Here is a 144,179-nt window from a genome sequence, read left to right as displayed (position 1 = left end):
TGAAAGGAATCATGGCATGCCAGAATACGCTGAAGAATTGCATGGAGGGGTTCCTTAGAACCTTGGAAAATTTGTGCGTTTCTCCAGTTCCACAAGAACCAACATGTAATGATGAACAACGATCTCCAAGATGAGGATTGTCTACTCCACCACATAAAACCTTCCTTGTGAGCTTCGCCGGAGCAACAGGAGAGAGAGCGTCCAATACCATTCCATAACTGATATTTGCTGCTAGGAGAAAGTCTATAGCGATACAGACCACCCTCCTGGCGATACTTACTGAGAAAACCGAAACCAGCAAAATAGCAGAAAGCCTTCAGGAACGAAGGCCCGGAAAGAAACTGATATTTACTGCTGGGAGAAAGTCTATGGTGAAGGAAATTTTCAGACCACCCTCCTGACGATACATACAGAGAAACCCGAGGCCGAAAGGCCCAGGATTGGAAAAGGAAACCACAAGATAGCTTCTGGGGAGGTATATATAACTTAGAAGCAAAGACGAAGCACCAAAACGATTCCCCCTCCAGGCGTCTTCTTGCATGGGCTTGAGAACGATACCAGCTCTACGTGTCCAAAGGATAGGCTGGGGGTGCATGCAGAAATCTATTGTTGAATGCAGGGTGGCGCTGCGAGTAGGAGGCCCATAAATCCTACCAACCCATAAACCAATCAGCAATCTAGATAGGGGTCTATAGATGTCTTAGGGAGGCACACATTATGATAACACCCGCTTAAACTTGAGAAACCAATCAACTGCAAGAAGTTTAGAATCTCCCGAAACGCTGCCTGGCTCAAAGGTTGACGAGTGGCTGAATCCTGTATGAGCCTGAATAATGGCAGCTAGACCTCTCCATGACGGATACTCCCCCGCACTCCGGCTCGGCTCCTTGAATTCCCAACATTATCTCCCAACTCTACACTCTTGAAAGTTGCTTCGCGGTCGCAATTCAAGGCTTCCCTCTAGATTCATTTGGGATATCTTCTTTAGTTTGATAATAGTGTCCCTTGCGGGGACCTCACACTACCTTAATAATCAATTAATTAGGGCTAAATGTAAGAACTATGTTGCATTATAATTATTCTTTCTCAAAATCTGATTTAAATTGAAATAAAAAAATTTATAATAAAGATATCTATCAATATTATGAAATCTATACTTGTAAATTACCCACTAATTACCCACTCCATTGATAAAACTAGACTATATCATCATGTAATATGATAACTCTTTGCATATGCTAAATCTTTCCTTCAAGGCAGGATTGTTGTTTCGTTTGTTCAATATACTGATTGAACAAGTCGTAATAATTTTTAAAATATATTGTGGAAAGTTTAATCCATCAATCTCTGGCCAACGATCATTGGAATTTTGAATTTCTTGCAGGGCAGAGAAGAATTTTCAAGCTAAAGTTTTTCGTTGAAGCTATCATAGAATCATTGTCTTACCTCCATTAATAACATTCGTTTAAAAAAAAATAGAAATATGGTTGACAGACATTACAGGTTCTTCAGAAGGCAGTGGATGTATATATGGCAAATGTTAAACCCCGTGATTTGATGCTGCCTCCAGCGGAAGAACCAAACAGAACCTCTCGGCACAGTTTTTCTTCCACTGTGCAACAACAGGATGAACGAACTGGGCTTCAAGCTTATAAAAACATGTGAAATTGAGGCAGAGGCAGAGGAACGAGTAGTTAAGTTGTCCAATTGCTTCTTTCTTTCACAGTAACCTCCTTGCGAGGGCACGGAATTAATTATAACGATTCAGATTAGTTACGACTTACGAGGATTCAGTTGGAGTGTTTAGTTTCTTATTATGCTTGTTTTGGGTTAATCCTCCAGTCATCTGATTGGGTTAATCCTCAAGTTGATGGGCTCTAATTTCATTTTTAATTCCAAAAACTTATTGAATTGTTGTAGAAATTCTCACTGTAGATCACTTGATAATGCAATGTAACCAAAGCGAAATATTTGATCTACTTCTACAAACAAACTTGCGAAAGCTTAATCGATTTTGAGCAAGATCAAATAGAACACATATAACAGATGAAGAAGAATTCAATCACACATGAACACAGAAGAATACTCTGGGGAAAGCCTTAGCTAAAAACCCCGCTATCTGTATTATCATACAAGTGGAAATATCTCAGGATTACACAAAGCTTTAGTTCACAAGCTATCCAACTCTCAGTACAATCCCTCACTGCTGCTCATAGACAAAATAGACAACACATATGCCTTCCTTTAGTCCTCCAAGCCTCCTATTTCCTTGCACAGTTTCTCCTGGGTCCTCAAGCTGCCACCTGTGTGTAATAATTCCTCACACACTGCTCAGACCTCTGAAATAACTGCGCAATCCTCAAGGAATGAATTCCTTCTACATGCAAGAGATATCCTCAGGGGAATATTCCTGCAACTGATAGTACACTGTCCCATCCTTTGATCTCAATTGGGTCTCTGTCTGAATTGACATGCATGAGTTATTTATGAGAGAATATTCAATTCTCTGAAGTACACTAGTTGCATGCATGCATGCATTGACTAACTGAACTCACAATCAGTTCCACAAACTGTTGGAACTAATCTAACTGGACTTAACTCAGTTAACTGAGCTAACTAATTACAACTCAAAGTACAACTCATCATGATCTCCTTAATTAAGGGATAACTTCCTCAATCAAAGGGATAATTGTTGCATGTCTTCACATAGACTTCATGTTTGATTTTCTCCAACTAATTAACTCAAGATGAATTAATTAATTATTTTACAAATAGCTGCTAAGATCAAATTCGAATTTTAATTCTCAATTTTAATTTAGGGACTAATTAAAGTTGGAATGTATTCCGAAATGCTATCTATAGCAATGCTATTTTTAGCATTTCTTGTTGCTATTTTTAGCATTTCTTGTTGCTATTTTCAACAGTTGTTTCATTGCTTCATCGGGGTATCAATTTCTGGGATATGAAATCTAAGGTCTGGAGAAATAGACATCCCTATCAACCCACATGCTCGATCTTGCTTATTTTCCCATTTGACTTTCTTATCTTCATGTTTAGGTTTAGACTCTTGGCCCGAGGCTATTCTATGAAGACCTTTACTTCTAAGTAAATCCAAAATGTAGGATAGCCATTATAAGTAGTTGGCGCTGTCAAGAATAAGAAGGCATGAGATTTCCATTTTAAAAGAAACTGAAGTTGTAGATGCTGAAAATAAGTGTAAAGGTCTCAGAAAATTAGACAGATTAAAAAAAACGGCTTTGAAAACGGTTTCTGAATGAAGAAGTTATGGCTTTTTGAAGAAAAGTTGTTAAAAAGCCGACGAACTATGTGAATGTTGGGAAATGAATTATAAAGTTATATTAAAAAAAAAAAATACACCCCTTCCCGCCCTCCTCTTTCCAAACTTAAGCTAATTAGCTCACTTTAAAAAAAGATTACTTTATGTGACCCACTTTTATTGATCTGATTTTGAAACTACTTGTAAATGCTTAGCAAGGTATTCAATTTAGTAAATATACATGTCTAAATGATGTACATGTCTTGCAGTTAAAAACAAATGAGTTTTGCAGCTGTTTATGACCCTTTTATGTGTAGTAGAATTAATTCATTTCTCTATTTAACATACTAAAACAGATTTGTTCTGAAAGAAAACTCAACCACAGATGCAATAGCATATGATGACGCAGTTCACCCCTCCTGGGCTACATCTGCTGGGTCCAAGGCTCCCAAATGGGCATGTCCTTGATTTGATTAAAAGCTCAAAATGATTGTACAGCTGAATACAAGCCTTAACAGGCAAAATGGACTGTAAAAATGGATTCAAAACACTCAAATCAGTCAGGAATGACTACTGGTTCTCATCCAATGGGTACCTGCAACCCTATACAGCTCCCACAATACTGGGCCCTAGTGGCTCCTAGAACTTCCACGGAGCAAAAACACCTGCAAACGACCTCTGATTGCTCTCTAACCTGTGCCAATGGCTTCAAATCATCTGAATCGTCAAAATAAAAATAAAAAAATTCGTCCAAAAAGGACTTCCCTAGCCAAAGTTATGGCTCATTAAAGTTTCTACTAGTCTGCCCTAAAAAACCTTGAGTTAACTTGAGTTGGAGGCCAAATAGGCCCACCAATTATGGCGGGACCACCCAAATTTGGCAGTCCACCAAATTTTCTACCAGGTTGAACCACACATTAACTGTGCATGTGACGGTTTTGCATGTGAACGAATTTTTAACGGGCAATTTACTCCAGATTGCGTGCCCTAACTGCGGGTTGACTGTTTGTTACCTTCGCGTTGTATGCACATATGACCACGTATTAACCTGCGGTGATCGTTAGTTTTGCGCTGGCGGTTATGGGTTATGCCCTTGGTTTTTGGGCGACGGTCACATTGTATGGGGGGCTGGCCCCCTTCATTTCCCGCCCTACAAAAAATCAAACGTTAACACATGTTTATGCCACCCACATAACAAGACTCAAGTGTGTGGCGCAACGGTAAGTCTTGGCATTCGTTTAGGGTAGGTTGCAGGTTCAAGCCACGGACCTGCCAGATAATTTTTAAAACATGCGCCCATATGCTGATGTCCTCCTTGGGCCACGTGGCGGCCTAGGGCCTGCCACGTGGTGTCCTCTGATTGGCCTCCCAAACAAGAATATTCTTGGAATATTTTTTTTCAAATTTTTTTTTGAAAAATTCATAAATTCAACATTATTGGGCTTTGGAATATTTTTTTTCAAATTTTTTTTTTGAAAAATTCATAAATTCAACATTATTGGGCTTTTCTTCTTTTTGGCATAACTTTCTCATACGAAGACCGTTTTTCGAACCGTTCGCGGCGCCAGAATTAGGAGGATGAACTCTTTTCAGTCGTTTAGGTTCGAACCAGTTCTGAGCACTTTCATTTTTGAGCATTCTCGACACTTGGTCTTGAGCTCATGATCATTTATAAATAAGTGAAAGTCACTTTTACAATGTTACTTTATGAACTATCCACTAAATTGTAACTTAAATAAAAGATAAATAGACTTTAGAATTATAAGTCACTCACTTTTTATGATGAGTGATAAAAATTTTACATAAAGTAACTTTAAAATAGAAGTTACATGTGCTTTTTGAAAAAATAACTCAACAAAAAGAAAAACTTGAACCCAAGACCTCTATTCTCATAAAGTAACTTTGGACCAAGTGAGCTAGTTTAAAAGGTTGGTAATTTTTGGAAAGGAGTACTTCAAAAGCCTCTTTTTTCCTACAAAACAAAAAAACAACCACGCAACCCAAAAACGGACACGCAAAAGTAATCCAGGCGTTACCACTTAAAGCAACATTTGCCCGAAAACTAAATATTTTTTCCTCAATATTTATGAGTTTCCGAGATCACACTAAGACGTAACAGAAAAGAGCATATGCATGAGAAAAATCATTTCTTTTTGTTTTTGGTTTGCCGAGATCGCACAGAATCGCGGGGCAAAGAGCATACGCAGAAATGAAAGGTATAGATTCAGTAATAAAAAATTATAAAAGACTATAAACCGAAATAAACAGAGACATAAATAACTATAACTGCAAATAAAGATTGTATACCTCCATATCTTAAAAATGACATAGCTAGGGCTACCAGAAACCTTTTCGTTGAAACGAAATGGGTTCCCTATTGGAACAGATGCTCCTAACACAATATAGCAGTGCTCTCAACTCGAAAACGGTAAAAAATAGTACATCTAGGAAACAACAGTCAGATGCAGTTGTATCGACTTCAGATGGATCACCAACGGAGGCGGCCCTCGAATAGCTCTGATACCATGTAGGAATTTACATGGTAAGTTCCTCAGATAGAACACCAAAGGACACCGCTCACAAACAGATCACAGATCAATACACCAATATTCTTGACGTGGTTAAAACCCTCAAAGAGGGAAACAGTCCACGGCCTGAGCCAATGCGGCCACTTTAGGCAATTTATTAATGTAAAAGAAAGAAAATTTACATAAGCTTCTCTCATGAATGATCACCTAACAAATGACCCTCCATGCTCTTTAAATAGAGATCATGGACCAATCGGGTGTTAAGCCACAGATCAAGTGTCAGTAATACTGAGGAGAGAATGAACCGTCAGATCACTTCATGTCTAGAACATATCGTGACCGTCAGATTGTAAGTTACAAAAAGTACATACTAAAGAAACACACTTTACCTAACTATACACTAGACCAAGTTATACTTAATTATTTCCTATGTGTCAGAATATCCTAACAGAAAACATACCGCACATTGCCATGATTGGAATCACCAAAAAGTTTCATTAATCTTCGAAATGAGTCCCATTCACCAGTCCATTTACATTCAACAATATATAGCTCAAGTCCCTCATGAACAAACTTCATAGAATCAAAGTGGAACCATAGAATTTGGACCACTAGGGTGCAGAATTCCGGAACATATATTAAGTGTTTCTTCCCCCTATTTATAAGGAGAGGGGGAGCTTTGAATTAACAGTTACAAAATATCTCAACCAAGGGCCAGCTGCCTAATTTACTAGCTATCTTGGGCCTAAAATGATTGTAAAGGATTTGATTTCTTTCTTGGAAATACATAGAAATTACAGAATAATAGAGAAAGGAAAACAAAAAGATGATGGAGAAAGAATCCCTTTGCTATTCCTGTGAAGGCCTCTGATCAGGCCACGTCTCTGCCTTGGTGTGCTTCTTCTACTGCTCAGTCAGTTCCTGTCTCTTCCGCCTTAAATCCCTGACTTCCCCATACCTTTAGAGCTGGTAGCGATCAACTGTGGTTGCCTGTTACAGAGTAGAAGTGAAGATCGACCTGGTAGTCCCTTTTTGGTGTATTTGAGGGGAGCTCCATGCTGAGTCATTAAGTATTCCTGAGTGCCATACCTCCATTTACTCTCCGAAGACGTGCAGTGAATTAGTCGAATCCATTTCTGTGGCCCATGTAGTCCTTGGTTTCTTGTTGCAGGGGCTTCTACAGGATTAACCCATATCGATTTGCAATTGCTCCATGCCTTCATTCAATACTTCAGCTGCCGACCCATCCGCCTTTAAAGCTTTGTACCATGCTATCGGAACATTACTGCATCAGGAATTTTATTCTAGAGGACATTACAAAACAGCGAGTTCCAATGCTCCTTGGCCCCCTTTTGTTTAGCCCCTTTCAATATTTCTTCATCATAGGACCGAGGGTTGTGACCTAGGGCTCAGCCTCAAGGCATTAGGGCCTTTAGACTCCTCCTGGGGGTCATTTTCCATTTGTAAATAGTTTTGCACCTCTTTCCTTTAAGTTCCTCTAATGATCGTGTGCTAGCCAAATATTGGAGCCTCCTTATCGGCGGCTTGCAATCGGGGATTTAACTTTGAGTGATGTGATATTAGGTTTCGCCGATTGTCGATCGTCGACCACCTTCCGCGCTTGGCCCTTGGTTCCTCGCTCTCCCGTGACCATTGGTTAGCCCCCTTATCAGAGGTTCGTAATCGACGATTTCATTTTGATGCACAACACCAATTATCGCCGATCACCGATTGCCGATAAGTGATGTCATCACTGCCACATGTCACTTCTTGAGTGTTGACACGTGTCACCCAGATATTCCCCTATAGGACCCCTGGAAATGCCAGATCAACATGCCACATGTCCTTTGTACTGCCACGTCATGATGACGTCAACAACCCTATGTTTTTATTGGATCCAATCCTATGCCGCCATGTGTCCAGTTGGAGGAGAGAGAAAAGGGCAATGTCTTTTGGTTTTGCCACTGATTTCCTTTGTTAAATTGTTTTCGCCTCTCCCAACGCTTTAACACTATCGACGTTCTCTTCCCGCAATTTCTTTATAGTGGTTACTTTAAGATCGCCGATTGTCGATTTGAGACATGTCTTGCATTGTTGCGATCACCGATTCACCCTGGACCTCCGATCACCAATATACTATGTGCCATGGACCTCCGATCGCCGATATGCCTGGACCCGCCAACTGTCAATATGCTGATATTAGAGCTCTGCTACATGAAGCGCCGAATGCCATGCTGCCTAATGTTGCGATATGCGATGAGCCGGGACCTCCGCTATGACGAGACCTTACCCTTGGTCGTTTTTCTTGGTTTTTTGGCTTTCAAAGAGCAGCTTCAATCTTCTCTAACTTCTAATTCAAAAGTTCATTTTTGGACTTTCACATACCGTTGGAAAGCTTATTCCAAGCACTATTGAATGCAAAGGGTCCAATTTAGCTTTGAAATATTCTATGGCTTGGAAAATGGCTTCATATTTCACTGCTCTGTTGCACTTTGGGGAACTGAAAACACATTTTGCATTGAGTGACAACACCCTCGATCCTCAAAGCTTGAAGTAACTCCCAAGATACAAAAATCAACAAGAAATGCTAATGGAAATTCCTCAGATATCTCAACAATACAAAGCACATACTCTGTACTCAATATTTCACAATCTCACTAATGATACAACAACAAACAATGTTAACCACACATAATAAAGCTTGCAATCAGGTAGCCCTATCTCTGATTCCCAACGCAAGCAACCTTTCCATATGCACAAAAACATTCATTCCAGATTGCCATTAATCAAAACCTTACACCAATTTGCACGTATTGACAAGGAACACCACTATTAAGTCTCTATAGTTCCCGCAAAAATGGTACACAAATCGTTCTAGACTGTCAACGATTCCAAAACGCTATTCCAATCAGATTCAACACACTTTATACTCTATGCAAGTAGGAAATGCATTTCCTAGTGATCAAACCACTGAATCTGTCGCACAATATTCACACAACATCAAAACCATTAGTGTATACCTGAATCGATTATAATTGTACAACCCTGGTGAATGCATTTGTACTTCAGAATGTTTCCTGCATTCAATACAGATCGCAAAACATCAAAATCATATTTGATCTGCTTCAGAACGTCTGATTTCCTTAGATTGTGCATGCAGGCACCCTAGCAATCGAGCCACTCACTGTGCACTTCTGCTTTGCGGTTATTCTAACCTCCTCTTCAGTTGTCTATAAACTAAAATGCGTCCAACATCCAAGAGATTATATAATATTCATATATAAAAATGAATAATGATTACAATCATACTCTTTGACTTCTTCCAAGCACTGGGTCCCTTCGGCGCTGCAATAAAATAACTCGGCTCTACTGCTGTTAAAGAGCACTCCCACACCTGAACACTGTGGTTGCTTCCACGCACACGGTGCAATGAAATGGCACGAGTCTTGCCGCTGGATAAACGATAAAACTAGATCACTGGTACAATCCCTTTTCACCAACAAGGAATCAGCTCAGGCTGATCGATCTGGCAGATCTGCTGAGTGACGTCTCCTAGCAACGACAACAATAACCAAATGGCATCTCAGTCGTTGCCTTCGACGTGTAGCCCTTCGTAGAATGAAATTTATCTCCACCGAGGTGCTCAACTCTTCAATCTAGTGCCAAATTGTTCCCTGAGCTTTGTTCGTTTTGCAAGTCTCCAAATCGGCTTCGACTTTGCTCATGGTGAGCTTCGAAAAAAATGAGTTTAACTTTAGACGCTTTTTTTTTAGGCCTCTGATCAGGCCACGTCTCTGCCTTGGTGTGCTTCTTCTGTTATTCGGTCGGTTCCTGTCTCTTCCGCCTTAAATCACTGACTTCCCCATAACTTTGGAGCTGGTAGCGATCAATTGTGGTTGCCTGTTATAGAGTAGAAGTGAAGATCGACCTAGTAGTCCCTTTTTGGTGTATTTGAGGGGAGCTCCATGTTGAATCATTAAGTCTTCTTGAGTCCCATACCTCCATTTACTCTCCGAAGATGTGCAGTGAAGCATTCGAATCCATTTCTGCAGCCCATGTAGTCCTTGGTTTTTTGTTGCAGGGGCTTCTACAGGATTAACCCATATCGATTTGCAACTGCTCCATGCCTTCATTCAATATCCCAGCTGCCGACCCATCCACCTTTAAAGCTTTGTACCACGCTATCGGAACATTATTGCATCGGGACTTTTACTCTAGAGGATGTTACAAAACAACGAGTTCTAATGCTCCTTGGCCCCCTTTTGTTTAGCCCCTTTCAATATTTCTTCATCATACGACCGAGCGCTGTGACTTGGGGCTCAACGTCAAGGCGTTAGGGCCTTTAGACTCCTGCTGGGAGCCGTTTTCCCTTTGTAAATAGTTTTGCGCCTTTTTCCTTTAAGTTCCTCTAACGATCGTGTGCTAGCCAAATATTGGAGCCTCCTTATCAGTGGCTTGCAATCGGGGATTTAATTTTGAGTGATGCGATATCAGGTTTCGCCGATTGCCAATCATCGACCACCTTCCGCGCTTGGCCCTTGGTTCCTCGCTCTCCTGTGACCATTGGTTAGCCCCCTTATCAGAGGTTTGCAATCGATGATTTCCTTTTGATGCACAACACCAACTACTGCTGATCACCGATCGCTGATAAGTGATGTCATCACTGGCACGTGTCACTTCCTGAGTGGTGACATGTGTCACCTGGATATGCCCCCATAGGACCCCTAAAAATGCTAGATCAACATGGCATATGTCCTCTGTACTGCCACATCATGATGACATAAACAACCCTATGTCTTTATCTGATCCAATCCTATGCCGCCATGCATCTAGTTGGAGGAGAGAGAAAAGGGCAACCTCTTTTGGTTTTGTGACTGATTTCCTTTGTTAAATTGTTTTCGCTTCTCCCAATGCTTTAACACTATCGACGTTCTCTTCCCACAATTTCTTTATAGTGGTTATTTTAAGATTGCCGATTTGCCACATGTCTTGTGTTGTTGCGATCACAGATTCACCCTGGACCTCCGATCACCGATATACTATGTGCCATGGACCTCCGATCGCCGATATGCCTAGACCCGCTGACTATCGACATGCCGATATCAGAGCTTTGCTACATGAAACGCCGAATGCCATGATGCCTGATGTTGCGATGTGCGATGAGTCGGGACCTCCGATACGACGGGACCTTTCCCTTGGTCGTTTTTTGTTTGTTTTCTGGCTTTCAAAGAACAATTTCAATCTGCTCTAACTTCTGATCCAGAAGTCCATTTTTGGACTTCCACATACCGTTGGAAAGCTTATTCTGATAACTATCTAATGGAAAGGGTCCAATTTAACTTTGAGATATTTTGTGGCTTGGAAAATGGCTTCATACTTCACTGCTCTTTTGCACTTTGGGAAACTGAAAAAACTTTTGCATTGAGTGACAACACCCTTGATCCTCAAAGCTTGAAGTACCTCCCAAGCAAATGCTAATGGAAATTCCTTAGATATCTCAACAATACAAAGCACATACTCTATAGTCAATATTTCACAGTCTCACTAATGATACAACAACAAACAATGTTAACAACACATAATAAAGCTTGCAATCAGGTAGCCCTATCTCTGATTCCCAACGCACGCAACCTTTCCATATGCACAAAAACATTCATTCCAGATTGCCATTAATCAAAACCTTACACCAATTTGCACATATTGACAAGGAACACCACTATTAAGTCTCTGCAGTTCCCGCAAAAATGGTACACAAAACCATTAGTGTATACTTGAATCGATTGTAACTGTACAACCCTGGTGAAAACATCTATACTTCAGAATGTTTCTTGCGTTCAATACACATCGCAAAACATCAAAATCATATTTGATCTGCTTCACAACGTCTGATTTCCTTAGATTGTGCATGCAGGCACCCCAGCGATCGAGCCACTCACTGTGCACTTCTGCTTTGCGGCTACTCTAACCTCCTCTTCAGTTGTCTATAAACTAAAATGCGTCCAACATCCAAGAGATTATATAATATTCATATATAAAAATGAATAATGATTACGCTCATACTCTTTGACTTCTTCCAAGCGCTGGGTCCCTTACGCGCTGCAATAAAATAACTCGGCTCTACTGCTATTAAAGAGCACTCCCACACCTGAACATTGTAGTTGCTTCCACGCACACGGTGCAATGAAATGGCACGAGTCTTGCCACATCCAATCCAATAAGTCTTGTAAGAAAAATAATAAACTCTCAAATTGATTGCGGGAATAATTAAAAAAATAAGTAAGAGATCAATTAGGGTGATATTGAGTACCACCAAGGACGCTTATAAGGGCGAGAAGAAATCCCACTGAAGTTACAACAAAATTTTCCAATTTTGCAAATAAAAATCCTTCAAGTTGGCAGGATGTACAACTCTGATACCATCCCAGACAACAAAAAATTCAACAGATATGACACATTTAAGTGTTCTAATTAGAAATGCTTGTAATCGAACACCGAACACAAAGGGATCTGAAAAGAAAGCAATCACTTATTCTATTAATAATAAGAAAATATTACATCCCAATGTGAGTGACCATGAAGCCTTTATTCTATTAATAATTAGAAAATATTACATCCCAATGTGATTGACCATGAAGCCCTTACTTATGACATGCTCGACTGCGTATCAACTGAAAATTCCAAGACATTGAAGCACACTCGTAGAAAATATTACATCCTAATATGATTGATCATGAAGCCCTTGCTTATGGCATGCGACTGCTTATCAATTGAAAATTCCAAGACATTGAAGCACAATTGTAGACCGTGGATTGATTCACCAAGCAAAAATTGATCTCCATGGGGAAAATTCCAAGACATTGAAGCACAATTGTAGACCTTGGATGGATTCACCAAGCAAAAATCGATCTCCATGGGGTTTTTGTCCTAGGATCAAACTAGAATTGACCAAGCCTAATTCTCAACAAAACACAATAAGATTGATAAACTCAAGATGATCCAAATGCCTAGCTACTATCCCCTTTTTATAGGTTTGATGAACTCTTTCGAAAACTTATTTATTATTTTCCCTCGAAAGACAAAGACAAATACCACAAGCAAATACCACCACCATAAAAACAAATTCCATCCATTTTAACTATATCAAAAAAAATATTCCACCTTCCGTCTCAATAAATCAATCAAATACAAAGCAAATTTCCATCAATTTAAACAATAACGCATAACCTCTACATTCGCATTGCCAATATGAGGAAGTTCACTGTTGACAATTTGGCTAGTCTCCCAACTCTACACTCTCACAATTTGACTAGCCTCCCAACTCTACACTCTTGAAAGTTGCTTGGCGGCCGCAAGTCAAGGCTTCCCTCTAGATTCATTCGGGATAACTTTTTAGTCTGATAATAGTGTCCCTTGCGGGGACCTCACACTACCTTAATAATCAATTAATTAGGGCTAAATATAAGAACTATGTTGCCTAAATATAAGAACTATGTTGCATTATAATTATTCTTTCTCAAAATCTGATTTAAATTGTAATTTAATTTGGTTTTTTAAATGAAATACAAAAAAATTATAATAAAGATATTTATCAATATTATGAAATCTATACTTGTAAATTACCCACTAATTACCCACTCCTTTGATAAAACTAAACTATATCATCATGTAATATGATAACTCTTTGCATATGCTAAATCTTTCCTTCAAGGCAGGATTGTTGTTTCGTTTGTTCAATATACTGACTGAACAAGTTGTAATAGTTTTTAAAATATATTGTGGAAAGTTTAATCCATCAATCTCTGGCCAACGATCATTGGAATTTTGAATTTCTTGCAGGGCAGAGAAGAATTTTCAAGCTAAAGTTTTTCGGTTAAGCTATCATAGAATCACTGTCTTACCTCCATTAATAACATTCGTTTAAAAAGAATTAGAAATATGGTTGACAGACATTACAGGTATATGGCAAATGTTAAACCCCGTGATTTGATGCTGCCTCCAGCGGAAGAACCAAACAGAACCTCTCGGCACAGTTTTTCTTCCACTGTGCAACAGCAGGATGAACGAACTGGGCTTCGAGCTTATAAAAACATGTGAAATTGAGGCAGAGGCAGAGGAACGAGTAGTTAAGTTGTCCAACTGCTTCTTTCTTTCACAGCAACTGCCTTGCCAGGGCACGGAATTAATTATAACGATTCGGATTAGTTACGAGGATTCAGTTGGAGTGTTTAGTTTCTTATTATGCCTGTTTCGGGTTAATCCTCAAGTCATCTGATTGCCTGCGCAGAGGAGATAGGTAATCAGATCGGCACCGGCCCAGGAGAAAAATGGCACCCGTTGGCGTGGAAGCGACAGAAACGGGCGAATACAAGGTAAAAGCTGCGGGATTTAGGACCGCGGTGGACCATCTGTTCCACAGTGGCACAGCAGCGGCCGTGGCCTTCGACATTTCCCACATATTGGCGCTGAAGGTGGGCATCATCAAGAAGGAACAGAGGAAGGGCTACAATTTAAGTCAAGAGTCCAGAGAGCTTCTGGATCACTTGGTGGATACGGAAACTGTGACAGACAGAGATCAAGTCCCCTTGGTAGTGAAGCATGTGGGCAGGATGTTGGATACCTTTCTGCAAAGGCGAGCTCCCATGTTTCCTGCTCTACGGGAAATGTATGATCAGAGGGTCATCTACTGCTTCCGGGACTCTGAGAATTTCCAACAGATGCGCATCGATCAGGTCCCTGGACTGCAAGCGATCAAGGACGCCCATGATAGCGGTAAGCTTTTCGTTACCCGGCGGGGCGGGCGACACTCCAAAAAATTGAAGGAGGTACACTATCAGCTTACTGTTGAAATTAGACGTCCCACGTTGTTTGAGCGAAAATTCTATATCTTTGCTGTGTTAGAACTAAAATTCAAAATTCACTTGCTTTCACACTCTATATTTCACTGTTTAAAATTTGAAATACATTTAATTTTACAATCTAAGTTATTCTTTAAATGCTTGCTTGCATGTAAGAAATCATCGACATTTTTGAGATCAATTTCCTGAGAGACCTCTCAAAGTTGTCTTCCTCCCCTCCCCCAAAATGCATTTTTTGGCCAAAAAAAAGGGCAAAAAGATGGTCATGCTTTCAAATTTGACTATAGGGACAACCAGACAATGACACCGACACAAATGCGGCTGCTTCTGAAGCGCTGGCGGCAGCAGCAGAAGGTGATGTAGCGGCAAAAGCTGTTTCTGATCTCCTTCCTCTTCTAATGGAAGGTGATGTAGCAACAACAATGGCAAAAACGGCTTCTTCGTATCTTTCTCCTCAGATGGAAGGTGATGTAGCAGAAACAGCTTCTGGTCATCTTCCTCCTCCTCATATGGAAGGTGATGTTGCAGCAGCAGTGGCAGAAATGGCTTCTGGACAACTTGCTCGTCAGACAGAAGGTGACGTAGCAACAGCAGTAGCAGAAGAGGCTTCTGGACACCTTGCTCTTCCACATACAGAAGGGAATGTGCCGTCTGTTGCTGAACATGGAGTGGGAAGAGGAAGAGGAAGAGGAAGAGGAAGAGGCAGAGGCAGGGGTATAAACCAAGGCCGAGGTCGAGGTCGAGGCCGAGGCCAAAGACCCACCAATCCTGATGTGAATATGGAGGAGGCTGGTCGCTTGGAACTTCTGCCATTAACAGAGGAGTCACAACCACCATCCTCACCTTCTCGGGCTGAAGAAGAAGAAAAGAATACAGACACTGGGGATGTGGAGAAGGGGAAAGACATATCAGAATTACCTGATGTACACAAACGCAAGAGAGATGTCATGGAAAAAGCAATTGCCATTACCAGCACCAGTGTGAGAGATGTCAAGGGAAAAGCAATTGCCACTACCAGCACCAGTACGAGAGATGAAATGGGAGAAGGAAATGCTACTGCCAGCGCCAATATGGGAGACGAAAAGGGAAAAGGATTTGCCTCTACCAGCGAGAGGCGGACTTATTCAGGACCTTATCTGATTCTGGAGGTTGAAACCCAATGTGACCAACACGGAGTGTCGATTTCCAAATATTATCATTTTGCTCATGACTGCGTGTGCGAGGCAGTGGATGACGTGTTACTTTGCTATGAATTTTGGAACCAAAATCCACTTAAGAGATCTGAATTCCCTGACATTGAGTTGCCTCGAAGCTTTCAGCAATGGATGCATAGCCACAGCCGGACCTAAGGTGTTTTTGGGTGACGTCCATAGTGCGTCTTCGCATTGCATCACAACACGTATCATGGGATTGTGGTGGTTATAGGGATTAATGCCTGTAAATTCATACATTCATCTTTACAAAAAGTAGTGTGTAGTGTGTATGTTAAGACTTTTATACGCACCGTTGGCTCGCATGAATAAACTAAGTTTCAGAGGGAAGACAGAAGTATTTGTTAGTGAATTTATTAAAGCAGGGGTGATGTTTTTAATTACCTTTGAACATTGGGGTTAAAAAAGTTTTGTTGGAAGTTTAGTTGCAGGGTTAGAAAATAGTGACATAATTGTAATAAAAAATGAATATTGTAATTGACAGGTGTAGGTTAAACTCCAAACGATAATACAGCTTTCCTGTGCAACGTTTTTCGGGGCTGTTCACGATTTCCATCGCCCCCCTTTCCGACCTCCTTTTCCCACCGGCGCCTTTTCGACCCTGTTCCCTTACCCAATAGGCTTGCCCCGTTTGCCCTCGTCCTTGTTTAAACCATCGACGGTACCAACCCAATGCCATGCATTATGTGCATTAATAGTTCCACCTCCTGCGCGCTTGTCGGCGACGTCAACATTTCGCGCAGGCTCCTTCCCTCTCCCCTGCATCTGTTTTCGAATCGACTTGAGTGCTATCCTCTGCTGCACAGAATAAATGCTCCTCGATCACCGTCCTCCTCTGCATGATTTCAGTGCACGATCGCACAGGCTCTTGTAAACAAATTGCAATTTCAGTGGTGACCACAATTTTCATTTCAGGAATTTCAGCTCAGTTCCTGTAAGTGCTCTTCCACCTCTTCTATTGAGTTCTCTGCCATTTTCAGTTGATTTGATGTCTGTTCATGGATAATGGGCAATTGCTAAACTAAAGAATTAACTTGCATGCTACATAGCAAAAGCGGCAGATGGACTATTGGGAGAGTTTACCATGAACTTGCATTTTCTTATGGATTTGGTAATATGGACCTAATTTGTTTAACATGATATATAACTTTTTCACCCAAAAAAATGATATCTAATGATATATAATTTTTTTAGAGTTCTAATATGATGCTCAATACATTAAGGTGTTGATGATATCGCCGATATTTCTGAAACGTGTTTTGAAAATATCGGCTATGTTTAAAAATCTGAAAAAATGATTTCTGAAACGCTTTTTGAAAATATCGCCAAAATATCGGCTATGTTTAAAAATCTGAAAAAATGATTTTATTTTGAAAATATCGGCTATGTTTAAAAATCTGAAAATATTATTCTTTTTATGCTGCCTGATAGCTTTGGGGCTAGGGCCACCTTTCCTCATCTTATAGGCAGTGAGGATTGCATGGGGTTCATCCATCTTGAGGGCATCTAGATCCTTTGCTTCTTCTATGGCGCTTATTTTGGAGTCAAATATGTCTGGAAGAGATCTTAATACTTTTTGAACAATGGGACTTTCTTCAATTTTTTTGTCCAATCCTTTATGGGAGTTGACCGCTTCAACTACTCGGAGGAGGTATGCTGCAATATCTTCTTCATCTTCCATCCTTAGGCTTTCAAATTGTCTTCTGTGAGTTTGAAGCTTTGCCTTCTTGACTTTTGAGTCTCCTTCGTATAAGCCAACTAGCTTGTCCCACATTTCTTTGGCAGAGTCACAGTTCATGACTTTTGTGAACTCAGAATCAGTGATTCCACTAGTGATGGAGTTTAAGGCCTTTTGCATTTTCAATGTAGGCTTTCCTCTTGTCTTGATCTGTTGGAAGAGTGGTAGGCATATGATACTCATTTTGAACAAAATGCCAGACTTCAGGTCCAAGGGACATTAAATAGTAGGTCATTCTCTTTTTCCATAAACTAAAGTTAGTGCCATCGAATAGAGGAGGTCTTCCTGATGCTTCGTGATTTCTCATCATGGCTGCGGATCCTTCTTCAAGCTATTAGGCTAGTATGAAGAAGTCGGCTCTGATACCAATTGTTGGAAATATTGAGAGTGGGGGAGGTGAATAATTATTTCCCCTTTTTTTTAATTGTTCTAGTGATTGCCAAAAGCATATATAGATATGTATATGTATACACAGAACACAAAAATCAACAGCGGGAATTAATGCTTTTATTAAAACCCAAGACAATGCAATGAAATAAATACAATATAAGTGTATATCTGATTGTGAATAGTTGCCAAGCTCCAACTTGGACTTCAGTGAGGCTCCAACCTCTAGAGCACTAACTCTGTTTTGCAGTGGTTCTGCACTTAGGAGCACCTACCCCCAATGACTTCAGTCATGTTCAGTTCTGAGGCTCCAACCTCTTGGGCTCCAACCCAACCTAGGTATAAACTGGTATGCTGCTACACTCTATTCAGATGAGGTTCTCTCACTTCTACTCTCCTGCCTCTGCAGCTTCTGCTGCCTCTGCTGCTTCTACTGCCTCTACAACCTCCGCTGCTTCTACTGCCTCTTCTGCCTCTGCTGCTTCTGCTACCTCACACTCTGGTTCTTCACCACAACAATAGCACCAACAATCCTCTGTTTTTACTGTTTTATACATTCCCATGCCTTTGTCCATTCGTTTCCGCTTACACCGCCTCTTAGGTTTCCTCCTCGATCGTTGTGGCTTCCTCTGTGTTTGCAAGTTCACTGACTTTCTGGGGATACGTAGATTCATTAGACTAGTCCAAACGATCCACAGAGAACACATCCTCCCAGTTTACCGTAACAGTGCTCCTTTTGGAAATGATTGCGGCATACACAGAGTTCTTTCAATTAAATGGAGATGTTTTGTCCCGATCGCAATCATAATTGCCATGATTCACCCCTTTTCACTGACGTTCAGTCTTCTGAACCGTGAGAACAACCATCGTAAGCCTTTCGGCGTAAAACACCCCGTGCAAGCCAGACATTCCATTACACAGAAAATATGAGAAAAAAGGTCAAACAAACTAAAAGGCAGACTTCAGGAAATATTACAATCGCACATATTCCTATATCGGGTTCGCGCTTAAATCGCTGATTAAGGCTTCTCAGCGTGCGATCTACAACGGATGCAATGAAGGTTAAGTCATATTGTAATGTAGCGGTGGGTCCGCATGCGTTCATCGCAATTGCGGGTTGCCCTTGGTGGAGGTCCGATGCGATATCGCTATCGGCGATTGCACATTGCAAAGGTCCAGCTCTAGACCTTAACGTAGACCACTCCTTTATAGCGATGTGATATGAGGTACTGGATCCGATATGTCTCAGCGCTCCCGTGTATAAGGTTTCAAGTCCACAATCTGCCTCTGATAGTGTATTTGCCCGTATATGCATAGTTTTGCCCGCCGATAGTGTTAAAGCATATATACCCAAGTCTTTTTGCCTCTGTTTGCATTAGATGCATATACATATGGTTTTTCCGATGGGTAAATACATATATATGATAAATGCTCCTCTGCCTGTATCTTCATGCATATAATTCTTTTGTGGCCTAATAGCTCCCGATAATATAAATGCACCCATTGCTCCTCTGATGGCTTTGTCTGCTTCCTTATAGCTCTGCTTGTTCCTCTGTTGCTGCGATGGCTGTTTGCATCCTCTGTTATGCTCCTCTTGGCTCATTTTGCTCCTCGAATATTGCCATATTGACATCAATGACAATCTGTGTCCAACATTTATTGAATCCAATCCTATGCCGCCATGTGTCTAGTTGGAGGAGAGAGAAAAGGGCAACCTCTTTTGGTTTTGCGACCGATTTCCTTTGTTAAATTGTTTTTGCTTCTCCCAACCCTTTAACACTATCGACGTTCTCTTCCCACAATTTATTTATAGTGGTTATTTTAAGATTGCCAATTGCTGATTTGCGAAATGTTTTGCATTGTTGCGATCACCGATTCACCCTAGACCTCCGATCACCGATATACTATGTGCCATGGACCTCCGATCACCGATATACTATGTGCCATGGACCTCCAATTGTTGATATGCCTGGACCTGTTGACTGTCGATAGGCTGATATCAGAGCTCTGCTACATGAAGCGCTGAATGCCATGCTGCCTAATGTTGCAATGTGCGATGAGTCGGGACCTCGGATACAACAGGACCTTTCCCTTGGTCTTTTTTTGTTTGTTTTCTGGCTTTCAAAGCACAACTTCAATTTGCTCTAACTTATGATCCAGAAGTCCATTTTTGGACTTCCACATACCGTTGGAAAGTTTATTCCGATCACTATCCAATGGAAAGGGTCCAATTTAGCTTTGAGATATTTTGTGGCTTGGAAAATGGCTTCATACTTCACTGCTCTTTTGCACTTTGGGGAACTGAAAACACATTTTGCATTAAGTGACAACACCCTCGATCCTGAAAGCTTGAAGAACCTCCCAAGCTACAAAAATCAACAAGAAATGCTAATGGAAATTCCTCAAATATCTCAACAATACAAAGCACATACTCTATACTCAATATTTCACAGTCTCGCTAATGATACAACAACAAACAATGTTAACAACACATAGTAAAGCTTGCAATCAGGTAGCCCTATCTCTGATTCCCAACGCAGGCAACCTTTCCATATGCACAAAAACATTCATTCCAGATTGCCATTAATCAAAACCTTACACCAATTTGCACATATTGACAAGGAACACCACTATTAAGTCTCTACAGTTCCCGCAAAAATGGTACACAAATCGTTCTAGACTGTCAACGATTCCAAAACGCTATTCCAATCAGAATCAACACACTTTATACTTTGTGCAAGTAGGCATTGCATGTCCCAGCGATCAAACCGTTGAATGTGTCACATAGTATTCACACACCATCAAAACCATTAGTGTATACTTGAATTGATTTTAACGGTACAACCCTGGTGAAAACATCTATACTTCAGAATGTTTCCCGCGTTCAATACACATCGCAAAACATCAAAATCATATTTGATCTGCTTCAGAACGTCTGATTTCCTTAGATTGTGCATGCAGGCACCCCAAAAATCGTGCCACTCACTGTGCACTTCTGCTTTGCGGCTATTCTAACCTCCTCTTCAGTGGTATATAAACTAAAATGCGTGCAACATCCAAGAGATTATATAATATTCATATATAAAAATGAATAATGATTACGCCCATACTCTTTGACTTCTTCCAAGCGCTCGGTCCCTTCGACGCTGCAATAAAATGGAGTTGTCTATAATGCGACTTTTTGGAGATTCCGGTGACGGAATCCGGCGGAAGAAATTGAGATTAAATCATGATTTGTTGCAGTTAAAATGGTTTTTTAACTGCATATTCGGATTCAGCACCCTGAAAAATCCCTAGGACGCTTTGATTGTGCAAAAACTAGCTATCAAACTTGCGATTCCAATAAATTGCTACCGGATTTTCACCGGAAAAACCCGCCGGAAAGGCTTTCAAAAAGTCGCGTTATAGACAACTGCCAATAAAATAACTCGGCTCTACTGCTGTTAAAGAGCACTCCCACACCTGAACATTGTAGTTGCTTGCACGCACACGGTGCAATGAAATGGCACGAGTCTTGTCACATCCAATCCGATAAGTCTTGTAAGAAAAATAATAAACTCTCAAATTGATTGGGGGAATAATTAAAAAAATAAATAAGAGATCAATTAGGGTGATATTGAGTACCACCAAGGATGCTTATGAGGGCGAGAAGAAATCCCACCGAAGTTATGACAAAATTTTCCAATTCTGCAAATAAAAATCTTTCAAGTTGGTAGGATGCACAACTTTGATACCATTGCAAGATCCCAGATAACAAAAAAAATCAACAGATATGACACATTTAAGTGTTCTAATTAGAAATGCTTGTAATTGAACACCGAACACAAAGGGATCTGAAAAGAAAGCAATCACTCATTCTATTAATAATCAGAAAATATTACATCCCAATGTGATTGACCATGAAGCCTTTATTCTATTAATAATTAGAAAATATTACATCCCAATGTGATTGACCATGAAGTCCTTACGTATGGCACTGAAAAGAAAGCAATCACTTATTCTATTAATAATCAGAAAATATTACATCCCAATGTGATTGACCATGAAGCCTTTATTCTATTAATAATTAGAAAATATTACATCCCAATGTGATTGACCATGAAGCCTTTATTCTATTAATAATTAGAAAATATTACATCCCAATGTGATTGACCATGAAGTCCTTACGTATGGCATGCTCGACTGCATTATCAACTGAAAATTCCAAGACATTGAAGCACGCTCGTAGAAAATATTACATCCTAATGTGATTGATCATGAAGCCTTACATCCTAATGTGATTGATCATGAAGCCCTTGCTTATGGCAATTGAAAATTCCAAGACATTGAAGCACGCTCGTAGAAAATATTACATCCTAATGTGATTGATCATGAAGCCTTACATCCTAATGTGATTGATCATGAAGCCCTTGCTTATGGCATGCGACTGCTTATCAATTGAAAATTCCAAGACATTGAAGCACAATCGTAGACCGTGGATGGATTCACGAAGCAAAAATTGATCTCCATGGGGAAAATTCCAAGACATTGAAGCACAATCGTAGACCTTGGATGGATTCACCAAGCAAAAATCGATCTCCATGGGGTTTTTGTCCTAGGATCAAACTAGAATTGACCAAGCCTAATTCTCAACAAAACACAATAAGATTGATAAACTCAAGATGATCCAAATGCCTAGCTACTATCCCCTTTTTATAGGTTTGATGAACTCTCTAAAAAACTTATTTATTATTTTCCCTCGAAAGACAAAGACAAATACAAATACCATAAACAAATACCACCACCATAAAAACAAATTCCATCCATTTTAACTATATCAAAAAAAAATATTCCACCTTTCGTCTCAATAAATCAATCAAATACAAAACAAATTTCCATCAATTTAAACAATAACACACAACCTCATTCGCATTGCCAATATGAGGGAGTTCATTGTTGACAATTTGGCTAGTGTCCCAACTCTACACTCTCACAATTTGACTTGTCTCCCAACTCTACACTCTTGAAAGTTGCTTCGCGGCCGCAAGTCAAGGCTTCCCTCTAGATTCATTCGGGATAACTTTTTAGTCTGATAATAGTGTCCCTTGCGGGGACCTCACACTACCTTAATAATTAATTAATTAGGGCTAAATATAAGAACCCTAAATATAAGAACTATGTTGCATTATAATTATTCTTTCTCAAGTACAGTGATGTGTGATTTGACGGTAAAGTTATATGGGCGATGTCCAGGCAGACCCGAGTTCAAATTTCATTGAGTACATTGACCTACTGTGGTGGCGGCTAGAGGGGCGAATTCCCCTTTCCATTAGGCCTGGCAATTACCGATTCACCATGTGGTATAAAAAAAAAATATTCTGGCAATTACCGATTCACCATGTGGTATAAAAAAAAAATTATTCTTTCTCCAGATCTGATTTAAATTGTAATTTAATTTGGTTTTTTAAATGAAATACAAAAAAATTATATTTATCCATATTATGAAATCTATACTTGTAAATTACCCACTAATTACCCACTCCATTGATAAAACTAAACTATATCATCATGTAATATGATAACTCTTTGCATATGCTAAATCTTTCCTTCAAGGCAGGATTGTTGTTTCGTTTGTTCAATATACTGACTGAACAAGTTGTAATAGTTTTTAAAATATATTGTGGAAAGTTTAATCCATCAATCTCTGGCCAACGATCATTGGAATTTTGAATTTCTTGCAGGGCAGAGAAGAATTTTCAAGCTAAAGTTTTTCGGTTAAGCTATCATAGAATCACTGTCTTACCTCCATTAATAACATTCGTTTAAAAAGAATTAGAAATATGGTTGACAGACATTACAGGTATATGGCAAATGTTAAACCCCGTGATTTGATGCTGCCTCCAGCGGAAGAACCAAACAGAACCTCTCGGCACAGTTTTTCTTCCACTGTGCAACAGCAGGATGAACGAACTGGGCTTCGAGCTTATAAAAACATGTGAAATTGAGGCAGAGGCAAAGGAACGAGTAGTTAAGTTGTCCAACTGCTTCTTTCTTTCACAGCAACTGCCTTGCCAGGGCACGGAATTAATTATAACGATTCGGATTAGTTACGAGGATTCAGTTGGAGTGTTTAGTTTCTTATTATGCCTGTTTTGCGTTAATCCTCAAGTCATCTGATTGCCTGCGCAGAGGAGATAGGTAATCAGATCGGCACCGGCCCAGGAGAAAAATGGCGCCCGTTGGCGTGGAAGCGACAGAAACGGGCGAATACAAGGTAAAAGCTGCGGGATTTAGGACCGCGGTGGACCATCTGTTCCACAGTGGCACAGCAGCGGCCGTGGCCTTCGACATTTCCCACATATTGGCGCTGAAGGTGGGCATCATCAAGAAGGAACAGAGGAAGGGCTACAATTTAAGTCAAGAGTCCAGAGAGCTTCTGGATCACTTGGTGGATACGGAAACTGTGACAGACAGAGATCAAGTCCCCTTGGTAGTGAAGCATGTGGGCAGGATGTTGGATACCTTTCTGCAAAGGCGAGCTCCCATGTTTCCTGCTCTACGGGAAATGTATGATCAGAGGGTCATCTACTGCTTCCGGGACTCTGAGAATTTCCAACAGATGCGCATCGATCAGGTCCCTGGACTGCAAGCGATCAAGGACGCCCATGATAGCGGTAAGCTTTTCGTTACCCGGCCGGGCGGGCGACACTCCAAAAAATTGAAGGAGGTACACTATCAGCTTACTGTTGAAATTAGACGTCCCACGTTGTTTGAGCGAAAATTCTATATCTTTGCTGTGTTAGAACTAAAATTCAAAATTCACTTGCTTTCACACTCTATATTTCACTGTTTAAAATTTGAAATACATTTAATTTTACAATCTAAGTTATTCTTTAAATGCTTGCTTGCATGTAAGAAATCATCGACATTTTTGAGATCAATTTCCTGAGAGACCTCTCAAAGTTGTCTTCCTCCCCTCCCCCAAAATGCATTTTTTGGCCAAAAAAAAAGGGCAAAAAGATGGTCATGCTTTCAAATTTGACTATAGGGACAACCAGACAATGACACCGACACAAATGCGGCTGCTTCTGAAGCGCTGGCGGCAGCAGCAGAAGGTGATGTAGCGGCAAAAGCTGTTTCTGATCTCCTTCCTCTTCTAATGGAAGGTGATGTAGCAACAACAATGGCAAAAACGGCTTCTTCGTATCTTTCTCCTCAGATGGAAGGTGATGTAGCAGAAACAGCTTCTGGTCATCTTCCTCCTCCTCATATGGAAGGTGATGTTGCAGCAGCAGTGGCAGAAATGGCTTCTGGACAACTTGCTCGTCAGACAGAAGGTGACGTAGCAACAGCAGTAGCAGAAGCGGCTTCTGGACACGTTGCTCTTCCACATACAGAAGGGAATGTGCCGTCTGTTGCTGAACATGGAGTGGGAAGAGGAAGAGGAAGAGGAAGAGGCAGAGGCAGGGGTATAAACCAAGGCCGAGGTCGAGGTCGAGGTCGAGGCCGAGGCCAAAGACCCACCAATCCTGATGTGAATATGGAGGAGGCTGGTCGCTTGGAACTTCTGCCATTAACAGAGGAGTCACAACCACCATCCTCACCTTCTCGGGCTGAAGAAGAAGAAAAGAATACAGACACTGGGGATGTGGAGAAGGGCAAAGACATATCAGAGTTACCTGATGTACACAAACGCAAGAGAGATGTCATGGAAAAAGCAATTGCCATTACCAGCACCAGTGTGAGAGATGTCAAGGGAAAAGCAATTGCCACTACCAGCACCAGTACGAGAGATGAAATGGGAGAAGGAAATGCTACTACCAGCGCCAATATGGGAGACGAAAAGGGAAAAGGATTTGCCTCTACCAGCGAGAGGCGCACTTATTCAGGACCTTATCTGATTCTGGAGGTTGAAACCCAATGTGACCAACACGGAGTGTCGATTTCCAAATATTATCATTTTGCTCATGACTGCGTGTGCGAGGCATTGGATGACGTGTTACTTTGCTATGAATTTTGGAACCAAAATCCACTTAAGAGATCTGAATTCTCTGACATTGAGTTGCCTCGTAGCTTTCAGCAATGGATGCAGAGCCACAGCCGGACCTAAGGTGTTTTTGGGTGACGTCCATAGTGCGTCTTCGCATTGCATCACAACACGTATCATGGGATTGTGGTGGTTATAGGGATTAATGTCTGTAAATTCATACATTCATCTTTACAAAAAGTAGTGTGTAGTGTGTATGTTAAGACTTTTATACGCACCGTTGGCTCGCATGAATAAACTAAGTTTCAGAGGGAAGAGAGAAGTATTTGTTAGTGAATTTATTAAAGCAGGGGTGATGTTTTTAATTACCTTTGAACATTGGGGTTTAAAAAGAATAAACTAAGTTTCAGAGGGAAGACAGAAGTATTTGTTAGTGAATTTATTAAAGCAGGGGTGATGTTTTTAATTACCTTTGAACATTGGGGTTAAAAAAGTTTTGTTGGAAGTTTAGTTGCAGGGTTAGAAAATAGTGACATAATTGTAATAAAAAATGAATATTGTAATTGACAGGTGTAGGTTAAACTCCAAACGATAATACAGCTTTCCTGTGCAACGTTTTTCGGGGCTGTTCACGATTTCCATCGCCCCCCTTTCCGACCTCCTTTTCCCACCGGCGCCTTTTCGACCCTGTTCCCTTACCCAATAGGCTTGCCCCGTTTGCCCTCGTCCTTGTTTAAACCATCGACGGTGCCAACCCAATGCCATGCATTAAGTGCATTAATAGTTCCACCTCCTGCGCGCTTGTCGGCGACGTCAACATTTCGCGCAGGCTCCTTCCCTCTCCCCTGCATCTGTTTTCGAATCGACTTGAGTGCTATCCTCTGCTGCACAGAATAAATGCTCCTCGATCACCGTCCTCCCCTGCATGATTTCAGTGCACGATCGCACAGGCTCTTGTAAACAAATTGCAATTTCAGTGGTGACCACAATTTTCATTTCAGGAATTTCAGCTCAGTTCCTGTAAGTGCTCTTCCACCTCTTCTATTGAGTTCTCTGCCATTTTCAGTTGATTTGATGTCTGTTCATGGATAATGGGCAATTGCTAAACTAAAGAATTAACTTGCATACTACATAGCAAAAGCGGCAGATGGACTATTGGGAGAGTTTACCATGAACTTGCATTTTCTTATGGATTTGGTAATATGGACCTAATTTGTTTAACATGATATATAACTTTTTCACCCAAAAAAATGATATCTAATGATATATAATTTTTTAGAGTTCTAATATGATGCTCAATACATTAAGGTGTTGATGATATCGCCGATATTTCTGAAACGTGTTTTGAAAATATCGGCTATGTTTAAAAATCTGAAAAAATTATTTCTGAAACGCTTTTTGAAAATATCGCCAAAATATCGGCTATGTTTAAAAATCTGAAAAAATGATTTTATTTTGAAAATATCGGCTATGTTTAAAAATCTGAAAAAATTATTCTTTTTATGATGCCTGATACCGATATTTTCAACACTTTGTAACAACTTTCTTCTAAATAAGAACAAATAAATCTGATGCAATAACGTTCTAATTTAAAACAGCAGGACTTGTCCACTGTAAAAAAGCTCTTAAGCGCCATCCATTTCCTCGATTTGGCTGCCTCAAATATCTTATCAAGTATATTGATGCAACCTTCCTTGGCTTACATTAACAGGCATAACGTGTTTCAGTTAAAACAACAGCACTTGCACAGTAAAACAGTTCTGAAGGGTTATCTCCTTTACTTGAATTGGCTACACCTTTTTGTTGTCGTTGAACATGCATCATATACCACATTAAAAATCAAAGAAACCCGATGTGACTGCTCTATGGCACTTTGCATAAAGCCCACTCAAACATTTCATCGAATAACTAACTGAAAGTTGTTACAAAATATACTGGTATACAAAGACTTTGTGAACAAATACTTCATTAGGAATGAAAACCAGCATAGCTAGTGTAACCGACAAAATATTTTATAAAATAAAATATTTCTTTAGCCTATAACAAGCAGATCATTGTGGAAACAATGGATCACAAAAAGTCCATTTGTAGGGGAATAATAATTCATTAACTTGATAAATGCGAAACTGACCATCGAATATGGATTGATATTGCCTGCAAATGTTCCCGTTATCTTTCACCTTGCATATATGTATACAGCCTGTTTCTTTGTACATAAGGAATATTGCATTCCTCACACCATTTCAAACCAGAGCAGACCATACAGCTTCCATGAGAGTGAGTGTTGAGGAAAGGGGAAAACCTGCTTTAGAATTTGATAGTAATGAAGGTGTTCACTCTGGAGCAACTTGCTCTCATGTACATAGTTTTGCAGCCGGAAATAACCATTTTGTCCATGCAAGCCATGGGAGAGAAAAAATGGCAGTATATAGTAGGGTCCAAATAACCATTTTGTCCATGCAAGCCATGGGAGAGAAAAATGACAGTATATAGTAGAGTCCCCAGCAGCCCCCATTATTTTGAATCTTGGAATTTTCATCCATACTAGGATATTTAATTTCTGCGTGCAATAGACACAAAGCTAAAGAAAAGAATCACTGGCTAGAATTTCAAAGCCAGACGACTGAACTAGCTGAGTTTCAAAGCCAGACAACTGCGCTAGAATCACTGATATCCACTTGATTCATTCAAGATGTAGAGGAGGGCATGTTATCTCTGAAACCTCCAAATCAACATAGCTCTATGGAATTCATTGCTTGAAGCTACTGAATTGTTCTGGTGAGCTTGCACTTGGAGATGAAGATTGTGGCAGTCTAATTGAGGCTATAAAGCTTTATGAGTTCTTCTGATCTTTGTTCAACAACAGGGTTACAACTGCTCTGCATAACAAGAAGCAATTTTGCTGCTATCCCTGCCTCATCTGCTGTTGAGGTACACTCTTCAAGTGCCAATTTACATACAGTCCACAAAATTGACAATGCATGCTGTTTGTAGTTTTCAGAAACTCTCATTAGAACTCTAACTATGTTAGGGATTGTACATGCACAGTCCTTTAGAGCAGCTCTACCCTCTGGTGTTGTAGAAAGAATGTCCAGAATTGCCAGGGCAGTCTCTAAATAGGGGATTGTTGCATAAGGAAGGAGCTCGACCAACTGCACAACTAATCCAATACCAACTACCTGATTCCTCACCTGCTTGCAAGAACATATAATTCTTAGCAAACTGAGTCCTGCTGCCATGGCCCTTGGATACTTCTCGTCCTTTACAAGCCTCAACAAACCGAATAGAAGCCTAAATCTGGAAACATTCTCAGACTTCAGATCTTCGATGTCGACTAGAGTTTGAATAAGCTTTGCTGAATTTATTTTGGTTTCCATGGTACCCTCATGCAGAAGGTCTACCATTAGAGAGATCTTTGCAGGTTCTGTGAGGCTTGTTTTTCCTTCTGAATCTAAAGGAAGCCTAACCAGAATACGAATGGCTTCAGTCTTAACTGCGTGTCAAGTGAAGGACCCAACAGAGATGACGGCAACATCACCCCTCCTTCATCCACTGTACTCTTTCTTGCAGATTTGTTGTGCAATCAACTTAAGTGCATACAGAGCCTTACCCTTTAGCCTTCCCGAGCTTCTCAAGAAGCTCTTTCAGTCTTTCCTGAACATTTTTGGCCTGTTTCTTTTGCATCGTATATCTCTGTGAAAACCACTGATAGATGAGATGAGACAGGGTCGTGTTGGGAGTAAGAGAGACATCCCAGAGCTCCTGCATAGTTGTTGGACAGATGTAATTATGCCCTATTGAAACCACTGCATAGGTGTTGATTTTTCATAGGTCTTCTAAACTGATAATTACTTCTAATGATTTAATCTTTATCATATATTTATTCATCATTAAGCAATTACACATAAGACATCAACAGTAACATTTATGACAGTAAGATCATAGAGGATCATAAAGAGACAGCAATCAAGAGACACAAGTATTTAACCTGGGAAAACCCACATGGAGGAAGAACCCAACAACCTTTTAATTAAAGAAATTATTCAATTCAACAAGATATACATCTAATCCTTTCAGTCAATAATATAGTCAAACTGACCAGCAAAACAAACCAGATCAAACCTGGTCAAACTGCTTTCTTGACAAGTCATAAAGCTACACAACGAACTCGGCCTTATCTGATCTGAAAGAGAGAGAAAACTCGGTCAACTGCTGGAGAACTTCGGCCTTCTTCTTCTTTGTCCTCTTCGTCTATATGAGCAGAAAATATCTTCTTATGAGAGATCCGAATTGCCCAAGAGGAGGATGTCGAATGGCATATATATTCTTCTTTGTCCTCTTCGTTTATATGAGAAGAAAATATCTTCTTATGAGAGATCCGAATTGCCCAAGAGGAGGAAGTCGAATGGCATATATATAGTGATTCTGGGAGGCCTAAATACTGTGTCCCTTTATTGGCGCTGACTTGAAGCCGACCTTACATTTGGAGACTAAAATTCAAAATTTCTCTTTTGAAGCCTGTTGACCACGGGAGTGGCCCCTGATGATTATATGAAGACTCCATGCCCAAGGATGATCCAGAGGACACTTGTACCATCAAATATCGTCAGTCAACAGAGTTTTTTAACTCTACTTCTATCTTTTCATCATCTTTATTGTACCCAGATTCCACACCCTACGGGGAATTGTAATAAGTGATACTAGTAATGATGAGTTTTGAGTCTGTAACAGGCCTAGGATGTTGGGACTCGATCAGCAAACGAGTATAGCTTGGAGGGTTTATTTTATCTGGTTAATTATCTCTTCTTTTTGAGAGGCGGATAATTTTTTAGGCTTTTTCACTCACGTTTTACCCCAAAGCCGGGGTGATGGTTTGAAGGTTGAGCCCCTAACACATCTTAGTGTCTAGAGTCGATGTATATTACCATACTAGATCACACAAAAAATTTCGTGGAATTTGGTTAGGTCTACGTAGCCATTTTTTAATTTTTTAGATTTTCGGCAGGTCAAAAATTGCAAATAAAATTGTATTTAAATTGTAATAAATGTAGTCTAGAGAAGTTGTATGGAGTATGAGTAATCAAAATTACACCTCTCACCCTCAACTTTCTACTATGACACACTTTGAGGGGTTATTAATGTGTTTTGGACCCTCAAAACTTACTTTTCCTAAGTTTAGTGGGAAATTTGGCAATTAATTAAGTCAGAAATTAAATAAATGGAGAAAAATAAATATCTACACATGCTAAATGTTGTGGAAATAAGGTGGAAAATTATGGGGGAGTTAAAGTAAAGTCCCAAGGTGATGTGGATTCCTAAAATCAAAGAAAGGACATGTGCTCAAATAAAATCAAATTTCTGACATTAAATGAAAATGCTGCTTGGAAATTTGAATTTGTGAAGTTAATGCACATTTAGGAGGATTTGGGAAAATATTTGTTGGAGATTTTTGTGGGAAATTGTCCCCACATGGGTTACCACCCATATACACTTGTCATTCCACCATAAAATTCGAATTTGGCACATAAGGGAAGAAAAAATGATGTCTACTTCCCAGAATTCGATTTTTACACTTGGCATTAGAGCTCCATTTAACAAATTCGAATTTCTCTTTGGGATTGTCACCTCATGCCACTTGTTTAATCACTTCTACATTGGGATTGGCTCCAATGCCATTTGTCATTGTCATTCTTCATTGGGATTTGCTCCCAACTCTCTATATAATAGAGCCATGGGCTCTCACATTATATAATATTGTTACTAGCTATTGTGCTTGCAGAAGTGCCGCTGCCTTGTACACTTTCAGAAATATCAATAAAGACTTTGGGGTTTCATTCATGAGGTGTTCTTCCTTTTCGAGTGTGATGAATTGTTGAGCATTGGTATAATTCATTTTACTCATGCTTTGATCTAATTTGCTTCCATATGCTCTTGTAGATTTGTTAATGTAGAGCTATCTTGCATTGACATTTGATTTAGAAGTATGCTTTAGGTATAGAATGCTCTAGTTGGTTTTAAATAAATCTCTAGAGTTTCTTATCATTGTTTATTGCTAAATCTATATGGAACTAATTCTTGATTGAAGTTTTGTAGAGGGAACATCTTGTTGGGATTACAGAATCAAGCGTGAGGGGAAGTCTTTGGAGAGACCAACCCACTCTTGATACATTCTTAAAGGAGCTCTCATTTGTTCTTTGAACCTTCATAGTCTTATCTTACAAAGTGGTTTTGCAGGGATTTCAGCACATAGCTTGTACACAAGCCGAGAACTTCTAAATTTAAATCTCTTTTAAAAAAAACATTGTACTTCATTTTTTTCATTTGCTATCTAAGAGCTTGAAGATGGCTAAACAAAGACGAGAGTTTACTCTCACTCTTTAGCTTAGCCTTTTGTAAATTATAATTGTACATATACATTTTATCTTGCTGATTTTTCCATTAATACTTAACTTATTTTGCAGCCATTGTTTGGATTGTTTGCTAACTCTTGTGTGGCAGATTTTGAAGAGCAACTTCCCACAACATCTAACAAGTGTTTGCAGGACCTTTGGCAAGTGTTGGGGGTTTGATTTCCAAGGATGTCGTGAGCCCTTTTGAGGCTTATTTTGGCCAAGTCAAGTTCACTAGAGGGCTGCCCATTTTCCTCTTTAAGCCTGGGCATTTGGAGGAAACTCACACCTTGTTTCCCTTGCATAAGTTTTGTGAAATCTTGTCACTACTTTCTCAAGAAAGGAGGTCTAGTGTCCAAGTTTCAAGCAATTATTGTGAGGACTCTCCTTGAAGTATAGTTGAGAACTTTGAAGGGCCCTCTTCTCATTGTAATATTAATAAAAGATCTAACTTGCTTGTGGGAGCTTGGGATTTCTCCCATGGTATCCTATCTCCCCATTTAGAGGAAGACTTCTCTTGGGTGGATTGACATTTGCATGGTTTAAGCTGTCATACTTCATTCACTTGCATGCTTTAATTGGGAATTAACACAACCTCACTATCACATTTCATTAAGTTAAATTTTGTTACAATTTCATTTAAGCTTTCCATTTTCTTTCTCATTGTTGCTTGGAGTTACAAGCTTACACTTTACTTTGGGCAATTCATCCTTTACATGCAAGCATTTTATATTCTTAACAAACTTTGATTCGTTTCCATTTACCTTCGTAAATTGTTTCATGAGCACTTGAACACATGCTTTAATTTTATGCTACATTGGTATTTTGAATATTGGAGCAATTTATTGTCATTGTCTATTTGAAACAAATTTTATTTTCAAGCAAATTACTTGTATCATTTTAATTCATTGATGAAACACATGCAACACTTGTAAGCTAATTTTATTCCTCCAATTGAAGTTATAATTCCAACTTATGTTGAACACTATTTCATTTTCAAGCATTGCAAATCAATTTCTTTGAAGCATTTGCATGTATTATTATTTTAATTTGGGGAATTAACACAATTTGCATTTCATCTAGGCATTTTAGTGTAAGAAGGCCCCAAGCCTCATTAAAATTTTACCTCCAACATAAATTGGTTGAAGTAGACATCTTAGGGATCCTCTACTCCTCTATTGACTCCTCACTGTGACTGTGAGATCCATATCATTGAGCGAGGGTGAGGTCTGAGGATTGAAGAGTTAAATTGTAATCTTGTTGTAGAGCTAATTAATAAAATTAACCAACAGCAATTTCCATTACATTTACTTTACTTGTCTCTGGATGGTTTGGAGTTTTCATATGCAAAGCCTATTCCAAAAGCAAGTATTGTAATCATTTCAAACAAGTGTTTTCTTTTCATGTTTCAACTCTAATTGCATATTGATGTCTTGGTTTAACACTTCATTTCTTTTACATTTCCAAGTTAATTATTAATTTTTTGGTTTTGGCAAAGATATGTTTCACATGTTTTGATTTATAAAGTTGATTATCTCAAAAGCATTTTGTATCTTACATATCTTGTGCTAATAATTCTTATTTACATTTCGGGGTTACTTTGTTTTCTCTTTTGAGAGCATTGCATTTTACTTTGAGCAAATATATCTTTAAATTGTTGAGCAAATTCCTTATAAGGCACTGGTTTTATGGTTTTTAATCATATTAATGATTGGCATTGTTATTTCAAGTAGCTCACTTCATATTTGCTCATAAATCCTTAAAAGTAATCCATTTTCACTATAACACTCTCCTAAAAACTCACATCTTTTAACTTAACTTTTCAATAGGGACCACCCCCCTTAGCTAACCTAGGAGATAGCTCAAACGGAAAGAGTCAGGATTAGTGTGACAGCCCCTTCTTTGAGTTCCCTGCCACCAACCACACCTTGTGGGGTTGAAGGCTTTTTCTCACTTACTTGTAGGTAGGTGTAGGCGGCAGGGTCAACAAAGCCAATATGAAGAACATGTCTTATATTTATTATTACATATGCATCAAGGACTAAAATATTAATTATGAATACTAACCATAGCTACAAAATTCAACACTCCTTAACTAGGGAGCTATTCATAATGACTATCTAGATGTTCTCTTGTTGAAAATTTTCTCTAAGAAAAGGTTAAAACAACTCATCATCAACAACATCTGATTACCATAATCCTGGTCAACATCTTTGACCTATGGTAAAATCTACAACATCAACTAGTTACCAAAATTTTGGTTAGCGTCTCTAACCCATGGTACATAATTAGCACCAACTAGACACCATGATTCTGGTTGGTGTCTCTGACCCATGGTATATAGACTAGTCCTGGTTTACCATAATCGTGGTCAATCTCTTTGACCCATTGTGAAACCCTAGGGACACACTCAATCCATTTGAGTAATCCATGTCCCAAATCCAAAGGCCTCATTCTAGGCCATGATGCTAAATGGTCTCGCTCAACCTATTTGGAGAGTAATCCTGAGCCTAATGTTGAAAGGCACCCATCCAACACTATGGTTGAGTAATTCTTGGCCTTTAGGACCATTCTTTCTAATTTTGGTCAACATACTTCACCTAGGTTGAATGATTGTTCTCTGCCGGTTCATTATCCCTAATCTTGGTGAACATACTTGACCCAGGGAGAATGATTGTCCCTGATGTTGTCACATCAACACTCTGGGCCATTCTCCTTATTCTTGGTCAACCTGACCTAGGGAGAATGATTGTCCTTGATGCTACAATTTCATCACTCCCTCTTGCTGAGAGAGATCCTCAATCACTCCAAGCTTGTCCTCGAAGTATATAGACTTCATCTTGGGACAAAGGCTTTGTCAGCAATCTACTTGATTGTAGAATAGTACTTGAGCCACACTGCTTTCTTTTGTTCCATGTCTTGGTACTAGATCTCACTTTGCTTTAGCCTGTCATCATGGCCGTCCCTTGCACTTGATCAAACAATCTTGCAAGTAGTTTCTGAAGCCATATTGCTTTTCAACTCGCCAACCAAGCTACAATATACTTGGTCTCTACATTACTAAGTGCGATAGATGTCTACTTCCTGCTCATCCAAGAATTCATAATGGAGCCTAGACTGAAGCAATATCCCGATGAACTCTTTTTGTCTTCTGTACAATCTGCGCAATTTGTATCTTTGTGTCCCTGCAGCGGTACTTCATTGTTTGAGACATATCTCAAACCATAACTAGTTGTGCCATAACAGACTATACCATGTTGGTATTTCATGACATGTTGAGCCACATGCGTTGGTTCAACCATAAGCTAATTGGCTACTTTCCGGTTACCCTAATTGTGTTCTCTTTCTGAAACAGATCCTGTTGTGGCAATCTTAGTTGCCCCCTTTGCCACTGAAGCTTTCTAGTTATTGTGGCATATCAACTATCTAGCTTGACAATTTTAATGGCAATCCATCATCTCAAAAATCTTTGGGGGATCTCAATAGTATGCTTCTTTTGATCAAGGAGGTAATTCATCAAATCTAGGTCCTTCATCTTGAACTCAAAGGTCAACTCCCTCTAAAGCTAAAGCAAGGCTTCTTGACTACTCCCTCTATTACGGAAGCAAATCTTTCTACCACAATTGCTCCCTTTGACACATGAGTCGTTTTTTTGTCATAAACAAATCATATAGGATCAACCTTGTTCCATCAATCCAAGTCTAAGGTACAATCTTGTATTTGCAAGGAGACTCCTTCATGACCCTCAAAGCCTTGAGGTGCTCCCATGTACACCTCTTCTTCAATTTTTCCATGGAGAGAAACGACCTCTACATCTATTTGATGTAATTCCATAACAGAAGCAATAATAATTCTAATAGAAGTGTACCTGACAACTGGAGCAAATTCCTTTTTCATGATCCTCTCCCTCTTTTTGGAAGAACCTTCTGGTCTCAAATCTCGCTTTGTACTTGTCTATGCTGCCATTTGCTGCGTGCTAGATCTTGTAGATCCATTTGGAAGTCATCATTGACTTCCCTTTGGTACATTCAAGGTATACTTCAAATTTGTTGATATGTCTTCTCCCTTTGAGCTCAGATATCATTTGGTATAATAGCTCTCAACACAAATCACTGATTTTGGGAGAGTCCTCTTGTCACAAGATTTGCTTCGTTCTTCCGCTACTTCCATCTATTGCCAGATCTTTGGCGACCTTCACTATGTACCTGCTATCCTCATTAGGAGGCCATAGAAGAACAATTATAACCAAGCAAAAGATACAATGACAAGACACTGACTAATGGTAAAAAAGTAACAATAATAATCAAGGAAGAGAGATATGAGTTACTTATCTTTTGAGGATTATAGGCAAATGTTAGCTCCCTTTTGATCTTAGCCTTCTTGCATCCATCTTGTAAATTTATCAACCTTGTCCTCATCATTAGCATGATGTCATTCCTTCCATGCATGAGCTAGGGTTTCTTCTTTCAACAAAAACATTAATCTAGGTTCAACTCTAGGGTTTTATCTACAAACCCTAGCTTTTCATATTCAAGGCTTTTAGTCTTCTAGAATTTACAAACCCTAGTTTTACAGTACTCATTTTACACCTTTTGCAAGTTCAACAGACTGTCACACACACACACATATATATAGAGAGAGAGAGAGAGTCCTCATGCCTCGGAATATGAAATTCATCATGTCATCAAACAATTAAAGATGTTCCATCTTGTTAAAATTGGAAACTAGGGCCAAATTCCACCTTAGGACAGCTCATATGATGGAGTTGATTATTGCATTGGATTCCTCTTTTTGAGAAGTACAATTTTGATATAAAGATCTTCTCATTCTGACAAGCAGAAATGGAATTTTGAATTTATTCTTTCTCATGGACAAATTGTCAAGGTCAGCCTCAGTCAAATGTAAGCTCATGAAGCCCAATGGATGTGTCTCCTCACTCTCAACGAATTGTATAAATAGGAGTGACCCTTCTCTCATTTGGACATCACTCATCTCATCATATCATCTTCTCTCTCCTCTCTTGATTGGTTCGTACAACTTGGAGGTTCTCTTCTTCGCACATGTGGAAGAAAGATAGATTTTTGGACTGGTTCTGAAGGCCGAAAATTTCGGGACTAGGGCATGCTTTGACCAGCAGTATTTGACCAGTGTTGACTTTTGTTTTGGGAGCAGAATTTCGATTTTTGCAGACCGCATTCTTTGGCACAGATTTTGAGGTGATTGGGGACTGTTTGACTGAGTTGACTGCTGCATTGACTTTCTGGTTTGACCGCAGAATTACAGCAGACTTTGACTGGGCTTGTTTTGGGTTGACTTTGACCTCTTTGGAGGCGCATTTTTCTGTTGTTGACCGAGCTAATTGGAGGACGTTTTGGGGCAGCTTTGACTACTGTTGACTTTTTGGTTAGGGCTGCATTGGCTGCTGATTTGTTAGATTTGTTTTGGGCATGTATTTCTGATATTTGTACTTTCTCTCTCTGCGCTGAACTATTGAAGAATAATAAGAAGATTTTATCAAAGGGTTTCCCCACATTGGGGTTTGCCCTTGGTATCACCACATCTTGTGTCCTTTTGTCTTGGCTTGTCTTCTGCATATGTTTCTATGTTCTATCTGCATTTACTGTCAATATGTATAAGTTAATGTGATTTCTACTGAAGATAATTAGAAATTGTCATTGGGTTGATAAGAAACATTGAAGTAAATTGTGCTAAAGCAAAAAACATAACATTGTTATCTAAAATTAACACATCTTGATGACAGTCTTAAACAAATGTATCAAGATTAAGGATCTCCAATAAATACTGCTATATAAATATGAGATGTCTTCATCTGTAGAGAATACAGCCTACTTGGTTACCGCTTTATTACTAGCAATGATATTTTTGCAACTATGTATTCTCTGCTAAACATGGATTTTGAGCCTGTCTACCCAAGTAGCTTATCCTTCATCATAGTAGTAATAATAAGAGGTTCTGCAAATGACTCATTTTTCTCAAGATGACTTTGGTCTCCAAATTTGAAGAGGAACTCAACCTCTTTTTCATTGTAATCTTTGTCATATCAAAATACTTCATGAAGGCATTCCGATGTCCATCTTTGCTTCCTCTGATTATGAGTAACTTTCTTGTAAACTGGTCATATCTCAGATGTTTAGTAACAACCCGAATCAACCATAAGTACCAGCAACACATTTCAGCCAGTGCAATCATAATTTCAACAGTATAATGCAAGGCATCATACTTGACAAGAATCCTTTTCATGATAGTACAATATATGGCATTAACACCCTGTATCCCAAGGAAATGTCCTTACACAGGTACGAACTTTGATCAGCACATCACACTTCAGGATGCCAAATGTACAGATGTGTGGATCACATATCTCCCTTACTTTGAATCGTAATTCAAATTCAGAACTATGGTGACATTGGCTTATACTCTATCAGGTCTTCCTAAGCCCAAAAATTTTATGCGCAAATTATCCTGCTGTAGACAAGTGTCACAACCAGAAGAGAATATGTCATTGGATCTCTGTGCTTTCGTATATAAAGTTGTCAGCAAGGAAATGCCCCCTTCATTTATCATGTGATGGTAAGTTGTCTTCAGAGGATGAGATCATGGCACTCCAATGCCCTCCATAAGGAAATAACAGCCTACAGGCATTTGAAATTTGAGAGGACTTTTATTTCTATTATAACCCCAACCATGACATATGCCATAACCAGTATGCAAGTAAACTGTTGGTTATCTGATTCTTAGCAAGAGTATAAGCCACTCAATGCTTTGCTCTGTGATTCCCTAGAATGAAAGAGACTGATTATCATAAGATATAAGACAATGTTGAGGGATCATTTAAGACTCCTTCTAAGCTGCCTCAAAACAATTTCCTTGACATAATAGCTTGCTTCAAGAAATCATAATGGAGATTGCATATTCAATCAGAGTTTGTGATCTTTACTTGTAACTTTCCAAAGAGAGATGGATGACAACAAAAGTGTACACTGTAGGTATCTCAAACTAACCCAGCATTTGACAGACATGAATTTGGAACCTTTCATGCTTAAGCAGTAGTGTAACTGATATAGATAATATTTTTCTTTGAGAAAGATAATCTTGCAAGTGGCATTTCCAAAAGCACATTGTCTAGTCCTGTTTTAGTCCTCAGCTTGTCAAAACAAAAATTCTCTCGACCATCTTCTGAGGCCTCTCGAATGTCAAGAGATTTAGGTTTCTCGGGCCTTTCTTAGAACCACAATAGTAATAGGTACAAGGATACTTGTTCTGAGGTACAAGGATATTTCGGCCTTCTTAGAATATTATCCCAATCTTCAAATTGACCTCAAAATGGATCACAATATTTTCTTCCAGCAATTTGAATCTTGGTTTCAACAGGAAAATGAAAACATTGGCTTTCATGGTCAAATGGTCCATCTGAGATTAGGTTTGATGGCATTCAGCCTTAAACAAATAGAACACAGAGCAGCCTTTCACACAGATAGAACATCAGAGCACTTACAGGAGATTGAGCTGAAATTGCTGAAATAAGTCTACCATGAACAATTTAATTGAATTCCATTGGCATAACTACCCAGTGCTAGATGTGGAGTGAGAATACTAGGCTCTCGACTCTTACCTACCCATTGCCCAAAGTGTTCCCGGGGAAGATACCCATCAACAGCAAGTTCATCAAGCCTCAGGATCAACCAAATTCTTCTCACTGCCCCCTTGGTCTTTGTAATGAATTTGAGACCCAGCAAGGCATGATGGGCTACTGTTTTGCTTCTATCCAGCCTTCTAGGATGGGAAGCCCTCTTGGTGAATGATGTAAGGCGTTTGAGTTCTTGTGACACATGCTTGATCCTTGCTGAAGCATTTATAATTATGGATGACCCAAATGAACTCTTCTTCTCCAGATCTTTGGGTAATAGAGCTATCTTTGGATCCTCCTAATCCCCAGGACCAGTTGATTTCACACTGGACTGCAATTGATTTTTCATCTTGGATCATTCTAAGTACTGTATCTCTTATCTAGTGGAATATGAACCTAGACTAGAGGATTTTGTTTGTTACTTGGCTCCTTACTGTGATATCGAATCCTTCCAAGAGCACAAAATTTTCCATATTTTTGCTAAGTAACAGTGTCAACTTAGCAAAATCAGCCAACATAACGAGAGCTTTAATTGGTTAAAGGATGAAAAAAGCTCATTGAAGAGATGGAACAATTAGCCTAATAGTGACAACATCAAAAATGTGTTTTAGGTGAAGCTCAATGCAGGGCATGATGTTCATGTTTAAGCATATCATGACAGGTTATAATATTATAAGTCCAATGGAAAAAGGAGGCATCAATTGACCTAATAATGCCAAAGTGACACTGACCACCACTAGTGACCCGAGTTTTGTTGTGCCGCAGCCAGGCTATCAGAATAAATCAATGTTGCGCGAAGCGGAAGCGGAAGCGGAAGCGGGAGCGCGGAAGCGTCATTTTCCAAAAATCTAGGAAGCGAAGCGTCCGCAGAAGCGTCTGCTATATATATATATATTTTTATATTTTTTTGCATTTATACTCAAAACAAACATCCCAAATACCAAATTAATTGTAGAAGACATGAAAACATGCATATTTTTGCATAAATCAAGATAGATATGGCATCCATGATTCCATTGTAGTTACTAGTATGTACAACAATCATCTATATTCTAGCTATTACAAACATACATCAAATTTTTAAGCATATTATAAAACATAAAACATTTAAGCATATTATAAAACATAAAACATAGAGCATATTATGATTTATCTAGCAAGTGAGCAACTGTCAACATTTGTCATGTCCAAAATTCAAATAATAATGTTTACAAAATATGTCACTTGGTCACCGCCAAGCCAAAAAGGTTCAAAATTCAAATTCACAAGTCTACAAGTCTAATGAGTAATCTATGACAAAAAGTAGTAGATTGTGAATATATCTACTAATCTCTCCTCCTTCCACCACGAATAGAACGTGGTGGCGGGCCTCCACGTGGTGGCAATGAAGAAGATGGTGCCTGTGTAAGTCGTGGCACTGAAACTGATGAAGAAGAACCCCCTGCTGTTGGTGTTGAACCATGGAACCTAGGAACCAAGGGACCAGATGGGGGTGGGGGTGGTGGCATATCAACACGGTCATCATCATCCTAGAATCGCTCAAAAAATTCATGCAAAAAAAAAAAAACACTAGTTAACAAAAAAATTAAAAACATGAATTAGAGGAATGCTTTATAAGGGAAAATTGGAAAATTCATACCACAATGGACATACCTGGATAAGAGCATCCTCTAATTGCTCTAGTCGCAACACTCCATCCTCCAAATTGGGCTCCTCTGGATTCTTGTCCCAAATCAACATGTCTTTATTAGACTTTGCATCTTCACAGTAATGGAACAACAATCGCAAGTTGTAATGAACATAAACCAAGCTCTCTGCCCGGTCTAAATTCAACCTGTTCCTTTTAACACTGTGGATGAAAGAATAAGAGCTCCAACACCTCTCTGCAGAAGAAGTGTTTACCACCTGTGATAGCACCCGCAATGCCAAACTCTGTAGAAGTGGAGTACCCCCTCCATGCATGTTCCACCACTCAAGAGCAGAAAAAGTCTCTCGATCTTGAATTGCATGCATGCTCCCAAATGGACCAGTGTTGAGCGTATAGTTGTTCACCTGTCTCCGTACCAATGCAGCCTCCTCCTCATCAGGGATTAATTTACTCAATGCAGCCATATATTTTTCGTGAACCTCTCTATCTTGGTGTGGTTTTTTCCTGCTTCCCCCCCCAGGTGCTGGTGTTGAAAGCCATGATGGATGATAGTATTTAGGTGTCAAAACATATGCTAATGCATGCAATGGAATATTTAGCATTTCCCATCGGTTTTGCACCTCTACACGAATATAATTGTACAAGGTGGTATCTCTAGGCTCAACAATGTCTTTAATCTGCCCCAACATGCTATCCATTTGCTCATACACCTCCCCAATTACTGGTCGATCTGAATCTGCAAACTTGATCATGTAATAAATTGGTTTGGTGAATTGCAAAACATATTTAACCTGTGACCAAAAGTAACTATCAAGAACAGTGTCCTTGACTGCATTAGCACCATCTGTGTCAGTGTTAATTTCATCCCATGTTTCAGCACACACCAGATTAGTTAAAGCTTGTCTCACCCTCACTAGCCGCCTAAAGGTGAGGTAATAACTAGCAAATCTTGTCTTTGCAATTTTAAGCAATTGCAACTTGGAGTAAGTGCCATAGAAGTAGTTTACCCTTGTATGCCCTGTGATGAATTTAATGAGCTGCTTCCCTTTCCTGTAAACCTCAGCAATCCACCCACAATCTTTGTGTTTCACAATATCATGCATCAAAAGGTTCAATGTGTGAACCAGGCACCCAGACCAAAAGATGTGTGGATGAGTACGCTCAATAATTTTTCCTGCTGCCTTACAATTTGCTGCATTATCTGTGATCACTTGAACCACATTATTCGGACCAACATCTTTGATTGATTTCAATAGGAGATCTGCAATGTTTTGTGCAGTTGCACTGATGGAGGAGTCATGACATGCAATAAATACTGCACCACTAGAAGAAACACCAAGAACATTTATCAAATGTTGGTTTCTAATATTTGTCCACCCATCTGATACAATGGATACCCCAGAATCCACCCACTCATGTGTAAAACGTGTCAAAGCTCTTTGAACCTTAGCTTTTTCTCTTTCTAATAACATTGTTCTAGCTTTCTCATAGTTGGGGGCCTTGTATCCTTTTGGGGCTTCATTGATGGCCTTTACCATGTCATGCCAATAGGGAGAGCGAAGCACATTGAATGGTACACCGCAAGCACAAAGAAAACGGACTATCTTTCCATCCACATCATCCCTCCCAGCAACATTAAGGAAATCCCCTATTGTTCTTCTACCTCCAGAGGTTGCAGAAGTACCATGAGGAGATGGGCAACTACCAAATTTAGAGGTTGCACTTGATTCAGAATGAGTTTTTTGTTTCTTGTTTTTTTGTTGTGTAGCCATCTCTATTTGGATGTATTTTCTTCTTTCTTCAGTTGAAATGTTTGGGCAAATTTGTACCCCCACAGAACCCTTTTTTTCATCACTGTCCAGCACCCCACAAAGATGCCTCCTCAGACGGGTATATGAACCACAATATGGTTTTCCTCCATGACAACCATGAGGGCACACAAATTTGTAAGATCCACCACCCTTTCCCCCATCAAGTTTGGTCACATAGTTCCACAAGGGTGTTGATGTACCTTTCCCATCTTGTGCTTTAGTGTCCCCTTCAAGTTCATCCCCTTCCTCTTCAAACCCTTCCTCCTCATCATACATTGGGTCACTACTATTAGGACCAAGTTCATCCCCTTCCTCTTCCCTTCTATTCCTCACCCTTGCCATCATTAAAACCAAGAGTGGAATGATACATAGAAACCAAAAGAACACCATCTTGGAATATGGATATAGGTGGTGGACAACCTATAAATAAAGGAGCAAGTAGAAACAATGGGAAAGAGTAGGAGAGGGAGGAGAAAAATACAAATTTTTTTTCAAAAAAACAAGGGAGTTTGGGGTTTGAACTTACCTCTTTAGCTCTTGTAGATGAAGTCCTCCAAGTTCTTGCTCCAAGCTCCTCCTCCTTCTCCTAGCTCCTCCTTCTTCACTCCTCCAAGCTCTCCTCTCTTCTCCTCTCCTTTCCTCTCTTCTCTTCTCCTCTCCTCTCTTCTCTTCTCCAACTCTCATAAACTCAAAGTGAGAAAATGAGGAATGAATGGGAGCTTTATTCTTTTCATTCCTCACCCTAAACTCACCCTAACCCACCCCCTCAATGCTAAGTTAAGTTAACTTTAAAAAAAAATTAAAAAAAATGACGTATTTTTCCTTGCCCGCGCGGTTTTGGAGGAAGCGCTCCGAAGCGCTGCGTGAAGCGCACGCTTCCGGGCCCGAAGCGTGGCGCTTCGGAGGCCCGAAGCGCCATCCGAAGCGCGCTTCGGGGCCCACGCTTCATAAAAACCAGGAAGCGCATTAAAAAATCAGAATCGCGCTTCGGAAATTTTGGAATCGCGCTTCCTGGGGCGCTTCCGGAACGCTTCCGTACGGGGCGCGATTCCGGCCTAGGATCCGGGGGGGGGGGTGCTTCTTGCAACGTTGGAATAAATCCCTCCATCCTTTTCATGATTAAATTATCAACATGGTTCCAGGGTAATCACATTTGCATCCATTCATCCTCAAGCCCAGGCAAAGGTTGAGCTAACCTCACCTAGACAAAGATGTAACCAATGTATGATATGCCTAGTTTTGTCTTCTTGTTAAAGTGAATTTCCTCACAGGTTGCATGAATTGGCTTGTGATATTGTATTATGGGCCATAGACATATGATGAAGCATGTTGCCACATGTAGGTGTTGATGTTTGGAGCATCGGAAAGTCTTCTGCATAGGATAAGTGTTGAGCATGTAGGGAAGTGCCCTTTTTAGGTTCTTGTTTGAGAGGAGCAAGTGTTATGATTTCTTTTCTAAGTTTTAACTTATGAAAAGCACATTAATTAACTTATTGATTAATGTTGGCCATTGGGATAAAATTTTCAGTGATTATAATTTAATTATTTGAGTAACTTGATCTAATCTCCATTGTTGATCTAAAGTGGGTTAGGATTTAATCCTAACCCTCTATCACTTTGGTGATTGGGGATTTGGCTCAATGAGAAATTATAAAGAGAGCCTAAGGGAGAGGATGAAAACACATTGTGATTGATAGAGATTTCTTCAACTAGTGAGAGGCTTGAGTGATTGAAGAGAAAGGGAAAAGTGTGTAGCAGGATTTTTCAGAAAGGAAATTTGAGGAGGTCGAGAATCTAAAGGGGGGCAATCTTTTGCAAGCCGAAACTTGAAGAGAGAAGCCGAGTTCTAGTTGGGCCAAGACTTGGTGTTATTTTATGTAGCTCAGATAGGTGTACTAGTCTCAGATGGTGTCCATGGGGCTAAGGAACACAGTGGATTAATTTTCTCCAATACCTAGAAATTTTTTCTAAGGAGAATTACTTTAATTAGAATTAATTAGGCAGTTTAATTATTTTCCTAGGTCTAACTTAGGGGAATGGCTTAATTAATGGGGACTAATTGAGGTAAATCAATTTTCTTCTAGTGACTTCTAAAAAAGTGATTAGAAGGAGTCAAATTGATCTTAGCCATCGATTGAAGTTATTGTAGTCGTTGATTGCTCAACGAGACATTACAAGATGACATCAATGGGCATTTGGAGAATGCATCAGAGGCACATATTTGCAGAGATAGTAAGGGCGCAGTGATAACATGGAGGATACCATCAATGGGGTTTCAACAGGAAAATTGAGGAGAGATTTTCTAGAGAGATTCTTCTCGAACATTCCAATTATTCCGAGAGAAGGAAGGAGGTTGAATTAATCTGCAGAGAGGCCGCATTAGTTAGTGTGAGTTGCTGGGCAATAGTTTGATCTCCAGTTGTCGCATACAGTTGCTGTAGGAAGTGCGAGTTGCTCTAGCTAGTTGATGGAGGTAGAGAATATTGTCGTTTCTGGAGGCAATGCGAGTTCCATGAGAGGCTATGCGTATTTCCAATTTTGCTAGTGCGTGTTGCTAGAAGGAGGTGTGAATTGCACCATTTTATCCCTGCCACCTGCATCAGCCATATGTTTCCTCGCCCATTTGTTAAGAGCACATGTTAGAAGGTGGCAATCCGATCCAAAAGTTATGTTATTCATTGTTCAATTAGGTGCTTATGCTTATTTTTCATTTGGGCATTTGGCATGAATTATTGGGTGACTTGGAAGAAGGAAGGGTTTTGACCATGGTTTCGTTCCCTCACCTTAGATGGAGTTGGAGCTTGTACACAAGTTCCTTTACAAAAGAGGAAAGAAATGGAAAAAGAGTTTACTGTTGGTATGGCAAATGTGGTTGCAAAATAAAATAAAAAAACCAAGAATGATAACCCCCTTCATTTTTTGAGGAAAGGCACCACCAAATTTCCATTTGAAAGTTCTATTGGGGGACAAGCAGCAAAAAGAAAGGCAATTTCACTTGGTCCAATGGACAAGATTTTTCAAAAAGAGAAATCGGAAGAGCTTGATCTCACCATTGCTTTTTTTCTATCAAAACTTCATATCCTTTAATGTTGCACACTCACCTCTATTTATTGAGATGTGCCGAGCTCTAATTCACAGGTCTCCATCATGGTATGTGCCTCCTGGTTCAGAGAAGCTTAGAACCACATTGTTGACAAAGGCAAAAAAAGAGGTGCAAAAAATGCTTGAGCCTATTAAAGCATCATGGCCAACATCTGGGGTTAGCATTGTTTCTGATGGATGGACAGATCCAACACGACACCCACTCATCAACTTCATGGTGTCTTCCTTGAATGGTCCAGTTTTCTTGAAAGCAATGGATACGTTTGGAGAATACAAGGATGCACAATTTATGGGTGAGTTTTTTATTAAAGTTATTGAAGATGTAGGTGTTGATTCTTGTGTGAAAATCATTACAGATAATGCACATGTTTGCAAGGCTGCTAGCATGATTGTGGAAGCTAAATATCCACAAGTGTTTTGGACACCTTGCATTGTCCATTCATTGAACTTAGCACTGAAATCCATTGCTTCTAATGTGCTTTGGATTGGTAACATTATTGAGGATGCACGACATATCCGTAACTTTGTGCAAAATCATACAAATGCCCTCACTATCTACATGGAGTACAACAATCTATCATTGTTGAAGATTGTTGATAAACGGTTTGCCTCTTCATTCATCATGTTGAAGAGGTTGAGGGAGGTCAAGACCGCTCTTGGGGCCATGGTTATTTCTGAGTTTTGGTCTTTTTGGAGAAAGATAGATCAACTAGCCTCTAAAAGAGTGAATGTTAAATTATGGTATGTTCTATGCTTAGAGCAGTTTACTTCTTTTCTTCTTATTAGCCACTGTTTAGCAATCACATAAACATAAAGTAAAGTGCAGATAGAACATTAAAAGATTGACAGAAAACAAGCCAAGACAAGGGACACAGGATGTGGAGGCTAGCCAGGGACAAACCCCAATGCGGAGAAACCCTTTGATTAATTCTTCTTAATCTTCAATAGTTCAGTAGAGAGAGAAATAGTAAAATATATCAGATCTGTAAATTTATGACAGCAGTGAGAGATGCCCTAACCAACACTTGCAAAGTGAATCAAATGATTTAGAAATAGTCTAGGATCAACCTTAGACAACCCAATCTTCAACGGAGATGAAGGACAACCTGAAACAGCTCAAGAAACATGGTCAAATCTGGTCAACGCTCAGGCAATCCTACAGTCAACCCTAACCAGATTTGCGCTGGTCACTTCATGGTCAGTTCAGCTCTCCAAACAACGGATCTGAATTGCGGCTTGCTTGAGGGAGACTCCCCACACAAGGCCGCAGTCAAAGGAGGCTTCACGCTGGTCAACACTGCCCTGGCTGCACCCTAAACAGACCTGCGTCCCTTCCTTTTGCTGCGTCCTCCTCTTATGGCTGCGTCCTTCTTCCTTCCCTAGCTGCTCCTTTGTTAACCCAAACAAGAAAGGAGAGTGAGAGAGAAGAAGAGATGATGAGATGAGATAATGACTCAACCTCTCCTCTATTTATATGCAACACTGGGCATGTGTGCCACACACTTAACTGCTGGCCGACCTTGACAATTTGTCAAGTAATTAGAAATAAATTCATATCTCCATAAATACTTGTCGGAATCGGATGATCTTTAGATTAATCCTACAACTATCGACAATAGGAATCTAGGAAAAATATCAGCTGCCATAAATGAGGTGACCCACATGGATTTTGGCCCTAGTTTCCAATTTTAACAGTGAAGGACAGTGCTAGATGATGCTTGGTGGGAGAGGGTAGATCTAATTATTCAGATCATGGACCCTATCATTTCTTTGCTTCGATTTGCAGATACAAACAAACTCATCATCAAAGGACTGGGACCACACGGGACCAAGTGGACCTAGTCTAGGGTAGGATGGAAGAGTATGGCGACCAATGATGTTCTTACTCTAGACAAAGTGGGGGAAAGGATCAAAGATTTTTTTTCACTTAAAGGTGTTGAATTGATCCTATGAGGTACTAGCCTTTTGGATGCTAGGGCAAAGTTTGATTTCGGAGCTAGGGCTTGGCTTTTCTCACAACTCCGCCATCGGAATGGTCTCAAACTTGGAGGAGGTCTTGAGGAGATGCCAACGTAGGAGAGACTAGGAGATCGACCTTTTTGGAGGGATAGTTTGTTAGGAAAATGATGCCCTAGGTGACCCAATTTGGTTAGACCTAGGAAAAGGTGAAAAGGTATGATTTTAGGTGACCACCTCTTGGTAGATCAGTGCCTTAGTCTTGGGAGAATGGAGTCTATAATAGATATGAGTGATGATCTTTGGTTCTTGATCAAGGAGGCTTCAAGACCACTTCACTAGCCTTCTAGGTCAAAGAGAAGCAAATCTTGCAACTTTTATATTTCGATGTGCAAAAGGTGATGGCTTATCAAGATGAATTCATTGATAGAATTACCCCTAGGATATTTCATTCACATTACATGGCCCATACATTGAGAGATGCTATATAGAGACAAAATTCCACAATTTAAGCAGTAAATGCATGCAACAATTAACCCTAAAAATAGCAAAAATCTCAGTCCAATGTATATGACAAAGTAAAACAAGAATAACATTAAAAGCATGTACTTACATGTAATAGAGTATATCCAACCATCAACAATTTGACAATAGAGAAGCTCCAAGACAAGATAAACCAAATCCACACATCAAAATTCATCCATAAAGCTCCAATTCATGCTCCAAGAAAAAGTGCGAAATTCTCAAGAGAGAGAAGAGATCCAATCCAAAGTGATGATGAGATAATGAACTCATCTCACTTGTATTTATACACTAATGAGGAGTTCAAATTAGCCTCCTTGGCCTACATAAGCCTCAAAAATAAAATAATGTTCTAATGATCTAACTTTTGGTGACAAGCTCGCCAAACTAGCTCATAAATGAAACAATAAGCCTCTCAAGAAGTCAAATAATAATCTATGCATGTCGTAGGACCCTCTAAGAGGCCTAATGAGGTCCATGGGTGCCATGATGAAAAGTAGAACCCTCAAAAAGTGATGGACAAGGGGTTGGCCCCTTGTTTTCCAAACAATAAACTTGTGTTGCTCCTAATGGGTGTGGGGGCACAACAATAACCTCATGGGTCTCCAAATGATTCGAAGATGCCTGTAGATCGTCTGCAAGGGTTATGATGATGACGTAAGGGTTGCCACATCGTCCTAGGTCCGCTGCTAAGTGCATGATATATCTATGGGGCCGACTAGGCAAAAATGAACCAGGTGCATCTTCCTCGTCCAATGGGATTATATCGAGCATCTCTGACCATCCTCGGGGATCCATGGAGTGTTGTTTATTGCTGTGGAGGCCCATGGCTCTCAACACACACCCTACATGTGCCAATGTAGCCCTCTAGAGGACTAGGACCCCGTATAGGGAGACCAAACCCAAGATGGAGACCATCTGCAATCTTGCATAAGATCCAATGCGTTCCTAGCCTTCCAGTACAACAAGTCATTAGAGAAATCGAGTAAATGAGCTTACCAATCATGGACCACAGGTGGGGACTTCGTAATGGCCTGCCCTTCCATAATGGGCTTTGGGATGTGCCAATGCCTCCTAAATTCCAAATGGGGTTAACCAAGTATCCTATTAAGTGGTTTCTACTTCTAAAGGGGATAATATGTTCAAGGTACATCCTTCAAAAGGTGGTGGCATGTGACAGATAGGTGAATGAAGTAGGGGATGAGAAGGGGCAACCCTAGGCCACATGTTGGGGTACGAGGGTAGCTAATAAGAGGGATGCCTACACTTGGGTTTATAATGTATAAGAGGGAGAAATCGTGGTACATGAGGTGCCTCGACTTTGATTTTTCCACCTTTCTTTATATGCCTTTTGCCTTTTTATGATTTTCTTTGATTAATTGCTCGGGGCTCAAGGGGTAAGAGCATGATGCATAAGATATAACAGTGAATACCCCCTTTTAAGGTAAGGCGGTTCATTGCTCACCAGGGGTTGGGACAATCATGGGTTCCTATATGATGAAAGAGGCTCATAGAACCTGTAGGAACTAGGGTGATGGCCATGATGATGGGGTAGAGCTCATGTATTGGCTTTTTCCCACGTGCTAAATGTGTTTGTCTCGACCATCTTTTGCATTTTGTGGTACATTTTCTTGTTGAATGTGGTCAAATATGCTTTTATCTTTCTTTTTAGCTGCATCAACCTCCGGGGCATCATTCCAAGCCTGACCCAAGGTGTGGGCAAGGGGAAGGGGCGAGCTAACCCTATGTGGACTCAATGGAGGAATGTGGACCCAGGCGAGAGAAATGATGAATAGGGTAATAATGAGTGGAAAGGGGGTAATATAAGTGGATAAGGGAGCAAGACCACGCAACCAAAATCGGGGTTTCCCATGAAATACCATCCCTAAAGCCAAATGGTCAGTAAAATAGATTCCACTGGACTAGAATGCAAGGTTAATACTGAAAGGGTTCTAGGGGACAAGGGCACAGACCTGACCCATTCTTTCTACCGAATCCCCCCATTAATCCATGCCCAAAAGTGTCCATGACAAGCAAACTACAATACTCAATTATTAAATGACAAGGCATACCTTTAGGTTTGGGAGGCTCACCTTCAAACATACGATCATGGCAGATGGGTGACGGACCACATGGCTGACTCAAGTGGCGGAGAAATGACACAATGAGCTAGCTGCTGGCTGCCAGTTGAGGACCTTGGAGATTTTTTTTTCTCCTAGGGATATGACCTACAAAATAGTGGGTAACAAGACCTCCCCTAATGGTCTGTGGCTTTAGGAAGGGCAGTACTTGGGAAACCCCTGATTTTGGTAGGGCGGTCCTGTTTTCCCATTCTATATTTATTACTTCCCTCCGCACATTACAAACCCTCTTCACCATCGCCCCTCTTTGGATTCACATGACCATTAGGTCCATAGGGTGCTGGCACACCTCCTCCCCTTATCCACATATTTGGGTTGAGCCTAGAAATGTTGCCTCGAAGGTTGATGCAATTAAAAGAAAAGTAAAATGGCCACAAGCAAGAAATGAAAGAAAGAAAATAATAAAATGCAAAAGATGGTCGGGACATTAATATTAGCATGTGGGCAAAAGCCAATCATGAGCTCTACCCCTTATCATTATGGTTATCACCTGATTCCTAGGGCCAATGTTGCCCTATTACATCATTAAAAGGAACCCTTGCATGTCCCAACCCCTAGTGGGTGATGAACTACCCCACCTTTAAGGGGGTAACCACTGCTATACATCATTCACAACATGCTCTTATTTCCTAGAGCTTCAAGAAGTAATGCAAAGAAAAATCAAGAAAAGGCAAAAGGCAATAAGAGGGGTGGAAAAACAAAGGTCGAGGTAACTCATGCATCCACAATTGCTCCCACATCTATATTGTTGGAAATACTGAGAGGGGGGGAGGGTGAATCAATATTTCTTAGCAATTAGCGCTTAATTAATCTTTTGAGAGCATTAGTTAATCTTTAGCAATATTACAATTATTCAATAAAGCAGTAAACATCGATGCAGAAAGATAGAGACAATAGGCACAAAAATTTCAGGTGGAAAACCCCTTCTGGGTCAAAAACCACCGAATGCTTTTCTAATAAATTCTTTAATTTTCAGCGCCAACTGAAAAGAAAGCTACAACTTCCTAGTATTCTAGAAAAGCATTCTTCTCCAACTCCCATTGGAAGGACGCCCCAATGCCCTGGTTTTATCAACAGTTAGCTGAAAGGATGTCCTAACACCCTAGCGAGCCACAACTCACCCTAGCACCACCCTAAAGTGTTTACATGCCCCAACTTGAAGCTGACTTCATTCACCTTCCTAGCACCACCCTACAACCCTACCACCCTATAAATACAAATTAAATACAAAAGTGTGGACTCTCGTACTAGGGACAATGATCCACGTTACAATGATTTTCTTTGACTGACCAATAAAACTAGGACCTAAACTCTTGTCCCTGTTACCCACCATCTGTGGGTGGTGTCATAGGAGAAATTTTTTCTCCTAGATGGTCCTCAGCCAATAACCCCTTTCAGTCGCCAGATAGCTCCATTTGCAACTATCTCCGCTACCTGAGCCAACCATGTGGTCCTTTGCCTGCCTATTATGATCGTATGTTTGAAGCTGGGCCTCCTGACCCTGAAGGTATCACTTTTCATTGGTATATTTGAGTAATTTTCCTTACTTATCATGGACACTTTTGGGCATGGATTGGTGGGGGGATTCAATGAAAGAGTGGGCTAGGTCTAAACTCTTGCTACCTTTGCTCGATTGGGTGGTTACCCTTGTATTCTAGTCTTGTGGGATCTCCTTTATTGGCCATTAGCTTTAGGGTTGGTACTACATGGGAAATCCTGATTTTGGTTGTGTGGTCCCGCTTCCTGACACCATATACATCACTTCCTTCCACTCATTCTAACCCCATTCATCATTTTTCCCATCTGGGTCCACGTGTCCACAGGGTCCACATAAGGTTAGCCTCCCCCTCCCTTGTCTACACCTTGGGGTTGGGTCTGGAATGGTGCCCCAAAGGTTGATGCAACTAAAAAGAAAAGAAAAAGCATAATTTGGCCTCTCTCAACAAGAAATGTACCACAAAATGCAAAAGATGGCTGGGACATACAAATTTAGCACATGGGCAAAAGGCAGACATGAGCTCTACCCCTTATTTATGGCCATCATCCTGGTTCCTATGGGCCCTAGATGAGCCCCCTCCACATTAAGGAACCCATGATTGTCTTAAGTCCCGGTGGACAATGAACTGCCCCATCTTAAAAGGGGGTACTTATTGTTATATCCTACACATCATGCTCTCATCCCTTGGAGCCTCGAGTAGTTATGAAGAAAAATGAACCAAAGGCAAAAGGTATATGAAGAAGGGTGGAAAAAAAAAGGCTGGGGTAACTCATGTACCACGATTTGCTCCCTCTTATACTTATATACCCAAGTGTGGGCTTCCCCATTATAGCTACCCTTGTACCATGACATGTGGCCTGGATCCTTCCCCTGATCCCCACTTTGTTTCATCATTATATCACTCGCCACCTACCACTTGATGGATGTACCATGGACATATCACCCCCTTTAAACGCTGAAACCACCTAATAAGGTCCTTGGTTACTCCCCTTATAAGCTTGGAGACACTTGTACATGCCAAAGCCCACTATGGAAGGGCATGCCACCATGAAATGCCCCATTGATTCCATGATTTATAAGCTCTTTTACTTGATTATTCTAATGATTTGTTGTATTGGAGGGCAAGGGGACGCATTGGATCTTATGCAGGATTGCAGGTGGGTCTCCATCTGGGGTTTGGTCTCCCTATATGGGGTCTAAGCCCCTCAGAGGGCCACATTGGCACTTGTAGGGTGAGTGTTGAGAGCCACGTGCCTGCACCATAGCAGAGAGTACTTCATGGATCCCTGACATCGTTTAGTGATTGCTCGTGTTCCATCGTTTGTATGAGGATGATGCACATGGATCACCATGCCCAGCGGACTTCACACTTGTACCATACACTTGGCAGAGGTTCTAGGGACCATATGAGAATGCGTCTCATTGCAGGAGACAAAGGGAGGCTTACGTCATCATCCTAGCCCTTACAAATGGTTTACAGACATTATTGATCCACTTGGAGACCCATGAGGATGCCCTTGTGCCCCCACACCCACTTGTGAGCACCACAGTAACTTGTTTTGAAAACAAGGGCCAACCCCTTGTCCATTATGTTTGGAGTCCATTCTCTCACCATGGCACACTTTGGACTTCATTAGGCCTTCTCAATGGCCCAACGACTCATTATGTTGATCATTCTGCCCTCTTGAGAGGTTTATTTTTATGTTATTGAGCTATCTTGGTGGGCTTGTCACCAAGGGATGTTATTATTGCACATTATTTTATTATTTGGGGCTTAATTAGGCCTAATTAGGCAAATTGAACTCTTTAGAGATCATATAAATTGATGAGAGGTGATTCATTTCTCTCATCATCACTTGTTTGGGTTTAGTAGCTCTTGTGAGAATTTTGCATTCCCTTTTGGAGGACGAGTTTGGTTTCATGGATGAATTTTGATGTTTGGATACTATCTTCTTGATCTTGGAGCTTCAAAATTGTCTTGATTTGATGATTGGATATACTCGTTGTACATGTAAGTGCTCTTTTCATGTCTATTCTTTACTTTTATCTTGTCACATGAATGTTGTTGGGATTTTTGCTATCTAGGTCTGAAATTGCCTCTAATTTATGCGAAATTGTGGAATTTTTGATCTATTATAGTGCTGCATATATTACATGTGTCATGTATAACAAATGAATGTTCCTAGAGGTTAAATTTTGTTGAATTCACCTTGATAAGTCATCATTTCTTGTGCATCGAAGTGTAAAATCTTCTGGCAGCTGCTCTCATGCCCTAATTGCCATGCGAAGTTGTCTAGAGGTCTCCTTGATTGGGTATAGTCTCTCCAAATCACAAATTCACCTTGACTCCATCTCTCCCAAACTTTGTTGCCAAAAACGGTTCGAAAGCCACTGTTTCAGGAAAAAAACACACTAGAATTGGGACAACACGGGAAACGTTGTTTTCTATGCCCATTCTACGTCAGGATGGTTCAATGCTAAACATAATGAATTTTTTGGAATACAGGATAGATTTTGGTTCTTAATATGGATAACGCTCTTTCATACCATTAGCCCATGATCGACTCAACGTCGTCAGAGTGGCCGCTTCTGCCATAACAAATTGATAGAGCATTGCTCCTCTTACCACTAGGAGATCCAATGATTGGGATTCAAAACTGCAACTTGATACTCATCCTGGGGTTTTGTGATTACGACCTGGAGTAAGAGCCTCAGAAGGTCATCCATATGACCAGTGGCTGGAGGCTTCGAAACAGAACTATACAAACCCTCTCTGGCCAATTAGTCGAGAAAGTTTTTCTCCTGAAGGGGCAGCATCACAAAGTTCTATTAGAGAAGCTTCTTCTCGTGCCAAAGCATTGTGAGAAAAATCAATTATTTTCAAATCATTTATTATTTGGACATTGAGAGCAATAGAGAATGTTATTGCAGGAACAATTTCATATATTTTCAAATAGTTTATTATTTGGATCATGTTAAGAGTGGTTAACGTTTTGTTGAAATGGAATATTTTTAAATTTTATTTAATATTTTAATTTTTTTTTATTGTGAAGACATTGTTATAAGTGGTTAATGTTCTCTTGAGATTGTGTATTCTAATTAGGTTTTAGATTTTATTTACAAGGAGTTTTTTCTAATTGTTGAAAAGTGTCACTAGGTTCGGTCTTCATAATGGCATGTAATTATGATTTTATGTAATGAGATGTAAAGTACTAAAGAAGAAAAATAAAATTATTGTGTTGCTTGCTTCATGGGTTTCATGAGCAAGAGATTTTATTTTTGAGTCAAGACTTGTTGATTTTGGGTAGCATTGGATATGCTCTAGATCCGAAATTTTGTGGAGGGGCTAGAACACATGAGATCTCCAAGACCCATAAAGCATTTGGAGAAATTCCACCCGGATTGTGTTTTATTAAGATAACTAATATTTTTAATGGGGTTCCTAAGTCTAAACTTTAGAAAATAAAAATATGAATGAGTATTAATGAAAATATGGGTGAGAAGCTTCTAAGAGACGAGGATAAAGTCTAATCTAATCTTAGTCATTGATTAGAGACTTAATCTCAGTCGTTGATTCATCAGGAAAAGTATAAGAGGAGGCTTGAGGTTCAGTTGGAGTGACACCAAGTTGATCAGTCAAATTGATTTTTTCTGGCTCGAGGTTTGCTGAGAAAATCGAACAAGTGATCTGTTGCAGTGAGAGGGGCAAAAGCAGAGATTTGGATCGGAGAGTAAGTTTCGAGCCAAAGAGTACGTGGCAGAGAGGCAGCTTGAGCGACAGGAAGGCAATGTAGGGGCCTATCAACACAGGAGGGGCTCTTGCAGTCCACGAGGGGCTCTTGCAGGGGCAATGAAGAGTATGTCAGTAGTTCGAGATTTAGCTGGAGAAGCGAGATTATGAGCCGGAAGGGTTGAACGATATTCTTCATCCAACAAATCAATCCAGCAGAAGGGGTGACGCAATCCTTTAGATGCAGGACGCAAGCCCACGCAGTGATTGCGTAGGGACTGCGCAGTAGTTGCTAGGAGGTGCTAGATCACTCATTGGATCAGTTGAGGCTTGGGGACGAGGTAAACCCTCGTATGTATTTTTTGTTGTTGTGATTTCTCTATAAGGTTAGCTGGTGTGAGAGGCAACTTGTTGTACTCAGATTTTGCTTGCTTAATAATACAAACCCTCTATCTGTTGCATCAGTTTTCCTGCATTGGGCTTTTTTGGGGACGTGTTGTCATAAAATAATGGTATCCCTTATGTGTGTCTTTCAATTATCGCTTCAGTTTATGATCTGTATATCAGTATAGATTATAGTAGTGTTTACATCAATGCTTATGTAATTAAGTAACTTGTTGAATGAAATAACAAGTAAGAGATGTTAAACTAGTCACTGCAATAGGATTTCTGTTTTTAGATTCAGAATTTTTCACATGGTATCAGAGCGATTGCAGATCATAGGACACTGAAGCCATCAGCTGGGAGATCCAGCAAATCTGTTGTAAAACGGCAGTTATCCCGAGTGACAACGTTGTTCCAGGGCCTGAAACGCAAAGGAAGGGTGATGCAGTGCAGAAGAGGTGACACAAAGGCTCATGCAGTGCCTGCGTCAGCGTTCTGAGCCAGGAGAGGGTGATGTAGTAGTCGAGAGGAGCCCACATAGTGACTACGTCATCTCTCTGGGTCAGCGCAGAAGCAGAGGGGCAGATTAGGCTCACATAGAGCCACATCATCTTTTTGGACTGGGAAGGAGTGACGCAATGGCGAGGAGGAGCTGATCTAGTTGACGCAACGACTGCGTAGAGCTTGAGGAGCTCAGATTCTTCAGTTGTTGGGGCAGAGGGAGCAATGCAGATCAGATTTGAGGTGCTGGTGGGACGCTGTTGCTCCTGGTGCAGAACAGTGTCTGAGGAGACTGAACCAAGGTAAAGGAGTCACTGCCTTAACAGATTTCTTGCCAAAGAAATCTAGATTCGGGTTGCTGAGCAACAATGGAGGAGGATCGGAGAGGGGTGATTCGACATTATTTGGCGGGAGGACTTTCGTAAAGGAAATCAGGACTTAGAGGTTCGTGCAGAAAGCCCACCCTGGATCACAACTTAGCATTTTTGATATGGGCTCGTGTGCCCGGGCGCGACAGGGAACTTGTTCCTTAGAGGATTTATAGCGCCAAAAAAATTCAGATCTGAGTCTTGCTGGGGCAGCAGCGAGAGAGGGAGAAGAGAACCTGTTCGATACTTATTTGAGCAAAGATGGCAGCTAATGGACTGAGGGATCAAGACAGATTGGATGAAGCCTCCAACTTTGTCATCTGGAAGGCAAGGATCCTGGCAGTCCTGGACAAGAATCGCATCAAGGATTATCCTTTGAAGACGGTTGTTGTTCCAATCGATGTTGATCCTCTCAAGAAATACGAGGAGGCTCAAGCAAAGACAAAGTGCATGATCTTGGATAGGGTCAAGGATCATGTGGTCCCACATATTGCAGAAAATGACACAGCAAGGGAAATGTGGGAGGCCTTGACCACTTTGTTGAGGCAAATGCAAGTTAGTGGGCAGAAATGAGTTAGTATGTTAGTTCTCCTTTGAAATAGGGAGATGGAGGATGCCAAGGGATCTAAGTCCCAAGCTCGAAGAGAAAAATCTATTTTTTATTAACGGGAGTTACAAAGATGGAAGAAGCCTCCTGATAGATTGAAAGGCTCTTCACTCCAGGAGTTTACAATGAAGATGATAGCTTTACAAAAACAATAATCTCCTCAAGGAGAGGCAGGCCCACTTATGCTAGCTTCAATTGCTCTTAAAGGATCAAACTTCAAGCTCTCTGGTCCTCCAACAAATTGATGACGGTGAGAAAGGCTCACGGCCCAGGGAGATGATGAAGGGTAATTCTTTAATGATATGGCTCACAAGAAGACAAATTTCAGACCTTTATGAAGACCTGATGACTGCTCCTGCAAGACAAATTGTTATACCAAAGCCTTATAACCAGTGATTTTCAAATAAAAAGATGCAACAGTCCACAAGATACCACCATCAATGAAAGATCGGACCACTGTAAAGAATTTTCAGAGCAATTACCAAAACTTTAAGGAACAAGACCAGACTTTGATGCAAAAAGAATGTACCAGACTTCAAAAATATCACTGTTTAGTCAAAATATCAGTCCAATGTAGCTCAAAAATCAGTTAGCTGTAGAATCAGATCAGTCTCCTGTAGCTTATGATCAGACCTCTAATAAACCATCAAAATAGCAAGAAATCAGGAGCCAGAATATTTGTAACCTTTTTATGATTGTTATGGGTTATTTTTTAAGTGCCTTAAGGTCTTGATATTATTATTTTTTCATTGTGATTAGGATCTAAATCATGAATTCTTCAGATATGATCTGACTTGACAGTCAACAAATAGATATTCCTGGAAGCCTGCAACCTTCCTTTAGAGGTTGGTGTACAAAATGAGCTTTTAAATCTTAGAGTTTAGGCCTCAAGCAAGTGTGAAACCGTTCCACAAGCAACGCTGTTCCTCAAAGCAATACCACTGTTAAAAGATCAGCGCACTGTCAATAAGATCAGCCCACCAACGACCTCACTGCCAAGCAAGTTAAGAGTTAGAATACTTCTTATGACTAGTGCGCAACAAATTTTATTGTTTTAGGCCTTATTATTGTTGGTTAGCTTCTGCAATGTAACACTTCAGCTTTGATTTGGTTGACAGTCTATAATAGATGAATGTGGAGGAAGATCAAGGTCACAAGACCTTGCAGCTCCTTTGCAAGTCAATACCCCAGATGATACTGCTTAGCCTTCAAACAAAGGATGAAACCCCTTCCAAGGAGGCACCCTAATCTGCGACCACAAATGTATTAGTTCTGAAATAAAATGAAGGCAAGAGTAGTAAATGGAAGATGCCTGCAACTAGGTAATGTGATGCTATGGCTAAGCTTCAAGTGACCAAATCAACAAATTACATGAGCCTTCTATTGGATCAGAAATTAAAATGATAAAAGCCCATTGCAAAAGTATGAGATAAGCCCACAGACAAAATCAGATTAGTCTATGAGCCTTTCAATAGGTCAAGATTTGAAATAGTAACTTTTCGAATTAAAACAATGCCAAAACCCTGCAAAAATTTCAAGATTAGGCAAGGCCAGTGGCTAGGCTTGGCAAATATAGTTTCAGAATTTCTTTTAGACCACAGAACAGTGATATGTATCCACAGATCTAGGCTTTAGAGCCTTGGAAAACCTTTCAGCCTACAAAAGAGATGCCAGAAACAACCCTTAAAGCCTGCGGCTGCTTAAAATGATGTCAAAAATTAATTTCAAGCCAGAGATTTGCCATAAAACCCTTGTGGCTTATGGATCTAAGCCTGCAAAAACTCCAAAAAATCAGTCTCTGATGAAAGGCTGTGAGATAGTGGCTCTAATAGGCTTGCGGCCAAAGAAGATCAACCTCAAAGGGTTTGCGGCCAGGCCTAGAATAGCTAGAATGGCTAGTGGCTGCCCAAATTTTTTTGTTGTTGAAGATTTAAACCTTAAAACTGCAGATGAAACCCTCCAAAATACTTCAAACCGTTGCGGTCCTCAAAAAAAATTCATTTAATGTGAAAAAGGCCACAAAACAATAGGTTGATGCTTTGAAAGGCCTAGAAAAAGACCCAAATCATTGCGACCTTGAACAAAATGCTGGATGGCTATCAAAAAAAAAAAATCGTTCTCCTAGAACCCTAGCCGCTTGCAAAGAGAAGAAAAGGTAAAAATAAAGGCACAAAAAATTCAATTTTTTCCTTCAGATTTGAAGTAGATCCACCTGCAAGCGAATAGATTTAAAGATAAAATTTGATTTTATTGCATCTCTCTTCAGATCTGCAAAAAGAAACACAAAAAACAATGTACAAAATATAGATAAAATATTTACAACTTTCAGATCTATGCACAAGGTTTATCTATAATATTTACAATGGACTAGATCAAGAGGAATATGAGTCCAACTCCATTCCCTTGTGTAGTGATTAATAGCTCTAATTAGCAGATCTATCAATTGGATCACAAATAAATTCAAATAGACAAGATAAATATTCTTTTACGGTTGAGCAATAGTCAAAATCTCTACAAATCAAATCATTAAATAAGCCATGAAATTTAATCAGATGGGCTCTTGAGTTTTCTTGACTTGAGAGTGGGTTGGTCTAGCTGAAGACTTCCCCTCACGCCCAAGCTCTGAATACCTGAAGTCTCTACACACTTCAAATCAAATTATTAGATCAATAGAGACATAGATAACAAAATAACTTTCAAAATCTTCAAATTAAAATGTTTCTCTAAAAACCCATCAACTAATACAAGATACCTGTGTAAAAAGTTGATCCAACAAATGGCTAAAGCAATAATAATTTATAAAATTGATTCAGTAGAGTATTATGTTGATTTTGGGTAGCATCGGATGTGCTCTAGCTCCGAAATTTTGTGGAGGGGCTAGAATATATGAGATCTCCAAAACCCAGAAATCGTTTGGAGAAATTCCACCCGGTTTGTGTTTTATTAAAATGATTAATATTTTTAATGGGTTTCCCAAGTCTAAACTTAGGAAAATAGAATATATGAGATCTCAAAAACCCAGAAATCGTTTGGAGAAATTCCACCCAGTTTTTGTTTTATTAAAATGATTGATATTTTTAATGGGTTTCCCAAGTCTAAACGCAGGAAAATAAAAATATTAATAGGTATTAATAAAAATATGGGTGAGAAGCTTCTAAGAGACGAGGATCAAGTCTGTTTTAATCTTAGTCGTTGATTAGGGACTTAATCTCGGTCGTTGATTCATCAACAAGAAAAGTATAAGAGGAGGCTTGAGGGTCAGTTGGAGATATACTAAGTTGATCAGTGAGTTCGATTTTTCTGGGGCGAGGTTTGTTGAGAAAATCGAACAAGTGATCTAAGTTGCAGTGAGAGGGGTAGAAGCAGAGATTTGGATCGGAGAGGAAGTTGCGAGCTAAAGAGTATGTGGCAGAGAGGTAGCCTAAGCATTAGGAAGGCAACACAGAGGCCTACGCAGCCCAGGAGGGGCTCATGCAGAGCTAATGCAGGCCGAGAGGGTCTCTTGCAGTGGTAGTGCAGAGTATTGTCAGAAGTCCAAGATTTTGTTGGAGAAGCGAAGTTTTGAGCCGGGAGGACTGAACAATAGTCTTCCTCCAGCAAATCCATCCAGTAGAAGGGGTGACACAGTCTTCTGAAGGCAAGACGCTGGCCCACGCAGTGATTGTGTAGGGACTTCACAGTATCTGTCGGGAGGAGCTAGATCGCTCATTGGATCAGCTGTGGCTTGAGGAACGAGGTAAACCCTTGTATGTATTTCTTGCTGTCAAGATTTATCTGAAAGGTTAGCCAGTGTGAGAGGCAAACTGTTGTACTCAGATTCTGCTTGCTTAATAATACAAACCCTCTATCTGCTATATTGGTTTTTCCGCATTGGGTTTTTTCGGGGACGTGTTGTCCAAAAATAACGGTGTCCCTTGTGTGTTTGTCTCATCTATTGTTTCAGTTTATGATTTGTATGTCAGTGTAGTCTGCAGTAGTGTTTTTCATCATTGTTTATAAATTAAATAACTTGTTGAATGAAATAATAAGTAGGAGATGCTAAACCAGTGATTGCAGTAGGATTTCTGTTTGTAAAGATTAAGAAATTTTCACATGGTATCGGAGCATTATAGATCATAGGACACTAAAGCCATCAACTGGGAGATCTAGCAAATCTGTTGCAGAGAGGTAGTTGTCCCGAGTGACAGTGTTGTTTCAGAACCAGAGAAGCAGCTGAAGGAGAGATGCAGTGCTAAAGGAGTGACGCAAAAGATCACGCAGTGCCTACGTCAGCTTTCTGAGATAGGAGGAGGAGACGCAGTAGCCAAGAGGAACCCACGCAGTGATTGCATTAGCTCTCTGGGCTAGCACAGAACTTGAGGGGCTCAGATCAGTCAGTTGTCGGGGCAGTAGGAGAAGTGCAAATTCGATTTGTGGTGCTGGTGGGATGGTGTTGTTGTTGCAGAACAGTGTCTGAGGAGACGGAACCAAGGTAGAGGGAGTCATTACCTTAACAAATTTCTTGCTAAAGAAATCTATGTCCGGGTTGCTGAGCAGCAGCAAAGGAGGATTGGAGAGGAGTGATTTGACATTATTTGGCGGGAGGATTTCCGTGAAGGAAATCAAGACTCAGAGGGAGTTTAGAAGGAACTTGTTCCTTGGAGGATTTCTAGAGCCAAAGAAATCTAGATCCGAGTCTTGTTGGGGCAGCAGCGAGAGAGGGAGAAGAGAACCTGTTCGATACTCAGTTGAGCAGACATGGCAGTAAATAGACTGAGGGATGAGGACAGATTGGATGGAGCATCCAACTTTGTCATCTGGAAGGCCAAGATCCTGGCAGTCTTGGACAAGAATCGCATCAAGGATTATGCCTTGAAGACAGTGGTTGTTCCGGTTGATGCTGATCCTTTGAAGAAGTACGAGGAGGCTGAAGCGAAGGTGAAGTGCGTGATCTTGGACGGGGTCAAAGATCATGTGGTCCCACATATTGCTGAAAAGGACACAACAAGGGAAATGTGGGAGGCCTTGACCACTCTGTACGAGGGAACTTCCGTTCAACAGAAGATGTTGCTTGAGAATCAACTAAGATAGTACCAGATGCAGAAGGGAGAAGAAATCAGTCCCTTCCTTCTCAGGTTGCAAGGGATTCGAGACCAGCTAACTTTCGTAGGGTCTACACCAAATCCTAAGTTCATGGTCAGGACTGTCCTGAATGCAGTCACTGAAGACTGGGAGAACTTTGTCCAGAGCATCTTGGGCAGGGCTTCTCTCCTCAATTGGCAGGAGATGTGGGCAACTCTTCGACAGGAAGAGATCAGGCGGTTAACTAAGGCAAGAAGTAGCAGCAAAGGAGTCAGAGCCAAGAAGGAGGAGGAGGAGGATGCAACTCTCGCATCATCGGGACAACAAGGGTAGCAGAAGAGGAAGAAAAAGGATATATCCAAGGTTAGATGCTTCAGATGTGGGTAACTGGGACATTTCGCCACTCAGTGCCCTCTGAAGAAGGGCAAAGAAGAAAAGTCTGACTCAAAGGCTGCTCTAGCAAAAGCTAACGGAGAAGGCGAGGATGACGATTGCGCCATGAGTGCTCATGCACCTCTAGAGAAGAGGTGGGGCGACATTGAGTTGTAGTTGGGAGGACTACATAGAGGGGTAGGATCCTTGAGGTGCCCAAACTCTTGGATCACATACGGCTATGGGAGCCCTTAACGATAGTAGTAGAATGATGGGAGTCAGTCGATACGAGGGATGATGGAGCATGGTGGCAGAGCTAGAGTGTCAAAGCTTGAAGCGACGCAATAGAGGTTGCAGCAATGTGGGAGGCACATAGCAGATTGCAGTAGCATCAGAGGGTCAGCATAAATTATCAATAGAGGTAGCTTCAGCATCACAGGGGTATCCAAACTGACCAGCATGTCAGCTTTTGGGTGACTTTTTTAGTTGCTTACTTCTCAGCGATTGAGTTGCAGTGCAACAGTTAGCAGTGGCAGTGCTATAGGCAACATGATGCAGCATATTGAGAGGGAGTTGTACTACAAATGCAACAGTGGCAGTGTCATGGGCAGCGATACAGAATGTAGCAGCGCAGTGGATGAAGGGCAGCAGACCGAGCATTAGTAGCGCAGAAGACCGATGCCGTGGATCAGTGTGATGCTTCTATTTGGAAGTATTGCTAGAGCACATTCCTCGCTAAGAGGGAGTGTTGATTTTGGGTAGCATTAGATATGATCTAGCTCCAAAATTTTGTGGAGGGGCTAGAATACATGAGATCTCCAAAACCCATAAATCGTTTGGAGAAATTCTACCCTGTTTGTGTTTTATTAAAATAATTAATACTTTTAATGGGGTTCCTAAGTCTAGACTTAGAAAGTGCATCAATTATCGCAAGAGAGGAGCAGCATCAGAAACGGAAAATCAGAGAAGCCCTCGAGATCCTGAAGCATCCTTGTAATCTGAACAGAGATAGTGGTTTGGAGATTAGCGGAAGCTGGCTTCCCCTGATCAGTGAAATCAAGAATCGTCAGCCCGGCCCCAGGTAAGTTGTCGATCAGGTAAGATAGTTATCAATATATATTTTAACATTAGTTCACATATTATTATAGATATTAGCATAGTTTTGATTCCAGTATTAAGTTGGTTATTAGGTTATTCATATTTTATTAAATCTCTAATAATTATTATAACAACTCCAACCTGAATTTTAATTAAGATTTTTTTTGTTTTTTAAAATAGTTAAGACTTTAATATAGGATGAATTTAGAATTTAAATATAGAATGAATATAGAATTTAAGTTATATTAATTAACTTATTTATTTATTAATATAGATATTAGGTTTTGTTAATATTAATACTATTATTTATATTAAGTTTTATAAAGTTTTAGGTTAAATATTGGTTAGGTAGGGATCAAGTTTTATAAATATATTAAGTTTTATTGTCTTTAGGTTATATAAATATTAATATGATATAGGTTTTAGGATTTAAGATATTAATACTAATATTCATTTTAGTTTTCTAGATTTTAATATTAATTCAGATTTTATGTTATATATAAAGGATTAGGATATTAATAAATATTAATAAATTTATTAGTTTCTAGACATTGATATAGATAAATTGCTCTATTCATATTATTCTATTATTTATATTAAGTTATATATATTTTAGGTTATATAAATATTATGTTATTTAGTGAACATGTAATATTAGGTTATATTATAATTTTAAAAGTCATATTTTAGGATTTATGATGTTAATTTTAATATATATATGAGTTTTAGATATTATTATCAAAGATTTTAGGTTATATAATGTATTAATATTATATTCTATATATTAGTTTTTTAATATAAATATTAATTTAGATTTTAGTGTAATGTTTTTGGTTTTTTAGGGATATTAAATAAGTGATATTATTAATTTAAAAAAAAAAAAAATAAAAAAAAAAAAAAAAAAATTAAATAAATGATTTTATTTTTAAAATTAATATTAGGTTTCATTAATAATTTTCTCTGGCCGACCTGTGCTGCTCCTTTAATATTCGTCCCTCATGAGTATTTATTTCCTCCATCTGGCTCTTCTTTTTCATCTTTCTCATCATCTTTCTCTTTACCCTGATGATGGATCCCATTTGGGATTTGAAACGTTGGTGTAAAAATTCTACTACTGTGGATTCTCCGGTCGAAAATTCAAGAATATTAATGGGTATTAATAAAAATATGGGTGAGAAGCTTCTAAGAGACGAGGATCAAGTCTGTTTTAATCTTAGCCGTTGATTAGGGACTTAATCTCAGTCGTTGATTCATCAACATGAAAAGTATAAGAGGAGGCTTGAGGGTCAGTTGGAGATACACCGAATTGATTAGTCAGTTCGATTTTTCTCGGGCGAGGTTTGCTGAGAAAATCGAACAAGTGATCTGAGTTGGAGTGAGGGGGCTGAAGCAGAGATTTGGATCGGAGAGGAAGTTTCGAGCCAAAGAGTACATGGCAGAAAGGCATCCTAAGCATTAGGAAGGTAGCACAGAGGCCTATATAGCCCAGGAGTGGCTCACGCAGAGCTAACGCAGGCCAAGAGGGTCTCTTGCAGTGGCAGTGCAGAGTATTCACCAGAAGTCCAAGATTTTGCTAGAGAAGTGAGGTTCTGAGACGGGAGGGCTGAACAACAGTCGTCCTCTAGCAAATCGATCTAGCATAAGGGGTGACGCAGTCTTCTGAAGGCAAGATGTTGGCCCACGCAATGATTGCATAGGGACTTCGCAGTATCTGTCGAGAGGAGCTAGATCACTCATTGGATCAATTGTGACTTGAGGAACGAGGTAAACCCTCGTATGTATTTCTTGCTACTGAGATTTCTCTGAAAGTTTAGCTGGTGTGAGAGGCAACCTGTTGTACTCAGATTTTGCTTGCTTAATAATACAAACCTTCTATCTGGTGCATCGGTTTTCCCGCATTGGTTTTTTGCGGGGACGTGTTTTCGAAAAATAACAGTGTCCCTTGTGTGTTTGTCTCATCTATTGCTCCAGTTTATGATTTGTATGTCATTGTAGTCTGTAGTAGTGTTTTTCATCACTGTTTATAAATTAAATAACTTGTTGAATAAAATAACAAGTAGGATATGCTAAACCTGTGACTGCAGTAGGATTTATGTTCGTAAAAATCTAGAAATTTTCACATATTAATCATATGATCCAAAAAATATTACCACAGGAAAATTGAAGAAGAACACCATCAAGAGTAAACCCCAAAGACTTTTTTCTTTATTGATCAATAAAATATTACAACTAGCAGAGCTTGACTCAGAGCTTCTTTACAAAATACTCAGTCTCAAATGAGGAACAAATAGCTTCCTTATATAGAAAATAGAGAGATCTAGATCCACTTCCAAGTGGAAAATGGCTAGGTCCAAGAAGTTGCACATTTTTTGCTTGATCCTGGATAATAACAACTACTTTGGCTTGATCCATGCCAAAATTAAATTTCGTCCCTTGATCTTGATGAAGAAATTAGAATTCCATAATAATTCCCTATTTTTTTGGTCCAAAAAATATTATTTTGACCTTTTTTCCTCAAAAAATCATTTTTGACTTAATTATCTTGGTTCATAAGCTCAATTTTTGTTAAAATTTTGATTTTTTCCTTGACGAAGGACCTTGAAAATTGAACTTCTTTTGGACCCACGAATTTTCTTCAATTAGTTGGACCCAGGAAAAATAATTTTCTTGAAAAAATGATTCTTTTCTGACTACAAAGAATTTCTTGTGATTTTTTCTGCCTTGGAATTGGGTTTGTCAATTTAATTCTTCTTTGGAAATTACCACTTTTTCCAAAAATCATTTTTCCACTTGGAGAGAATTTTATTTTATCTATAATTATTTTTTGACTCAAAATTAATAAATTTTCTGGAGTAAGATTTTAATTTAATTTAGCTAGAAAAATTAATTAATTGACACTAGAGGGGATTAATAAGTTTTTCCACCCTCAAATATTTTAGCCATGGTGTCTAAATACGAGGGACTATGCACCAAAATATTTTTACATCAAGATATTACAATTAATTCAACACTTAAAAAGGAAAAACACCTTTAGACATTGACCCTTAATATTTTACCAAATTCTGTGACACAATATGATCTAGTATAGACCAAGTGTATTTGTAATAAAATAATTTAGCCAAATGTGCTTAAATTATTCCCAAACACTCTTACAAAATACTTGATATAACACTAGGACTCACTTAAGACCTTTCAAGGAATTCCACCCTAGCTTTTGGGTTTAAGCTGGAAGAAAAACTCTGCTAATTATCCATGTTTAGAAATACACATAATTCGATGAGGTTAAAAAACTTCTTAGGATGAAATCCTTTGTCAAAATCAGAGGCTTACCTAAGTGTCGTTACATAATTAAACGGTCCTACTAGCATCATTTACAATAAACTTGTGGAATTTGGGTTTACAATGACAAAATTGATGTTGAATGATGACACTGATCTTAAAAAAAATTGTCCGCTGGCTTGCACCCTACTTCTTGGATTGTTGACAAAGTGTGGTCAACACGATGAAAGTCCATAAAGAGCAGGGGGGCTTAGATGAGGTGACAGTGGGCTATCGCTCCATTGTTGCCCCTTGACCTACTAGTTGCTCTATAGGATCCCCTCCTAGGATCTCTGCTAGTTTGAGCGGGGACTTTCCCGACAAGCCAAGAACTCTTATTCCAACTACAAACCAAAACCCTTGTCCCAAAACAAATTTGCCTTCTTCAACTCTAGGCAATGACACAAACTTTACAAAATTTGGGCTCTCGTGCCAGAGACAATGGCCTAATTACAATGATGTACAATACTTGACTCGATTGATGACAATGACTCTAGGACTAAACCCTTACAAGGCAATGGGATATTGTTGTTGATGTTCCACTGCTGTAATGCTTTTGTTCCGACTTCACTACTTCACAACTTGTGCCTCTATCTCCACTGGTCCACTGCTTGTGCCTTGTGCTTTTGCACTGCCTTCGTTGTAAGAAACGCTCTTTCATGCTGCTCTTTGATATCACCATTTGTCTTGAACTATTGTAGGTGCTCACATTGTTGGAGGATGCTTGGAGAAGGTCCAAGACGAATCCCAATACCCAAAAGAAAATGCGAATAACCCTTTCACTAGAGAAATCACTTACCTTTTCCTGCAAAAGATATATTGTCAAATGCTTTGAATGCTTATTAATGCTTACTTGCAGTAGGTATAGTCTTATATATACGTCTAGAACTTTATACAATGTACTTATTATTTTCAATCTGTAGGTAAATTGACACTTCAATAATTTAACATAAATACTCATAGATGTGTAATCAATGATGTCTACAATCACAACAAAATATGAAATCAATGATTGGCTTAGTGCATTTATCCTACCAAAGTTGTGAATTCAATGATTGGCTTAGTTTATTTTGATACTTAAAGTTGTTCAACGATATAATGAGATTGCGGTGGGAATTTGTATCATATATTGACCACTATAGGTGAACGAACTTCCTATAGTAGAATGTTAGTGCAAAACTGGATTAGACCTTTGAAGAGGAATGAAAAACAAAATACTAACATACACTCAACATGACTGAGCATCAAAACTAAAACAACTTGATCATAGGCACTGTTACCCACCATTTTGTGGGTGACATCCCTAGGATAAATTTTTTCTCCATGATTGTCCTCAATTGGCAGCCAATAGCCCCTCACAGCCACCAACTAGCTCGATGTGCCATTTCTCTGCCACCTGAGCCAGCCATGTGGCCCCTCACCCATCTTTCATGATCCTATATTTGAATATGGGCCTCCTAAACCTAAAGGTATACCTTGTTATTTGGTAATTGAGTATTCTAGTTTATTTATCATGGAAACTTTGGACATGGATTAATGGGGGGATTCAGTGGAAAGAGTGGTCTAGTCTGTGTTTTTGTTCCCTAGATTTCTTTTACTGACCCTTGGACTTTAGGGATGGTATTACATGGGAAAGCCTGATTTTGGTTGCGTGTATCCGCTCCCCGATTCACATATATTACTCCCCTTCTGCTCATTACACCCCCAATCATCTATCCTCCCACCTGGGTCCACATTCCTCCATTGGGTCCTCATAGGGTCAGCCACCCCCTCTCCTTTCCCCACAGCTTGGGTCGGGTCTGGAATGATGCCCAAAGGTTGATGCAGCTAAGAGAAAAAGAAAAAGCATAATTGGCCACATTCAACAGGAAATTGTACCACAAAATGCAAAAGATGGACAGGACAAAAGCATTTAGCACGTGGGCAAATGCTATGACATGAGCTTTACCCCATTCCATGGCCATCACTCTGGTTCCTACATGGCCCTTGATGAGCCTCCTTTATCATTCAGGAACCCATGATTGTCCCAACCCCCAGTTGGCGATGAACTGCCCTATCTTATAAGGGGGTATCCACTGCTATACTTTATGCATCATGCTCTCATTACCTAGAGCCCTGAGTAGTTAACCAAAAAAAAGCATAAAAAAGAAAAAGGCATATGAAGAAGGGTGGAAAAATCAAGGTGGGGGTAACTCGTGCACCAGGATTGCTCCCTCTTACACATTATTTACCCAAGTGTGGACTTCCCTTTTATTAGCTACCCTTGTACCATGGCATGTGATCCAGGTTGCCCCTTGTCATTCCCTACCCCATTCCATCATTATGACTCATACCACCACCATTTGAAAGATGTACCACGGACATACCACCCCCTTTAGAGGTAGAAACCACCTAATAGGATGCCTGGTTAACCCTATTTGGAGTTGGGAGATATTAGCACATGCTAAAGCCCACTATGGAAGGGCGTGCCATTATGAAGTGCTCACTTGTTATCCATGGTTTATAAACTCTTTTACTTGATTTCTTTAACGACTTGGTGTGCTGGAAGGAACGAGGATGCATTGGATCTTATGCAGGATTGCAAATTGTTTCCATTTGGGTTTTGTCTCTTTGTACAAGGTCCTGACACCAAAGGGCTACAATGGCACATGTAGGGTGTGTATAGAGAGCCATGGGCCTCCACAACAGCATACAACATTCCATGGATTCCCACAACCTTTTAGATATTGTTCGCGGTTCACTTATTGGACAAGGAAGATGCCCCTGATCCATCATGCCCAACTGGCCCCAAAGTTGTACCATACGCTTGGTAGATGATCCAGGACTTGCACGATGATGTGGCATCACCTACACCATCATCCTAGCCCTTGCAGGTGATCTACAGGCATCTTCGATTTGTTTGGAGACCCATGAGGACACTTGTGTGCCCCCACATGTCATTTGGAGCACCATATGTTATTACAAGGGGCCAACCCCTTGTCCACTGCTTTTGGGAGTTCAACTACACATTATGGCACATATGGACTTCGTTAGGGCTCCTCCAAGGCCCAACAACATGCACTGTTCATTATTCGACCTCTTAAGAGGTTTATTTTTTTGTTTATGAGCTAGTTTGGCGGGCTTGCCACCAAAAGTTAGTTATTTTGCACATTATTTTATTGTAGGGGCTAATGTAGGCCTAATTAGCTAAATCAAACTCATTAGAAGTGTATAAATACAAGTGATGTGAATTCATTTTAGCATCATCACTTGGTTGGACTTGTATCTCTTTAGAGAACTTTGCTATCCTTCTTGGTGGATGAAATTTTGGAGCATGGAATGAATTTTGATGTTTGGATCATTTTCTCTTGTCTTGGAGCTTCTTGTTTGGCAAATTTTTGATGGTTGGATATACTCTAATACATGTAAGTGCAATTTTAATGCTATTCTTTGCTCTATTTTTGTCACATACATTGTTGCTGGGATTTCGCTATTCTAGGGCTAATTTGTTGCATCTATTATTGCGAAGTTGTGGAAATTTTGTTTCTAGATAGTGATGCTTCATGTATGGGCCATGTATGATGAGTGAATGTTCCTAGGGATATTTCATGGTTGAAATTTATCTTGATAAACCATCTATTTTGTAAAACAAGTATAAAGTCATTGAAGCTGCTCTCCTTTGCGCTAGTGCTAAGTGAAGCTACTTTTAAGGCCTCCTTGACCAAGAAAATCAAATCCAAATTTCTAATCATTCTTGACTCCAATCTCCCCAAAGGAGTAGGCACTGGTCTGCCATAGATGATCACCCTAAAACTTATTTTTTTCACCTTCTCCTCTTCTTTCTAGGTCTAGTCCCATAGGTCACCTAAGGTATCGAATATCTCATAATCTAGCCATCCAAATACTTCGATTTTTGGTCCACAACTGCGTTGGTGTGTCCTCAAGAAGCCCTCCAAATTTCACGAAATTTCGACGATGGGATCTTGAGATATCACAAGCCCTAGTTCGAATACCAATTCTTGCCGTTGGTTTTCCTTAAGCTAGTTACCTCATAGGGATCATTGTGCCACCTTTCATTGAATTTTTTTTTCTTTGATCCCCTTCTCTTCCCTAATTAGGTCAAGCTTATCATTGGTTGCTAAACCCTCCCCCCTTGACCTAACCTGGGGTCCATTTGGTCCTGTGTGGTCCTGTTTCCTATCAAAGCTAACTTTTCAAGGATCACTTAGGAATCCAAGTTCCATATGGATTTTGAGGAATAGGAAGCTCCATTGCATGACATACTCCCTAAACCTAGCCCTCAAATCCTCATCAAACTTTCGTAGAAAAACCCTACACCTTGCTTAGAAAGCAAGCAAGCCCTAAGTTTCTCCTTGGAAATGGTGATTGGAATCACTTCTTATCCATTGCATTGATATATTCTTTGTAAGTGAGTCCTCATACTGGGACTCCTCTCGTCAGTGAAGGTCTGTAACCCCTAGCTGAGGTGACAGTGGGCTAAGTCTCCATTGTTGCCCTTGTCCTAGCAGTTGCCCCTTTAGGATTCCCTTTTGGACCCCTGTTAGTTTGAGCCATAACAGGTATGAAGCAAGATAAAGGGATCACCGTAGTATGATGTCTGCAATGTCTTACCTTGAACCATGTTAAAATTGTCAACCAAGGCAAAACTTCATGTGGGTCATCTTATTCATGGCTGATAATATTTTTATTAGATTCCTCTCGTTGAGAGGTGTAGGATTGATATAAAGATCATCCGATTCCGATAAGTATTCATGGAGATATGAATTTATTTTGATTATGGAATTATTATCAAGCCGACCTACAACTCATGTAGGCTCAGAAGCCCAACAGTCGCATCTATTCACCCACCAACGTTGTGTATAAATATAAGAGGATTTTTCCTCATTTGGACTCACTCATCTCATCACATCTCTCTCTCTCTATTGCGCAGATATGAGTCTCTTCTCTACTGCGCTGAAATGGGTCTCTCTCTCTCACACATGTGAAGCCGGAAGCTGTTGAATTTGAAGCTGCAACTGCAGAAGTAAAGATTGACTTGCGTGGCCTAGAAGATCTCCTCTTTGGAACTGTGTTGTAGGTTCATCTGAACCTCCTTTGAAAGCCGCAACTTTTGGTGGTGGAATGAAGTCAATCCGACGAACGGTTTGCAAGATATCGACTGCGCTAGTTTGAAGCCAGAAACTGCTGAAACTGAAGCTGCAACTGCAGAAGTAAAGATTGACTTGCGTGGCCTAGAAGATCTCCTCTTTGGAACTGCGCTGTAGGTTCATTTGAATCTCCTTTGAAAGCCGCAACTTTTGGTGGTGGAATGAAGTCAATCCGACGAACGGTTTGCAAGATATCGACTGCCCTAGTTTGAAGCCGGAAACTGCTGAAACTGAAGCCGCAACTGCAGAAGTAAAGATTGACTTGCGTGGCCTAGAAGATCTCCTCATCTGAACTGCGCTGTAGGTTCATCTGAACCTCCTCTGGAAGCCGAAACTTTTGGTGGTGGAATGAAGTCAATCCGACTATCGGTTTGTGAGATATGGTCTGCCCTAGTTTGATAATGAAGCCGCTAATGCTGATGCTACTGATCTAGGGTTTGCTACTGCTAATATGAACAGATTTATTGTACTATTTCTCTCTGCTGAATTATTGAAGATAAAAGAAGATTTGATCAAAGGGTTTCCCCACACATTGTGGGGTTTGTCCCTGGCTAGCCGCCACATCTTGTGTCTCTTGTCTTGGCTTGTTTTCTGTCGATCGTTTAATGTTCTATCTGCACTTTACTTTATGTACATGTGATTGCTAATTGGTGGAATATAATAAGAAAAAGAAGTAAACTGTTATAAGCATAGAACATACCATAACTTAACATGGTATCAGAGTTGAGGTGAAGACAAAGCCCGAGCAAGAGCAAGAGCAATCATCGAAGAGAAGATTGGCAAGGCTATCCTAAAAGAACTATGGGGTCCTCAACACTCTTTCTTGCCGAAGATAAGCTCCGTGAGAAAGCTGACTATCACGGATGGAAGATGTCTATCGATCTATCCCTTGAAGATCAAGGAGTGTTGGACCATGTAAGAGGCAATATTGTTGAGCCTTCATCAAATGCATCTGCTGCTGCCTGGAACAAATGGAAAAATGGAGAAGTCAAAACAAAGAAGATCATCCGGGACTCTATCAACAAGCGCTTGGTGGCCTACATCTCTGATCTAGACACCTCCAAGGAAATCTACGACAGACTGGACTACTCTTCTGAACTATAATGTAATTCCTGGTTTCGAGGAATTAATGGCTAGATGCATTCAAGAAGAAACAAGGGAAGAAGTGCAAGAAATGCCCATGCCTAAAGGTCCTCCTGCTGCCTTTTCTTCTCATGCAAAGAAAAGAAAGGACTCACACCAGGACGATGATCAAAATCCCTCTGATGGCAAATCAAAGGAATGACAAATTCAACAGCAAAGGTAAGAGGAGAGCTAGAGATCGAGGAAGAGGACAACCATTCAAGAAGGCTAGAAAGTCCACGATGTATTAAATGCACCTGACCTCAAAAGGAACCTAGTGTCCATCTTGGCAATGGAAGACAGAGGCTACAAGGTAACCTTCAGCAATGGCAAGGTATGTATATGGAAAAATAATGTTAAAGATGCCTTTACTCTTGGGTTTAGTGTTGATTCATTATATCAGGTCGATGGAAGTCCGCTAGGAGTCATGTCTTGCGACACAACGCTTCAGTCCGAACTTTGGCATCGGAGGTTTTCCCACCTTCATTACAAAGCTCTACCCGATGTAAGACAGATGGTAACAGGGATGCCCGAATTCCAAGTAGAGAAAGAAGGTGTATGTCCGGGATGTGCCAAAGGAAAGCTCAAAAGGGGACCATTCCCCTCAAGCCAAAGCAAGACCTCCGATATATTACAATTGGTTTACTCAGGCATACCTGAGGTTGGCATTAAGAGGGAGACTACTACACCACATACTCTTGAGCAAAATGGTGTGGTGGGAAGGAAGAACCACACGATGATGGAAGTTGTCTGGGCCATGCTACATGATCAAAGACTTCAAAAGTTTCTATGGTCTGAAGCTGCAAACACTGCCGTATATGTACAAAATCGATGCCCTCACATTGGGTTCCAAGACTCCTGAAGAAAAATTCACCGGTAAGAAACCTGATGTTTCTCATTTTAAAATTTTTGGAAGCCCTGTATACTTTCATGAGCCGAAAGAGAAGAAATAAATTGGGAGCATCTGGAAAGAAGGGAATTTTCGTGGGCTATGGTGAAAATACTAAAGGCTATAGAATCTATGTAGCCGGTCAAAGGGAAGTCATAATTAGTCATGATGTCACCTTTGACGAAGATATGGCTCTCCGCAAGGTGATCAATCTTCCGACTTTAAGGAGCTCTCAAGAAGCCGACACCAGGGAACCGAAAGAAAAGGATGATGAATCAATGCCTGATGTAGAAAAACCCATGGATCCGATTGATCCTCATCCACATGAGCCTTCCTCTTCTAGGAAGAGGCCTTCATGGCTTAGGGGGATACTTGATGATGCTGAAGGACATGCTACACCCTGAGGAACCTTCCATCAAAGTAAGAAACTTAACAGGTATCAAGGATACCTGACCATCATGAGCACGATCATACAAAATGAGCCTTCATCATTCTCAGATGCCGTCAAGCATCAAGTATGGAAGGATTCTATGACCGAAGAATATGAGTATATCATAAAGAATGATGTTTGGGAAGTAGTTCCCAGACCCCAGGACAAGACTGTTGTTACTTCCAAATGGCTTTACAAGATAAAGCATGCAGCGGATGGAAGCACGGAAAAGTATAAGGCTCGTTTTGTTGCTCGAGGTTTCTCCCAAAAGGAAGGTATAGACTATGATGAGATATTTGCACCTGTTGCCAGATATACGACCATCTGCTCGATCATAGCCCTTGCCACTTCACAAGGATGGAACCTTCATCAGATTGATGTCAAGACTGCGTTCTTGCATGGCTCGATCAAAGAAGAGGTCTACGTGGAGCAACCCGAAGGATTTGAGATTTATGATCGAAAATCTCATGTATGTAGGTTGAAGAAAGCTCCCTATGGGCTGAAGCAAGCACCCCGAGCATGGTATGAGAGGATTGATAGCTACTTGATGAAGCTGGGATTCACTGGAGTGAAGCCGATCCTAACCTTTACTTTAAGGTTGAAGATGACAAGCCTCTCATACTGGTGTTCTATGTGGATGACCTCTTTCTAACAGGTGCATACCCTCTCATTCACAAATGTAAGAGGGAGTTGGCTTCTGAATTTGAAATGAAGGACCAAGGAATTGAAGTATGGCAGAAGCCAAGGGAAATTTTCCTATCTCAAGGAAAATATGTGGTAAAGATATTGGAAAGATTTGGTATGATGGACTGCAAGCCTGTGACTACCTCGAGGATCTTAACCTTTAGAAGTTATATGGTAGTGATGTCGGACCAGACTTGGGAAATGCCTCTGAGTTTCAAAAACTCATTCGCATTGATGTTCTTGGTGAACCTCCGTCCGAACATATGTTTTGCAGTTAGCATTGTGAGCTCATATTTGGTTGAGCCTCACTGGATTGATGCCAAGAATCTTCTGAGATATCTTCGTAGTACAATGGGTTAAGATACACTGCTGGAGATGTAAGACTACTTGGATATACTGATGCTGATTGGGCAGGCAATGTGGTGGACCGTAAGAGCACTTCCAGGCGTTGTTTCACCTTGGGACCTGCTTCGATATCCTGGATGAGCAGGAAGTAGAAGTCGATGGCTTTGAGCACCGCCGAAGCAGAATATATTGCTACTAGCATGACCTCGTGTGAGGCAGTCTTGTTGTGAAAGCTCTTCAGTGAGCTGTTTGGATTTACACTGGATACCACTGTGATTCTCTATAACAACCAGAGGTGGGATTTGATTATTGAGGAATCTTGTATTCGTCGATTGCTCCAGCAGATAGACATCATCTTGGATATGGTAAGTTGATGAGCAAGGAGGCTCCATCGCATTAAGATGATGTACAGGTTGATACACCTTGTCAAAGTCCCGAGGAAAGATCTAATCTGTGATTTTCCCAAACGACTTGGAGTCGGAAAGAAACCCTTGTACAAGGGTCCTGCATGTTGCATACATTGAGCTCTGGGAGCTTTGAGGGCTTGCGGTTATTACTGGAGCAACATATGACCACAGGGTGACTCACCCTCCCCTGGTGGTGCACACTGGAACAAGATGATTCACTCTCTTGTGGGACAGGATGATTCGCTCTCCTGTGTAGCAGGATGATTAGTTCTCCTGTGAGGCCTGGATTGATGTGTTCTCCATGGCAGCCTGGATTGATGTGTTCTCCACGGCGATTGTAGCAGGATTGATGTGTTCTCCTGTGAGGCCTGGATTGATGTGTTCTCCATGGCAATTGTAGCAGGATTGATGTGTTCTCCTGTGAGGACAGGATTGATTAGTTCTCCTGTCGAGGCATCCTACCCATGCATTCTGGGACTCATGGGAAGTAGTAAGTACCTCTCATCTGATCAATGAGCAGGGAAATGAAGTTAGGGACCATAGTAGTACCGATGGACGCATCGTTGTAACTACCGTACTCCCTACGCTAGGATGACCTCCATTGATCTGGAATCAATGATACTGGTCTGGGACCAGTGGTAGGAGTTGTACCATACTATGATGTTGACTTCAGGTCGGTTGAGACTGGTCTGGGATCAGTGGTACATACTCTGAGACTGACTTTGAGTCAGTGGAGGATGATATTGGTCTGGGACCATTGGAGTTGTACTCACTATGACGCTGACTTTAGGTTGGTTGAGACTGGTCTGGGACCAGTGGTACATACTCTGAGACTGACTTTGAGTCAGTATGATACATCCTCGATCATTTCTTCTTCTTCATAATTCGGACAAAAGCAAAGCAGAACAGAACAATGCAAGAGCAGAGCAGAACAGAGCAAAACAACACAAATCAGTGCAGGCAGATCAAGACAAAGCAGAACAGGCAGAATAGAGCAGAGCAGGGCAAGGGTCAAGCTATACAGGGCAGTGCATTTGATGGATGAATAGTAACGACCGATAGACAGATTGCAGATGAAGTTCTCCATGGTTGAGAGGGAGTGTTAAAATTGTCAACCAAGGCAAAACTTCATGTGGGTCATCTTATTCATGGCTGATAATATTTTTATTAGATTCCTCTCGTCGAGAGGTGTAGGATTGATATAAAGATCATCCGATTCCGATAAGTATTCATGGAGATATGAATTTATTTTGATTATGGAATTATTATCAAGCCGACCTACAACTCATGTAGGCTCAGAAGCCCAACAGTCGCATCTATTCACCCACCAACGTTGTGTATAAATATAAGAGGACTTTTCCTCATTTGGACTCACTCATCTCATCACATCTCTTTCTCTCTACTGCGCAGATATGAGTCTCTTCTCTACTGCGCTGAAATGGGTCTCTCTCTCTCTCACACATGTGAAGCCGGAAGCTGTTGAATTTGAAGCTGCAACTGCAGAAGTAAAGATTGACTTGCGTGGCCTAGAAGATCTCCTCTTTGGAACTGTGTTGTAGGTTCATCTGAACCTCCTTTGAAAGCCGCAACTTTTGGTGGTGGAATGAAGTCAATCCGACGAACAGTTTGCAAGATATCGACTGCCGTAGTTTGAAGCCAGAAACTGTTGAAACTGAAGCTGCAACTGCAGAAGTAAAGATTGACTTGCGTGGCCTAGAAGATCTCCTCTTTGGAACTGCGTTGTAGGTTCATTTGAATCTCCTTTGAAAGCCACAACTTTGGTGGTGGAATGAAGTCAATCCGACGAACGGTTTGCAAGATATCGACTGCCCTAGTTTGAAGCCAGAAACTGCTGAAACTGAAGCCGCAACTGCAGAAGTAAAGATTGACTTGCGTGGCCTAGAAGATCTCCTCCTCTGGAAGTCGAAACTTTTGGTGGTGGAATGAAGTCAATCCGACTATCGGTTTGTGAGATATGGTCTGCCCTAGTTTGATAATGAAGCCGCTAATGCTGATGCCACTGATCTAGGGTTTGCTACTGCTAATATGAATCAGATTTATTGTACTATTTCTCTCTGTTGAATTATTGAAGATAAAAGAAGATTTGATCAAAGGGTTTCCCCACACATTGTGGGGTTTGTCCCTGGCTAGCCGCCACATCTTGTGTCTCTTGTCTTGGCTTGTTTTTTGTCGATCGTTTAATGTTCTATCTGCACTTTACATTATGTACATGTGATTGCTAATCGGTGGAATATAATAAGAAAAAGAAGTAAACTGTTATAAGCATAGAACATACCATAACTTAACAAACCACTTATCTTTACCTGCAATAAAGGTCCCAAAACAACAAAAGAAAAAAAAAATCTTGAACTTTAATTAGGCCTATACCTGTGTATAATACAATACCAAAGTGAATCCTAAAAGGGAAACAATAAAACACCTCGTATCCAAATGAAGACCTATACATATAACATCAAAGGAACAAAATTAAACTAACCTGATATATGATTTCCTCCAGATACAAGATTAAAAAAAAAAAACCTTGACACCGGCCGAATTTGAGATGTCCGAGACTTGAAGTGATATACTTGACTTGTTCACACTTTTTCAATGAAGATGTCCTATAGCGTTGATGTGTATATGTATTTGGACTCTGTTCAGAATTCAACAAAGTCTTCAGGCCACATAAATTTGCAGGACTGCATTGGCTTATTATCTCAATAATTGATGTATAAACGCCATCCTAATCTCCCTCATGACAGCGGCTGAATTAGTTTAACCATACATTGTTTCTAGCTCAAATGAAAAAGATTGAAGACTGTAAGATGTATCATTCCTCTCCTCTGCAAGAACCTTCAACAGAATCGAACCTTCAATCATAAGAGACACTGAACTCTAATTCACTATACATCCTGCGTTAACTGACCAGGGTTGGTTAAAAAAAATAAAATTCAGAGTTAATTTTAGACCAGTATCCATCTTAAGCTCGGATCTAACATGAACCGAGACGGATCAAATTTCTTCATGTGCAAACTTATTTTAGAGTGAAAGAAAACAATATGTTTTTTTCATTGTTTAAATTGTATTCTTGAATGATATATATTTTTAAGTATATGTTAATATTAATTCATATTAAAATATTTTATTCATAACTTACATTGGATATTTTATTATATACAACATTAAAATATTTTCTTTTAACATTTTTTTCTATATATAGATATATATGAAGTTGATATTCACATAAGTTGGTTAACATAGATCTTCAAATAATTTATTTAAATAACTTGTTAAAATATTTTTGAAAAGTATAAGGTTTAAACATCTTATTCACATATCTTTTTTACTTTTAATTACTTACATGAAATTATTTTGGGTCATATGGACGACTAATTAAACATGCCTAGCATATTCTTTTTTCTTTTTTATTATCAATAACATTGTTTTTCTATTTAGAGAATATTTTATTTTTATTTTAAGAGGCACACTTGTTAACTCCAAGCTGAGCACGGACATACTTACACATTGCCTTCACACTGGGTTGTAGAATGAGCCTTTTGACTCAATCATTCATTGAAGTTCATCATTTAATAGGTGTATAAGGTTCCATTATTTATAGTCAATGGTTGGGCTAAGAAGGGCTTCTAATATGAACGTTGGAGGATTTAGAAAAAAGGTTTCAAAGAGAGATGTTGAGGATTTAAAAGGAAAATCAAAGTACTGTATGCCTTATGGATTAAGCTAGCTTTTTAATGGAGGAATAGGGGTTTCAACAAAATAAACGTTGAGAGACTTGGGAGTTTTAAATTTCAAATAATGTATGTTTTATGGCTAAAGAAGGAGGGCCGCTGTCCCTTTTGATGGACGAATATGGGTTTCTCCTCTCTTTTATTAATTGATGAAAAATATTTCTTAAAGTTGCAAAAACCATGGGATGCCCATTTTTAAAGTAATTACCTCCATGAAACATGGTGTGAAATTAAACTAGGAAGTCTAATAATTAATAGCCAATGAGAAAGTGCCGTGTCACAATCCCGTGGGGTTTTAGCCCACTGATGAGGGTCTCCATCTTTAAACCTCGATAACTTTCAAACTGTAAGGAACTACGTGGTGTGCCACATACCACCAGAAAGATATTTTCGAGGAGAATCTAACTCAAGTGATTAGGAGACAAAAAATCACAAATTTCCATGGCAAATTTACCGACAAAGATCGAGGTAGCTCCTAGTGCTGCTTGGGTTGACATTAGTGACAATGACCTGTCAACATGTATGCCAAGAATGTGGATTTCCTTATCATTGCTACTCCTTTGGCCATGGCATGTGGCTCCAAGACGCCTTTACCCTCATTCTATTTCATCATTATTCACATGCCACCTATTGATTGAAGGATGTACTAGGGACTTGTTTTTCCCCTTAGGGGGTTTGAACACCTAATAGGATCATCTATTAGCCACTCCTACCTAGGGACGTAACACTATTACAAGATCAAAGCCCCAACCTTGGAAGGGAAGCCTCGTATGAAGTGTCAATTTTCCCATGACTAACAAGCTTGGTTCACTTAGATGCACTAATGATTATTGTACCTAATGGTGAAGATGCAACACTAGACATTGTGTGTGATTGGCAGGTGGTTTTCATCATGGGCTGGGCAACTTAGCTGGAGCCCAAGTCCATTGGAGGAGCATTGTGACACCCTACAGGTGAAGTGTTGAGAGTCATGGGACTCCTATTACTTGCAGAGCATCATTCCACTCCATGGGCACCTACAAAACCCTTAGCATTTGGACCAGTGTGCCCCAGCGGGCTTAGCAGTGATCACATGGTTTGGCAACTGATCCGAGGCCCAAATGAGGTTTGTCTCACCCCTTGAGACATGGGAGGGGTAGTACCATTCTCAGAGTCCTCGACGTTGGAGCAGAACCAGGCTATTCTATCACTAGGAGACCCATAAGACCCATTTTGTGCCCCAAACACAAAATTGGGGTCCATAGGATGATAGGCATGGATATTTAGGGGCCAACCCCAAGATCATGATTTATGGAGCCCTCCACACTCATTTTGGCACTGGAGGAGCCCAACGCATGCCCTAGAAGGGCCTACACATGCATGACGTCAACATTTTAGCCTCTTTTGTGGGTTAATTGTGTTGAGAAATCTAGGGCATAATGATTAGTTTTCCTTTTAGCTTGATTTCTCTTACTTTGACAAGTTCTTGTGATATTATCTAGTTCTTCTTTATTATATTAGAGTTCATTCCATCATGAAGACAAATGACAAACAAGAAGATCACAAACTAGGACACCAGAGATAGGCACACAACCAGGGCGAGAACCCCTAACAAGGGGAAAACCCGGTCAAAAACTCTTCCTTCAGTAGATTCAAAATAAGTTGAGATGACCAAGACCCTAGACCAAAGACTCATCCCATCCCTTAAGTCAACCTTGTTCCTAAGTGACACATCATGCTTCATTTCCTCAATCCTGTACTTCATTCCTGAAAGATGTGATATCTTTGGTCCTTCAATACTGTGATGCCTTAGTTTGTTCCTGTGATTATGTCAAACTTAGATCCTATAGTCTTGACATGCTTCATTGTTATGCTTCGGTCCTGTAGTTATGTCACGCTTCAGTCCTGAAATATTGTCTTGATTCGGTCCTGTAATAGCTTAGTACCTTGGCCTTGTAATAACCCAAATCTTCGACCTTGCAAATGATTTGAATCCTCCTCCTTTGTTGTCTTTGTTATCTATCCGAACTTGATGCTTCATCTCTCTGTTCAGCTGAGTGCATGTGGGTATTTGTAGTTGTTTCTGTATGTAAATGAGTCAACGTGAGCAATTTGTGAAGTTGACTTGTAGATGATCAGTCTAGAGGCCGACTTGCACGGTGACTTGATGGAGGAGGCTTTTGACATGACAAAATAGACTTTTATCTTTGACACCATGAACCCAAGAAGGGGTTTTTGCATAATAAATTTGATTTTGACTTAAACCTACAATGGAGATTTGGCCTATGACTATTGACCCAAGCATGAAATCCATGCTTTAATAAGTCAAATTAATAATAATAAAGATTTCTTTTGACAAATATATTACATCATGATTCAAGTACAATTATGAAGGCCGACACTAGTTACATTCTTCAACACTCCCTCTTAACTAGGGAGGTATTTATAATTACATACATATAGAGTACATGGAAGATCTCAAAATGAAATGAACTACGAAGAGTTCAACACACTCAATGCTACGGACTAGATACCTGACCAGGGTATTCTATCCAAGTGGGACTAAGATGGGCTCAAGCTTTTAGCCACTCTAGGTACCATCAAGATTACTAGCTAACCATCAACCCAGGGATCTAGGTGCGTATCCAAGGTCAGAGCTCCATGACCAACGCTACCCTCCCTCTTCGAGATCTAGACATCAACACATAGGCCAACCAGATGTCCTCCCAAGCATCCGCCATTAGATGCTTCATCTTTCCCATAAGCTAAGCCATATATATGCATTTTGTGAAAATTTCTGAATCTACACATCAGAAATTCTACTGCAATCACTGGTTTATCATTTCCTACTTGTTTTTACATTCAACATGTTATTTAATTATTTAAACAATGATAAAAAACACTACTGCAGACTACACTAACATACAGATCATAAACTGAAATAGATATGAGACAAACACACGAGGGACACTGTTATTTTTGGACAATATGTCCCCGGAAAAACCTCTTGCGGGAAAACCGATGCAGCAACTGTGAGGGTTTTCTATTATTAAGCAGTAGTTTTGAATACAACTTTCGATGCACTCTCGACAATCCAGTTACAAAGATAAAATACACTGGCAGAACCCTGAGTGAGATTACCTCACTCCACCCTGCAAAATCCCTTCGATCTGGCAACTGAACTGACTATCCCCGACTACCACTGCGTTGCCCCTTTGTAGTAGTTGCGTGGAGCTCTCTGAGGCTCTGCGTCAGCTCTGCGTTGGTCTCACTGCCTCCTGGAGCTTTGACGTCAGCCTTCTCTGTTGATCCTGCTGCTCCCCGGTTGAATTCAGACTTTTGCAGGAAGACAACTATTCCTCTACATTGCTCTGCGTCAAGCACTGTGTGGGCCCTCCTTGGCCTAGCGTCAGTCCTCCTTGGCCTGCGTTGCCTCCTCTGGTGTATCTCTGCTCTCTCTGCTGAGTATTCGGGGTTCCAAAGAAGATCCTCCACCCCAACTATCCCTGCCCCTCTGTTGCAACTTAGATCACCTGTTCAACTTTCTTAGTAAACCTCGACCCATAAAAATCGAACTGATTGATCAATATGATGTGTCTCCAACTGACCCTCAAGCCTCCTCTTATACTTTTCTTGTTGATGAATCAACAGTTGAGATTAAGTCCCTAATCGATGGCTAAGATTAAAACAAACTTGATCCTCGTCATTTAGAAGCTTTTCACCCATATTTTTATTAATACCCATTAATATTTTTATTTTCCTAAGTTTAGACTTAGGAAATTAAAAATATTAATTATTTTAATAACTCATAATCCAGGTGGAATTTCTCCAAGCGATTTTTGGGTCTTGGAGATCTCATGTGTTCTAGCCTCTCCACAAATTTTGGAGCTAGAGCACATCTGATGCTACCCAAAATCAACACTCCCTCTTAGCGAGGAATGTGATCTAGCAATACTTTTCAATAGAAGCATCACATTGATCCACCGCATCGGTCCTTTGTGCTACTGATGCTTGGCCTGCTGCCCTTCATCCACTGCACTGCTACAACCTGTAATGCTGCCCATGACACTGCCACTGCCACTGCTGCATCTGTACTGCAACTCCCTCTTAATATGCTGCATCATGTTGCCCATAACACTACCACTGCTAACTACTGCACTGCAACTCAGTTGCTGAGAAGTAAGCAACTGAAACCTCACCCAAAATTTAACATGCTGGTCAGTATGGAAGCCTCGTGATGTTGAAGCTATCTTTGCTGCTAATCTGTGCTGATCCTTTGCTGCTACAATCTGCTTTGTGCCTCTCGAACTGTTGCAACCTCCACTGCGCTACATCAGACTTTGGCACTTTAGCTCTGCCACTGTTGCTCCATCATCCCTCGCACCAACTGACACCCGTCATTCTGCTACTATGATTAAGGGCTCCCGTAGCCGTATGTGATCCAAGAGTTTGGGCACCTCAATTATCCTGCCCCCTTCATGTAGTCCTCTCGACTACAACTCCATGTCGCCTTCCCTGTCAGCTTTCGCTAGAGCAGCCTTCGAGTCAGAAGCCTCTTCCTTGCCCTTCTTCCGAGGGCACTTGGTGGTGAAATGTCCTAGTTCCCCACCCCTGAAACATCTGACCTTGGATATATCCTTTTTCTTCCTTTTTTGCTGCCCTTGTTGTCCCAATGATGGGACAGTTGCATCCTCCTCCTCCTCCTCCTTGACTCGGGCTCCTCTATCGCTACTTCCTGCCTTGGTCAACCTCCTGATCTCTTCTTGTCAAAGAATTGCCCACATCTCCTCCCAACTGGGGAGAGAAGCCCTGCCTAGGATACTCTGGACCAGTGTTGCAGGAATCGCCCCCCCCCCCCCCCCCGGATCCAAAGGCAGAATCGCGAATCGTACGGAATCGATCCGAAATCCCCACAGGAAGCGCGATTCCGTTTTTGAGGTGGCGCGATTCCGGGTTAAAAAAACGATTCCTGCCATTTGAGGTTGCGGCCCCCCGGAATCGCGGTTCGGGAGGCGATTCGGGCAAGGGGTGGCGCCACGCAACCTGCCCGGAAGCGCACGCCACCCAGGCGCAACCCGCACGCAACCCGCGGAGGCAGCGAATTAAACGTATTTTTTTTTTAATTTCTTTTAAAATTTAACTTAACTAGCATGAGGGGGTGGGTTAGGGTGAGTTTAGGGTGACTTTAGAAAAGAATAAAGCCCCCATTCTCTTCTCATTTTCTCACTTTGAGTTTATGAGAGTTGGAGAAGAGAAGAGAGGAGAGGAGAAGAGAAGAGAGGAAAGGAGAGGAGAAGAGAGGAGAGCTTGGAGGAGTGAAGAAGGAGGAGCTTGGAGCAAGAGCTTGGAGGACTTCATCTACAAGAGCTAAAGAGGTAAGTTCAAACCCCAAACTCCTTTGTTTTTTTGAAAAAAAAATTGTATTTTTCTCCTCCCTCTCCTACTCTTTCCCATTGTTTCTACGTGCTCCTTTATTTACAGGTTGTCCACCACCTATATCCATATTCCAAGATGGTGTTCTTTTGGCTTCTATGTATCATTCCACTCTTGGTTTTAATGATGGCAAGGGTGAGGAATAGAGGGGAAGAGGAAGGGGATGAACTTGGTCCTAATAGTAGTGACCCAATGTATGATGAGGAGGAAGGGTTTGAAGAGGAAGGGGATGAACTTGAAGAGGACACTGAAGCACAAGATGGGAAAGGTACATCAAATCCCTTGTGGAACTATGTGACCAAACTTGAAGGGGGAAAGGGTGGTCGATCTTACAAATGGATGTGCCCTCATGGTTGTCATGGAGGAAAACCATATACGGGTTCATATACCCGTCTGAGGAGGCATCTTTGTGGGGTGCTAGACAGTGATGAAAAAAAGGGTTCTGTGGGGGTAACCATTTGCCCAAACATTTCAAGTGAACAAAGACAAAAATACATCAAAATAGAAATGGCTGCACAACGAAAAAACAAGAAACAAAAAACTCATTCTGAATCAAGTGCAACCTCTAAATTTGGTAGTTGCCCATCTCCTCATGGTACTTTTGCAACCTCTGGAGGTAGAAAAACAATAGGGGATTTCCTTAATGTTGCTGGGAGGGATGATGTGGATGGAAAGATAGTCCGTTTTCTTTGTGCTTGCGGTGTACCATTCAATGTGCTTCGCTCTCCCTATTGGCATGAAATGGTAAAGGCCATCAATGAAGCCCCAAAAGGATACAAGGCCCCCAACTATGAGAAAGCTAGAACAGTGTTATTAGAAAGAGAAAAAGCTAAGGTTCAAAGAGCTTTGACACGTTTTACACATGAGTGGGTGGATTCTGGGGTATCCATTGTATCAGATGGGTGGACAAATATTAGAAACCAACATTTGATAAATGTTCTTGGTGTTTCTTCTAGTGGTGCAGTATTTATTGCATCTCATGACTCCTCCTCCATCAGTGCAACTGCACCAAACATTGCAGATCTCCTATTGAAATCAATCAAAGATGTTGGTCCGAATAATGTGGTTCAAGTGATCACAGATAATGCAGCAAATTGTAAGTTAGCAGGAAAAATTATTGAGCGTACTCATCCACACATCTTTTGGTCTGGGTGCCTGGTTCACACATTGAACCTTTTGATGCATGATATTGTGAAACACAAAGATTGTGGGTGGATTGCTGAGGTTTACAGGAAAGGGAAGTAGCTCATTAAATTCATCACAGGGCATACAAGGGTAAACTACTTCTATGGCACTTACTCCAAGTTGCAATTGCTTAAAATTGCAAAGACAAGATTTGCTAGTTATTACCTCACCTTTAGGCGGCTAGTGAGGGTGAGACAAGCTTTAACTAATCTGGTGTGTGCTGAAACATGGGATGAAATTAACACTGACACAGATGGTGCTAATGAAGTCAAGGACACTGTTCTTGACAGTTACTTTTGGTCACAGGTTAAATATGTTTTGCAATTCACCAAACCAATTTATTACATGATCAAGTTTGCAGATTCAGATCGACCAGTAATTGGGGAGGTGTATGAGCAAATGGATAGCATGTTGGGGCAGATTAAAGACATTGTTGAGCCTAGAGATACCACCTTGTACAATTATATTCGTGAAGAGGTGGAAAAACGATGGGATATGCTAAATGTTCCATTGCATGCATTAGCATATGTTTTGACACCTAAATACTATCATCCATCATGGCTTTCAAAACCAGCACCTGGGGGGGGAGTCAGGAAAAAACCACACCAAGATAAAGAGGTTCACGAAAAATATATGGTTGCATTGAGTAGATTAATCCCTGATAATGAGGAGGCTGCATTGGTACGGAGACAGGTGAGCAACTATACGAGCAACACTGGTCCATTTGGGAGCATGCATGCAATTCAAGATCGAGAGCATTTTTCTGCTCTTGAGTGGTGGAACATGCATGGAGGGCCTACTCCACTTCTACAGAGTTTGGCATTGCGGGTGCTATCACAGGTGGTAAACACTTCTTCTGCAGAGAGGTGTTGGAGCTCTTATTCTTTCATCCACAGTGTTAAAAGGAACAGGTTGAATTTAGACCGGGCAGAGAGCTTGGTTTATGTTCATTACAACTTGCGATTGTTGTCCCATTACTGTGAAGATGCAAAGTCTAATAAAGACTTGTTGACTTGGGACAAGAATCCAGAGGAGCCCAATTTGGAGGATGGAGTGTTGCGACTAGAGCAATTAGAGGATTCTCTTATCCAGGTATGTCCATTGTGGTATGAATTTTCCAATTTTCCCTTATAAAGCATTTCTCTAATTCATGTTTTTAATTTTTTTGTTAACTAGTGTTTTTTTTTTTGCATGAATTTTTTGAGCGATTCTAGGATGATGACACGGGTGTTGATATGCCACCACCCCCACCCCCATCTGGTCCCTTGGTTTCTAGGTTCCATGGTTCAACACCAACGGCAGGGGGTTCTTCTTCATCAGTTCCAGTGCCACGACTTACACAGGGACCATCTTCTTCATTGCCACCACGTGGAGGCCCGCCATCACGTTCTATTCGTGGTGGAAGGAGGAGAGATTAGTAGATATATTCACAATCTACTTCTTTTTGTCATAGATTACTCATTAGACTTGTAGACTTGTGAATTTGAATTTTGAACCTTTTTGGCTTGGCGGTGACCAAGTGACATATTTTGTAAACATTATTATTTGAATTTTGGACATGACAAATGTTGACAGTTGCTCACTTGCTAGATAAATCATAATATGCTCTATGTTTTATGTTTTATAATATGCTTAAATGTTTTATGTTTTATAATATGCTTAAAAATTTGATGTATGTTTGTAATAGCTAGAATATAGATGATTGTTGTACATACTAGTAACTACAATGGAATCATGGATGCCATATCTATCTTGATTTATGCAAAAATATGCATGTTTTCATGTCTTCTACAATTAATTTGGTATTTGGGATGTTTGGTTTGAGTATAAATGCAAAAAAATATAAAAATATATATATATATAGCAGACGCTTCCGCGGACGCTTCGCTTCCTAGATTTTTGGAAAATGACGCTTCCGCGCTCCGCGCTTCCGCTTTGCTCCCGCTTCGTGCAACATTGCTCCAAAGGTCTCCTAGTCTTCAGTTACTGCATTCAGGGCAGTCCTGACCATGAACTCAGGATTTGGTGTAGACCCCACGAAAGTCAACTGGTCTCGAATCCCTTGCAACCTAAGAAGGAAGGGATCGATTTCTTCTCCCTTCTGCATCTGGTACTGTCTCAGTTGATTCTCCAATAGCATCTTGTGTTGAACAGAAGTCCCCTTGTACAAGGTGGTCAAAGCTTCCCACATCTCCCTTGTTGTTTCCTTCTCAGCAATGTGTGGGACCACATGATCTTTGACCCCGTCTAGAATCATGCAATTAGCCTTCGCCTGGGCCTCCTCGTATTTCTTCATCGGATCAGCATCGATCGGCACACAACTCTCTTCAAGGCATAGTCCTTGATGTGATTTTTGTCCAGGACTGCCAGGACCCTGACCTTCCAAATGATAAAATTGGATGCTCCATCCAATCTGTCCTGATCCCTCAGTCCATTGATTGCCATCTCTATTCAACAAATATAGAACTGGTACTCTTCTCCCTCTCCCGCTGCTTCCCAACAAGACTCGGATATGGATTTCTTTGGCGCTAGAAATCCTCTAAAGAACAAGCCTCTCCTAGACTTCCTTTGAGTCCTGATTTCCTTCACGGAAATTCTCCCGCCAAATGTCGGATCACTCCCCTCCAATCCTCCTTTGTTGTTGCTCAACAACTCGGATCTAGCTTTCTTTAGCAGAAATCTGTCAAGGCAATGACTCCCTCTACCTTGGCTTTGTCTACTCAGACACTGTTCTGCACCAAGAACAACAACATCCCACCAGCACCTCAGATCGAATCTGCACTGCTCCTCCTGCCCTGACAACTGACTGATCTGAGCCTCTCAGGCTCTACATTGGCCCAGAGAGTTGATGCAGTCACTGCGTGAGCTCCTCTCGGGTACTGCGTCACCCTCTACAGGCTCGGAATGTCGACGTAGGCACTGCGTGAGCCTTTGCGTCGCTCCTTCAGAGGCTCCTCTGCCTCTGAAACAACGTTGTCACTTGGGATAGCTACTTCTCTGTAGCAAATTCGCTGGATCTCTCAGCTGACGGCTTTAGAGACCTATGATTTGCAATCCTCTGATACCATGTGAAAATTTCTGATTCTACACATCAAAATCCTACTCCAATCACCGGTTTATCATCTCCTACTTGTTTTTACATTCAACAAGTTATTTAATTATTTAAACAACAATGAAAAACACTACTGCAGACTACACTGACATACAGATCATAAACTGAAATAGATATGAGACAAACACACAAGGGACACTGTTATTTTTGGACAATGTGTCCCCGGAAAAACCCAATGTGGGAAAACCAGTGCAGCAACTCTGAGGGTTTTCTATTATTAAGCAGTAGTTCTGAATACAACTCTGGATGCCCTCTCGACAATTCAGTTACAGAGATAAAACACACTGGCATAACCCTAAGTGAGATTACCTCACTTCACTGTGAAATTTCTATCACTGCAACCACTGATTTACTTTTCCTACTTATTTCACCATAAGTTATTCATGAAATTACTTCAATAAACATTAAAATAAATACTGCTGCAGATATCACACCGTAATATAGAAACAGACATATGCACAAGAATCAACACATTGACACAGTTATTTTGGACTAATGTCCCCGGAAAAACCCAATGTGGGAAAACCGGTGCAGCAAGGGAGGATTTTATTATTCAAAAATTTTCTAGTACAACAGGGTACCAAACTGGCTTACCCACACATAGACAAATTTTCCAGAACTTCTTATGAACCTAGCGTCAGTCTACTGAGGCTCTGCGTGACCTGAAACCCTCTGCGTCAGTCTACTGAGGCTCTGCGTAGCCTCTCTGGCTCTCTGCATCACTCCTACAACCTCTGCGTGGATGAAGCAGGCCCTGTTGGCTCTGCGCAGTCTTTGCTACCTCTGCGTGGCTCCCTCTGGCCCTGTGTCTGCCTTTTCTGCCTCTGTGCTGATCTTCCGTCTCTCTGTTCCATACTTGCTGCCTCTTGACTGCTCTCCAGACCACTGGTTCAATTTCTCAACTAACCCCGCTCCAGAAATTGAACTGACTGGTCTCCCTCAGTGTGTTCTCCAAGTGACCCTCAAGCCTCCTCTTATACTTTTCTCGTTGACAAATCAACGGTTGAGATTAAGTCCCTAATCAACGGCTAAGATTAGATTTGGCTTGATCGATGACTTTTGGACCATTCTAACATAGTTTTATATTAATACACATTAATATTTTATTTTCCCTAAGTTTAGACTTAGGGACTCCATTAAAAATATTAATTATTTTAATATCTCCCAAACTGTTTAGAATCTGCCCAAACCCTTTTTGGGTATTGGAGATCTCATGTGCCTTAGCCTCTCCACCAATTTTCGTGGCTAGAGCACATCCGATGCTACCCCAAATCAACACTCCCTCTTAGCGAGTACTGTGCTCTAGTAATACTCCCAAGTATCACTCTGATCATCCGACATCGGTCCCTGTGCTGATGCTAAGCCTCTTTGCCAGCAGGTGCTTCTGTTCGCTCCTCCTCCCCATCCTGAGAATCTTCCTGACCTGAGGAAGAATTCTTCACTTCTGTTGGTTGAAGAGGCATGACCAACAGATCCTCTTTCGATTACTCCTCGGAAGGCGTTTCACGAGATCTTCTGAAAGCTCTATCCTCCATGAACTTTACATCTCGTCGTACTACTACCTTCTTGCTCCCTGTTGTCGCGCAGATTGACACGACAACGCTCAGACCGGGGGCTGTCACTCTGATCCCCGATCCCTCCGTTTAAGCCTGTCTCCCGCGGCTAAGGGGGGTAGACCCTGTGAGATAATGAAGACCAACTGCCAAACAGTTGGGTGGGAGACACGGGACACGATATGATAAGCACCAGAAGGATTTAGAAATTAAAAGACCAGTGCCTTAAGAGATTAAATTTTAAATGATCACTTAGTAAATATTTCAGAAATGTAAACGATGTGTAGCAATCATTTATCATTAAATGACTAGAACAGATGCAGGATATTCGATAAACGCACAGAGTTCTTATAATGACCAGAACGATATCCAACAACTGAGAAATTTGAAGAGATGAATGCTTTAAACCACCACGAGAATCATAAATCGTTAACCAGATACAGCTAATCTTTAAGATGATCATTCATGTGCAGACCTGTCTAAAATAAGCATTTTATTCCAAATTTTGAATCTTAGCGTGATATTTCCCGAGAACAACTAGATCTGGCAAATAAGGAAATTTTCCACAAAATTTTTTATGCTTTAAATTTTTATTTTTATTTTTAAATAAAATCTAAAAAAAATGAAACTAAAATCTAAATCTATGTTTAAAAGAAATTAATTTTTATTTTTTTTTTAACTTAATTAAAATCTTAACAAAATCCTAAACTATGATATAAACAATATTTTTATTTTTTATTTATATATTTATTTATATTTAAAATGAAATCTAACTATAAAAATAAAACTTTAAACTAAATTTAAATCTAATTTTAAAACTAAAATCTAAAAGAATTTAAACTATGATTAAACAGGAGAATTAAGCTAAACTAAAATCGAATAAAAAAAAAAAACTATACTGAACCCTAATCTAAAATAAACTAAAACATAACCACTAAAAATCTATATCATAAATCAATCAAAAATGCGTTATTATAATATCACACGACGACGCCTAAACTGACATAAGGACAAACAAAAAATCGTAACCCCGGCTCAGAGACTGTATGCGTAAAAAATTTCGTTGTGAGAGAAGGTGACGGCGATGGATAGTAGTATGAATCAGTAAACTCACCTGCGCGATTTTTTGAAACCTGAGATTTTCAGATAAGCCGTAGAACCAAAAATTTACCATACGCTTCAGAAAAACGACTTTCTTACCATGCAAGCGACAAATGTGACTTCCGCATACTGGGGTTTGCTGAGAGCTCTCACGTATGAACGCAGTAAAAAATTTCGATTTGGTCCACAGTCGACTGCAGCGGACAGAGATTCTGACGCCTGTTGATAACTCGCAGTCATGCCCACGCACGTATCAGAGAAATAAAAGTGAAACTCGAAACCTTCTTGATGGCGGACGAAGATCGTTTGAGAGCCATGTGCGGGTTCATCCGAATCGTAATGCAGGCTTTCGATTTTTTCTTGTCTTTTTTTTTTTTGCTGGGCGATTTTGATTTATCCTGGCTAAGAACGGCTGCGTCTTCTGACGTTTTTCACCCGCTGTGCGGCTTCGATACCTGAGCACTTACTAAATCGGCAGGCATGTTCCGGAATTCGATCAACCCCTTTATGATTTCGAGAATCTCTTTCTGAAAATTTGATCTTGATGAAAACCCTGTACAAGAAAACAAAACCCTAATGAAAACTGTATAAAGCAAAAAATTCGAAACCCTAAATCAGCTTGATTAATTTACAGATTTTGGCCCCTTAACAGCCAGATTCAGCAATAAGCACAAAAAGATTTTAAAGAATAAAAACTTCAGGTTTTCACTGTGAAGAACTTCAGAAAATCTCTCATGCAAATTAGAAAAATAAACTGAATGATAGACCCAGGATCAAATCCAACTGGGCTCAGCAAAAAATGCTTGCGGGAGTTGGCTGGTTCAGCCGAGAACTTCCCCTAACGCCCGACAATCTTCTTCAGTAAGAGTTTTCCTACACAGCTCACTTCAACCATCAGTAAAGAGGGCAAAAATGCTGCTAGATCTCAAAAAGTAATGGAGATACCTGCCATTACTTCAGAAACCGTAACACCACTCAAACCCTAGCAAGTGAACAAGATACCTGTGCTCACAATACTCTACAATAAGCTATTATTAATGGCTGAAAAAATAAAATATGCAGAAAATTAAACAATCTCACAGCATTTCTAGAGAGTAACACCAGCTAGATTTGGACCCCAAAGTCTTCTTTTATTAACCAGAAACAGTTTACAAGAGAGCTTCTTCAGTACAAGACTCACAGATCCTCTTATTCTGAAATGACCCCTAGCACCCTATATAAAGGAAATGATCCCAACGGCTAGTTTGAGTGATCCATGTCGAAATGATCTCAACCGTCGATGAAGATCAAGACATCTCTTAATCTCATCCGTCGAATTATTAAAAAATAATATTTTGCATGCATTCACTTAAAATATTATTATTTTATTAGTTAGGGTTTTTGCTCTATTTTATAATTTTTTATAATTTTTATTTATTTAATTTTTTAATTTTTATTTATTTTATTATTTTATTTATTTTCTTAAATGGATCATCGAACTAAGCCTTTGGAAACATCACCTAGGACCTAGGACTTAGGACTCATGAGGGGATTTAAAACATTTTCCAACCCTCAAGACACATTACATCATGACTTTTACAATTTGCATCTTAAGGGGGAAAACCCCTTTATCATAAACCCTCAAAAATCACCCAGTTTCTGCGACACAACTATAATCTAGCAGATTAACACACTAGGATTCTCCTAAAGTTCTAATAACAAAATGCATCCCGGCTTTGGGGTCAGGCTGAAGGAAAACTCTGCCGATCGTAGATCGGTGAGACGAAAAACCTTCCGGGACGTAGATTATCATTAGAAAGTTAGGTCCACCTAGGCAATATACATACACGACTCATATCTGCTAAGATTATTTACAATTCATACATGCAGACTGGGTTTACAATCAAAATGATCAAGCTGCTGATGACCGTAGGATGGCACGGACACATCGATCAGGTGCTACCCCTTTTTGCCAAGAAAAGGGGGTGTACTGCATGGGTAGTTGACCGGTAGTGGTCAACATCTGGCTCTACTTGGGGACACATTGCTGCTCTGCAGGAATGTGAAAATCCAGAATCTGCATCCATACAACACAAAAATAAGTAGCGTCCATCCAAAAATCATCATATACATTAAGCACAGGGTAAATAAAAGCTCTTCATTTATTAACTATCTAGAAAAGTAAATCTAATCCTAAAACAGAAATAAAAATGCGGAAAAAACAAGGAGTAGGGTTAGAAATACGATACAAAGGATGCCCCATGGCATCAGATGTGTTCAATATAGTGTATACTGAGCATTTGCCTGCTTTCAGGCAAATCTGTCGGCTGCTTGTCGGATGTGCCATGTCCAATTTTGCATATGGTAGGACTTTTTCCTATCCGAAAATCAAGCTGCTCACGGCCGTCTGATGCATCAAATCTTCGTCTCATTTTCTTTCTTTTGCGCTTCTTCTTTCTGGCAGGTTGAATTACTGATGACCTGGAACTTTCTGTTTCAAAACTATCAGATGAAGTATGCGTGATATGTCTTTCTTTATCCTGCATCTGATCTTTATCATTTTTAAGTCTATCTGGATCACCTTCAATTAACCATCTTTCAATCGAACCAATGACCTCCTCATAATAAGATGGAACTTGTTGCGACAAATGAGAAGGCTCCTGATCTGTTGATGTCCCCTGGTTTCTCTTATCCTCTGACCATTGTTGAAACTTTTGAACCTGTATTTTAATGGCATCCATCTGACTAGAGTGTTCAACCTTTATATCACTGATTTGCCTGGCATGGTGTTCTTCCATATCTTTTATTACTTTATCGTTCTTTTCCTTTATGTCCATCAAGCAATACTGCATGGAGTTTATTTCTTCTTTATGATTTGCTTGCATGGCGGCCAACTGATTATTATGATCAAACGTCATGATAGTCATTTCTTCATCCATAGTTAATAACTTGTTTTGCATAGAATCAATTTTCCTATCATGATCAGCTTTCATGGTCACCATATTTTCCTCTAATCCTGACATCTTGCTATGCATGATTCTAATTTATGTTTCATACTTAGTTTTCATGGCCTCAATTTCTTTAGCATGTTGATTTTGCACCATCTCCATCTCCCTATTACGTTTTTCTAGGTGGGTGCACAAAGTTCTCACATCATTGACGTAATTAGTTTGATTAATCTCCATATTTTTTACCAGCATCATTAGCTCTTGTATAACTTGCTTTTGCTCTTCCTTTTCGTTGTCGTTTATCCCTGATTTTCCACTATCATGAACTTGGTCTGCGATAGTTCCGGTGGATGACACATTCTGATCTTGAAAACTTTCTTCAACAGCTGGATCTTTTATAAGATTACTTTCTTTCTTTTGCACAATTTTAGGGGCAGAAGGCACGCTGTTTGGATAACCATATCTATCTTTAAAAGCATTGACAATGTCTTGTAAAGAAGTGAAAGAATCCTTAGGAAAATTGTTAAACCAATTCAAAGCATCATCTTCTAAAGAAAGGACAAATAGACGCATTTTGATATCTTCATGATTAAACTGAGGGGGTCTACAATATATGATCATTATGCGAGTAAACAAGCCTAGATGCCTTCTAACAGCGATTGAATCACCACCCGAGAAAATAGGTAATTTAGAAATGGCCTCCTCCGGAAAATCATGGAGACGTTCAGTAAAACGACATGGTTTAAATGAATAATCCATGATGAATGATAAGGGATTAAAAGGATGATAGAACGAGACCTCTGCTCAAGAAAGTCAATAGATGAAAGAAGTGGAGTCGCCACTTGAACAATGAATCTGATTCTAGGATCCAAAAAGTAACCACAAGCAGATATGAGGAAAGCTTCTTGTCTGGGAAAAATGAGAAAGTGGAGTCGCCACCCAAACAAGAAACAAACCAAAGAGATGCTACTGATATGGCGAAAAATAAGGCAATAAAAGATCCAAATGATAACCCAAAAGGTTGAATCTGCCAGCTCAAATGAGAGATGAAAAAGATGAGAAGGTGAATGTCGATGAAACTTTCAGGACCGGAAAAAACTTTGTCCCCGGCAACGGCGCCAAAAAATGTTGGCGTTGCCGGGCCAGATGAAAAGATAATAAATGAGAAGGATGATTGTCGTTGAAACGCCGAGAAAACAATTTCCCCGGCAACGGTGATTCAGGTGGATATTGGTGGCCACCTGCCAAGTCCACCTGGACCCCCACCATTGTCTTTCTCAGCATTTTCAGTTTCCTTAATTGTAGCACAACTTACTATTTTTAGCAGTTTTTCGGGTCCTGAACTTCTGGAGCCGTTTTGAGGCCCGAAACGACGTTTTTTGGGGAATCCAGGGGCAACATGGGTCCATGAGATGGACCGATGTTGCCCGTTCCAACAATGATAGTGCTCGGATAGATCTTTCTAATGAGCTATTGTACGCGTCAAACGGAGATCATATGCCAAAGTTACAACCCCGGGAAGTTGATGTACCAACTTACCCCCAAACGGGGCCCATAGTTTGGCGTTTCATCTCCTAGGGTTAGGTTTTGGAATGTTAAGGGTTTTCCATTGTTTCTCAACAATAAATAGGCCTTCGAGCCTTATTGTAAGACAGTTCAGAGGCATGTAGCCACCACATCTCTTCTCAAGGATAAGCTACCATCGCCCTAGCTGGTTTATTTCCATTTCTGGTTGTAAGCATATTTCAGTATTTTCCATTAATGAAATGAAGTATTATTTCCGCTGCATCTTTGTGTATATGGTTATCTCTGTAATTTGTTGCGTTCCTGTTTAAATCCGGATCAGTGGTATCAGAGCGGTCTGTTTTTTCTCTGTTTTTCTTTGCATGTCCCCAACAAGGTCGGGATATAAGGAGTTAGGGCTTGAACTGGTTGAACCTTTGCAAGACCAGCCTCGCAAATCCCGACGGCCTCCCATGGCGGACGAGAAGAAAGACGAGGGGGCAGGAGATCCCATCAAAATCTTGCTCGAAGAAGCCCTCGAGCGACAACGGAACGCGATGATGGACAGCTTTGCCCAGATCCTTCAGCGGCTACCCAGAAGCAACGCATCGGCTTCCAGCAGCTACTCTGGAAACGCCACACCCTTTAAGGTACAAGTTAATTTTGAAATCCCCATATTCGAGGGTCAGACAGACGCAGATGCCGTAGATAAATGGTTAAATCTGCTAGAGGGTTATTTTTTTGTTCATGAATTTTCGAGTCGGGAAAAGATTGTTTTTGCTCTTCTCAAAGCAGCCCCCCACGTCAAGGACTGGTGGGAAACCTACTGCGAGCAGAAGGATGAAAGTACTGGCTCACTATTTTCAGCCGCACCCACCTGGGATTCGTTTCGAGATGCCATCAAGGAGCAGTACTACCCTGTCGGAAGCTATGAGGATGAATACATAAAGTGGACCACGCTGCGGCAGGGAAGGGACCAAGACGTGCCGGAGTTCACCAATCTTTTCCATACCCTTCGCACAAAGTTGGGTATCAAGGATTCGGAGCAACATTTGATACTCAAATACCGTGGCTGCCTGCACAAGTACATCCAGGAAGAAATACAATTCCTAAACATCCCCTCGCTCGGCGCAGCATACCGATATGTCGTCAAAGTCGAGCAGAAGTTTAAACAAAAGAAGCGAGACTTTGGATCTGCGAATCCAAAGCAGGGGAAAGGTGCCCCTAAACCACAGAACAAAGGACAAAGCCAAGGCGGGACAGCCCAAGACAACCAGCCGAAGCCGCAAGCAAAGAACAACGCCGCGAAGCCGAGAAAGGACACTGGAAAATGGTGCGAGTTCCATAAGAGCTCCACTCACAACACAAGTGAGTGTCGGGCCAAGCAGTCACTGGTGGCTGAGCTAAAGGTTTCAGAATCAGATGCATGTTCCGACTCTGAGTCAGAACCCGATAAGGGGTATGAAAAAGGGAAGCAGATCATTGATGCGGATCCCAGCGCCACTGTTGCTACCGCAAAGATCCAAAAAAATGAACCCGAAGATCCAGAGGAGGAGGAGCGTCTCTTCCACTCCCAGATGTGGGTAAAGGGCTCCCCGATACAGTTCATTGTTGATAGCGGGAGTCAAAAGAACCTCATTTCGGCAGAGGTCGTGAAGCGGTTGGGCTTACCGACCACAGCACATCCACAACCATACACCATTGGGTGGCTTCACCAAGGACGAGATCTTCGCGTAAGCCAGCAGTGTCGCCTTCCATACAACATCAAGCCCTTCACGGATGAGGTATTGTGTGACATTGCTCCCCTTGAAGTTTGTGATGTATTACTAGGACAACCATACTTGTGGAAGCGACATGCTGTGTATGAATCAAGGCCCCGTGCTGTTATTATTACATTGGGAAATAAGTTGTTCAGGATACCAGAGGTAGCACCACCTGCCGCCATCTCTTTGATTACTGCAAAACAATGTAGTAAGATCATTTCCAAAACCAGGAAATTTGTTTTCCTGATGATACGCCCTCAAGGAAAGAAGAAGACAGTGGCCGCGGCCTCCAAACGGGGTCCCTCTGCACGACAACTACAGATGGACAAGGTTGTGGAGGAGTACGAGGACATCTTCACCTCCCCGGCAGGGGTTCCTCTGCACTGTCAAGTCAAGCACTCCATCGATCTGACCCCAGGTGCGCCGCTACCCAATGGACCAATTTATCGGCGCTCCGTTCTGGAGAATGATGAAATCAAGAGGCAGATTCAGGAGCTCCTGCAGAAAGGTCACATCCGTCCGAGTTCATCGCCCTGTGGGAGCCCGATCGTGTTGGTACAGAAGAAGGATGGGACGTGGAGACTCTGTATTGACTATCAGGCACTGAACAAGATCACTGTCCGTAATAGGTACCCGATCCCGCGGATTGATGACCTCCTAGACCAACTAAAGGGGGCGAAATATTTCAGCAAGATCGATCTGAAGTCAGGATATCACCAGGTACCAATCGAACCCTCCGATGTGTGGAAGACTGCCTTCAAATCCAAGGAGGGCCTCTTCGAATGGTTGGTCATGCCTTTCGGATTGACGAATGCTCCTGCAACCTTTATGAGGCTAATGGATGACATCTTGCGGCCATTCACCAACTCCTTTGTAGTAGTATACTTGGATGATATTCTGATCTTCAGCCAGAGTTGGGAAGAGCACCTCCACCACATCCGACAGGTTCTCCAAACACTGCGGCAACACAAGCTATGTGCCAATTTGGAGAAATGCACTTTTGGCATGACCCAGGTTCAGTATCTGGGATACATCATTGATGAACAGGGGTTACATGTCGATTCGGCCAAGATCCAAGTCATTCGGGATTGGCCCTCTCCAACCACTCTAACAGAGCTCCGCAGCTTTCTAGGTCTTGCCAACTTCTACCGCAGGTTTGTGTTGGGGTTTTCTCATATTTCTTGGCCCTTGAGTCAAGTCACCAAGGGCGGGGCGAAAGCAAAATTCTTTTGGTCTGAATCTCAACAGAAGGCATTCAGGGAATTGAAGGATCGCCTCTGCACAGCACCAGTGCTCGCGTTACCAGATTTACAACAACCATTTGAGGTCGAGACAGATGCCTCTGACTATGCTATTGGGGCAGTCCTTACTCGACATGGACATCCAGTAGCATATCACAGTGAAACACTTTCAGACACAGTCCGGAAGTACCCCACTTATGATAAAGAGATGTATTCCATTGTACAGGCCTGCCGACAATGGAAGCATTACATTTTGGGGAAGGAAACGGTCATCCACACAGACCACCGACCTCTGCAGTTCATACAGACCCAAGGGAAATTGCAGAATGATCGCCATCAGAAGTGGTCTACATACCTGCAACAGTTTCACTTGAATATCAAGTATAAAAAGGGCAGCACCAATAATGTTGCAGATTGCCTCAGTCGGCCACCGATCATGGCGCTAACCATCGTGCTCAACTCTTGTGGGCACGAGACTGCTGATTGGCCACTTCTCTACAAAAGCGACCCAGAATTCGGCCACACATACCAGACACTCTTGGAGGGTCGGCATGTTGCAGATTTTCACCTCCAGGACGCCCTATTATGCCACCTCGGGCACCTTTGTGTTCCTTCAAGCGAGCGTGCCAAGATGATTTGGGAAGCACACTACAGTCGGGCTGCTGGGCATTTCGGGGTCGAGAAAACAGTGGCAGTACTGCAAAATTATTTCTATTGGCCGAATCTTCGACAAGATGTTGGGAAGTACATCCGATCATGTACTGCCTTTGCCATTGCCAAACCGACCATTAAGAAGCACGGCCTCTACACCCTGTTGCCTACCCCTAGCCGACTTTGGGAATCCATCTCCATGGATTACATGTCAGGCCTTCCTTCCACTAAGCATGGAAATGACTGTGTTTTTGTGGTTGTCGACAGGTTCTCGAAGATGGCCATTATGATGGCCTGCAAGAAGAATATCACAGCAGAAGCCACTGCTAAACTCTTCTTTGAACGAGTGTGGGTACACTTTGGGATCCCACAGTCTATCATCTCAGATCGGGACAGTCGGTTTCTCAGCACATTTTGGTCCAGTCTCTGGTCAATGCTGGACACCAAACTCACGAAGTCCACAGCCTTCCATCCTCAAACTGATGGCCAGACAGAGGTTGTCAACAGGATGATTGTGCACATTTTGCGCATGTATAACTCAAAGCATCCACGCACATGGGACGAGAGCCTCCCCTATGTTCAGCATAGCTACAACCGAGCTCTTCACAGCTCCACTGGCCATAGCCCTTTTCAGGTGGGTTTGGGATTCCAGCCACTATGCCCCATTGATGTGGCCATGCCCCTTGCAGCTACTCACATGAATTCAGCTCATGTCCAGTCCGAAACAGATAAGGCCACCAGCTTCATCGAGCACATCCAACATATTCGCCAGCAGGTCCATGACATTCTTGAGAAATCAAATGCCAAGTACAAGCAGCGACATGCTTAACACCGGGTGCCACACAAGTTTCGGGTGGGCGACAAAGTCTGGTTGCATTTGCAAAAGGAACGCCTTACTGGAGCCTATCGGAAATTGAGACCACTCCGATATGGTCCTTACACCATTACTAAGGCTATGGGAGACAATGCATTTGAGATCAGCATTCCCCCATTCCTTGGCCTGCACCCAGTGTTCAATGTGGACCGCCTTCGGCCATACTTTCCACCATTGCTAGACACATCCGACATTGCAGAACAGCTCAAACCCACAGAATTAAATCCAGATTGCATGGAACAAGCTGCAACTGATCGGATCATGGACACACAGATCAAGAACACTCGCCAACAGAATATCCAACTGTATCGAGTTGTCAAAGCAGGCCAACTCCTTCAGCAGGGAAAGTGGCTCACCAGGGAACAAGTTCAACAGAAGTTTCCTCATCTCATGGAGGAGCTCAACGCAATGGGGACCATTGCTTCCTAAGGGGGGAGGAATGATCCAGGTGGATATTGGTGGCCACTTGCCAAGTCCACCTGGACCCCCACCATTGTCTTTCTCAGCATTTTCAGTTTCCTTAATTGTAGCACAACTTACTATTTTTAGCAGTTTTTCGGGTCCTGAACTTCCGGAGCCGTTTTGAGGCCCGAAACGACATTTTTTGGGGAATCCAGGGGCAACATGGGTCCATGAAATGGACCGATGTTGCCCGTTCCAACAATGATAGTGCTCGGATAGATCTTTCTAATGAGCTATTGTACGCGTCAAATGGAGATCATATGCCAAAGTTACGACCCCGGGAAGTTGATGTACCAACTTACCCCCAAACGGGGCCCATAGTTTGGCGTTTCATCTCCTAGGGTTAGGTTTTGGAATGTTAAGGGTTTTCCATTGTTTCTCAACAATAAATAGGCCTTCGAGCCTCATTGTAAGACAGTTCAGAGGCATGTAGCCACCACATCTCTTCTCAGGGATAAGCTACCATCGCCCTAGCTGGTTTATTTCCATTTCTGGTTGTAAGCATATTTCAGTATTTTCCATTAATGAAATGAAGTATTATTTCCGCTTCATCTTTGTGTATATGGTTATCTCTGTAATTTGTTGCGTTCCTGTTTAAATCCGGATCAAACGGCGCCAAAAAATGTTGTCGCGCAGATTGACACGACAACGCTCAGACCGGGAGCTATCACTCTGATCCCCGATCCCTCCGTTTAAGCCTGTCTCCCGCGGCTAAGGGGGGTAGACCCTGTGAGATAATGAAGACCAACTGCCAAACAGTTGGGTGGGAGACACGGGACACAATATGATAAGCACCAGAAGGATTTAGAAATTAAAAGACCAGTGCCTTAAGAGATTAAATTTTAAATGATCACTTAGTAAATATTTCAGAAATGTAAACGATGTGTAGCAATCATTTATCATTAAATGACTAGAACAGATGCAGGATATTCGATAAACACACAGAGTTCTTATAATGACCAGAACGATATCCAACAACTGAGAAATTTGAAGAGATGAATGCTTTAAACCACCACGAGAATCATAAATCGTTAACCAGATACAGCTAATCTTTAAGATGATCATTCATGTGCAGACCTGTCTAAAATAAGCATTTATTCCAAATTTTGAATCTTAGCGTGATATTTCCCGAGAACAACTAGATCTGGCAAATAAGGAAATTTTCCACAAAATTTTTTATGCTTTTTAAATTATTTTTTTTTTTTTTTTTAAATAAAATCTTAAAAAAATGAAACTAAAATCTAAATCTATGTTTAAAAGAAATTAAATTTTTTTTTTTTTTTAAACTTAATTAAAATCTTAACAAAATCCTAAACTATAATATAAACAATATTTTTATTTTTTATTTATATATTTATTTATATTTAAAATGAAATCTAACTATAAAAATAAAACTTTAAACTAAATTTAAATCTAATTTTAAAACTAAAATCTAAAAGAATTTAAACTATGATTAAACAGGAGAATTAAGCTAAACTAAAATCGAATAAAATAAAAAAACTATACTGAACCCTAATCTAAAATAAACTAAAACATAACCACTAAAAATCTATATCATAAATCAATCAAAAATGCGTTAATATAATATCACACGACGGCGCCTAAACTGACATAAGGACAAACAAAAAATCGTAACCCCGGCTCAGAGACTGTATGCGTAAAAATTTTCGTTGTGAGAGAAGGTGACGGCGGTGGATAGTAGTATGAATCAGTAAACTCACCTGCGCGATTTTTTGAAACCTGAGATTTTCAGATAAGCCGTAGAACCAAAAATTTACCATACGCTTCAGAAAAACGACTTTCTTACCATGCAAGCGACAAATGTGACTTCCGCATACTGGGGTTTGCTGAGAGCTCTCACGTATGAACGCAGTAAAAAATTTCGATTTGGTCCACAGTCGACTGCAGCGGACAGAGATTCTGACGCCTGTTGATAACTCGCAGTCATGCCCACGCACGTATCAGAGAAATAAAAGTGAAACTCGAAACCTTCTTGATGGCGGACGAAGATCGTTTGAGAGCCATGTGCGGGTTCATCCGAATCGTAATGCAGGCTTTCGATTTTTTCTTGTCTTTTTTTTTTTTTGCTGGGCGATTTTGATTTATCCTGGCTAGAACGGCTGCGTCTTCTGACGTTTTTCACCCGCTGTGCGGCTTCGATACCTGAGCACTTACTAAATCGGCAGGCATGTTCCGGAATTCGATCAACCCCTTTATGATTTCGAGAATCTCTTTCTGAAAATTTGATCTTGATGAAAACCCTGTACAAGAAAACAAAACCCTAATGAAAACTGTATAAAGCAAAAAATTCGAAACCCTAAATCAGCTTGATTAATTTACAGATTTTGGCCCCTTAACAGCCAGATTCAGCAATAAGCACAAAAAGATTTTAAAGAATAAAAACTTCAGGTTTTCACTGTGAAGAACTTCAGAAAATCTCTCATGCAAATTAGAAAAATAAACTGAATGATAGACCCAGGATCAAATCCAACTGGGCTCAGCAAAAAATGCTTGCGGGAATTGGCTGGTTCAGCCGAGAACTTCCCCTAACACCCGACAATCTTCTTCAGTAAGAGTTTTCCTGCACAACTCACTTCAACCATCAGTAAAGAGGGCAAAAATGCTGCTAGATCTCAAAAAGTAATGGAGATACCTGCCATTACTTCAGAAACCGTAACACCACTCAAACCCTAGCAAGTGAACAAGATACCTGTGCTCACAATACTCTACAATAAGCTATTATTAATGGCTGAAAAAATAAAATATGCAGAAAATTAAACAATCTCACAGCATTTCCAGAGAGTAACACCAGCTAGATTTGGACCCCAAAGTCTTCTTTTATTAACCAGAAACAATTTACAAGAGAGCTTCTTCAGTACAAGACTCACAGATCCTCTTATTCTGAAATGACCCCTAGCACCCTATATAAAGGAAATGATCCCAACGGCTAGTTCGAGTGATCCATGTCGAAATGATCTCAACCGTCGATGAAGATCAAGACATCTCTTAATCTAATCCGTCGAATTATTAAAAAATAATATTTTGCATGCATTCACTTAAAATATTATTATTCTATTAGTTAGGGTTTTTGCTCTATTTTATAATTTTTATTTTTTTAATTTTTTAATTTTTTAATTTTTATTTATTTTATTATTTTATTTATTTTCTTAAATGGATCATCGAACTAAGCCTTTGGAAACATCACCTAGGACCTAGGACTTAGGACTCATGAGGGGATTTAAAACATTTTCCAACCCTCAAGACACATTACATCATGACTTTTACAATTTACATCTTAAGGGGGAAAACCCCTTTATCATAGACCCTCAAAAATCACCCAGTTTCTGCGACACAACTATAATCTAGCAGATTAACACACTAGGATTCTCCTAAAGTTTTAATAACAAAATGCATCCCGGCTTTGGGGTCAGGCTGAAGGAAAACTCTGCCGATCATAGATCAATGAGACGAAAAACCTTCCGGGACGTAGATTATCATTAGAAAGTTAGGTCCACCTAGGCAATTTACATACACGACTCATATCTGCTAAGATTATTTACAATTCATACATGCAGACTGGGTTTACAATCAAAATGATCAAGCTGCTGATGACCGTAGGATGGCACGGACACGTCGATCAGGTGCTACCCCTTTTTGCCAAGAAAAGGGGGTGTACTGCATGGGTAGTTGACCGGTAGTGGTCAACACTCCCTGAAGATAGATTCTGTATGCCTTAGCATTCTCGCTATATCCCACCAGATATCCCTTTTCTGCAGTCTGATCCAGTTTCTTCCTCTTTTCTTTGGGTATGCGGCAATATGCTAAACTCACAAATATCCTGAAATGATTGACTTCAGGCATCTTCCCAGTGAAGACATTCTCTGGAGTAATCTTGCCCAATGCCTAATTAGGAGTCTTGTTCTGAACGTAGATAGTTGTGTTGCATGCTTTTTCCCACAGGAATTTTGGCATATCCTGATCATACAACATGGCCCTAACCGCTTCTACAATAGTTTTGTTTTTCCTTTCTGCCACCCCATTCTGCTCCGGATTGTAGGGAGTTGTCCACTCTCTTCTGATGCCCTCCTTAGCGCAATAATCAGTGAAATCCTTATCAACATACTCTCCACCATTATCTGAGCGCAAAAAAATTATTTTCTTCCCAATCAGATTCTCCACCAAAGCCTTGAACTCCTTGAATCGACAGAAAACCTCATCCTTGGTTTTCAGAAAATAAATCCAAGTTTTCCTCGAGTGGTCATCAATGAAGATAAGGAAATACTCGGCACCATTGAGAGATTTGACAGAGATAGGTCTGTAGATATCTGAGTGTATCAATCCTAGTACACTCTTGGCCCTGTGTTTGCTCCTAGAAAATGTCGCCTTGGCATACTTTCCTAGAGCGCATCTCCTGCATACATCATCTCGTTCCATATTCAGATCCGGAACTTCTGTTACAGTGCTCCTGAGAATTCTCAGTGCTCCATGGTGCAAGTGACCCATCCTGATGTGCCATAGTTCATTCAAGTCCTTGTCCCCATGACTACCTATTAGTGCCATTGGTGATTCTAGTTGTAATCTATACAACCGATTACTTTTGATCCCGATCTGCACTTTCTTTTTCCAGCTCAGGTGTTTGACGTATACCTTTTCCTTGATGAAGTAGACGTCATAACCCTTGCCTTGTAGTTGTGACACGGAAAGTAAGTTCATCACCCATCTTGGTACATGCAGCACATTTGTGGCGTGGAACCGCTCTCCCGATTCTGTCTGAAAAACTATGGTACCCTTCCCTATTGGAGTACATTTTGCCTTGTTCCCAATGGTGATCTGAAAGTTCATCTTCTCTTCTCGATATTCTGAGAAACACTCCCTGATTCCCGTCATATGCCAAGAGGCTCCATTGTCTATATATCATACCTCTGATGATGCAACACTAGTCATGCACGCCACTTCTTCTTCCAGCTTGGGAGCCAACATAGAGAGTTCGAAATCTCTTTCTCTTATGCAATCATCTAAAAATCTGTGTGAGTCCCCTGAGGTGGATGCCTTTGCATCATGGTCTCGACCCATAACTCATTTTCCCTTTCTGTCTCTGATTACTTGCTCTGATACCATGTGAAAATTCTATCACTGCAGCAACAGATTTACTTTTCCTACTTATTTCACCATAATCTATTCATTGAATTACTTCAATAAACATTAAAATAAATATTGTTGCAGATATCACACCGTAATACAGAAACAAACATATGCACAAGAATCAACACATTGACATAGTTATTTTGGACTAATGTCCACGGAAAAACCCAATGTGGGAAAACCAATGCAGCAAGGGAGGATTTTATTATTCAGCAATTTTCTAGTATAATAGGGTGCCAAACTGGCTTACCCACACATAGACAAATTTTCCAGCACTTCTTCTGAATCTAGCGTCAGCCCTTCTGACTCTGCGTGACCTGAAACCCTCTGTGTCAGCTTACTGAGGCTCTGCGCAGCCTCTCTGGCTCTCTACATCACTCCTGCAGCCTCTGCGTGGATGATGCAGGCCCTGCTGGCTCTACGCAGTCTCTGTTGCCTCTGTGTGACTCCCTCTGGCCCTGCGTTTGCCTTTTCTGCCTCCGTGTTGATCTCTCGTCTCTCTGTTCCATACTTGCTGCCTCCTGACTGCTCTCCAGACCACTGGTTCAATTTCTCAGCTAACCCCGCTCCAGAAATTGAATTGACTGCTCTCCCTCAGTGTGTTCTCCAAGTGACCCTCAAGCCTCCTCTTATACTTTTCTCGTTGACAAATCAACGGCCAAGATTAAGTCCTAATCAACGGCTAAGATTAGATTTGGCTTGATCCATGACTTTTGGACCATTCTAACACAGTTTTATATTAATAAACATTAATATATGTTTAGACTTAAGGACTCCATTAAAAATATTAATTATTTTAATATCTCCCAAACTGTTTAGAATCTGCCCAAACCCTTCCTGGGTATTGGAGATCTCATGTGCCTTAGCCTCTCCACCAATTTTCGTGGCTAGAGCACATCTGATGCTACCCCAAATCAACATTCTCCTGACAAAATCTCTTCGATCCGGCTACCGAACTGACTATCCCCAGCTACAATTGCGCTACCCCTTCGCAGTAGCTACGTGGAGCTCTTTGAGGCTCTGCGTTGGTCTCACTGCCTCTTGGAGCTCTGACGTCAACCTTCTCGGTTGATCTTGCTACTCCCCAGCTAAATTCAGACTTTTGCAAGAGGACAACTATTCCTCTGCGTTGCTCTGCGTCAAGCACTGCTTGGGCCCTCCCAGCGTCAGTCCTCCTTGGCTTGCGCTGCCTCCTCTGGTGTATCTTTGCCTCTCTCTGCTGAGTATTCAGGGCTCCGGAGAAGATCCTCCACCCCAACTATCCTTGCCCCTCTGTTGTAACTCAAATCACCTGTTCAACTTTCTCAGCGAACCTTAGCTCAGAAAAATCAAACTGACTGATCAATATGGTCTGTCTCCAACTGATCCTCAAGCCTCCTCTGATACTTTTCCTATTGATGAATCAACGACCGAGATTAAGTACGTAATCAACAGCTAAGATTAAAACAGACTTGATCCTTGTCACTTACAAGCTTCTCACCCATATTTTTTATTAATACCCATTAATATTTTTATTTTTCTAAGTTTAGAGATAGGAACCCATTAAAAATATTAATTATTTTAATAACTCATAATCCAGGTGGAATTTCTCCAAATGATTTCTGGGTCTTGTAGATCTCATGTGTTCTAGCCCCTCCACAAAATTTCAGAGCTAGAACACATTCGATGCTATCCAAAATCAACACATTTATCGAAGCATGCTTCTTGAGTGTTCAACCTTTTTATGGAAAGATTTACCTGTACAAACACAAACCCCAATCAATAATAAACTTTCAAATATACATACAAGTAAACACAAACCTTCATTGTCCTCAATCGTTCTGATGCTACTTTCATCACCAAGTTATATACAATTTGTCGGAAGCTTTCTTCTTTTTTCATTTCTTTAGCAACACCAAATACATCTTCAGATATTTCTCTAAGTCTTTTGTTTGCAACTTCATGAACATTTAACGATAGTACTTTTGCTTACTTCAAATTATTCAATGTCATAATATGCCCTCACTCTTAACCGGGGAGATATACCTTTTCTTCTATCCAAGCTCCCTCTTAACTTAGGGAGATCAACCACTTCCTTCTTTTATAACATCAGAGAACCTTTCATGGCTTCTATTCCTTCTTACGGTATCAAGGTTATCTTGATCATCATCATTCACATAACTTCCTTCATCATGCTTATCAATATTATCAAGTCATCTTTACTTACGAACATCTTCAACATCTTGAAGATTATGTACCTACAAAACTTTTAATAGCAAGTACGAACATACAGAAGCATGAAGTTAACTATATTAAAATCATATGGAAGCATTTTGACTTTAGACATTAAACATCTAATACTAGATAGGTTCATGATCCACAAAAGTTACATCTCTTTACATAGTAGCCTTCAACTTCTTGCTAGGGGTTTTTCACAAATCCTAGACTTCATCTTCGAGACACAAAGCCTTAGATTTCAAACAAATAACAATCCAATCATAGTGGCTTTACATCAACAATATGATTTTACATTTCAAAGTTCTACTAGGGTTAGTTGCAAACCCTAGATTTTATCATCAAAACTGAACATCATCATCTCCTAGAATATCAATTTCTAATATGGCTTTGCTACATACCCTAGAATTCATAAACTAAAAGATGAGCATTAATGCATATACATATCTAGGATCACATTATCATGTACTAGCATCTCATATCAATAACCATACCTACTAGGTGAACCCAGAACACAAACATCAATATATCAAAGTCTGACAAACAATAATTTTTCTCCAGGCTAGGGTTTTGATTGGACAAATATACACCTAGGGTTTCATTCATACGATCTTACTGTAGATATTGCAAGGCTTTTGCTCACAAACCCTAATTTACCAAACCTTAAAGATATAGGGTTTCAATACATAATATAGACATTAACAAAAAACCCTAAAGGACTAGGGTTTCCATCATAACAATACTAAAACCCTAAACATCAAAAGAATAGGATTTCTAGACTTCATCAACAACCCTAAGTAGACTAGGGTTTCATAAATATTGGCACACCCTTAGGTTAGGGTTTTACAGTGAACCTTTTTAGGGTTCCACAAGAATGATAAAATAATGAGGGTAGGTTCAATTTAATGATTAATCACCCTAACAAGAATCTTTAAGATTCAAGAGACCTAAACATGAGAAAGTTAGTGATATAAACAAGTTTTAAAATGATGAGAGCTTTGAAAGGATTTACTATAAGTCTTTTTACATATCTTGAGATTCTTCCTTTACAAACCTTGTGGGATTTTAGTTGAAGGGTTCCTTTAATAAGACTCTCATTGAAGATTTCCTCTGAATTTTGTTATATACTTGCAGACTTAGTTTCTTCAAGAAAAATGTAAGTAACAAAGATAATATTAATCTTTTGAGAAGAGGTGAAGGCTCCTTGTGAAAGAGCTCCCTATCCTTACAACAATTATTGACAAGTAGTACCAAGAGTACATGACTGTAATTACAAGTTATGGATTTCAGTTTCAAAGATTTTCAATTTCACCCTAGACTAAAAGCTAGGGTTTCTGTATGGAATAAGATAGGGTTTTTATACTCCCTTGATATGTTGAAAACTCTCAGACTTAAGGGCCATATACATAACTAGACTCTAAAATAATCTTAGCAAATGACCATATTATACATACCTTCAAACCATGTACCTTTGCCTTGATGGATTGATGTTCCATAGAACTTGTTGCCTTTTCTTGCAAAGCTGGAAGCATATTGTTAGAGCATTGAGACAAAAGAACAAAAACAACACTTACTTGATGAGGTCTTCAAAGTTTCTTTCCACAGGCTTGTGTAAGATACTTCAAATAGGTTCTTTTCATTGTTTGTAGACTGTTCTTTTTCTTGGCTGTTGTCTTTGTAGACTTGAGATCATCTTCTGGCTAGGGCTTTCAAGATGCTACTGAGGTTGATCTATTAAATGAATTTTATCAACCATTGAGCATAGACTTTAAGAATCTATGATGTTTTGGTTATAGGTGTACTCTTAGAGACACTCCATTCGATGTGCAAGAACTGATATATTCTTCCTTAAAAGTCAGCTTTCCTTTAGGTGACTGTTTAGGCTCGCACTGTATATATATATATGAATTCTATAGGTCTGCAAGCTTCAGGTGACTCGCCCTCTATATCCCTATCCAAATGGTGACTGAAATTTGGTTTATTGAACTCCCTCTTAAGCTCAAAGATCTCCTTTTAAGAGGATGCATCTTTATACTAGACTTCTCATCATATAATTGTGACCAAAATAGATATCTTGACTCCCCCTTTTAATTGATCTTAACTACAGTGCTCGGAATTTTGAGAAATCACAGAGTTCAGATCTTAATTTCAGTTTATGACAAAAGTGCCCAGGACTCCATTGTTTTCTTTAATGATCTCGACTTTGTATGAGCTATTGAACTGGCCCTTCAGTCCTTTAAAACATGGTTTATATTCTTCTCCAAAAACCTTTGTTTTTCATACACAAGACTTCGGCCTAGTTATTGTGATTAGGGCTTGCAAAAATGCCCAAAATTGCACACTCCTAGAAGCTTTGTCTTAGAGATTCATGTTTGTCTTTGATGCCTTGAAGCTTTTATTGACCTTCTTCTTGCCCTTATCTAAGAAAACCATGCTCTGATGCCATGTTGAGAAATCTAGAGCAAAATGATTAGTTTTCCGTTTAGCTTGATTTCTCTTACTTTGACAAGTTCTTGTGATATTATTTTGTTCTTCTTTATTGTATTAGAGTTCATTCCATCATCAAGACAAATGCTAAACAAGAAGATCACAAAGTAGGACACCAGAGATAGGTGCACAACCAGGGCCAAAACCCCTATCAAGGGAAAACCCAATAAAAAACTCTTCCTTCTGTAGATTCAAAATAAATTGAGATGACCAAGACCCTAGACCAAAGACTCCTTCCATCCATCAAGCCAACCTTGTTTCTAAGTGACACATCATGCTTAAGTTCCTCAGTCCTGTACTTCATTCTTGAAAAATGTGATACCTTTGGTCCTTCAATACTGTGATGCCTCAGTTCGTTCTTGTGATTGTGCTGAACTTAGATCCTGTAATCTTGACATGCTTTAGTGTTGTGCTTCGGTCTTGTAGTTATGTCATGCTTCGGTCCTGAAATAGTGTCTTGATTTGGTCCTATAATAGCTTAGTACCTTGGCCCTGTAATAACCCAAATCTTCGACCTTGCAAATGATCTTAATTCTCCTTCGTTGTCTCTGTTTTCTATTCGAACTTGATGCTTCATCTCTCTGTTTAGTCGAGTACACATGGGTATTCATAGTTGTTTCTGACTATAAATGGGCCAACATGAGTAGTTTGTGAAGCCGACTTGTAGAGGTTCAATCTGGAGGCCGACTTGCAAGGTGACTTGATGGAGTAGGCTTTTGACATGATAAAATAATTTTTTATCTTTGACACCATGAACCTAAGAAGGGATTTTTACGTAATAAATTTGACTTTGACTTAAACAAAAATCCTAAAAGTCTACAATGGAGGCTTGACCTATGACTATTGATCCAAGCATGAAATCCATGCTTTAATAAGTCAAATTAATAATAATAAAGATTTCTTTCGACAAATATATTACATCATGACCCAAGTACAATTATGAAGATCGACACTAGCTACATTCTCAACAAATTGTTATGTTTTACATTGGCTATGAGGTTGGCTTGTAACCTCGTCTAGTATTAACCCATTATTTTATGACTTGAGGGGCTTTAGGCTAAAATTAGAGATCATTTCAATCTCTCATCGTCATTACTTGGAAAGTTTGGACCTCATAGAGAATTTCGCTCTTGTTTCCTTCTTGGCTATTGGAGTATTTTTGGATGCATTTCGATGTTTGGAAGCTATTTTGGATTGTCTTTGGAGCTATTTATTTGGTGAATAGATGGATATACTACATGTTATCTTGTAAGTGCTTATTGTTGATGAATTTTATCTTAAAATTGTCTAATATATGGAATTGTTGGTTCTAGATTATGCTTATTTGTGTTGATTTATGGCAGCATCAGATGTGCTCTAAGCCTCAAAATTTGCAGGGAGGTTTGGACACATGTATTCCATAATACCCAGAAATCGTTTTGGGAAATTCCACCCGGAGACAATTTTATTAAAATAATTAATTATTTTTAATGGGTGCCTAAGTCTAAACTTAGGAAATTAAAATAATTAAAGGGTATTAATCTAACTGTGGGTGAAACTTCTAGAAGAAGACGAGGATCAAGCCAAAATGATCTGAGCCATTGATTAGAATCTAATCTGAGTCGTTGGTTTTCAATAGAAGGATTATAAGAGGGGGCTTGATGGGCATTTGGAAACTACATCGAGTGAAGACCAAAAGATCGATTTTCTGAAGTAGAGCAGCTGTCGGAAAGAATTTCGAAGTGACCTTTTGCAGTGAGGGGCAGGGATAGTTCCGGTTGGAGATTTCTCCTTATCTGGGAATACTCAGCAGAGAAGGCAGAGAGAGAGCCAGGAGAAGCAGCGCAATGGCTAAGCTAGCCAGTGTAGGTTGACACAGAGGCAGCGCAAAAGCCTTGAGGAGGTCCGAAAATTTGCTGGAGGAATCGATATCAAAAGCCAGAAGCCGGGGTGTCAAACCGGGAGGTGAAAATCGAAGTTCCTGGGAGGCAAATCGATCAGCAAAAGGAGTGACGTTGTCCGTAGGCGTTGTGACGTTGGGCTGACACTGTGACTGTTCAGAGGCAGCAAGGGGCAAGTCATTATGTTGTTGGATCAGTTAGATCTCTAGTGATAGTGTGAGGTAATCTCGCTTATCACTATGTCACTGATATTCTCTGTACTAGATAGCCAGGAAGGCATCCAGAGATTGTAATCAGAAATCACTACTGCATAATAATAAAACCCTCAGCTGCGCTAGTTTTCTTGCATTGGGTTTTTCTGGGGACATTTGTCCAAAAATAATTGTGTAGATATGTGTGATGTTTATTTCTCTCCTGTGATGTATTTAGTTTCTGCAGTCTATTTTGGTGTAGGCTGCAGTGTATGTATTTCAGATTTGCTGTAGAAAACTGCAAGTAACTTGTTCAATTAATTAAACAAGTAGGTGAAATATAATCAGTTTGCTATAGTAGGAATCGGGTAATCAATTTTTCACATGGTATCAGAGCACAGATCGTGAGCAGAAGAATTGAGACGCAGAAAGGAAGAGGAGTTCAAAATTACTGCAGAAGCAGCAATTCGAAACCCCAGTAGGCAGCGCAATCCTTGGGTCAAAGGTCAAAGTTTTGAGGAGAAATCGATTTCTCTGAGTGGGTCAACAGAGAAATTTGATCTCTACATCAAAGCGTTCTAGAGGCAAAAGGGAGCAGCGTATTTTTCCTTGCTAAGCAAATCTTCAGCTAGGACATAGATATTTTGCAGTGGTTGTTGGCATAATAGCGTCAGTGGGAGAGAGAGAGACATTGTAGAGGGAATTCTTCCTCAGAGGACTTCCAGCCAAGAAGTTCGATTTCTCATTTGTTGAGCAACAACAGTGAGGAGCTGATCTACTAACTCCAGCAGGGAGTGCGTAGGCTAGCCTGGTGATGCACAGAGGAGAGAGGAGGTATTTCGACAGATTGTTGGCAGAGATGGCAGCTAATGGGTTGCAAGATCAGGATTGGTTGGAGGGTGCATCCAGCTATGAGATTTGGAAGGCAAGGATCTCATGCTTTATGTATGAGCACGATTTCAAAACCTATGCCGACAGTGTAGTAGTTGTACATGTGGATCTAGATCTGCTCAAGAAGTACAAGGCTGAGATGGAAAAGGCCAAACGATTGATCCTTGACGGAGTGAGGGACCATGTAGTGTGTCACATTGCCGGCAAGGATACTGCTCGACAGATGTGGGAAGCTTTGGCCGCACTATACGAAGGATCTTTCGAGCAGCGGAAGATGTACTTGGAGCAAAAGATGAGATCCACAAAGATGCAGAGGGGGGAACGCATTGATCCGTTCCTAATGAAGCTTCAGGAGATCTGAGACTCATCAAATGAATAATCCTTTCATTCACTGTATTTAAAGCATACCTTTGTTTCTTGACAAACATTGTCGCAAGTGTATCTTGTAGAGTATGGAGTACTTGTTTTTTCTGAAGCTGGTACCTTGTGTTCTCCAAACTGAATACTTCTTGTAGACACCTCAGATCATAGGCAGCTAATCTGAGACATCTTTCCTTCAACGAGTTGTAGACCAGATGAACTACTTCATTGTATATATCACTGCTTCTATATTATCGTGTTTCAATCATAATGAGCCTGAATTCTTCTTCATGATTGCGACTTTACTCTATCTCTGAAGATGTTTTGTCACTGAGTACTTTGCACAAGCACTGAACTTCCTTGTTGAGGTGTATCACTGAGATCTTCTCACGATTATATCACTGAAAAGATATTGAGATCACTGAGGTTATGCCGAGACCTGTGATAATAATGGTATCGAAAATCTGACTGAAAGATCACTGAGACTGTGGCACTGTGGTGATCCTTCAGCACTGAAATAAGATAGCAGCGAGACTGTGATGGCACCGAAGACAATAGCCTCTATATTTTGTCACTGTAAAGATACCGAAAATAAGTCTCTGAAAACTTTATCCGAACTGTTCTGAGGTCACTGAAATGTTCCACAGAGACCACCAAAATTGTCTCTGTTGTTTTTCACTGTTACTTATATACAGTTTATAGTGAAGTCACTCCTTTGATGTACTGAGTATTCACAGAAATGATCCACTTCTTTCTCCTTCATTCTTTAATATGCTCACTGTAATTTTATTAGCCCAGAAGCACCCTTCTTCAAACTGCCTTGACCATGACCATTGCTGTTAGATTTTTTAATTATCCTTTCTTATCATCAAGATTAATGCCAAACAACAAAAGAAGAGAGCACAAGGTATAGGCACACTGCCAGGGCAAAATCTTCCTCGTGGGGAAAACCCAGTCATAAGTTCTTCCTTCAGTAGATTCAAAGATGAGACGACCAAGACCCTTACATTTGAGACTACCTCCATCAAGTCACCCTTCTTCCTTTCACTGCGTTACCATCGAATACCTCATCACTGAAATATCTCTGAGGTGATAGACTTTAACTCTGTTGTGGCACCGAGCCCACCATGCTGTAGTTACACCAAGGCACTGAATTGTGGTAGACTGGACAATCTGCATCCCTTAACTGTGACAGCAACGAGGATATGTCTCACTGAGACCTGAACTCCTCACTGTAATCAGCACCGAAACTCCCTCTGAGATATCACCGAAACTCCAACAATCCGTGTCCCTTAACTATGACAGCAATGAGGATATGTCTCACTGAGACCCGAACTCCTCACTGTAATCAGCACCGAAACTCTCTCTTAGATATCACCGAAAAAACCTCTCTGTGATCACTGAAATTTCTGTGATTACGAGCTCTGAAATTGGTGAAATGTGAAGATCCTAGGCGGGTATATATAGTGGTTTGTCTGTCCTAAAATGAGCCGACATGTAATATGAAGAGATGTGTCCTTTAATTGAGCTGACATGAGTTCTTTTGATTATAATTTTCTTGAGGCTGACTTGAAGACTTTGATGAAGACTTTCTTGAGGATATGAAGAAGTTGAGAAGAATACTTTGCAGAAGGGGATGACTTGATGGAGGAGTCAAACAATAATTGACTTTGACAAGTAACCTAAAGCCTACAATGGAGGCTTGAACTAATACAAATGACCAAAGCATGAAACCTGTAACGACCTATCTATAAAATAAAAATTAAATAAATTATATTAATCAATTAGTAAAATAATAAAAATAAATTAATGATAAAGTATTTTAATATAAGCCTAAACCTTTATATTAAAATCAAACAAAAGGATATTTAATAAAAAATCAATATACCTTTTAAAAAGAAATATATATGACGTGACATGGGAAGGGTGTCACGAGGAGATGAAGCGGTGGGTTGCTGGAGGAAGGGTGGCCACCGCCAAGAAACAATTTATAAACCAGAGAGCAGTTTTGGGAGGGCATCAGGAAGAAGAAGAAAGAACAAAGGGAATACTGAAGAAGTACGGAACTTTATAAACTTGAGTTACCAACAGAAGGAGAGCTAGTTGTTTTGAGGTTTCTGGGAATGGGGGAACAGTCTGCTTCAACTGAGTAGTGAGGTTCTGCTCAGTTTGGCTGGGTGGTTTCGGTCTTTTGGTAAATGGGAGCGAACTGGAGAAGTTCTGAAACATTTTCATCTGCAACAGACCAAGTAAGTAGTTATCATCGAATCAATCAATTAGTTATATGAAGTTTTGTATAAATTTAGAACAGAATTTTTTTTAAGGTTTCATACTCTGTTCAGGATAGATGGCTCTATAAAACTGCTTTACAATATTTACAGTTCAGTCAATCTTTATAGTTTCAGAAATGGTTCTTTAAATTAGTTCAGCCTTTACAAAACCCATGTTTTAATAAGTCGATTTTCAATAATAATAAAATTCCTTTCGACAAATATATTACATTTTGACTCAAGTATATTATAGAAGACCGAACATAGTTACATTTTCCAATAGTTGCATAACAAATTTTCAAAAGAATCACCAAATCTGTGAATGAGCCCATAACATTGACTCCTAAAAATGTAAGCCCTACAGATTTGGAGAACATATTCATACATTAATGGACGATTGTAGATAAAATTTTGACTAGCTATTCTCTAAGCACCAACTATGAAGACTTTGCTAAAGTGACTAATATATTCACGAGGATGAAGTATTTCATGACACATGTCAAGGACTAACCTGTTATGGACAGAGAATATGATATTGACAAAGTGACCAACATAGCCAAAATGATAAAGGATTTCATCACACATGCCAAGTACTGTAACCTGTTATGAACAAAGAAAATGAACATCCAACCCTGTTTTCCTCTCCAATCTAAACTAAAAAAATTATCCGGATTTTTAATAAGAAGTAATCCAGAAAAATTAACAAAATTGCTTTCAATTTCAAACAGTTTAGCAGACAAGCACACAAAATATGGTTAAAATATGAAACAATTTGAGAAGTTTTGCATCATGTTGGAAAACTGAATGCAAACCCAAGTTCTAAATATGGCTACTTTTATATTTGTATGTCTCTAACAATGAAATGGCAAATTTGCACTTCTGAGGCACAATACTTGCTAAGGTTTTGCAAATGGGGTAGCAAGCTAAGTGGGCTTGATTGTGGGGAAAACTCCACAGTTAAGCGCGCTTGAGCCAGAGGAGATCTGGGATGGGTGACCTCCCGGGAAGTCCTGGTTACCGGATGCAAGCCCCGGAAGTGACGATTGATGCTATGTGATTCATTTCACTAGTTTCAATCCCACTTCTTCACCCCTGTGAGCATCACTCGATGCAATGAGTGCTAAGTGAACAATTCAAAAATCATGAGAAATTAGTCAGTTACGACTACCTCTCATGGAAATGGTCATACGTTAATGACTTAACTCAGTTGAATCCCAAAAACGATATCTAATATAATGCACTGCGTAAACCCCTAATACTTAAATTCAAAAAGAGTGAAGGGATCTCTACTTGAATGGTTCATGAGGCACAATACTTGCTAAGGTTTTGCAAATGGGGTAGCAAGCTAAGTGGGCTTGATTGTGGGGAAAACTCCACAGTTAAGCGCGCTTGAGCCAGAGGAGATCTGGGATGGGTGACCTCCCGAGAAGTCCTGGTTATCGGGTGCAAGCCCCGAAAGTGACGATTGATGCTATGTGATTCATTTCACTAGTTTCAATCCCACTTCTTCACCCCTGTGAGCATCACCCGATGCAATGAGTGCTAAGTGAACAATTCAAAAATCATGAGAAATTAGTCAGTTACGACTACCTCTCATGGAAATGGTCATACGTTAATGACTTACTTAACGCAGTTGAATCCCAAAAACGATATCTAATATAATGCACTGCGTAAACCCCTAATACTTAAATTCAAAAAGAGTGAAGGGATCTCTACTTGAATGGTTCATGAGGCACAATACTTGCTAAGGTTTTGCAAATGGGGTAGCAAGCTAAGTGGGCTTGATTGTGGGGAAAACTCCACAGTTAAGCGCGCTTAAGCCAGAGGAGATCTAGGATGGGTGACCTCCCAGGAAGTCCTGGTTACCGGGTGCAAGCCCCGGAAGTGACGATTGATGCTATGTGATTCATTTCACTAGTTTCAATCCCACTTCTTCACCCCTATGAGCATCACCCGATGTAATGAGTGCTAAGTGAACAATTCAAAAATCATGAGAAATTAGTCAGTTACGACTACCTCTCATGGAAATGGTCATACGTTAATGACTTACTTAACGCAGTTGAATCCCAAAAACGATATCTAAGATAATATATTGTACTCTCCTCTGTTTTTCTTCAACAAATTTCTCTGTTGCAAGAAAAACATGCTCAACAAACAATTGATTTTATTAAGTGTCGTGTAATATTGAATTTGTAACCAACCAAAAATGCAAATTTGAATAGTTCTTACTAGTGGTGACTCATCAAACACTTTACATAGCATCCTCCAATTTTGGGCCTTTATGATTTTTTTTGCGAACATTTTGTTTTAATACAGATTTTATCTCCTTTGATCAAGCGTCATATTCATAAACATGCCTTCTCACCCGCACCACCGCATTTGCGCTCAACTCTTGAACACACATTACCCCTATAACATAAAAAGAAAATGAAACCATGAGTAAAGCATAATTTAATGAAAATATCTAAAAATAAAAAGATCGTTCAAAAGAACAGCTTACTGCATTTTGAATCTATTTTCGAATAGCAATGGTCTCAACAGTCTTTCTGTTCTTATAACAATATTCAATGTCATAATTTTTTCAGTAACAATCTATTTCCGAGTTGGATTCAATTCTAAGCTTGTAGTTGGAATCCTGTAGTGCACCAACATGCAATGTTATGGGTCCACAAGAAGGTACTTATTTTTGTGTTTACTAAATGTAGAACACTTGCTACGTCCTAGGCTATTGCATTGACTAGTCAAACAATAAAAAGAGTTGTGCCCGTTGTTGTCCTTAAAGACTCTATAAGTTGAATCCTCCTGAAATAGTTTCTTTCAAGAGAAAAAATCATCATAGTATTATATTGAGTCAATATAAAGAGTACATATAAGAGACAGCAAGGGACTAGCGTCCTTGCAAGCATATGAAAAACAAAACTTACAGACATAGGATCTCCCTAAGGAGATCAAAACTTCGTTATGCCAAAATCAGAGCAAAAATAGTCTTTAGAAATGCCAGGATTAACAGATGATTGAGTACTTATAACAAAAAGAGGCTAACTGAGTAGCTAGTAAGGATAAGGAAGAAACAAAAAGGTCAGATCATAGTCCAGGGATGGAAAAATCCTGGATGAAGCAAGAACAATCATCATCAGAAATCATCAAAGACAGTCCTTCCTTCGATAGACGGTCAGCATGAACATTTTGGGAATGGAGGATGTGGTTAATTGAGCACTGATCCATGTTATTCCAGAAATACATAATCCTATCCATCCATCCTGATAAATGAGGACATCTGATGCGGCATGCTCCCCTAACATGGTCAATCATGGATTTTGAGTCACCGAATATTGAAATGTTCTGAATCTCGAAAAACACACAGAAGGCCAGCAGTCCAGCAAGAGCCCTTGCTTCAGCCACGCTGTTTGTACCACTCCCCCTGTTCCAAGATAAAAAATATTGCAGCTTCTCGTCCATGATGACGTGGACCTCGCATCCACAGATGTTATTCTATTCGGCCCCATCAAAGAAAGCACAGGGCATGCAATTGAGAGGATTTGCCACCTCTTTTTTGCGATCCGATTTCATCTTGTGCTGTTTAACATGCAACATATCATGAGAAGACAAAATATGATGCAAGGATGATTTTAGAGGCTCTTTTGAGTCTTGGAAGATCTTGGCATTCCTCCATTTCCATAAGCTCCATAAGACTATGATAAACAGAGAGCGCCACGTATCCTTTTGCGCGCACCACCATTGAAAGGCAACCTAGACTGAAACAAAAACAACATGAGGAAAACCATAAAGCAGAGATAATTCGTACCAGATCTGAAGGGAAGAACCGCATTGGAAGAACATATGAAGGTTTGATTCCTCCGCAACTTCACACATGGAGCATCAACTCGGACCATGCCAGCTCCTCTTCCTCAAATTGTCCCAAGACAAATTGCGGTTGTTGAAGACCAGCCAAGAGAATAAGATCATTTTGAGAGGGCATCCCAATTTCCAGAAGCATTGGGGGAATATAGAGCAGGAGATTGAAGCCTTGGAATAAATCATATCAGCATATATGTCTTTAACACTAGCAGGCGACTTCGCATTTGGAACAATCCATGTAAGTTGGTCCACTATTCCAGAGCGATGGATTCCCATGCTGCAACAAGCATCTTTAACTGATTTCCATTCTTGAAGAAGCGAGACAGGCAAATGAAGGTCATGTGCATCTTTCCACAAGGGAATAGGACCATTCCAGGAAGAAATCAGTTTATCCCACGTGAAAATGCCCTTTCTATGAAGGAACGGAATAAGATTTTCAGAGAAAATAGCACGATCGCGCCCGCCCACGATGGAGTCAATGCCGATGTAGATTCGGTTGCCAGAGAAAAGGTTCCAACTCAGGTGGTCCAAGAAGTATTGCTGGACTTTCCTCAGACTGAGCCATATAGCAGATCCGTGGCAAATTCCAATTGATCTCCTCCTATACCAAAATTCTAGATCTTTATCTTGCAGATATTTCTTTCTAATAGTTAGACTCCACAGACCATCTCCATAAATGCCCCTCAGCAGCGATTTACATCAATGTTGTTAAAAGCGCGATCGGGATTAAATCGGCGCCGGGAATAAAGCGGAAAAATCGGCAAAAGCGGGAAAAAAGCGTTTGGCACAAAAATATTCATTTTTTTTCAATTTTTTTAATATCTAAACCATCTACAACATAAAATAAATACATTGACACATAAATATAATAAAAAAACTAATATATAAGATGTTTAATATCATTTCTAGCGCTAAAATCACACATAACATTGAATCATGTCCTGAATAGTAAGTCCTGAGTCCCAACTCAGCCTCAAAATATCAACAAAAAATATGATAATGTATCTCATCATGTCATAATGTCATATACAATAAAATGAAAGTCTAATCCTATTGATTTCCTCTGCCCCTCTTGCGAGAAAATGGCACAACTTTCTCTTTCCCTCTAGATGTAGAAGCTGGTGCCTGTGCTGGTGGAAATGGCAGTGGAGTCTGACGTGCTCTAGAAGCTGAAGAACTAGTAGTAGCAGCTACAGGAGGCTGAGGTAGACGGAGACCACGTCCTCTACTGGTGGTAGTGGTAGCCCGGGTAGGCGGTGTCACCTCCTCCTCCTGCTCCTCCTCCTCCACCTGCTCCTCCTCCTCCTCCTGCTCCCTCCTCCTGCTCCTCCTCCTCCTGCTCCTCTCCTGCTCCTCCTCCTCCCCTCCTCCTCCTCCTCCCCCTCATCCTGCACTAACCAATCATCAGTGGGATCCATGAGAGGCCTCTCGGTCTCAACCCTCCATTCAGCAGTGGTGTCAATCCCATCCAATGAGATGGCTTCCGTATCAGGTGTCCTCTCTAGTTGTCTCACCCACAATCGAAGATTGTAGTAGACATAGACCATGTCATTAAGTCTATGGGACTCCAACCTGTACAAAGTTCATGAAATAATAATTAATAATTAATATTATAAAAAAAATATTGTTTAAAACTTTAATGAATTCAAAAATTTATTTGGAAATTTGCAATATTTTAAATGTTTAAGTGTTAACCTATTGCGCTTCTTGTTGTGTATTTTTTCAAATACACTCCAATTGCGCTCACATCCTGAGGAGTTGCATGTTTGGCTAAGGATGCGTACGGCAAGCTTTTGCAAAAGGGGTACTCTGCCACCATACATCTTCCACCATGCGTCTACAACAAAATTACAAATAAAATTTTAAATAAACATAAGAAAAAAATGGAATTTGAAGAGACAATGAAATTTGAAACAAAGTTACAAAGTACAAACTAAAAAATACCTGGCATTTTAATCGTCCTATCAGTGACAGCCATCTCAAAGCCAAATGTGCCACCTGACATCTTATATGTCTCAATTTGTCTAGAGATCTCTATACGTTGTTCTGGAGATCTCACCATCTTCTGGACACAGGTTAATAATCCTTCCACGACCTCAGCATCAAAATCAAACCCACATGCATAAGAAAATGCAGGGTTCAGGAAAAGCCCAGCAGCATGAATGGGACGATGGAGTGTGTTGTTCCATCGCTCATCAATCACTTCCCATAGAAGGAGTTGTCTCTGAAACCCATCATCTCCCTTATCATCATAGTAGGACCGAATGGCTTCTTTGGCCCTGTCCATGGCTTCATACAAATAGCCCATTGCGGGCTTCTCACCATCAACCAACCGAAGAACCTTTACCAAAGGTTCAGTAACAGCGCACACCTCCTGCACTCCCGCCCAGAAGTCTTCCTGGTATGAAACTAGTCTGCACACGGCCTCTCCTTCTGGTTTGCGGCTCATTGACGAAGCACGCCACTCCTCTGAAAGAAACATTCTCTTCAAATCCCACATAGAATTCAAGAGGGATTGAAGAGATATGAAACTCGTCGCAAACCGTGTAATGGCGGGGCGCACCAACTCTTTGTTGTTGGTGCATTTTCTCATCAAGCTAAGCACAGATGTGTGATTGTAAATAAATTTTGTGATGCTTTTTGATGAGTCAACAATATCTTTGACAAAGGGAATTTTCCCTATGTCCTCTAACATCAAATCAATACAATGGGCAGCACAAGGTGTCCAAAATAAAGTAGGATGCTTGTCCATAAGCATTCTACCAGCAGCAACATAATTTGCAGCATTGTCCGTTATGACTTGGACAACATTTTCTGCACCCACCTCCAAAATAAACACATCCAGCAAATCACATAAAGTTCTTGCATCTTTGATTTGATGAGTTGCATCAATAGATTTGATAAACATAGTCCCCTTGGGACAACTAACCAAGAAGTTTATAAGGGTTCTCCCCTTTTCGTCAGTCCAACCATCTGACATAACAGTGCATCCTGTTTGTGCCCATGATGCCATAAAATCCTCCAATCTTTGGGTGCAGTCACGCTTTTCCTCTTGAAGAATCCGGCCTCTGAAATCATGAAGAGAAGGGATTTTGTACCCCGGGCCAACACTGGCAATAGCATCAACAGTAGGTTGGAAAAATGGATTATTCCTTACAATGCTGAAAGGAATATCACTCCAGAGGAGAAATTTTGCCATCAACCTATCAGCTTGTTCTTTTTCAGTTCTTTTTAGCATTGAACCGATAGTTGGTTGTGAACCAGGTGTGGTTCGAGGAACAAAAAATGATGATGCAGCTACCGGATTGACTGACGCTGCAGTAGAACCAGTGCCACTTGGCCCACTTCCTTCAGCTGACCTTTTTAGTTGCCTTTTGAGTTCTTCTTTGGCCTCTCTAGTGTGCTCTAATTCTCCCAATGCTCTCATGGCTCTTTGGATAATTTCAGGATTTGTATTTATACAGGGCCCCACATCACGTCCAGGGATTTGTGCAAGGTGGAACTTCAACCTGTACACCCCCCGAATATCTCCTTTCCACACAACTTGCAATTCAAGTTTTGTCTATCATTCGGAGCTTTAGGTTCACCATATTCCCAGAAAGGATCCAATTTCCTTGGCATGTTTGTTTTTGAATTTTGAATTTGCAAACCTATGGAAAAATAAGGATTAGGAAATAGGAATTTAGGATTACAAATTACAATTTAACATTTACAAAATTACAAGTTACAAATTTACAAAATCCCAAGTTACCCAACCAAATGGCAAATGCCAAAAAACAATGAAAATCAAAAAACATAAACAATGTTTAAAAAAAAATGAAAAAAAAAATAAAAAATTGGTTCCCATAGTCATACCAAGTTACCCATCCCAAATCAATGAAAAATTACAAAAAAATCTTTAAAAACAATGAACATTGAAAACAAATGGTGCCCATATGAAATTTCTCAACCAAAAACAATGAAAAACAAAGTTTATAACAAGGAAAACAAAAAAAATTTAATCTACATACCGTTTTTATGGACAAATTGGTGATCTTGTCTTGGATTTCTCCTAAAACCACGACAAATTGGTGATCTTGTCTTGGATTTCTCCTAAAACCACTTGGATTCGCTCCCAAACCCTTCAGCTCTCCTCCACAAGGCGTCTCCTCCTCCTCCGCGCGGCGAAAGTCAGAAATGACTAATAAAAAATCGATTTTCATAACTTAAAGCCCGCTGCCCCGCGCCTCGGCGCTTTTTTCAATAAAAAATCGCGACTTTTTCGGAAAATAGCGATTTTTTCAAAGAATCGCGATTTTTTAAAAAAAATAAAAAAAAGCCCGCGATTTTTTGGGATAAAAATCGCGATTTAAGCGGGATAGTGATAAAATCGCGATTTTTGAAAAATCGCGATTTTATCGCGATTTTAACAACACTGATTTACATAATAGCGCTCTGCCAAAAGATCGCATGTCAAGCAAGCCCCATCCACCAAGCTTCTTTGGCACGAGATTTTCTCCAGCTTCGACAAGTGGATTTTACTCTGACTGGAACTTCCAACCCAAATAAAATTTGCCAACAATTTATTCATCTTATGAATAATGCTAGCTGGAAGGAACAAAATATGAGCCCAATAAACAGCTAACTGCGCTAAAACTAACTGAGATAGAATAAGTCTCCCTGCCACAGAGAGAGCCCTGAATTCCCAGACCGAGATTTTTTTATAAAATCTTTCCAGTACCCATTGCCAATCCGCTCTGGAGTAGCCTTTGGCCTTCAATTAAAATCCCAGATATTTCAGGCCTTCTTTAATCGATTTCGAACCAATACCAAGCAAATCGGCAATCCATATCACCATTTCCATGTTTGTGTCATTATGGTAAAGGGAAGATTTTCCTTTGTAACACAACCCATGGTAATTCATGTAACACAACCCATCACTAATGTCATTTTATCTATTTAGTGAATATATAAATAATCAAAAAGTTCAATTGTTTAGAAAAAATAAAAGCCTATACTGCCACCATATTATTCAAACCTACTATTTTTATCCAATGTCTCCAACAAGTCAAAAACCTGCAAAAATAATCATGCATTTATTTACCACTACAAAATTTTCTTGGCACGAGTAGAAGACAAAATTGGAGATTCATACAAAATTATAGTTCTACAATGCTAGCAACAGATTTTAGCAAAGAATCATCAGCATGAACAAGACCAATTTTGTCCCTGTTACCACGAAATTTAGCAGACCTTGGAGAGGGAACCCTACAAGGCTAAAGCTAAACCAAGTGCTAACAATGGGGTAGCGGTCGACTGTCATCACAGCCAAAACCCACTTCTCTTTATGGACTTTCGCCGTTGGGAGGAGTCCTGGTAGGATAAGATTACCTATGAAAGATATTCTAAGGGTAGAGAATAAGGTGACAAGCTAGGATCTCCTCAAGAAAGACTCAATATATGGTTCAAGGCTTTGCTAGGAAGCAATTCACTTTCTACAACGAGACCTAGAAAGATATGCACAAGACCTAGGGTTTAATAGGTTAAATGAGTGTTGGAGTTCCCAAAAGTCAAGGCAAGGAGAAAAGGTTTCTTATGATTTGTTTCAACAAGGCCAAGGTTCATGAAACCTTCAAGAAAGTCCTCATGTTGAGAAAAGAGAACTAGGGTTTCCCTCTTAGGGCAAACACCTAGGGCAAAAAAAATTATGGATGAAATTGGAGTGGATGCTCACCAAAATGAGAGATCTTGTAGCCAAGACACTCCTCTTGATGTTTAGGCTCTCCAACCACCAAAAATCTTCTTCCCTAGAATTTTCACCAAGCCCTAGTTGACTAATCTAGCCTTTAAAGGACCAAATGTTAGGAGAGAGAAAAGATGGATGAAAAATAAGATTGATCACCAATGGTTTGGACTAGTGCCTTGTCCCTTGGGTATATGGAGTGAAGGATGTCAAAGATAAGCCAATCTTGTTCCTAAGGAGGCCGAAATTTGATGCCCTAGCACAAATTTCAAGCATTTACCCACTCAAGGAATAATGGAGTTTATGGGAAGAGCTTCAAAGAGTTTCACCACTAGGACAATTCTTACAATGTCATGTATGAGTAATGCATGCAATTTTCTTCTAGCTAGCATTCAATAGATATTCAACAAAATTAGGGCACAATTTAGCATAAACTAGAATCAATCATTCCATACATTAGACATAGAAACAAAAGATCTTCAACAATTAAGAGCACTTACAAGACAATTATGCAAGAAAATCCATCCATTATGCCAAGAATATCCAAAAATCAGCTCCAAATGTCAAAGTGCATCCAAGATCCAATATAATCCAAGAGAACAAGAAGTGTGAGTCTCTCTAAGGAGGCCAAAAATCCAAAGATGTGTGATGATGTGAGATGAAATGACATCTCACAAATATATATGAGTCCTCCTAACTCTAATTTTGCCTACAAGCCCCTAAAATTATAAAATAATGTGCAACAAAGCCTCTAGGTCATAGACCAACCTAGTAACCAATGTGAAATATAGATAAATCTCCACTAAGAGGGTTGAAATGCTAACATCGTGCATGCGTAGGCCTCTAGAGGGTTAATGTTGAGGCCTTCTTTTGCCATGTGGTAGAGGGCCTCTAAAATCATGATGGAGGGGTTGGCCCCTCTATCTATGTGCAAATCATTCTGTGGACCCCCAAAAATGTTTGGGGCACAAAATGGGGTCTCATGGATCTCCTAGTGGTGAAACCTTTGTCTTTGTTCCAATGTTGAGGGCACTGAAGATGGTGTTAACCCTCCCATGTCTCAAACTATGAGACAAACCTCATTTGGGCCTTGGCTCAACTGTCTGACCCTCATGAAGTGCTATGCCGGTTGGGGGCATGTTGGTCCAGGTGCATCATCCCATAGATAATATAAGGCAAAGTGCAAAAGTTGTGGGTGCTGAAGGTGCCCGTGGCTATAAATGATGCTCAAAAATGCTCTGGAGTCTTATGGTTCTCAACGCATCTCTTATAGGAGTCAATATGTCCCTCTAGAGATCCTGGGCCCCAGTTAAGTTGCCCAAACTTATAGATGGAACCACCTGCCAATCACACACAATATCTAGTGTTGCAATTTTCATCACTAGGTACATTAATTATTAGTGGATCTTAGTGAACCAAGCTTGAAAGAAATGAGCATAATAATACTTCATATGTGGCTGCTCTTCTAAAATTGGGACCTTAGTCACATAATAATGTTACTTCCTTAGGTAGGAGTGGCTAATAGACGACCCTATTAGGTGTTTCCAACCCCCAAAGGGAAGTGATATATCCTTAGTCCTCCCTTCAATTGATTGGTGCCATGTAAATAACGATGGAACAAAAGGGGAAAAAGGAGCTTCATGGCCAAGTTCCATAGTCGAAGGGACCAGTTATGATGTGATACCTCATTCTGGGCATATAGATGTCAAGAGGGAATAATCGTGGATGCATGATTTACCTTGGATTTTGTTTTTCCACCCCTCTATATTGTCTTTTGCTTTTTCTTGATTTTTTCCTTGTATTACTGCTCGTAGCTTGAGGAATGTGAACTTTCTTTATATGATGTATAGCACTTATTACTCCCTTTAGGATGGGGCAATTCATCGCCAATAAGGGGTTGGGACATTCAAGGGTTCCTTGTCTTCTATGAGAGAGGCAACATTGGCCTAGAAACCGAGTGATGGCCATATGATAGAGGTAGAGCTTATGCTTGGCTTTTGTCCACGTGTTAATTTATAAGTCCCAACCATCTTTTGCATTTTGATTTTTCTTTTTCTTTTTTCTTGTGGCCATCATATGCTTTTTCTTTTTCTTTTAGTTGCATCAACCTCCCAGAGTGCATTTCGAGGACCTACCCGAGGTATGATGATGTGTGGGTGCCAAATCCCACTGAACCAATGATCAGTTGACCCAAAGAAGGGAGGTGGAATAAGGGCTCATAATGTACGGAGGTTAGTGATAATTATGGAAAAAGGGATAGATGGGACACGCTATCTCAATCATGGATTCTTAAGTTGTGCCCCTTCCTAAAGCCACAAGCCATTAGGGGTGATCCCACTGCACTAGGATAGAGAATTAACCCCCCATTTAAGGTGAGGGATCAAGACCATAGACAAGACCCTTCTTTCTTCCAAGTCACCCCATAATCCATGTTAAAATGCCCAAATACAAACAAGCATAAACACCCAATTGCATAATGAATTAAGTAATTTTGATTAGAAGCCCACATTCCAACATGTGCTCTTGACAAATGGGCAAGGAAACATATGGTCGATGTAGATGGTGAAGATATGGATGGCACGTCACATCAGCTACAAGGTGGCTCTCTGAGGTTGTTGGTTGTCGACTAGTTGAGGTGAATGGGAGAAAAGTTTCTCCTAGGGGTCACCCACTTTTGGTGGGTAACAGTCCACACAAAGAAAAATATTAAGTTGAATATTAAAGCTATGTTTGATATATCATATTGTTAAATTTCCATTCAACCTAACATTGGGTATATCATTAACCTAGCAAAAAGCAAATCTATAGAATAATTTACACAATTGGTTTTTAACTTGGTTAGCGGAAGCAAAATTATGCCCTACAAAGTTTTTCATTAATAATCCAAACTTATGTGGGCTCCTGTCCTGGGACAATGGCCCAACTAAGAAAATACAGAATACTAATAAACCTAGTTCTAGTCTAGTAGGTCTATCCTATATCAGTGCTCGATCTTCTCTGCAGATCTAGATCTCCAACCTCTTTGCACTCCCTCAAACCAAGCACACTTGCTCACTGAGGTGCCTATTTCTCTTCTCCTTAACCTCACTTTTATAACTTTACATTGAGCTAAAAAATAACCCTCACCCTAATCTCTAAAAATTGACAACCAAGATTAGATCTCGCCTCACATGAGATCAACGACTAAGATTAAAACATAATTATTTACTTTTCCTAAGTTTCTTTTAGCTCAAAAGTCAACATAATAATGTGTTTTTTCCTAAGTTAGACTTAGGCTAAGTTACATTAGCAATCTTGCTCACACTAGAGCAAGTGCTTAAGAAAACTGTGGGCAACTTTTGGACGCCTAGACACAAGGCCCGTATAGAAGTACCTGCCCAAGCTACAAATATAAACACAAACCCTATATCAAATCTAGGTTTAGATGAATCTAAATTAGTGTGTAACAACCTATCTATAATACAGAGAACACAAGAATAATAGCAGGCATACGATGCATGCATATGATAGCTACATATGCATGTGTCGCATGCACCACACTAGTATTTATATACTAAATTAACTATAAGTATTAAATATCATGACGCTTCTTCAAATAGAAGTTATATTCACCCATCAATACCCATATTGCTTAAATACGTCATGATTAATGGGTAAATACTAAATTTAAAATGTATAACGTAAAAATAATTATAAAAGATAAATGTTAAAAATTAAGCTAAATCCTAAAAGATGGTTATATAATTATACATTTTAGATTATTAATAAATTATATTAATAAGTTAATAAAATGATTAGAGAAAAATATAAATAATAAATAAACTAAGGGTAAGGTTCCTAGTATAATCCTAGGACCTTTATATTAAAAGAAATAAATAAAAAAAGAGAATATTAAACTTAAATTCATAATACCTTTATATTAAAAGAAATGACGTGACATGGGAGGGTGTCATGAGGAGATGAAACGATGGGTTGCTGGTGAAAGGGCGGTGACCGTTAAGAAACAGGATATAAACCAGAAAGAACAGTTTTGAAGGGAGGAAGGGAGAACGAAGGAAGGGGATACTGAAGAAGGACGGATCTTTGCAGACTTGAGTTACCAACAGAAGGAGAGCTGGTTGTTCTGAGGTTTCTGGGCATGGGGGAACAGTCTGCATCAACTGAGAAGCTTACTGGACTAAGGAGCGAGGTTCTACTCAGTTTGGCTGGGTGGTTTCAGTCTTTTGGTAACTGAAGCAGAGCAGCTTGAGGCATCATCAACCGCTGGAATACAGGTAGGTATTCTCATCAAATCTGTTAGTTAAATTTATCACAGGCTCATGATAAAAAAAAAAAAAAAAAAAAAAAAAAAAACTTTACTTTTTTTTTTTACATAGTGTGAATATTTAATGCACCCAACTCAATCCGTTGCTACATGGAGACTACATGATTCCAAGGATTTGTCACTTTCCTTGAACTCAATGAAGTTAGATGGTCAAATAATTTTATTGTATGGAGGTTAAAACATTCAACATTTTGGACCTTTTGGGTTTGTCTTCACTGAAATCATCTACAATTCTATCAATTCAAAATGATTCTTACCAGATTTAAAGTAAAATATGTCAATTTCCCTTCACGTTAATTTTAGTGACTAGAAAATCCATGTTTTGTAAATCCACTCAACAAACTACACAAAGTGTGAAATTTCCGAAATCCGAAATATTACTGCACCAACTGATTAAGTTTCTTCTATTTGTTAAATAAACTGAACAAATTATTTACTGTGTTCTACGGTAAATATCGAAACTAATACACTGCAGCCTTCACAAATAAAATGCTGCGGAAGAAAAATAATGTTGGAAGAATAGATCCACACACACACAAATACACAGTTATTTTTGAACCAATGTCCCCCGAAAAACCCAATCTGGGAAAATCGGTGTAGCAGCTGAGGGTTTTGTTATTATGCAGTAGTAAATCTGAGTACAAAACTATGGATGCTCAAATCCAACAATCCATACAGAGAAATGACTGACTGAAAGTCTGGTGAGAAAAATCTCACTCCCAACGGTGACCCGACACTGACCTTGGCTTAAGATGAGCTGCCCTCTGCTACCTCGAAGAAAAATAATGTTGGAAGAATAGATCCACACACACACAAATACACAGTTATTTTTGGACCAATGTCCCCGGAAAAACCCAACTTAGGAAAACCGGTGCAGTAGCTGAGGGTTTTATTATTATGCAGTAGTAAATTTGAGTACAAAACTATGGATGCTCAAATCCAACAATCCATACGGAGAAATGACTCACTGAAAGTTTGGTGAGAAAAATCTCACTCCCACCAGTGATCCGACATTGACCTTGGCTCAAGATGAGCTGCCCTCTGCTACCTCTGCGCAATCCCTGCGTCACACAACTCGGACCAACGTCTCTCTCGCTAACTGTTCAGCTTGTAGAAATTTCTGTTTTCCCACCCCGGTTTTCAGTTTCACCTTATTTCTCCCATGTAGTTAAATGCCCTTTCCCATAACCATACATTTAACAAGCTGAAAAAAATAAATATTGCTGAAAACACAAATTCTGGAAATTTTACAGAATGCTAGAAATTGCAGAAATAAAAAATCAGCAGTAATAAACAGCCATTAAAATACATTTAAACACTAAGATTTTTGGTCAACTTGACCCTGGAAAAACCCCCTACAACTCTTGGGGAAAACCAGTTTGAGAGCTCTTCTTTATTTCTGAAAATCGCCTTTTTACAGTGAGAAATATTCAGCAAAAAATCAGCAAGCAAACTTTTACAACTTATCTCAGCCTTGCTGAAACTCCGCCCTGCTGAAACTCCGCTGTACAGACTTGCTGAAACTCCGCCCTGCTGAAACTCCGCTGCTGAAACTCCGCAGCTCACTGTCCAGAAATCTCCCTTGCTCTCTTGCTCTCCTTCTCTCAATCTGCTCATGAAAGAATGAATGACCTTTTCCTCCTTTTCCTCCTTTAATCTAACCCCAAGTGACTTTTGGGTGATCCAAGTGACTTTTGGGTGATCCCTAAATCCAATGGCTGAAATAGATTGAGATCTAAGGCTGAGATTAAATGTTCATTTAAATCTTACTTTTTATTTTTTAATTCACCCCACTTTAATAAAAACCCACTTAGTCATTTATTTCCAAAGTCACTTTTCCTTTCTAATTTTTCATTGACTTTATAAAAGTCACTTTAAAATTAGACTTAGTAACTTTATCACTTAAAGTCACTTTAAATTAGATTTAACTTTATAAAACTATAAAGTCACTTTAGGAGAAAAATTAAATTCTTTTGGACACTTTTCCCTAGGCCAAAGATCAAAGCCTAAGGGAACCACCTGTTCTCCGGTACCAAATTTCAACACTCCCTCTTACCGAGGAAGGTGTTCCTCACCACACCCATCTTGTCTTTGAAGTAGACATGCTTGCCCGTGGTAAGGCTTTGGTAAGAATATCTGCAACCTGCTCATCAGTGGAAATATACTCAAGCTTCACAGCTCCCTTCTGAACATAGTCTCTGATGAAATGATATCTGATCCCGATATGCTTTGACATGTCATGAAGTACTGGATTCTCCGTGAGTTTAATGCAACTCTGATTATCACAGTAAATCACTGAAGGTGTCAACGGCTGACCAAATAAGCCAAACAACATCTTGCGAAGACAGATAGCCTCACAACTAGCTAGACTGGTTGCCATATACTCTGCTTCCGCTGAACTCAGTGCTACTGACTGCTGCTTCCGGCTGAACCATGACACTACTGCTGAACCCAACCCAAAACAACGCCCTGAAGTGCTCTTCCTATCAGAAGCACAACCTGCCCAATCAGAATCAGTGTATCCTGCCAATCTCATTCCATCTCCCTGCCTGTAGTCCAGACCATAATCCATTGTCCCTTGCAAGTACCGCAAAATGTGTTTTGCAGCCACCTAGTGAACCTTCCTAGGCTCACACATAAACTGACTCATCGTGTTGTCTGCAAAATAGATATCTGGTCTAGTATTGACCAAATACATCAAGGAACCAATCAGCTGCCTGTACAATGTGGGATCCACCAACTCGGAATCCGAAGCATGAAGCTTCTTCCAGTTGGTGATCATCGGTGTCGACATGGGTCTACAATCCTCCATGTGGAATCTGCTAAGGATGTCCACAATATACTTCCCCTACCCCAGGAAGAAATGCCCCTCCTCCTGCCGCACCTCCAAGCCCAAAAAGTAATGCATCAAGCCGATGTCCTTCATCTCAAACTCTGTCGCAAGATCTCTCTTGCAGTGCTCTATGAGTCTCTCTGCACCTGTAATGACCAAGTCATCCACATACAGCACCAGAATGAGAGGCTCCTCACCAACCACAATAAAGTAAAGGTTCGAATCTGCCTCACTCTTTGTGAAACCCATCCCCTGCAAATATGTATCTATCCTGGAGTACCAAGCTCAGGGAGCTTGCTTCAGGCCATAAAGGGCCTTCTTCAGTCTGCACACATGGGACTCCTTCCCATGCACCTCAAAGCCCTGTGGCTGCTCAATGTACACCTCCTCCTGTATGAAGCCATTGAGAAATGCAGTCTTCACATCCATCTGGTGGATCTTCCAACCCATCTCTGCTGCTATCGATATAATGGAGCGGATCGAAGTATATCGAGCCACAGGAGCGAAGGTCTCCTCATAATCAACTCCCTCTACCTGGGAGAACCCTCTAGCCACAAACCTTGCTTTGAATTTCTCAATGCTGCCATCTGCAGCATGCTTTACCTTGTAAAGCCATCTGGAAGTAACCGCGGATTTGCCCTCAGGCCTCGGCACCACCTCCCAAACATCATTCTTCATGATAGAAGAATACTCCTCCTGCATGGCCTCTCTCCAGACCTGCTGGCTAGCTGCCTCCTCATAGCTAGAAGGCTCAGAATCAAGGATGCTGGTAACCATCGCCATATAGCTACAAAACCTCTCAGGTGGTCTACTCTCTCTGACCGGCCTCTTCAGCTCAGCAACAGATGAGGCATCTCTAAGGTGTCCTCAAGCCACTTGGGCTTCCTCTTCCCTGAGCACACTTCTCCCACCGGAGAATGAAACTCCTCTCCTCATCATCATCAGGAGCCTGAACTCCTGACTGTCTGTCTGTTGTCCTCCTGCCTGCACCTGAACCTGTAGAAGCTGAGGTACCGTGTGAACTGTCCATCAGTGGACTCCCTAGTGAACTGCTCTGTGAACTGCTCTGCATGCTGCCCGGAGCACCACCCCTCTGGCTCTGTGAGCCACTGCTCACTGACGGACCTGACATCCTCATAGATGTTCCTCCTGATCCCTGCCCACTGGATCCCTGCGACTGACTCAACTGCTGCTAAGGGTCTGGCTGATCCAGATACTCTAACTCCCGTGACCTCCTAAAGGCCCTGTCCTCCTCGAACTTCACATCCCGTCTGACAACAACTCTCCTCTGTGCAGGAATGTAAATCCGAAAGTCCTTTGAGGTCTCATTGTAGCCCACAAAGATACCCTTCTCTGCAGTGGGCTCTAGTTTGGTCCTCTTCTCCTTGGTATATAGGAGTATGTAATGCATCCAAAGATATGAAGATGACCAATATCAGGCTTCTTCCCAGAGAAAGCCTCCTCCGGAGTCATGTGCCCCAAGGCACGATGCGGACTCCTGTTCTGCAAGTAAACAGCTGTGTTGCAGGCCTCTACCCACAAGAACAATGGCAACCCCTGATCATGTAACATGGCTTTGGCAGCCCCTATGATGGATCTGTTCTTCCTCTCTGCAACCCCGTTCTGCTGGGGGTTGTAAGGAACAGTGAACTCCCTCCTAATGCCTGCCTCCGCACAATAGTCAACAAACTCTCCAAGGGTGTACTCTCCTCCATTGTCCGACCTCAGGGACTTGATCTTTCGACCTGTCTGTGTCTCCACAAGAGCTCTGAACTCCTGAAACCGCTTGAAGACCTCACTCTTGGTCTTCAAAAAATAAATCCAGGTCCTCCTGGAGTGATCATCAATGAATAAAACATAGTACTCATATCCACTCAAGGAAACATGAGACATCCGACCGCTCACATTGGAATGAATCAAATCAAGTATCCCAGTCGCTCTGCTGTCACTGCTGGGAAAAGGGGATTTGGCAAACTTGCCCATCGCACAACCTCTGCAAGTATCAAAGTGATCAGTACTGAAATCTGGCACACCTGTAGTGATCTCCTGCAATGTCCTCAAGGCTCCATGATACATATGTCCCATCCTGCGGTGCCAAATCTCACACAGCTCAGAACTGCTAGCTCTGTTGTCGGTACTACTGCTCAATGCCAAAAGGGGCTGAAATGCAAACTTGTACACCTTTGCATGGCGTACACCTATCACTCTAGCTGAATCAGCTGGAGTGCCCCTGGGATACATCAACACCTATCCTCCCCTGAACAGTACCTCATATCCTCTGTCCTCCAAAGCTGAGACGGATATGAGGTTCTTCCTCATCCCTGGCACATAAAGAACATCTGACACTTTCAAGGGAGGTTTGGACTCCCTCTGAAATGTCAGTGTCCCCACCCCGACTGCTCTAACAACTCTGTCATCACCGAGTACTACCTCTATATCAGTGCCACTCTCTGAAAGCTCTGAGAAGTACTCACGGACTCCTGTCATGTGACGTGAAGCCCCACTGTCCACATACCAGATACCTGAAGATGCTCCGCTAATCGAGGGAAAAGCATGCTCCCTCTGAACCTGTGTGGCAGGTGATCCTGCACTAGAGGACTCACACGTAGTGAACGCAAACTCCCGGTCAAAACGACCTGCAAAGTCCTCAATCTCTGCTGAAGCTGCCACGTCCTGGTTCTTCCCCTTCTTCTTCTTCTTCTTCGGACACACAACTGCATAGTGTCCCATCTTTTGACAATTCCAACACTTCACCTTGGAATAGTCCTTCTGTGTGTTCCCCTGTTTACCTTTACCTTTGTCTTTGCCCCCACCACTGCTTGTGGAAGCCTGCTTCTTCCCTTCGCCTTTTTTGCCTCCTGCCATCAGTGCTACATCCTCATCTTGCTCAACTGGCTTGGCTGCCCCAAGCTGGCCTTTCCTGATCTCTGTGTGAATGCAATCATCCCAAAACCTCTCCCATGTGGGAAAGGTCTCACGTGCACAAACCCCATCAGCAAAGTTCAACCATGAACGGGGGAGGCCATTCACTGCAATCCGCACCAACTCAGTGGGTGGAATGACCTCTCCAATCGCTGCCAACTCATCTCTCACATTAGTAATCTTTGTGAGATATCCAACTGCACTATCATTACCCATCTTAATGTTCTTCAGCTTCTCCTTCAGGACCATTTTCCGGTTCTCATTGGTACTCCGGTAGAGATTGGACAATGTTGTCCACATCTCATGGGCATTGCTCTTTCCTCTCACATGAGGAATGCAATGGTCTTTGATTCTGTCTAGAATCAGCCTCTTACCCTTGTTGTTCTTTTTATTATAAGCTGTCAACTGAGCAGCATCAGTAGGCACAACAACAGGGTTCTGTGTGGTATGCACCATGATATCCCAGACTTCTGCCTCCTCAAAGATACTCTGCATTCTCTCCTTCCAAACGCTGTAATTTGTATGTCCATCCAGCCTATCCTCCACCCTCAATCCCAATGACATCCTGCTGTCCTAAAACTGAAAAATAGCACTGCTGTAGTAAAGATAAAACTGCTGTTTATGAAAAAAATCAGCTTGCTGGAATTTTTCTGAGTGAAAAATCAGCTTGCTGGAATTTTTCTGAGTGAAAAATCAGCAGCTGTAATTTTTCCTTTTGCTGTCCCAAACTGCCCTTCAGCACTCAAGCTCTGATACCATGTAGAAATTTCTGTTTTCCCACCCCGGTTTTCAGTTTCACCTTATTTCTCCCATGTAGTTAAATGCCCTTTCCCATAACCATATATTTAACGCGCTGAAAAAAAAAAAATAAAAAATATATATATATATATATATATATATTGCTGAAAACACAAATTCTGGAAATTTTACAGAATGCTGGAAATTGCAGAAATAAAAAATTAGCAGTAATAAACAGCCATTAAAACACATTTAAACACTGAGATTTTTGGTCAACTTGACCCTGGAAAAACCCCCTACAACTCTTGGGGCAAACCAGTTTGATAGCTCTTCTTTATTTCTGAAAATTGTCTTTTTACAGTGAGAAATATTCAGCAAAAAATCAGCAAGCAAACTTTTACAACTTATCTCAGCCTTGCTGAAACTCCGCCCTGCTGAAACTCCGTTGTACAGATTTGCTGAAACTCCGCCCTGATGAAACTCCGCTGCTGAAACTCCGCTCTGCTGAAACTCCGCTGCTGAAACTCCGCAGCTCACAGTCCAGAAAGCTCCCTTGCTCTCTTGCTCTCCTTCTCTCAATCTGCTCATGAAAAAATGAATGACCTTTTCCTCCTTTAATCTAACCCCAAGTGACTTTTGGGTGATCCAAGTGACTTTTCGGTGATCCCTAAATCCAATGGCTGAAATAGATTGAGATCTAAGGCTGAGATTAAATGCTCATTTAAATCTCACTTTTTATTCTTTAATTCACCCCACTTTAATAAAGACCCACTTAGTCATTTATTTCCAAAGTCACTTTTCCTTTCTAATTTTTCATTGACTTTATAAAAGTCACTTTAAAATTAGACTTAGTAACTTTATCACTTAAAGTCACTTTTAAATTAGATTTAACTTTATAAAATTATAAAGTCATTTTAGGAGAAAAATTAAATTCTTTTGGACACTTTTCCCTAGGTCAAAGATCAAAGCCTAAGGGAACCACCTGTCCTCCGGTACCAAATTTCAACACAGCTGTTGTCTGGAAGATCGATTTTTCTGGTCTCCGGGCTCCCACTCTAGCTTCTGGAACTGAATCAATATTTCTCCCCAGCAAAATACAGCTTCCCCTCTGAAGCATTGCGCTGCCTCTTTGTGCACTCACCGGACTGGCAAATCTCCCTCAGATTGCATAGCACCAGGTGTTGATTATATGACATTACAAGGGCACTTGAAAAGTTTTCAAATGGTTATGTTGGTCATGCGTTTCATAGGAATTTTTTAGTTTTTTCAGATAGTGGAAAATGGAGGCCAGAGGTGATAGGTATGATGCAAATATATTGTTTGTTAGTGGCAGCCGTAAACGAATGAAGGTGTTAGTATACATGGATTTACCTTTGATTCCCGAAAATATCCAGTCTACATGTATTTACCTTTGATCCCTGAAGATATTTTAGTAAACATGGATTTACTTTTGATACCTCAGCTTTGCCAGCTCAAATCCAAAAGGGAAAAGGGTATTTTGAACTTGATTTTAATGGTGCTAGCCCTTCTTTCCCATCAAACAATACGGAGCATCGATTGTTTAGGGAGCTATTTCAAAGACTGTTTGTGGTTATGACCTTTTATGTGATGGCAGTCTGTTATTGATGAAATTACCACTCTTCTCTGGAAGGGTCAGCTCTGAAATTCCTAATTTTTATCTTAATATTAATTCACATGCATTTTCCAACTGTGTTTAATACTCTTCCTTTTCATGATGTTGTTTCTACTTTTGAGATTTGCTGTCCTGTGAAGGTATCTATTTGATATGAAACTCTAAAGGAGTATAGCACTTTGGATGTCTACCTTATCTTCTCCTGGTTGTGAAGTTACTAAATCTGACCTGTTTGTGAATGTATATACTATAGTCGTTGGCTGTTTTTACATTTGCAAATCAAGCAGGGTTGGACATGTTGGAAGCGACATTGGTTGCATTACAAGACATATCTTTGGACAAAATTCTGGGCGAAAATGGTCTCAGAAGATTTTTTACTGACTGGTCAAATTATCTGACAGGTGACCTCATTATTTCTTTCTCACAATCTCTGCAGTAAACACAACTGAATATATTTTAGGAGTACAAACAAACTCTGAAGTACTATATTCTTCACTGACTTGGGAAATCATGTTTCATGTAGGGTTATGCTACCTGTTGGGATATGTCTCTTAAGTATGGGAAGCCTTGCTTCATATGACTGGGCAACAGCTTGGAAGCTCCTGAATGATGAAAACAGTACCCACAGCGATGGTCCTTTATGTGACCATATTGTTCATGCAGAAGAATATATGAATATTCATTTTTGTGGAAATTAAGTAGTCAGCTTAATTATCAGATAATTTATGAAGCTTGTTTGGCGAATACTCTCAGAACTCAAATACATATAAATAACTTGGATGGATTTTGTAAGCACCACTTTCTTGTTGCATTTTGTTATATTTGAAGATTCTCTTTTACATCCTCTGAAAATCCACTTGTACATGCTTAAAATGGTCCTCAAGGAATCTGAAGGCAAACAAAATTGATGTTGAAATGGTTATATGATGGACCCTTTTGGGCGCCATCAAGTAACGACACATATAAAACCTGTCAATCTTGCAGACAGAACAAACAAAGCTGGACTTTCGCTGTCTCTAATGTAATCACTCTTGAGAAGAATCAGGAGAGTAGATACCCGGTATCCAAACACATCCAGGGAAAGTAAGCCTGTCTAGCAGCTTCAAAGTAGTTACTGTTTGTAAATTGTTCTTGGATTCCTTTTTTTCTGTTTTCCTGATTGGATGGAAACAATGAAAGCCAATGGCATCTTCAATATGCAAGACTCTGTAGATGATTTCCTGAAATAAAAGCAGACAACAATCTCCAATATGTCTGATGGTCGCTTCATGTGAGTTCGTATTTAACATATACCACCTTTTTCAGTTCAAAATAGACTGCAGCATGCTAAAATGTCTTCCAGCCTCCCTTGATGACAAATCGATATGAGCGATGTGATATACGTGCTTGTTACGAAGGAAAAGTCTACTTGGACGCTTTCCCTAATTGCATGAAAGAGCCATCACAAGTATCTATGAACTTGAAAGGACAATAAATGAATTTAAATTGCTCATGACAGATCTGACAGAAGAGCAACGTGGATCAAGTTGTCCGTTTATTGTAGAAGTCCCAGCAACATTCATAAACTGTCAGCATTAACATGCTTAAGAGAAGATTCATAGCTGAAATTTCTTTTCAAAATTGATAACTGTACGGCGTCCTAATATTTGGGAAAGCACTCTATGTTTTATTTATCTCATTTCTTTGTAAAATGGGTAAACGCTCTATGTTTAATTTATCGCATTTCTTTGTAAAACAATGATCTTGCAGGCACTACAATATGCAACCAAATGGACTAAAGGTCATATCTTCCAAATTTTAAAGATAAACTGAAAATGTCAATAGTAATCTTTGTATAAATAAAGCTCAATGCATTTAATCCACATCTATTCCGGACAGTCTTTGAATCTATAAATAAGTTATTAATTCATACATAGCTTAATTGAACCATCAATTAGGGGCACATCTACTACCAAATCTTAGTTTTTATTGTACAGATAGACTTGTAAATTGGTTCCTAAAAAGGGAATTTAGTCTTTGACAGATGCATGCATTAATTTTACACAACTTTCATTTGCATAGATCCTGAGCATGATCTCTTGAATCTACATTCATGTGCATTCAAATCTCTTGAATGCCTGCCAAAGCACATATGAATACAAGGCACATGTAACTGTATGATGGAACTAAGCATGATGCCAATGCAATATTAATTGCAATACGGGATGGAATTTGAGCAAATTCCATCATGGCGTGATTTGCTCATCAATTATGAAACCTAAGTATAGGGGGTTTACGCAGTGCATTATATTAGATATCATTTTTGGGATTCAACTGCGTTAAGTAAGTCATTCATGTATGACCATTTCCATGAGAGGTAGTCGTAAGTGACTAATTTCTCATGATTTGAATAGTTCACTTAGCACTCATTGCATCGGGTGATGCTCACAGGGGTGAAGAAGTGGGATTGAAACTGGTGAAATAAATCACATAGCGTCAATCATCACTTCCGAGGCTTGCACCCGGTAACCAGGACTTCCCGGGAGGTCACCCATCCCAGATCTCCTCTGGCTCAAGCGCGCTTAACTGTGGAGTTTTTCCCCACAATCAAGCCCACTTAGCTTGCTACCCCATTTGCAAAACCTTAGCAAGTATTGTGCCTCATGAACCATTCAAGTAGAGATCCCTTCACTCTTTTTGAATTTAAGTATAGGGGGTTTACGCAGTGCATTATATTAGATATCATTTTTGGGATTCAACTGCGTTAAGTAAGTCATTCACGTATGACCATTCCCATGAGAGGTAGTCGTAAGTGACTAATTTCTCATGATTTGAATAGTTCACTTAGCACTCATTGCATCGGGTGATGCTCACAGGGGTGAAGAAGTGGGATTGAAACTGGTGAAATAAATCACATGGCGTCAATCATCACTTCCGGGGCTTGCACCTGGTAACCAGGACTTCCCGGGAGGTCACCCATCCCAGATCTCCTTGAGCCAGAGGAGATCTGGGATGGGTGACCTCCCGGAAGTCCTGGTTACCAGGTGCAAGCCCCGGAAGTGATGATTGACGCCATGTGATTTATTTCACCAGTTTCAATCCCACTTCTTCACCCCTGTGAGCATCACCCGATGCAATGAGTGCTAAGTGAACTATTCAAATCATGAGAAATTAGTCACTTACGACTACCTCTCATGGAAATGGTCATACGTGAATGACTTACTTAACGCAGTTGAATCCCAAAAATGATATCTAATTATGAAACCGTCAAGATTCTTGCTTAAAATTGTGAAGACGGGTGGAGAAGTGTAAAAACTGGCAAAGCACATATGAATACAAGGCACATGTAACTGCACGATGGAACTAAGGAGGATGCCAATGCAATATTAATTGCAATAAGGGATGCAAAGCACATACGAATACAAGCCACATGTAACTGCATGACGGAACTAAGGAGGATGCCAATGCAATATTAATTGCAATAAGGGATGGAATTTGATTACAATAAGGGATGCAAAGCACATATGAATACAAGGCACATGTAACTGCATGATGGAACTAAGGAGGATGTCAATGCAATATTAATTGCAATAAGGGATGGAATTTGATTACAATAAGGGATGCAAAGCACATATGAATACAAGGCACATGTAACTGCATGATGGAACTAAGGAGGATGCCAATGTAATATTTTTTTTGACACATGGTGAATCGGTAACTCGGTAATTGCCAGGCCAGGCCTAATCTAAGGAAGACCCAGGATCAATCCTCGTAGCTGCTTCTATAACACCAAGATCCAACATCTAACATCCAACAACCTGCAAGTCAGATATACTAAAGAGGATGCCAATGCAATATTAATTGCAATAAGGGAAGGAATTTGACGGGCAAATTGCCCATCATGGGGTGATTTGCTCATTAAATATAGTTTATTATGTAACCATCAAGAGTCTTGTTTAAAATTGTGAAGACCAGAAGTGTAAAAAGGGGCAAATTTGAAGAGTGACTCTGTTTTGAAATTCAACTTTACAATATCTTCTTTTGGAAAGATGCCAAAAAAAC

At 40.3% G+C, this 144,179-nt stretch overlaps 1 protein-coding gene and 1 pseudogene across 1 annotated transcript; one reads left to right on the top strand and one right to left on the bottom strand.

Moving 5' to 3' along the window:
• Positions 1 to 23,890: 23,890 nt before the first annotated feature.
• On the top strand, positions 23,891 to 141,698 carry LOC149218045 (uncharacterized). Its single transcript, XM_089382338.1, has 3 exons — positions 23,891 to 24,702; positions 140,392 to 140,539; positions 140,662 to 141,698. The coding sequence occupies exons 1-3, from the start codon at positions 24,205 to 24,207 to the stop codon at positions 140,691 to 140,693; spliced, it is 678 nt and encodes a 225-aa protein (XP_089238464.1). The 5' UTR covers positions 23,891 to 24,204; the 3' UTR covers positions 140,694 to 141,698.
• On the bottom strand, positions 28,312 to 104,621 carry LOC149218046 (U-box domain-containing protein 31 pseudogene; annotated as a pseudogene).
• Positions 141,699 to 144,179: the final 2,481 nt, after the last annotated feature.

This window comes from Pinus tabuliformis, chromosome Q (genome assembly GCF_031772625.1).
Source record: "Pinus tabuliformis cultivar Carrire ecotype Pingquan chromosome Q, CPIR1, whole genome shotgun sequence".
Taxonomy (NCBI): Eukaryota; Viridiplantae; Streptophyta; class Pinopsida; order Pinales; family Pinaceae; genus Pinus; species Pinus tabuliformis.
Note: the sequence above shows the minus strand (reverse complement) of the source record. Positions and strands in the feature narration are given on the sequence as shown.

Bases quoted from the DNA above. Each gene is read 5' to 3' on its own strand.
- LOC149218045 (XM_089382338.1), top strand. From the start codon at position 24,205: ATGGCGCCCGTTGGCGTGGAAGCGACAGAAACGGGCGAATACAAGGTA. The intron at 24,703-140,391 runs GTACACTATCAG...TATATACTATAG, and splicing joins ACTCCAAAAAATTGAAGGAG to TCGTTGGCTGTTTTTACATT. The intron at 140,540-140,661 runs GTGACCTCATTA...TGTTTCATGTAG, and splicing joins CTGGTCAAATTATCTGACAG to GGTTATGCTACCTGTTGGGA.